The 144,179-nt window shown below is 38.0% G+C and overlaps 2 protein-coding genes and 2 pseudogenes across 2 annotated transcripts; 3 read left to right on the top strand and 1 right to left on the bottom strand.

Annotated features, from left to right (window-relative positions):
* LOC149172898 (uncharacterized protein At2g39795, mitochondrial-like) overlaps positions 1–1,957 on the top strand; it is a 26,246-nt pseudogene extending 24,289 nt beyond the window's left edge.
* A 25,252-nt stretch (positions 1,958–27,209) lies between these two features.
* LOC149172897 (chaperone protein dnaJ 11, chloroplastic-like) lies at positions 27,210–27,701 on the top strand. The gene has a single exon (XM_089426503.1). The coding sequence runs from the start codon at positions 27,210–27,212 to the stop codon at positions 27,699–27,701; it is 492 nt and encodes a 163-aa protein (XP_089282629.1).
* A 40,952-nt stretch (positions 27,702–68,653) lies between these two features.
* Positions 68,654–69,526, top strand: LOC149172896 (chaperone protein dnaJ 11, chloroplastic-like). Its single transcript, XM_089427813.1, has one exon. The coding sequence runs from the start codon at positions 68,677–68,679 to the stop codon at positions 69,181–69,183; it is 507 nt and encodes a 168-aa protein (XP_089283939.1). The 5' UTR covers positions 68,654–68,676; the 3' UTR covers positions 69,184–69,526.
* A 4,740-nt stretch (positions 69,527–74,266) lies between these two features.
* LOC149172895 (putative phospholipid hydroperoxide glutathione peroxidase) lies at positions 74,267–121,704 on the bottom strand (annotated as a pseudogene).
* Between the last annotated feature and the right edge of the window lie 22,475 nt (positions 121,705–144,179).

Here is a 144,179-nt window from a genome sequence, read left to right as displayed (position 1 = left end):
TACCATTAAATGGTTCAACGGTGTGAGCAGATGCCAGAATTACATTTTATACCCATTGTTAGAAGAAGCAAAACACCTAAAGTTATTTTTTAATGATTTTTCTTTATGCCATATATACAGGGAACGTAATGACAAAACATATCAGCTTTCTAAAGCGGGTCTATAACAAGATATGGACAGTTGGAGAATAGAGGAAGCAGATCGGGATGAGATCCATGTGTCGGATCAAGCACCATATGCATAATGTTGACATATCACTCTGGTTTTTCCATAGGCTTCTAATTTATGATAGTTATTTAGTCTTTCAGTGTCAGACTTGTACATAGCAGAACAATTTGTTATTTTTTTTTTACTTTTACTTTATCAGAATATGTCAAGGAATTGGTATAAAACTTTAACTTATAACTGAACACATTCCTGTTTGGGCTGTTTTCCTCAATGAGGAGGCCCGGGAATGGCTCAGAACATATTTCTTGAGACTTTGATAAACATCTGATATATGTTTTAGATGGTTTTGGTTTTTGTTGATTAATTGTCACCAACAACTGATCCTTTATCTCGTTTGGGTTGTTTTCCTCATCGAGAAGGCCCGGGATAAAAGGATCAGTGATTTTAATCCAATCAAAGTGATATGGTAGACTTGGAATATACTCAAACATCATTTCAGAACAACTCTATGATTAAATGAAATCATACAGTTAACTGAATGCTTAATTGCATATACTATGTAACTTTTTATAAATCATAATAAAATGTTCGATTTTTTCCTTGGAAAAAAAATGCTAACATAGCTTTGTCATTTCAATTAGGTGTGTGTAAGCATATACATGTATATATATTTATACCAACAACTTCCTTGTTTAATGTGAAGCCAAGCAATCATACAACAAAACAAATATGGCTTAAATTGTAACACCGAACACCTTAAAAAAAAATTTAAGAACAATAAGGAAAAGTGACAAGATATTTTTCAATAATTATTGATGGTCTGCGTCAATCTCTTGTCCACAGGTTGCAACTTACAGAGACAAGGTCACACAATGGTGCTTAGTTGAATACTTGAATCACTGGGAGGAGGACCAAATCTTTACTTCTTCAAAGTAGTCCAAGATGGCTGGCATTTTAGAATCTTCAAGCCTTATGAACTTCAACCATATAAGTCGTGTTGCTACACATATCACAGAGCTAACATTACATATGGTTGCATAGCTGCCTCATATGTTGCATTATTGGCCTTTAGAGCCCTAAAGCAACAAATATTAATTCATTCAGACCTTGTGGTTGCATTTAAAAACCGATGTAGGAGAGAAATAACGAAAGGTGCAGCATGGGTTCTAGGCCAAGCGGCTACTGCAACAACAACCAAGTTGAAATACGAAGAAAACCTCTTGGCAGTGCTTGATGAGGAGATTCGGTGTGCGATTGAATGAGACCCTCCCACGCAGGATGTCAAACCCGAGGGCACCATACCCTTTGAGATAGAAGATTTGGAGGCGTTCAGACGATTACACTCTGGAGGAAATATGGTAACGAGCAAATCAAGGTTAAAGTTCTTTCCGTGGATGTTGATGATGATAACGGTGAGGAAGATAGTGGAAGTGATACCACGTCAGGGGGTATCCAAGTGAATTTAACGGTCACTTTTGCCAAAGGAGGAGGTCCTTTCCTCGAATTTATTTGCATTGGGTATTCCAATGAGGTTTCAATTGAGGGCATGGATGTCAAGCATAAGAAACCGAAAAAAGCAGAAGCATTTGGTCCAATTTCATATTAGGGACCTCCCTTCAATGACTTGGACGAGAATTTACAGAAGGGATTCCATAAATACTTAGAAGTGCGAGGCATAACACCTAGTCTATCAAATTACTCATGCGAGTAGATGATAAATAAGGAGAGCAAGGAGCATACCAATTGGTTGAAGAATGTTAATGAATTTTATTTAAAAAAAGAGAGTTAATGTTCCATATGTCTCATAAACGTGTGTCATAGAATATATTTATTCATATCCTATAATCTACTGTTGTAGCCTCACCCAATGCGATGAGTCGACTGCTTGACTTTTCATTACATCAGCGGTGGCAACAGACCTACATTCCTAAAAAATAATTCAACCAATCATCAGGTTAATAATAACACTGATCCTGTAATAAATAAAGACCTCACGATTATTGTTGATATTAATAATGTCATAGATTTTGTTCATAATAATAAAACGATAACCATACATCCCCGACGCTAGCCATGGAAATTTCTGGAGATTCAAGCCATCGTGTTTTAATCTCTGCACAAAAATTGATTCATCCACCATTCCTCTCAACAATTCACAAGAAAAACCAAGGAAATGAACACGATTTGACTAAATCAAATTTTCTAGACCCAACACAGAATCAGACGATGTTTACAAAACTCGACTCAATAAATTCAAATTTACCTATTTCTACACAAAAGAATAATAATTTCGCTAAAATAATATGTCAGCCATCAACACAATCCATAATATTTATGCCGCACTCAGAATCTACTCCACACCGTGGCACGGAGAAAAAAATAATTGAATACTTTTGTCCAACCACATAACCCTAATTTTGAATGTGTTGATTTATTACCTCCGATCTCAGTTTAAATGAACACCTACACTCTCATTGATTGTTGTTGTGGTTTGGGGAACATGTGGCTCTCAAACCACTATCTTTGCGCCACCATATGTGAAACCTCCTCCACATTGAGCATAAAGATGTAGCAATAATTAGACATCATCTTGCAAGCTCTCTTATAACATCAACGTCCAACTTAGTGGGATCTGTCACCTGCACTTGATGGTAGATACCGTCCAACTCCCTCGTAAACTTGTCCATAGAGCTTGCCTACACCATCTTTCTCCTTAGACAATAGTCTTCGGTAAGAAAGTCGAAGTCATAGACCGTGAATCTACACACTGACTCGAGAAGTGAAGCCCTAACGTTATCATAGTTCTCATTAGGCCACTGAGTTTATCTACTGTGACATCCTGATTTTCTTTTTCGTCAATCTTGAATATTATGAACAGATATATCGTCTTTCTTCGTTTGACCTCGCATAGATCTGTTGATTCCAATGCCTCCATATCATTCACTGCTTTAAGATTTTCAAGAATTTGGTGAACCAATGCTATGAGGTAACATATATTCCACGCGTTGTATAGGAGTTGGAGATGGAGGTAAAGTATAACACACAACGCATGTGTAGGAGTTGGAGGTAACATATAACACATATTAAACCTAACACGACTTTGTGCAGGAGTTGAAGCTGGAGGTAACATATAACACTATTAAACCTACCATGACTTGTGTAAAAATGTAATGTATATAGCATGAGCAGGAGCTGGCTATTAAACCTAAGCCTAACAGATAAAATTCATATGCCTCTTAAGTGTAATCCATTGATATTTACACTGTCCATCAGTTACAAATTCTGCTCATTCAATCTATATCACACCTTCCTTGTTGTCAATACTATATATGGGACTACCAATACTCATTATTAGGATTTCTGACTCTTGACATTTATGCTCCATTCTTCCTTTTCCTTGTGTTAGATATTTTGCATCTATTCATATCTTACCATTGTATATAGACCTCGTTCTGAGTGCTCAATTCTCTTTTGAATCCCATTTCTTTCTTTGAGATGCTTGCTTACAATGCAAGTTTTCTTGAATAATTTTTTTTGTATGTGATTTATCAGTGCTAGTGATGTCTCGGTACTTTTTTTTTTAATAGCAAGCAGTAATATCCTTTTGTTCAACATCTTGTTATTCCGTGTATTTTCATCATTTTTTTTTAATGCCCAAGAATTTCATCTTGGTGATTGTAGAAAATAGATATGGCGATACGTTATATTTGAATGTTTGTCCATTTTCCCACTATAAGATATATGTAACAAATTTTCTACATCTTGAATCGATATGAAGAATGTTCTATTTCAATTTGAATGTTAAGTTGTTGATGTATTGATTTTTCATTTGAAACCTCATGAGATGGTGAATCCTCATATGATCTTCATCTTCAACTATGTTGTTGGTGTTTTTCAAGAGGTTCCTTTTATTGAGGATACATACATTTTAACTCTTCTTGCATCCAAATATTTATTTTCACAATAACAGACCTGAAGGACTTAGAGAAATCCTAGTGATGCAGTGAAATTGGTACAATATTTGATTAGTTGCTGGAATATAAGTCATCACATGGAGATTTCCAATAATTAGGTTCTGATGTAGATCTCATGATGCTTCATGATGAATGCATCTATAGACCAGACATAAACATATACAAAGTCTGCTCCTCCGCTTGATGGAAATATCTTTGCTTTTGCTTCCATGTTTTATATTTAGATGGCTCTCAGGTTTTTATACATCAAATGTTTAATTGGGATCATCATAATGTACATTGATGCATTTAAAGAATAAAGAATTTTGAAAAACATTGATGATGCAATTTCACAATAAGTTATGCTTAACTTTCAACATGATGTGCAATTGTCTTAGTAGTACTAGTATTGTGTCTACTTGCAGAAATTTATTTACATGTTTATGCATTAGATATATACATGTCAAGAAAAAATAATAATTGAAGAATGGACTTTTGAATGGTGAACCTGATTGATGTTGATAGATCCTAGAGAACACAAATTGATTTCCCACTTTGATGATGCTTTTGTTCTTGCTGCTTCTTTAACTGCTTCAAATTCTTATCATGATCATAAGCTTTGTGTTCCTCGTCATTACTCCTTCTTGCTCCTATGATCTCCCCCTTAGATCGTGCTTGATTTCATATACTTTGCAGTATTGTAGGTTCTTCTTTTGAAGGCACATTAGTGAAGAGAGTCTGTAGGTACTATCCCTAGATTGTTTCTCAGATATTCAAATGGTTCTTTAGCAAGAGGTTTTGTAAATATGTCTGCTATTTGTTACCTTGTGGGTATGTACTCCATCTTCATTGTTTTCTCATACACTCGTTCTTCGAGAAAGTGGTACTTTATAGGGATATGTTTAGTCTTTGAATGGAGCACATGATTTTTTGAAATGATTATTTCGCTTGTATTGTTGCACTTGATAGATATAGGTTCATTAAAATTTACCTTCACATCTTGTAGTGTTTGTTTCATCCACAATATTTGAGTGAAACATGCTGCAGCTGCTATGTACTCAGCTTCTGCGGTAGATAGAGACACTGATGCTTCTTTTTTCTTAGCCATGCCACCAATGATTCTCCTAGATAGAATGCACTACCGCTTGTACTTTTTTTGTCATCCATACAACTCGCCCAATCTGATATGTGTATGTTGTCAAAGTAAAATTTTCACCTTTTGGATACTATAGACCATAGCCTGTAGTCCCCTTCATGTACCTAAATATTCTTTTCGTTGCTAACAAATGACTTTGTTTAGGTGTTGATTGATACCTTACTACTAATCCGATTGCCAACATTATATCTGGTGAGAAGTCGTTAGGTATAATATACTTCCTATAATAGATCTATATTTCTTTTGATCCACATCAGGTGATTCATCATCTGCACATAGCTTACATCCCGTAGTCATGGGGGTTGAGACAAGTTTACAATCTTCCATTTGAAATCTTTTCAACATATCTCTGAGATATTTCTCTTGAGAAATGAATATGCCTGCAAGGTTTTGTAGGATCTGGAGCCCTATGTAGAAGGTAAGTTCTCCAATCATAGACATTTTGAACTCGGTCTTCATCTATTCAACAAACCATTCTACTAGATGATGCTTATTGCTGCCAAACATACTATCATCCGCGTACACAAATATAATTAGTAACTCATCTCTATTAGCCTTAATGTATAGATTACTATCATCTCCTCCTCTCTTGAACCCTTGTTTGTGAAGGTACTTGTCCACTCTAGAGTACCACGCTCGAGGTGCTTGTTTAAGACCATATATTGCTTTCTTTAACCTGCATACATAATTAGGCTTATCTGTCAATGAGAAACCTCGAGGTTGTTCCATATAGACTTCTTCCTCAAGATCACCATTTAGGAAAAAAAAATTCACGTCCATTTGATACACCTTGAAATCATTGTAGCAAGCAAAGGCGAAAAACATCCTGATTTCCTCCAATATTGTGGTTGGTGCATGAAAGGTTTCTTCATAATCAAATCCTTCTATTTGTAATTACCCCTTACACACTAGCTTGACTTTGTTTCTAACAAGTTGACCCTGTTCATTCATCTTATTTTTGAATACCCATTTTGTGCCAATGATATTCTTTTCGAGAAGTCTTGGTGTTAGTTCCCGAGCCTTTTTTTTCTCAATTTGGTCTAATTCCTTATTCATAGAATCTATCCAAATTTTTTCTTTTCTTGCGTCCTCAAAGTTCTTTGGCCCTATCTATGACAACATGGCTATATGAACTTTCTCAGATTTTTCTGCTAGTTGCCTCTTTGTTTGTACTCCACTTTTATCTCCAATAATTTCGTTTTCAGGGTGATTTTTTTTAGTGTATCTTGAAGGTCCTTTTGGATGAGTCTCAGCATCATCTAATTATTCATCTTTTACTTCATTCTTCTTACTGATATGATGATGATGATCTGGAGGATTGATAAAACCCATGTTATTGTTCTTATTGAGTAACTCTTCATCAACTTTTACATCTATGCATTCCACAATCGTATGCAGTCTTTTATTATAGCACTTCTATCCCTTTCTTTCTGATGAATAACCCAAAAATATCCCTTCATCAGTTCGAGCATCAAACTTTCCCAACTTTTCATCATTATTTTTGATATAACATTTACTTCTGAATACTTTAAAATGTTTGATTGTTGCTGGTTTCCTGTATCACAGTTCATAAGATGTCTTATCACAATTTGGTCTAAGATGTGCCTGATTGAGAATGTGTACTGTTGTATGCACCGCTTCCGCCCAATAGGTTTGAGAAATGTTTCTTTCTTGCATCATGGCTCTGGCTATTTGCTGAAAAGACTTATTTTGTCTCTCTGCAACTCCATTCTATTGTGTGTGTCTGCAATAGTATATTGTTGTTTTATCCTAAATTTTTTACATAGGTCTATAAAATCATATGATGTAAATTCACCTCCTGTGTCTGAACTTATGCACTTTATCTCACACCCTGTTTGATTTTCTGCAACCCCTTAAATGTTTTAAATTTCTCAAATGCTTCTGACTTATTTATGAGAAATGCCACCCAAGCTAATCTTGAATAGTCATCGATTACCAACATGAAATATTGTTCTCCTCCTGGTGCTTCCGTTCTGGAAGGCACACATTGATCCGTATGAACTAACTGCAAGGGCTTACTGCTTGATAGTTTATCTTTGATTTTGAATGTTGTTCGTGTTTGTTTGCCCATTTGACATGACTTGCAGATAATGTTTTGAGGCCTTTTTATTGTTGGTAGATCTCTAACTGCTTTCTTCTTTCTAAGTTTGATGATGTGATCAAAGCTGAGATGCCCCAATCTCTTATGCCATAGCCAGGATTCATCTTGTTCTCTAATGTAGCATTCCTCATTCTCTTCTTTCAATATATATACATTATTCGCAGTTCGAATTCCTTTAGCCAGAACCTTTCCTGAAGATGTTGACCCGATTTCACAGTCTTGAGCTCTAAAAATAACATCACAACCTTTGTCACACATCTGACTTACACTTAACAAGTTATGTTTTAGACCATCTACAAATAGTACATCTTGAGCCTTTCCTATTCTGTTGTTTAGATTAAATGTACCTTTTCCTCTAATTCTTCCTGTTTCATCATTACCGAATGTGACATTTCTAGAGCAACCACTTTCCACATACCATTTATTATTTGATCTTGAGCATACAGAATTAAGTCACACTTGTCAGGTTTCTTTTCTTCTTCCTTCTTTCTACATTGCATGCATCCAATTATTTTATACATATTCTGAGATGTTAATCTATCGTCTTTAAGATTACATTCATATGACTTGTGCCCAAAGTTGTGACAATAGAAATATTTAGTGATATCAAGGAGTGGAGAAAATGCATTTTTGTTTAGATTCATATTTGTTTTAATGTTTGTGAATCCATTCTTCCTCATCTTAAAGTTTTCGAAATCAATTCTTTTGACATAAGATCTACAATTTATGGCTATATGTCCAAAAATTTTACAGTAATAACAATATCCATAAAGCAAATATATGTACCTGGTAGTTGATGTTGCTTGTGAATTTAACCAAATTGACATGTGATAACTTTGTTTTCAGAAGAGGTGTGGTTTCTGATAGGTTGAGTATTGATTGTCCATTTATCTTGCCTTTTGTACTACACTGGTACTATTCCTTTGCAGTTGTTCACTTGATGTTGAACTGTTGCTCAAATTTGTATTCTTAGATTGATGTGAGTTGTCATCCTCTCTCTTAGAATCTTTTACAAAGGTGATTGTCCTTTTATCCTCTACCTTAAATTTAATGGATTCTCCTTCATATCCTAACCCTATCTTTATGAGTAGAGACCTCTGAGAATTCAATATCACATCCAATTTTTTAGATCCTTTTATCTCTAAATATTATGTTTAGTTCAGTTTGAGATTTCTCTAGTTTTTTCTTTAGACATACCACTTCTTCCTCTAGTTTTTCACACTCCTGGTTTTTCTCTGTTATCTGCTGCAATAAAATGTCTTCCACCTTATTTGCTTCTTCAAGTTCAACTTTCAACTTGATAATGTCTTCTAAATTTTATTCTTCCTTTACATATTTTAATAGAATTTCTTTCTACTTTCTATTATTTAGTTTAAGCCTTTCTATTTCATCTAGGGCATTGATTAACTCCCCCTCAAGGTCTAGCTCACCTTCTTCTTCTTTATATTCTTGACAATCGTTTTCAAGTTCTTCCAAGGCCATTAGTATAAATTCACTTGTTCCATATTCACTAGAGGATTCGTTAGAGCTTTCAGATCTACTGCTATCTTCTTGAGCATAGAAAAGTTTCTTTTAGAATTGTCTCTCTTTCTGCATTTTGTTAGAATTGTGCTTCTCTTTCCCTTTAAACTAATTTCCATCTTTCTTAAAAGGGAATTTTGATGCATAGTTTCCCTCTCTTCCACAATTAAAATGCTTAAATGGAAGTTTTCCTTTATACTTACCCGTGCCTTTCTTCAACCTTCTGATGAATTTTGCTTCTTCTTCATCAGAACATGAGCATGACCACTCCTTTTCTTCTATGGGCTTGTCTACCCTGAAAGTTTCCTCTCTACTGGTTTCCTTTTCTTTTGGAATTCTCATCTCATATGCTATCAAAGAGCCACGTAATTGATCTCTGTTCAAGGTATCCAAGTTTTATGTTTCTTCTATGGCTGAAACCTTAGGATTCAATTTAGAAGGTAATGACCTCAAATTTTTTTGAACTATTACACTTTCATTGATTGTTTCACCTAGACCCAACATGATATTCACAACTTCATCAACTCTTAAAAATAATTGAGCTATATCTTCATCTTCATTCATTTTTAACGTTTCAAACTGAGTTTTATACACTTGTAATTTGGCCATCTTCACCTTTTTATCTCCTTCATGAAAATTTTCTAATTTATCCCAAATATCTCCAGCTATCTCACAATGCATTACTTTAATAAATTCATATTCACATAGACCACTCAGAAGTGCATTCATAGCTTTTGCACTAGCTATAAAGTTTAATTTGGCATCTTTATCACTAGTTGTTTCCTTTGGTTCTTCATACCCCATTAAAACAACAGACTAGACTTCTATTCCTAGAGACATTAAATAATTATTCATTCTTACTTTCCAGAAAACATAGTTTGTACCAGTAAATAGAGGGGCCTTATTTGTTGAGCATCCTTCTTGACTAGCCATTTTGTTTACTTAGTACCTCCTTCCAGTTGTTAGACTGCTACTAAAGGAACTTGGCTTCGATACCAATTGATACTTAAGATGGGAAATTACTAGGGGGGGTGATTCAGTAATTTAATTATTTATTTCTGCTCAATTTAATCTTCTTGTGCAGTTAATGATTTATGTTTGTGCTCAATAGTTATTGTATTATTTTTGAAGATTTCAAGGAGAGTGGTTTGTTGATATGTTTATCAAGAATTCAAAGCATTCACACAAAATGCAAGAATCAAACACATGAAGACACCAGATATAAGTGGAAACCCTGAAGGGAGAAAACCACGATCTTTAGGCTGAATGTGATGTGAAGGAAAGATGGTACTACTTTCTACATCAGATTTTTGTAGGCTCCAACCTACAAGAAGCTCCTACCTCAACAGAATCTTCAACTCCCACTAATTTTCTATAGGCTACAACCCACAGGAGGCTCCTACCTCAACATGCTACAACATGTTCTTTTTCAAGCTATAACATAGAAAAGAACAGAAATTTCTCAAGTCACAATTGTTGGTTACCTCATATTCAATTCTGTTGTCAAGTTTTCTGTTGAATTGCTCCTTCTCTTCACTCTTCTTCTCTTCTGCTACTGCTCGTTCTTTCTCTGATGCAGACCACTTCCGTACAAAAAAAGAACACCAATTTCATTCCACATTGTATATTTTATAAGCAAGCCCTCTTGGTTGTTTGTATTCTTTGGAGGAATATGAAATGAAACATAGTCTCTTGGACTTCCAAAACTGTTCACAAGCTTGTCCTTTCATTTTTCAGTTCTTAAAATTGTTTGTAATAAAAAATAGAGCCGAATTAACAACTCAATCAGAAATAATTACAAGAGACAAATCAAATTTTGATTATCTACATTTTCTATTCAAACAATTATATGTATTCCAACTCTTGTCTCAATGTTTAACTTTCACATTGATTAGCATAGCCTTTGCACTTCACATCACTTTCAGCCTTTTATATTCATCATTCAACAATTATGTACATCTTTTATTCAACATAAAGTATCACTAATGTGCTTAGTGACATCAATAACATTACCAACATTAATCAATCAGTTTAATCTTGATATCAATGCCAATATTGCCAACACTTTTGCATACTAGGAAATCAGGTAGTATGGCTAAAGGCATGGTGTATCCTCAATTGGTTTTGTGAAATATTTGACTGGGCACTATTATTGGAAACTCTTAGGTATATAAATAGTTATAGCACTTGACACTTCTTTGTCCTTATGGCCCTGAAAAACTTGGCATCTTCAATACACTAATGAAATTTCCACATCTTTGATTACAACTCGATTTTGAGAATTATGTTATTGTAGTAATACTAAATTAAGATTAATAGTCCCACTAACTTAAAAAAGAGTATGGGTCCTTCCGCTACCATAGTGAGATATTTATCTCAAAATATTCCTTGTGGAATGTTGTATGCCTGGCTATACCTCTCCAATAACATTTTTTTGAGGGACTTTACATTACACATTTATGATATATCCAAAAAAATCCTCTCAAGAAACTGGTCCTATTGAGATAAGTTTGAGATAACACATTTTGATAGGATCTTAAGCAATCCCATGACCCATACTCGCAACATGGAAATCATAGAGGAAAAAGGATAAAGGAGTCAAAATCATAGATTTACAAAATAATCCTCATAATCTTGACAACTTAGTTTCCCACCTTAGAAACAATTGAAAAAAGGATGTTTGACCTCTCCTAGCTTAACCAATATGGAGCTCATTTCAACATGATGCTAGGATATATATGTACATACTTGGGTATCAAAGGATCATAACAACACATGGGACCACCCAAGGTGGAATCTTCAAAAAGAAGAAGAGAAAGACACTTACACACCATTTTTAGATACCCCTCACACATTCTCTTAGAATTTCCATTCATGACACCACTATCCAAAAGTTGACATGAAAAAGTTTGATGATTTGGATCTTTTGGGTTGGATTACACAAATGGAATACTGTTTTTCTCTTTATGGAATTATTGGTGACCTATCAAAACTTAAATTAGGTATTTTGTATATGTATCTTGAATGTTGGTTGTGTCGAAAATGGTATAAAAAATTCCATGACAGCTACATTTCCTAGAGCCATTTGGTGAAAGCCATCTATGCTCATTTTGAAACAATCTATACTAAATCTGGCCTGCAAATATATGATAATGCAAATATACCAAATAATTGCAAATAATCCCAAGAGAAATACAAGGACAAAGTATAAAAACCCTAGATCTTTATTAATAAAACCCTTGAGGTATGGTAACACCATACAATTACTCCTTAAGGAAGGAGATCACTCCACAAGTCATCGCTTGTCCATACAAAACCAATACTTGACCTCGTCAATGGGGAGTCTCTAGCCTCTATATAGGCTTCATACACACAATACCGTGGGTATCTCAATACCATATATCCAATACTATGGGTTTATCACATTATTTCCTAGCTACTTGTGGTCCCTTACATTATGCGGGCTAACCACTTTATTTATTAAATATGGCTCATTTATTTATTATACTTACATATCATTATTACCTTGGGTACCTCCCTCTGTACCCCATATTGTCCCCCCTAAGTATACTACATTCCACCCCCCTTAAACATATTTTGTCCCCGAAACATAAGAAGAACACAAATAATAAGATCTACTCAAAAGAGTAGTCCACTGGTACCATGCACGTGCATCTAGCCATCCCAGAGAAAGGTGAACACTCGATTTAGTTGGTGCCTCGCTCGCTTGAGTTGGAAGTTATTTCTGGTGGTTCCTCTATGTTGATGTGCTATGGGTGGTTTGTCGCAACTCTCTATGTGTTGTCTAGGGGTTGTTGTCCTTGTTGCTAATTGTTTGCCCTCTTGTTGGATGTTGTTTAGCTGAGTGGTGCGGATGGTGATATGATGAAGTTTTAATTGTTGGTGTATCTTTCTTCAATTTTCCACCTAATGGAGCTTGAGTGTTATCTGGTACCTGCTGTGGTGCCTTATTTTATTGCTTTTCTTCCATTATTTCTTCCATCATGGACTCTGCATCTAATGTGTCAGTACCTGCAGCGTTTTCTGCTTCGGTCTCCTTGGACTCAACCTGTTTACTGATGGAAATATCCTGCAATGTAATTTTCTTCTTTTTATACCAGAGCTTCATGAATTTCTTCTACACATTAATATTGACAGTACCAACGGATTCCATCCAAGGGTGTCCCAAAATAATATCCACATCAATCATATCTAAAGCATAAAAATCAGAATGCAACACATACTTATTTAGAGAAATCTTCAAATCTTTATAAACTTGCACCTCCTCATTATCAACTTGTGTGCGCTCCATTTGTTTTGTTGGGACTTGCAATCTTTTAGCCAAATGATCATTCATAAAATTATTCTTGCAACTAGGATTGATAGACACAATGATCTTCTATTTCTGAATAGATCCATGAATTTGTAATAAGAAGATACCAGTAGAAAATAACCCATTATGTTTCTCATTATCCTGTTTTCTAGCATGAGACCATTTTTCCAAAAGGACTTTTGCAAATTCTTCATCGGGAAGGCTTACCAACTTTTTTTTGTCAAGTGAGTCCCACCATATATAGTAGTCTCATCTCTAAAATCAAGCCATGATGTCTCTTTCCAAACTTTCAGATATATTGACTTTTCCTCTTTTAGGAATTCTTCAATGGTAGGGCCATCATATTTTCCTGTAAATTTCCTCTTAGTAGAAGCCATGAAGAAGAATGAGGGGTTTGAAAAACTTTACCTAATTTATGCAGAAAATCTAAAATGGCCACAACTTGGTCACTATGGTGCAGAATCCTTATTATAACTCCTTTTCGGAAATGGAACAACTATTATGCCACTTCTCATGGGATTGAAATCTTGATCTGGGCATTCTGGAACTCAGATTTGCGTTGCAACTGTTCTGTCGTTACAAACAATTCTGAAAAAAAAAAGAGCTGATTTTAAATCAACGATATCTCCCTCACCCGAACTCAGATTCGACCGATTTTGTTTTTTGAAATTGGGTGAATTTTCAAGAAGATCTTAGATATGCAATTATTTTCCTAAAATTTCCCACAAAAGCTGCAAAAATTTACTGGAGAGCTGCTATCCACGAATTGCCCTCAGAAATGTTTTTGTAAAACAATTGATTTTAAAGCGGCGATATCTCCCTCATCCAGACTTTGATTCCACTGATTGTTTTTTTGAAATTGGGTATTTTTTTGCAAGGAATCTAGATACGGTATTTTATTTTGTAAATCAGATTTGATCTGCGACTCGCTGCCCAAAAAATTCCTGCAAAAAATGAAAAAATGCTCGCCCTCTTCACCCAAGAAAGTGCTCTAATACCACTTGTAGTAAATATGACCTGCAAATATACCTAATAACTGTAAATAATCCCAAGATAAATACAAGAACAAAGTAAAAAACTTCAAATCTTTATTAATAAAACCTTGGAGGTAGGGTAACCCCATACACTTACTCCTTAAGGAAGGAGATCACTCCACATGCCATCGCTTGTCAATACAAAACCAATACTTGACCTCCTCAATGGGGAGTCTCTAGCCTCTATCTAGGCTTCATACATACAATATCCTGTGTAATAACCTGTTGTAGCCAGCAACACCCCCCCTTATTCAATTAAGTATCAGCCATGATACTGGATGAATGGGGACCCTTAGTTAAATTTTTGTTTTGGAAAAACAAGAGTTTCTTTTTGAAATCACAATCATACGCTTGGAAAAATCCTCTTAAAAACCTAAGTCTATGATAAAAGAGAAAACCTTAAGGTCGCATTGCAAAAAGTATGAAACACCTTCATTTCCCTTTTTATGCGCAAGATCCTCATGTTAATAATGGCATCGCGTCGCAAATTGGTAACGCTCAGGAAGAAAATTTAAAGATCCCCCGATCTGCGATAACGCCGATCGCTAAATCGCATATCGCAGAAATGAGCCAGGCAAGATTTTGTGAATATCAAATTCCTGCGATCTGCGATATTGCGATCGCTGCGATGCCACATCCATGCGATTTGCGATGATGCGATTAGCGATCGCGCGACATGCGAGGTTACGTCAGCAAATCATAAACCACTTCAGTACGAATCCTTCGGGCGCGCCATTCAAAGAAAAAGCCACTTTCTATAATCTGACCCGAAATCATGCGCTTTTAATGATAGTAAATGAATTAGTTGTCAGTTATTAAGTGGATTAAAGACGCGTGCCTTGGTAGAGATTTGTTTCACGTAAGGTGGCGTATTTGATTTATCTCTTGCATTTAAAACTCTCCCATCACCTTTCTGGATCAGTCATTTCCATTTCACTCGTAACCTGCAGGGAGAAAATGCGAAGACGAATTAGACAGAAACGCAAAGCGAAATGGGAAAGAAGAACAAAGCTCAAAGCTCTGAAGCAAGGGAGAAGACCAAGGAGATGGCACCCCTGTACACAGACACAGCCTGCAACAAAGACGCAGGGATATCAACATGGGACGGTATGTACAGGCTGCTAGAAGAAGAAAAGCCTAGAATAATGAAGGTGACTGTTGTCGCGGGCGCTCCACGCTCTTCTGAGTTGACCTTGGAGGACCTAGCATGCTCATTCCTCCACAGAATAGCTGCAAGACCAAAAATTCTACCATACACAGATATGATCAAATGGATATTGGATGATGCAGAATTGAAGGGCAGACAATTCAAAGTTCATGGACATGGGCTTGTAGGATCGTTTGCTGCGCAAGATTTGAAACTTATGTATCATCTTCCTGAACCTCAAGCGACCTATAATGCGGAATTCGTTAGGAAGTTCGCGGCGGAGAATCCAGATCTATTAGACACCACTAGAGAATGGTCTAGAAGAGATGAGCCGCTAAAGAAGGATAAAAACGGTATGTACAGCACTGGTTCCCTCACCTCCCCATATTGTTTTGCTGCGGCTATGCTCTGTAGGTTATTTGGGATGCCAAACATCAACAAGTTTTCATCTGAATGGCTGCCATTAATTGATGCTGCCACCAATGCCGAAATCCTAGATTGGGCCAAAATCCTTTCTGATACTCTATACACGGTCGTTGTCAGTTATCGGTCTAAGAGATCCTTTTCTCAAAGGGTCTACCCTCCTTTTTATCTGTCTGCCTATATTATGGATTCTGTTTGTCTTGTATCTAATTTTCCTGTTATGGGTTGGAAATGGACTACCCAAGACCCATTGCCCATCCATGTTTATCACAAGATCTTATGGGATTCCCAGTTTGCCCCTCATTTTTACCAGATTTGCCATGGGGTTATTTTGCCCCTATATAGAATGATATACGATAAAGACCCCCCAAGGTGCTCCCCCGAGGCCCAAATTGACATCATCCCCGTCGCAAGATGGTTTGGGGAAGAATGGTTTACCTACATGAGAGTTTTTGGAAGCATTGTACCTCCACATGTCCTACCCCTATATATCCCTGATAAACTCTTGGCCCGGGAAATCGCTTATCAAACCTGTTCTGAAGGCGGTTTAACCAAAGATCTAAAGGACAAGAAGAAAGCCATTTGGCCTCAATTTCCCGTCACTTGTGGGGCCTTCTCTTTGTTCGATGTAGGACACGCTTTTGGCGAGGTGGAGAATGTGACGTGTCTTCAATTATTTAAGTTCCCAGCGAGGCCATTCGACCCAAATAATGTGGCCCAAGAATTCACAACGAGCGTCAAGATAAAAGTGTTCTCTGGAAAGAAAGATCTGTTTGATGATCTCTTTCAGAGTAAGAGCTCGCTCAAAGAAATTTTGCAGGAAGCTCAGTCGAGGTTGTCTTCAGGTGACCTCCAGAAATTCACATTATACAGAGAAAGAAGGCTGGCTAGTATTCCACTAGAGAGGCTGCGAATACCTACTAGAGAATCGACTCCGAGCATCAGCCTGAGTGAAAACACCAGCGCTTCTAGGTCTAAGTCCAACGCCGCACAACAAGTATCTGAGCATCCTAAAGAGTCTGGTCACAAACAAGAAAAAAATGAAGAAACGACCAAAGACACAGCTCAGTCGAGTGCAATGTCTCAGCAACAAGTTATCGCCTCACCACCAAGAGATGTCCCCCCTCCTGTCATCGAAGCACCCCTTGTCACAACAGAGCTAGATAAAGAGTGGGAAACCTTCAATGAATTGATTAATCTTGAAGGGCAAGTCCCGAAGACACCTGTGAGCAATACACAGGTGGTGTAGGAAGTTGTTTCAACCATGGTCAGTAGCGCCACAGAAGCTGAACACCTTCCTATCGCTCCAGCCTCAGAACTTCTACTTAACATAGAAGAAATTCCCCCACTGGATGTATTCTATAGTCCCCAGCACAAAGCAGTCGTGAGGAGACAAAGAAAGAAGAGAAAGCTTGAGAATACACTGTCTCAAAGTACTGAACATCTAGACGTCTTGTGGAAAGACCCAAATAATAATCCGATCGAAAATCTCACGAAGCTGTCTCAGATTGCAGGAGCGTATGCTTCTGCGACCATTGACAAGGCCTCCGAAGTTCAGCAACTCTTAAAGGAACAAGAAAATCATATACAACTACTACAACAACAGTTGCAACAAGCCAACGCGAACACTGAAGCTTCCAGACAGCTAGAAAAGCTACAAGAAGACTTTCAACAGATGCAGATAGGCTACCAGAAATGTCTTGAAGAAAAAGAAAAAAAACTGCAGACAGTACAAGAAATGCATAAAGATGAGCCTAAACTGGCAGAGTTTGTTTCAGAGTCCATCGGCTTGAACGAGCAACTATTGCAGCAACAGGAAGAGTTGGGACGTAAAATATCACAGTGGAGGCACTTTTGTGAGCTGAGCGATAAAATCACCAGTCAAGTGGTGGAATTGCGGAGCGACTATAATCAGAACGACAAGAAGGTGACAGAATATCTAAATTGGCAAGATGATGAGGAAGGGAAAAGAGTAGGAGCACCCAGGATTAATGAAAATCATAAGGAGCTGCTCTTTAATAAATGAGACAAACAAATCACGCAGGCGAAGCAAGCAGCAGAGACAACGACGACACATGCGAACATTCTTATCGATTGTGTAAATGAAAATTTACACAGGGCCAATTTAATTACAGAGACTACCCCGGGGTACCTACCAAGCAAGTTGCAACTGGAGACAGAATGGAGGCAGAAAGCACAGGCAAAAGGGAAGGCAATCCAAGCATTGGCTAGGCTGAATTGGGAAGGTTACTGGACGTACTTGGTTAAACCACACAGCCAATGGATGACGATGAAGTGCATTACAAACGTAGCCGAGAAGGTAGCGCCAGCTCTCATAGATGCCGTTTTTGCAGCCCAGCTCAGCGCAGAAATCAGCCAGTCGACTCTTCTCAAGCCTATGCTGGACACTTGCAACTTCAAAGACCAAGTTCACAAATGATTTCATTTAGAATGTTGTTTTTTCTCTTTTTAACTAGATTAGAAAAAGGACGGTCATTTGAAAACCGTATCCTAAAATTTTGTAATGATACTATTATTAGAATTAGGAATTAGTATTTTAACCCTTCTCATTGCATTGGAGAAGGGTCCAGAAATTTGTCAAAAACTTGTCCTCGGAACATGCACTTCTGCACCCTCAGAGGAGGTTTTGATGAATGGAAGGATCGAGATTTACTTATGGTTGCATTTTAATGTCTGCTACTGATGTTGCACTTCTGTACTCTTAGTAGATGTTAGAAGTAAGTAGAGGTAAATCGTTATTGCTTGAAGTTTGTGAGTGAAATCAGTCATAAATGGTACTTTTATCTCTTGATTAATCTCTGCTCATATTCTTAGAGTGATATACAACTGATTTGTTTATATGTTAATGTATGAATGTTTGGGTTACCATTTGGCACTTCTGTACGGTGGAATCATTTGTTTGTGCTTGACATATGAATGATTTATTATGCGATATGCTGTTCACAACTGTTCTGCCTAACTTCTTATGCAGAATGGTTTATCTTAAATGGTTCATATTCTTATGATAACTGAATGATCTTTATTACCAGTTATTGTTCGAAATCTTTTTAGATCGCATAATATAAGAGACATGTCTCGGGTTAGCGTAGATTAGATGTGTTGTTTTCATTATATTGCAATAGTATAGCATCAATTTACTAGTTAGATTTGAGTCAGCTTTCAAATACTTTCAAAATCAGCATAACCAAAACCTACACACACACACACATAACCTTTAGATTGGGAAGTTGGTCCCATTATCCCCAGTCGGACCCGCTACACCAAACGGGCAAGGAGCCGCCAACCAGGTTCCGGACCGGGTGGGTATCCCCCTTGTTGTTGACCCGATCTCGGGGCCCTCAACATAACCATGGGTTTTTCAATACCATATATCCAATACTATGGCCTTATCACATTATTTCCTAATTACTTGTGGTCCCTTACATTATGCGGGTTAACCACTTTATTTAACTATGACCCATTTATTTATTATCCTTACTTCTCAATATTACCTTGGGTACCTCCCTCTCTACCCCATATTGTCCCCGCTAGGTACACTAATATTTTTTTTGAAATTGGGTATTTTTTGTAAGGAATCCAGACCTGGTATTTGCTTTTGCAAAATTTTCACAAAAAGTTTAAGATATAATCTACAACTCGCGGCCCAAAAAACTCCTGCAAAAAATGAAAAAAATGCTCACCCTCTTCGCCCAAGAAAGTGCTCTGATACAACTTGTAGTAAATCTGACCTGCAAGGACAAAGTATAAAAACTTCAGATCTTTATTAATAAAACCCTTGAGGTAGGGTAACACCATACAATTACTCCTTAAGGAAGGAGATCACTTCATAAGCCATCGCTTGTCAATACAAAACCAATACTTGACCTCCTCAATGGGGAGCTTCTAGCCTCTATATAGGTTTCATATATACAATACAATGGGTAATAACCATGGGTTTCTCAATACCATATATCCAATACTATGGGTTATCATATTATTTCCTAACTACTTGTGGTCCCTTACATTATGCGGGTTAACCATTTTATTTATTAACTATGGCCCATTTATTTATTATCCTTACATCTCATTATTACCTTGGGTACCTCCCTTTGTACCCCATATTGTCCCCCCTAGGTATACTACACAAACACTCACTATTTGATACCACTAACAAACTTATTCCAAATAGTTATAAATATAGACTTGATAGTGGCATCTGAACAATTGGAAATTCATATAGAAGCATGTATGATATGTACCTAAAAGAATGTTTCATCAGTGGCTTAAATGAGGGAACTTGAGCACATGCCATGATGTAGTGCCTATCTATTTGGTTTAAAGCTTGTGGGTGAGCTAAAGAAGTTGATATGGTAATTAATTCCCAAATTAAAACACCCACATTCATTTCTATCCATCACCCTCCTACGGATATGACAGCCAACCCCTCCAACTCTTCACCTTTGAGAATCCAAAACTTGTCTTTAGAAGAGATGGAAAAAATTCAACACCTCAGACTTTGCTATAATTATGATGAGGAATATTTCAAAGGGAACATATGTAAAAAAATAGAAATTATTTCAATTATTAAATGCACCCCCCCAATATAACTCAAAAAACATTCTAATGGAAGACACTCCTAAACTAGAATTCAAAGACAATGTCTCCTACTAAAAATTAACAACCTTACAAGGACCTTGTGAGGTACCTCTAATTTCTCTCCATGCTTTATTGGTTTTCATACACCCCAAACTTTGAATTTGATTGGTTATATCATGAAAAACAAGGTGATTGTGTTGCATGTTGTGTCAACACCCACAATTGTTTTCATTAGATAACGATAGAATACACTCAGTGTTATGTCCATGCCATACCTAATTTTCAAGTTATGTTAGCCAATGGATTATGATGGAATATGGAGGGGATTGTGAAAATATGTGAATTCAAATGGGTGAGTATTATTTCAAAACTCACACATTTGTTGAATTGGGTGGTTGTGATTAGCCGTTGGTCAAGATAGCCATTGGGGACTCTGCTTAGTCTATTCAACTTGCATAGCTGGATCTGTTTCTTCAACTTGTCCTGACGATGAACCACACTGGTTGGTTCGAAACGCGTCGACAAAGGTCTTTCCTCATGTTATTTACGCTGAAGTTCTTCTTACAACGTAGAAAGGTTACACACTTGGGATTAGTGACCATGAATTTCATGTATTTGTATATGAGCTTCACTAATGATGGGAATAAACATACCCATGAAGGGCTTAAAATTTCATTTCAGCAATCTCTAGTCCAATGCAATGCTCAACTCTCTATACCTCTTCATCCCTTGGCTAGCATAAATTCCCTTGAGAGTGAAATCAATGGAAGCGATAGGGAGACATTCCCTTGAAAGTGAAATCAATGGAAGAGATAAAGAGAGTTACAAGTGAAAGGCTAATAAATATGACCCTTCATTTGACATTCCGTATCCCTCTCTCTTATTCTATTTTTCTTGTTTCATTTAATTCTCTATGTCTTCTTTTAAACTTGAAAATTCTCTTGTCCAAGTATTGTTTAATATGGGCAAAGAAAACTTTGCATATCTTAAGCCTAATAAGAGTGAGTATATCTATACATTGGTTAGTAATAAAATTACATTTGGTCCATTATTTAGGTAACGCTAGTCTTAAGCCTTGTTTAGCAATTCCCTCTTAAAAAGATTTATTGAATAAAGTGGAAAGAGGCTTTACTAAATCACTTCACAAAGTTATTTTATAAGAAGTTATTTTATATTTTATTTTTATAGAAACCCTTCATCCAAAACCTTTTACATTTATCCTTGTATGAAAACTATGTTGCTAAATCCAAATGGTTAAATCACTTTATAATGTCATGAATCTCATGGCTTAAGTTCATTGAAGGGATTTTTATTTATTTTTATCAATTAAATTTGAGTGGAAATATTATTTAATGTTTTTTTTATTAAAATGTATTATGTATATAAAATTTTGAAAATAAATAAAATATTTAAATATATGCTTTCCTCGGTTACGAAAGTATGAGATACATCCTTGGTCTCTAGATTTTACACTAACCAACACAATCCGACAACATAGTTTCATTTCCATTTTTATTATATATTTTCAATTAATTTTACTTTAAATTTAATTAATAAATTAATAAAATTAAATATATAAACCCACAATTTAATTATTAAAATTTTATAATTTTATTAATATTATATTTAAATTTTGATAATAATAAAATAAATAATAAATAAAATATTTAAATATTTCCTTCCCGTTGGGGAGATAAACCTGTGATCTTTGAATCCCCCAACGTGATATCATTCCCATTTATGGAGCCTCCATCCAACAGGCGCGGTGTTAAGACTTGTCCGTCCTGGTATCAACCTGCGCTAAATAAAATTACATCAATAGAGAAAAGGAATTGCCGAGGTTGGGGAATTCTTCTGTGGTCGGAATTTGGGTAAATTTTTTTACAATAGTCTTATTTAAATTTATGGTGGAAGTGGTTACTAAAAATTTCTGAAGTATTTAAAATTTTGAAATTTAATATAAAAAATCTCGCCAAATTTTATCAAAATCTTACCTATGTTTCTATAATTTACTTGGAAAAGTTTGTCCGGAAAAAAACAGCCTGTGCCTGTTTAGAACAAGGGAGCCACTTCCGTGGCGCCAGTCCCTGCCCGGGTCTGCCACAACAACAATACAAAAGCTCTCTGCAACATGCCAAATTCAATGTGTAATTTGTTATAAAAATTCAGATTAAGGCTTGAAAATTTCGTTAGGGAACCATGAATAGGGTGCTTTAGATTTACTCAATTGAGCAAAATGACATGTTTCTCAAAAGAGATGCATTTGATTATGATTAACTGTAAGAGACCAAACCAGTGGTTTGCGACTCTCTATAACTGGTATTAAGTCAGAGGGTACTAAGCGTTGATTCAATGGTTCTCTCAGGTACTTGGCATGTTTTATGAAATTGAAATTTAGCGAGCACGCCAGCTCAATTGTTTTATGATTTCCATGGTCGTATTGTATCATAGATTTAAAACTATAAAATTTTATTTCAATAAAAGCGAACCATCATTATTAACATTATAAGTATAAAACATCATCCATACCTATATACCAATCGTTTTAAAATTTATAATATTCATTATGTTTGATAATTTACTTTGTAGTAATTTATATATATTAATATTCATATTCGTATTATAAATATGTTTTTGCGTATTTAATCTTATTATTTTGAAATAATATTTAAAAAATAAAGATTAATATTACCTTTTATTTACTAATATGATGCTTTGCTTAGCTGGACACGAGGTTAACCGAAAAAAGGAAAAGAACGAAGAGGTGCATAAAACGCTTGTTTCTTTTGGTAATAACCAGAGAAGGAAGCATATCAATGTTGCCTCCGCAGTGAACTCCCACTCAAAAGCAAAGCACATGACAAACGAAGATACGGGGAATACAAATAAATCAGTGGATCTTCTGTCAGATAACGATCTGTGTCTTGCAATTTCTGAAATCGTAGGAGAAGTAACTGATTTTGAAAGGACAACGTACCGTGACATAGTAGAACAACTGGAGCGACGATTTGGCATTTATTTGTCTGAGAGGAAATTTCAACTAAGAAGGATGATCCAAGTTGAACTGAGTAGGCTTGCAGAGATGGATGAGGTGGATAATGAAGAGTATTATAATGAATTTGCTGAAAAGTACTGTTAAATGGTGAATGGTGGTGGCTGTCAATAATTCTCATTTGTGTATGCTGGTGGCAGCATGCATCAAGAAGAGTAACATGAGTAGGAAAATTGAGAATGAATATATATACATATATATATAAAGAGTAACATGAGTAGGAAAGTTGAGAATGAATATATATATATATATATATATATATATATATATATATATATATATATATATATATGTTGTGTACGTTAAACTATGGAAAAGAGGCATTCCTTATTATCAGACATACTTGTTAACGTGGTTGACGGAGAAACCGCTGCAAAATCTACAGATTCGGACGCTGCCCGAGAACAAATACTTGACGAGACTGGTGGATACCCACGTATGTTAACCATTGAAGGTGTAGCTGTGACAGCGTTCTGTTCTTGACTGCACCTGTATCTTACAAGTTCAGGTAGAATTATGTCAAGTTTAGTCACCAGTAAATTAAAAAAAAAACACTTTAATTAAAAAAAATAAAAAAATGTAATTAAGGAATAAGTAAAGTTAAATTAAACCAAAACAAAACCATCTTGCATGCAATAGCCAAGTGGCTGCCCCTTCTGCATCTTCGGTCTTCTGCTCTAACATGAGACTGTTGGTATCAATTTTATGAAATCGATTTCCCTATCCTACTCTTACATAGAGGGTACTCAGCGATGGTTCTCTCAGGTACTTGGCATGTTTTATGAAATTGAAATTTAGCGAGCACGCCAGCTCAATTGTTTTATGATTTCCATGGTCGTATTGTACCCTGCATGCATCAAGAAGAGTAACATGAGTAGGAAAGTTGAGAATATATATATATATATATATTTATTTGCCTCTTAAACTATGGAAAAGAGGCATTCCTTATTATCAGACATATTTGTTAACGTGGTTGATGGAAAAACCGCTGCAAATTCTACAGATTCGGACGCTGCCCGAGAACAAATACTTGACGAGACTGGTGGATACCCACGTATGTTAACCATTGAAGGTGTAGCTGTGACAGCGTTCTGGTCTTGACTGCACCTGTATCTTACAAGTTACCAAAACCATAAATCATATAGCGAGCTCCCTATGGAGCTGAAGCGCTCACCTCATAAACCAAGCAAGGAACCATGCACAATGTAAATACCCAGAAAGCATATGGGCATAGGAAAGAGGCGACACACAAAAGTAGGAGAGGTTGCTCAACGCTGGGGTGGGAAAGAAATCTTTGGCTAACAGTTGAACTGGTATGCAAGGCTGGACTGTAGTCTTGAAGCCCAAGGTACCAGACTATATTATGCTTCAATGTACCAGACTATATTATGCAAGACTTAGTCAAGGCTACACTGTAGTCATCAAGCCCAAGATACCAGATACCAGACTGTATTCACCCAATAACTGGCCCAATAACTGTCAGGAGCGAGAAGTGCTCAGCAGGGGACTCTAGATGTAATTGCCAGGTCCGTCCCTGGGTGGTGATACTTTCAAGAAAATACAAAGTATCTATATAATTCTAAATAGGCAGAAGCAGATAAGTGACAAACTCCATGCTTATTATTCATTCCTAGAAAAACATTACATAACCAAGAACACACGATTATCGTCATAACCATATCAAGTATATTCTGTAGTTAAGTAGATTATATTGTTTATTATGGTTAAGTTTTCATGATTAAGGCAAAGTATTGATATTATATTGTTAAACAAATGCGCGGGAATATAAATACTGTTAATTTTATTACTAGTCTAACCTGCTTACTCATACGTTCCGTAATATACATAGCTCTAAACAGTTCCAAGCGATAACAGGGAAAATGATTTCAAAACCCCTTAAGATAATTCTTTTACCATCAATTCTGAGATAATAGCAACAAAAATAGTTTAAGAATTATAAGAAAAAAATACTATCTGATATCTGAGAACAGTAATCCCAAGCATAACACCAAAATTTACAAGACCGTTCGAAATTATAATTACATTAACCATATATGGGAAAACCCTTAACATAACAAACAAAGGAAATATCCCAATAGAGTGCCAATGCACCCTGTCTACGAAAACGAAAATTTAATAATGCGGTACAATTACAGTATAAGAACTTAAGAGCTGGCCGTGCTTCGGTATAAAGCCGGCAACCAACCCGAACAGCTAAGCTACCAAAACAACTAAAATACTTATGACATTAAACAAGACCGAAGGAAAACTCTTCAATTCGCAAACCGCCGGAGGATTTCATGGCAGAACCAACCTGAGGACAGAAGATGAATTTCCCTGTTAACAACCCACCCATCTGAATCCGCACTTTTGGAAAAACGCATGACAAACTGCAATGGCAAGTTAGAAGTTAAAGCCATCTGAGATTCTTAAACAATATTAAACCGGAAGAAAAACCGAATGCTACAAGCCCCTTCTTACTAGTGAAGGAGCCGCACCGGACAAGGGAGAATCGAATCCCTGGAAGAACCATGCAAAAGTTAGTGCCTGTGCATCTACTCAGGCTGGGAGAAACAGAGGAATACCCATTTCGAAACTCTGAAAAAACTCTTACCTCTGCGGGAGGGCCATCCTCTTATCGCTGTGACTCTGCTGGAGGAAACAAGGTAGTAGTTGGAGAACATGGCTGCAAACAAAGACAAATAGATTAGAGGTATTCGTTCAGGCGATGAATCAAACCCGAAGGTAGAGTATTGACAGTGTATTCCCTTGACACCAATGGAACGTACTTCTATCTCTGATCGGAATTGAACAGACTGGAGCTATAACTCATAGACATCCACTATTTACCTCATAGGGTTGGGTTAGTTCATGATATTATACACAATCCGCTGCAAGCCACAGTTGGACACCTTTATCAATGTGCCTACATGCAAAAACACATCTGGCGTCAAACCTGCATGCAAAAGCGCAGTTGTCCTCAAAATAAAACCTAGGATATGATCTTCAAAAAATTATATAACGAGTTTAAAGGTCGAACTTAGGTTAAAACGACAAAGTAAATGCATTGATCACTTAAATAACGAGTTTAAAGGTCGAACTTAGGTTAAAACGACAAAGTAAATGCATTGATCACTTAAATCTAAAACGAGGTTGCAAAATAAAACTTAGTATACGATCTTCAAAAATTTATATAACGAATTTAAGCTTGAACTTAGGGTAAAATGGCAAAGTAAATGCTCTGATCACTTCAATCTACATTGGGATAAGCGAAGCCTGCAATAAGAGGTCCTTTTTTGCCCAGCCAAAAACTTTGGTTAAAATTTTGATAGACGAAAATTGTTATTTTAAAACATTGGTTAAGCCATGATAACGCAAAAAAAAACATGGTCAACGAATGGATTAATGGGCGGTCAACGATCTATCGATCGCTATAGTCCAGGCAGGGACTAATAAGGCAAAAAACAAAAGGTAAAGTCAATGCAGCCCCTCAGAAAACGCCCCTGGAAAAGGGCGCATCATGAAATGGCAAAAACCAACGGCTACGTCTACCCCACCCATCCATTCCGGTAAAATGCCGTATTAACTTTTATCAAAACCGTCAACGGCTCACGGGAATTCTAGAAGTGGTTTTTCAGGAAAACTGTCTCGCTTATTAAATTTCACAGCCACCACTTAATCGCTGCATTGCTCACTGAAAACCCATGGATTCCACGGCCCTCTTAATCTGCAATCGAGTTTTCTTGTTCAAGAATTCGTTACAATCATGTTCTCATCGTCCTTGTATCGCACTACGCCCTTCCGTTGCGCCAAGAGCACTTCAAGCATCTGCGACAAAGTCTGTTTCAGTGCCCGGCCACATGAAATCAAAGAATTTGTATGAAGTACTGGAGATAAGCCCCGCTGCAACTGCAAAGGATATAAAGAGAGCTTATAGAAAACTGGCAAGGGATTTCCATCCGGATCACGCGGCTTCTCCTCAGGAGAAAAACGAGAGTACCCAGATGTTCTTGAGGATACACAATGCGTATGCGACTCTCTCGGATCCATGTGACCGCGCTCAATATGATCGCCAGATTTTGGCCCAAATGCGGGTGCCCGTTGCACAGTCAATGTGGGACAATTCGTCCTACAGGAGGGAGGCACATGATTGTTGGCGTAAAGGAAGGAGTTGGGAAACCGATCAGTGCTGGTAATTAAGGGGGTTTCTCATATTTTGGATGCAATGAGGATTCATTCGGTTGCCTCGGCTCTCTACCTTCCTCTCATTTTGAGAATCAAATATTGTCTGTGTACTTTTTTTTCAATCCAAATGAAATGCAAAAAGTTGTATTATCTCCACTGATGAAAGTCTGACTATCCACCATCCTCATTCTATTGTACAGAGAGGAATACGTACGGTTTTTACATAGATTCGCTTCAAACTGAGTAATTTTAACTTCCCTCTTTGATCTAAATTCTACTTAGTTAAGTAATTCTCTCATGGATAGAAGCATCACAGGCTCATTACTCTGCATTGGCCGAAGCAATGAGAAAGAAAGGCAATCCCATTGCCAAGTGGGATGTTAAACAATGTAATTTGACGCATTAACTAAGTGCTTGAGTGGAATAGTTGCTCTCAGTCTCTCCTAATAACATGGGGTACCAAAGAGTGATGTGGATATATGAGATTGTTTATTATGAATTTTTATATCAGGAATGTTTTGAAAAAACATTTCAAAAAGAAGTATTACAACTAGGTATAAATTTGCTCGCGAAATAGTGGATAGTGAGAATTTCAGCATGATTTTTATCAAAATCTTGCAGAATTTTTGAGAAATCTGGGTTATAATGGTTAAACTTCAGGGTTTTGGGTGTTTAGAAAATCTGGGAGAAATTTTGAGAAATGTTACAACTGTGAAACTTTAAGATAAATGTTACAACTGTGAAACATCAAGATTTAGGGTGCTTAGAGTGTTTTAATGGTGCTGAATCCATTTCTACTAAATAATGATATGATATTTTTGAAAAAAAAAAACATTGGCCAAAAGATAACTTTCCAGGCGACTTGACTGGTAGACAACAGCGAGTTAAAATATAATTGTATAGATGTTCAAATTTAAATAGTTAAAGTTTAATTTTTTTACTTTCTTTATTATATACAAATATATAATAATATATTTATAAAAATATATAAAGTTTTATAGTGAATAATTATTCAATATGAAACAATCATTTTTATTAATTTCACCAAAGGTGTTTCCTCTACAGGGTAGGGCTAGACTGGGTTGGGTTGGGTAAACACACTAGGGTTGGGCTGGGTTGCGTTGGGTAAACACGGTTTTCCCACTAAGGGCTTCATTTTCGTTTGCCTCTAGCTAATTAAAATGTGAAACCTCTTCGAAAATGGCGTTGGCATGGCTAAAATAATCAACATTGTCGCGGTGTTGGGTCTCATGGCAAAGTTTAGAATATTTACGTTCCGCCTCACGAATCACTTGTGCAGTACAATATTATGATCAATTTTCGTAAACTGCAGAGAGTGCAAAAGCCCGATAGACAAATCAAGAGAAGGACAATGGTCGTGCTAATGAATTGTAGGTCAAAACTTGACCATGCGAGGCACTTTGAACAAGGGAAGATGAAGATACAATGTGCAGTACTCCTGCAACATACTTAAGCGTGAAATAGTAACATTTCAAATTGGTCATTTTTGTCAAGTTTCTGTAACTCCGATGAGTTGACAAATCACAGACACTATAAATAATGGCAATGCAATGCATGGACTTTTTGCTGGTGCAGAGGAATTAGTGTGATAATGTTATTGTAGGTTTCTCCTTGCCCTGTCCTGTCTACACATTGTATTGGATGAATATGCCGCTAATTTTTATACCATCTTCTCCATGCCTACCCCTGCTCCATCTCTCAGTCAAATTTTTTTCTACCACACACATTCAAATTCTTCTCATTATTATTTTTATTGTTATGAACCTCGTCCCATTCCCACCTCCATTGTTGTTGTCACAATGGTTAAATAGTGTAGAAAAGAAGACAAGTTTTGGTATGTGCCAGTAAAAAACTTACTCACACAAATGGATATGCACTGGTGGTGATCCCGAGGAGGGACGCACGGCTGTGACCGTTTAATTCTTTCGGGTCCGAATTAAGTTTGGTGGTAGGGTTTTGGTGTATGACTTTAATGTGGTTTATTGTATGTTGTCCACCCTTTGTACTGGCCTCGGGCTTGCAACCATGGATTATCAGTTTTGGCGAGGGTGTTTGGAACTCATTTCTCCTTTGCTATGGTTTGGCTCTGTGGGTGCTCTGTGCCTTCGCCTGGTTCTTGCAATGGTTGGTAAGTATCATGCCTTGTTTGTCCCGTATGGTGGTTTGCTGTGCTTTGCTGGTTCTCTGTGGTTTGTTGGTGTTGTGCCTCTGCTCGTTCTCTGTGGCGATTCACTGCTCTGGTTTTTGGAGGGTTTCAGGTCATTTTCCACCCGCAAGTCTATTTGTCTCTGTCATTTGGCTCAAGCTTCATTTCTGGTCTGTTTGTGGTGATTTGTAAGTTTGATGTTGGGTTTGGTGACGATTCGGCTCTATAATCACAGGTTCCTGCCTAGCTGCTGCATGGGATGGCTCGACGAATTCTCTCTCAGGTAATCTTCTCCATCCAATTTCAATTTTACTCCTTGTTTTTGAGGTTCTAATGCTCGAGTTCCTTGGTGAGCAAGGAGAATGCGTCCATGGCTCTTTTGCTGGTGGAAACCCTCTGTTGCGGGTGTCGACTTTTGTCCTCCATCACAGAATCAATCCTCCTCTAGGTAAAAACCCTTATTCCTCTTCCAGTTGACTATTCACTGTTGTTTTGGTTTCGTGGCTCCAACTAACCGCTGCCCTACTCTGTGGTGGTGTGCAGGCCCTTCCAGGGGAACGCTGCTCAACAGCTTCATTCTGGGGATTGTTCGTGGGCTTAGGAAAAACTTGGGTAGGGTCTTTCCGTGGTTGTAGCGGTTTCTTGCTTGCTTTGTTACTTGTTCTGTCTGTAATTGCTCTGTTGCTTGCTCTTGTCTGTAATCGGTTATGCCCTTGGGGTTTTGGTTCCTTCGTATCTATATGTGGTCTCCGAGGTGTTCATGCCCTCGCTGTTTGATTAGGGTCTAGCCTGTGGACTGTAATGTTTTTGGTTTTCATGGGTTTGGAACCTGTTGTGGCCACCAACAACCCCCCTACTTCTTTTCAGTATTAGCAATAACGCTAAAGAAGTGGGGACCCTTAGTAATAAAAAATCCAAAAAAGATTTTATAATTTTTTTTTGTATTATACTCCTCAAAGATACATCGCACGGAGAAGAGTCAAGCATTCCTTGATGAGCACATTAAAGCAACTGCGAAGAAGCGGCGCGAAATTCATCACATCGCATACATCGAGAAGCGCCCATAAATGACTAATCTTAAGAAAATCTCCGATGGCCGATATGCGATATCACATATCGCAGCGTCGCATAAGCAGCATACAAATAACTTGACAAATTGCAGCAATCTGCGATGCCGCGACACTACGATAACTGCGATCTGTGATCAATGCGATCAATGCAATTTGCGATCTGCGAGTCGCGGAAATCACCCATCGAAAATTTCCTCAGCTCAGCACCCAAGAAAAGTTGTCCCTAAACCAAAAATTGAGCGCACGGCATAAAGAAAATTAATGAATGTACGCCAAGGTATTCATGGAGGACAGCTTTGTGTTTTTCAAAGAGTCAGTTCACTATGGGTGTCATAATTTTACACATTCGTAGAACTTGAAGCTTTCATGTCAAAATTTATTATCATTACTTTTTCCTTTGCGTGAACTGCAGGAAACATCTAAGGAAAAAGGGGAAAGTGCCAATGCTCGGAGAACAGAGAAGAGATGCTCTCATACACAGATGCCGCATACAACAGAAACGCAAATTTCAGAGTGTTACTAAACAGATGTTGATATCAATAGGCGACTCGACACTCAAGGTCAAGAAACTCACAAAAGCAGCATGTTTACAAAATTCTGAAGCTCATGCCCGGTAAAGGAAAAAGCGCTAAAGACGGAAAACGCACCAGAAAGGCTCGGATCAAAGCAAGGAGGCAGTTTTTGATGTGCGATTAGCGCCTAGCGCTAATCGCGCATCGCTAAGAAAATTGTTCAGAAAGCAAAGTCCCTAACTTGCTTAGTCATCCACGAGTCTGGAAAGCCTAAATAGCAAAAGAAGAGGCAGCTAAGAGGAATCTGGTTTGTTACCAAGCATACACGCAGCAAATTCGCTCAACTAGGAGATAATTCTCAAAAATATCTTCCAGTTTACTAAAAAGAGGTGCCAGCGCTTGTCATTTCTATTTTGGTAGCTCAAACAAAAGCAGAAGACGACCAACCGACTCTTCCCAGGCAAATGTTGCATACTCACAGCACTAAGGAGCGAATGCAGAAAGAGTTAGAAATTAGATTCAATTTTTAGAAATAAGTTTACTTAGATAAAGGGCGGTCATTTTGAACCGTATCCGAAATTCATGTAATTAAATTATTTAGTTAGCAGTATTTAAACCCTTCTCATGCATTTGGAGAAGGGTCCTGAAATTTGTCAAAAACTTGTCCTCAGAACATGCACTTCTGCACCCTCAGAGGAGGTTTTGATGAATGAATGGATCAAGGTTTATTAATTTTTTGCATTTGATGTCTGCTACTGATGTTGCACTTTTGTACTCTTAGTAGATATCAGAACAAGGAGAGATAAATCATTATTACTTGAAGCTTATGAGTAGAACCAGTCATAAATGGTACTTTTATCTCTTGACCATTTCTGCTTATATTCTTAAAGTGATATACAGTTTTTAGTTGTTTATATGTTATTGCATGAATGTGTGAGTTACCATTTGGCACTTTTGTACGGTGGAGTCATTTATTTATGTTTGATATATGAATAACTTATTATGCGATATGCTGTTCACAACTGTTTTGCCTAAATTTTTATGCAAAGTGGTTCATCTTAATTGATTTCCATTCTTATGATGACTGAATGATCTTTATTACCAGTTATTGTTTGAAATCTCTTTAGATCGCATAATAGAATAAATACACCCTGGGTTAGCATAGATTAGATGTGTTGTTTTCATTATATTACAATAGCATAGAATTAGATTAAAGTAGCTTAGACCAGAACTCTTAGATCGGCATAATCCAACTATGCACACACACACCCTTAGATTGGGAAACTGGTCCCATTATCCCCAGTCGGACCCGCTATACCAAATGGATAAGGAGCTGCCAACCAAGGTCCGGACCGGGTGGATATCCCAATTGTTGTCAACCCGATTTTCGGGGCCTCAACATATTTGGCGCTAGAAGGAGGGCCCGAACTATGAATGGCACTTAAATCAAAATCTAAATACCATTCTGAGAGTAAATCGCCCTTGTCATCTCCCCTGACTTCTCCAGTATATTTAAATCCAGAGTCAGAAGTCACTCGAGCATCAATTACTGCTGCACACCTTGATATTTCAGACCAATTTACCATAAAACCTCCCGAAGTCGAATCTCTGATTCACAAACTTCAGGGATTTTCCATTTCTCCTCAGAGGTCTGATAAATCTCAAAGCAGTGTGACTTCGCAGTATAATCCTGCTCATCCCATAACTAGATTGAAAAGCGAAAAATTTGGCATCCAGCCAACTGAGTTGCCTCTTCCCACCAGGAAAAGAGCGAGGAAATCACCACAAGAGTCTGACAGTGAGACTCTTTCGTCTACATCACCCATTTCAACTACTCACTGCAAATTCAACCACCCACACCTCCATTCCCAACCATCATTCATCCGTCTACCATAATCCCTCTTCAATCATCCACGATCATTATATCCTCATCTTCCCAATCACAGGGATCATCTCCTGCACTTTTCTCTACTAGCAGCTCAACGATGGCCCAATCTCCATGGAACAACCCTGGGGCAGTCTTGATGCCTGCACCCTTGAGCCCAATACCGGCCCTTCCTGAGAAATGGCTGCCTAAATTCAATCCAGAAACAGGCATGCTAGCAGAAGAACACATAAACAATTTCATGCTTTCTATCAATCTCAATGGAGTTACTAATGAAGATGTTATCGTTCGGCTTTTCCCCTACACACCGCAAGGAACAGCCGGGTCATGGTATTTTTCATTACCTTCCGGGTCTATCAGAAGTTGGGATATCTTCCACAATCAATTCCTTATCAAGTTTGGCGATGACAGATCAACAGCAACATTAATCAATGACCTATCCAATCTCAAATCCCAAGCTAAAGAACCTATGAAAGATTTCGATTTACGGTTCAATAAAACTCTCAAAAAAATTCCTACTGCTTCCCAACCCAGCGAAGAAGTACGATGTGAATGGTATATTACTGCTTTACCATCAAACATAGCAATCTTTGTGGATAGAGCAAATAAAACAACTTTAGTTGAAAACATGACAGAGGCGATAGCAGTAGAGAAACGCGTAATAGCCCTGGAAAAGAGATCCCCGATAGAGGAACGAAAGTCTAAAAAAGTTACCTTCAAGGAAGATCCCAAGAAGAAACAAACAAAAGACCCTTTCGATTTGGAAGGATTGCAGAAAGTATTAAAGACCATGTCTAATGAGATGATTGACATAAAAAAACAAGTAGCAGAAACTTCTTTAAAAAAGCCCTACAGAACTTTTAAAAGAGGTCCTTTAACGGATACAAAACCACCCAATGCCATCTCCAATGCTGAAACTGAGGAAGAGGAAGAAGAAGAAAGTGCCACTGAAGGGCAAACCGATGACGAAGAAGTCGTGGAATTAAAAGGAATGTGGGATTTCATCCTCCCACAAGAAGAGGATCAAGAAATATTTCCGGTTAGCACACGAAGCAAAAATCAGCTTGGTCCTCCCCAAACTACCCCTAGGTAGAAGGGCGCAAGCTCTACAACAAAAGATAAAGTCGCAACAAAGAAAGCAACAACTAAAGCGACTCAGCCTAGCCCAGTCCGAGCAGATCAAACAACTCCATCAAAAACACTAATAGTGTCGGATGAAATGGAGTACAATATTGTTGATGACATGAAAAAGACTAGGGCTAATATTACCCTTTATGAATTGAGCAAATTGAAGCATCAACAGAAGATAATGATGAAAGAATTACACGTTGTGCCTATTGTACTTTTGCCTGCTGCTGTACTCTCTTAAGCTTCCCATAACATGGGAAGACCTCCAACTAACGCGATCAATAAGATTGATCCAAATGATATCGCCTTAATTGGAGGAAGATCAAAATCTCACACTCCCCCGTTTCTTCTCACTTACGAGATTTTCAACAAAAATGTGCACAATTGTTTGGTAGATTCCGGTGCTTCTTCGAATATTTTACCCAGATCAATATGTGCTAAGCTAAATGTTCAACCACAAAAATCCGCAGTGCGTATAGTTCAGCTTGATCGATCTCAAGTCGAAGTGATTGGTGAAATTAATCAAGTAACCATAAGATTGTCATCTAACCCGAAGGTATGTCAGGTTATTGACATTCTAGTGGCCGATATCCCAGAATTCTATGGATTAATTCTTAGCAGGGATTGGTCCGAGAAACTCCATGGATACTTTGCAACCGACTGGTCGCACATGTGGTTACCCTATAATGGTAAACCGAATCAGATAAAGGTTGAACGAGAATTACACCAGAAGTACATAGTAACGGAATTAGAGGGAGAAAATGAAGCAGTATCATATAACAGCAGTATCATAGGCAATTACTCGGTAGATTCTTTTCTCGGTAATTTCAATGCTCACCCATCACCTTACTTAGAAAATTCAGTTTTGTCCCAAGTCAAAAAAATTTCCCAAACTGATAGTTCAAAGTGTGTTAATTTTGTAGATGAACCTGTAAATACATCTTTGTTTTGGAAATTATATTTCGATGGCTCTAAATCTAACGAAGGAGCAGGAGCAGGATGCGTTCTGATTAGTCCAGAAGGAAACAAGACCATGCTTACATGCAGGCTCGAATTCAATTGCACAAACAACACAGCAGAATATGAGGCCTTGGTGCAAGGCCTATACAAAGCAATTGGGTTAAACGTCAAGTATCTTCAGGTCTTTGGGGACTCTGAGATTATCGTCAAATAGGTACGTAACACTATACATTGCCTATCAGGTCATTTAAAACACTATCAATCTTTAGTACAAGATCTGACTGAGCATTTCATAGCATTTAATATCTCTTCAATCCCGAGACTCCAAAACGTGAGTGCAGACCTTTTGGCTAACGTAGCCTCTAGGCTTATTCCCTCCGAAGATTTTAGTCCAGATAGATTCTCAATAGAATTAATCTTTAGACCATCCATCCCTGACAACATTACAAATTGGAGAGTATTCAATGATGATCCTGATATTGTAAATTTCCTCACTTCTGAAGGATCCTACTCCAATCAGATAATTGACGAAGACCATCACGATCAACAAGCACAACAAAATAGCACTGATAATGCTATATACCTAAATCGGTGGTTAAGTTAGAAGACTTGTACGATTTGAAAAATCGGTTTAAAAGGTATACCAATTCAAAGCTCTACAGTTCAACTCTGAACTACGAATTAGTAAACCTAGGAACCGATGATAAACCACAAAACATTAATCTAGGCATAAGCCTGGCCCCTGAAGAAAAACTAGCGTATATTCGTCTTTTGAGACAATATAAAAATGTTTTTGCCTGGAATTACGATGAGTTGAAGACATACGACACTTCTATCATTCAACACACTATTCCTATGATTGACAATGAAAAACCTGTCCAACAGAAACTGAGGAAGATCCACCCCAATTTAGAAAATCAGATAAAGACTGAGCTAAATAAGTTATTAAAAGCCAGAATAATTTTCCCCGTCAGACATTCCAAATGGGTCTCCAATATGGTACCTGTTAGAAAGAAAAACGGAGATATCAGAATCTGTATCGATTTTCGGAATCTTAACAAAGCCTGTCAAAAAGACAATTTTCCTCTTCCACCTATGGAACAGATATTACAGGCAGTAGCAGGCTCAGAACTAATGTCTTTCTTGGATGGATTTTCAGGATATAATCAAGTGCTGGTGCATCCCAATGATCAGTTGAAAACCACATTCAGAACTAAATGGGGCACATACGCATATCGGAAAATGCCATTTGGTTTGATTAATGCCATCACTACATTTCAAAGAGCCATGGACATCGCATTTAAGGGTTTAGTCAACAAATCTGTAGTGATTTATTTGGACGATATAACAGTGTATTCCAAGAAGCGAAGCGACCATCTCAGAGATTTAAAGCAAATTTTTCAACGATGTTTAAGGTATGGGATTTCACTTAACCCGAAGAAATCTTTTTTTCGCATTAAGTGAAGGAAAACTTCTAGGATTCATAGTGTCTAAGTCTGGTATTCACATTGATCCTGACAGAATCAAAGAAATATCAGAAATATCCCTACCTCATAATAAAAAAGCCATGCAATCTTTCCTTGGTCAAATCAATTTTGTAAAAAGATTTGTCCTAGATTTTTCACGAATTGTGTCTCCTTTACAAACCATGATTAAAAAGAATTCAACTTTCAAATGGGGTCAAGATGAACATGAAGCATTCAACCTGATCAAACAAGCTATTATTAATGCTCCATCTTTAGCAACCCTGAATTTTTCAGAATCTTTTGTTTTATACACATTTGCCTCAGAAAAATCATATGCTGCGATTCTAACCCAAGCCAATCAAGAAAAAACAGAAGCTCCAATTGCGTTTTTTAGCTCGAATCTACAAGGTGTTGAACTCAATTATTCAGACGTAGAGAAACAGGCCTATGTTGTTTTCAAAGCGGTTAAATATTTCAGACCTTTCTTACTCAAAACCCATATTAAGATCATAGTACTGTTTCCAGCGGTAAGAAATCTTCTAGTACAGAAGGATATGGGTGAGAAAAGAGCGAATTGGATCACTGCTTTACAGGAATATGGTCTTGACATCAAACCAGCAAACATTGTAAGAGGTCAAGGCTTCTGCAAGATGTTAGCTGGAGCATCGCAAATCCCTGAAATGCCATCCGAAGAGGTACAAATGTATGAGGTAAGCTTGAACGATGCAGAATCATTGTATGCTGATATCATTTATTATCTTAAGAACGTGTATGCTCCATCACACCTAGATCACACTAAGAAAAGAGCTCTGAGATTGAAAGCTAAACAATATCAGCTCATAAATGATATTCTCTTTAGAAAGAATTATGATTCTGTTCTTCTTAGATGTCTTGAAAAAACTGAAGCCGAAAAATTTTTGCAGGAACTCCACGATGGACCAGCAGGCAGACACTATGCTGGAGATTCTACTGCACATAAAATTTTACGTGTAGGATATTACTGGCCTATGCTGTTCAAAGATTCACACGGTTACGTGAGGAAATGTCAAGTCTGCCAAACTACTGCTGGAAAACAAAAGAAGCCATCCCTGCCACTACAACCGGTAAACATCGAGCAACCATTCAGCCAGTGGGGCTTAGACATAATAGGTGAGATCGTTCCTCACTCTTCTAAGCAGCATAGGTACATCCTCACGGCAACAGATTATTTTACTAAATGGGTAGAGGCAGTTCCTCTCAAGACAGCTAATTCTGAAAATATTATCGAATTCATAGATCAATTTATAATCACTAGGTTTGGATTGCCAATGGTTTTAATATTTGATAATGCATCATACTTTTCTGGAAATGCAATGACTGAGTTCGCACTTAAAAGGGGATTCAAACTAAAATATTCGGCCAATTATTATCCGCAACGTAATGGGTTAGCTGAGTCAACAAATAAAAACCTAATCAGGATTATTAAAATAACAGTTAACCAGAACCAAAAGAATTGGCATAAAGCTTTGATAAACGCTTTATGGGCAGATAGAATAACAAAAAAAGCTTCGATCGGCCCTTCCCCCTTTAATTTAGTTTATGGGAAAGAAGCGGTTCTTGCAACTCACTTAGTCATTCCCTCTTTGTCTTTAATACAGTACATTGATGAAGTACCTACTTCCTCTATACAGCTAAGACAAATGGAAATAATCAAATTACAAGAACAACGAGAACAAGCTAAAAGAACCCATGCTCATCATCAAGCGCTAATAAAATCCTCTTTTGATTCAAACAAAATGACCAGAAAAAATTTTCAGATGGGAGATTTAGTTTTAAAATGGGATAAAGCTCATGAAGAAAAGGGCAAACATACAAAATTTCAAAAGATGTGGCTTGGTCCTTTTCAGATTATTGAAGTCATAGGTCCATCAACGTTTGTCTTACAGGATCTAGCAGGTAGAAGGGATTTTTTTCCTGTGAATGGTCAAATCCTTAAAATATATTTTCCATAGAAGATTATTCTTCTATTTTGTAGAATAGTTTCGTTTTTTCTTTCTTTCTTTCATAATAAAACCGGCTGTTAATGGTTACTATCGGTATTCGCGAAAAAGGCACCAATTCTCTTTCAGATTTTGAGCTTTTCGCTTGTATAAATAGAAATTTTTTTGAAAATCTGATCTTTATTATTGACAGACACAGTTAAAAACTTTAGCCTAGATATGATATTAGTTTCAACTTCAAAAAATTCGATGAAAGCAACCTTTAGCGAAGGAATTGTTTTATATCAGCACAATGAAAGGTATCAATAACAAAATAAAGATTCTCTGTAAAACTGCTATTTGCAAACTCTATTGTTGTCGTCCAGAGCTTTCTTAAGGAAAACAATGATATCCTCCCTGTTAAAGAAAATCGCAGCATTCAGAGGGACAATCCAAGAAACACTATATCTCAAAGAATAAGAGGTCTCATCACGAGTCGGCTTATCATGATCACAGATATTATAACTTTGTTGACTTTGCCAAACATTGTCCATCAAAACAGGGCAATGACTCAAGATTATTGAAAATAAAAAGACAAGGGGTCTCATCACGAGCCAGCTTGTTCAGCAAAAGTGTAAATCAAGTGAATGACTGTGTCATAATTTGGCTACCAAACCAAGACATTGTTCTTTAAGAATAAAAAAGGAAAAAGTGTCAAAATGGATTTTCCTTTGAGGGTTGTAGGTAACCTTAAACATGATAAAGGATCATTGTTGGGTAACAGGTAACCCTGTCGAGGCTATGGACGCCTGCTGGCAGCAGAGGCTCTACCTACGGCAAACAAGCATATTTTAAGGCTAGCACACAGAGAAAACTTTATTTTTTTCTTTACATGACCAAGTAATGGCTGATGTAGATACAAGGACAGGACTGAGGAAGCAAACAATTAGAAAAGAAAGAAGTTGAAACAAAATATCATTGATAGAATAAGGCATAATGTACTTTGTCTTTCCATAACAAAGTTTAGGTTTATGAAAAATTTTCTGTTTTGGAAGTTTAAAGAATTCAATAGAAAAGCGGAGATAACTGGTTTTTCCAAGTGAAACGCCAATGTTGTGGCCACCAACAACCCCCCTACTTCTTTTCAGTATTAGCAATAACGCTAAAGAAGTGGGGACCCTTAGTAATAAAAAATCCAAAAAATATTTTATAATTTTTTTTTGGTATTATACTCCTCAAAGATACATCGCACGAAGAAGAGTCAAGCATTCCTCGATGAGCACATTAAAGCAACTGCGAAGAAGCGGCGCGAAATTCATCACATCGCATACATTGAGAAGCACCCATAAATGACTAATCTTAAGAAAATCTCCGATGGCCGATATGCGATATCACATATCGCAGCGTCGCATAAGCAGCACACGAATAACTTGACAAATTGCAGCAATCTGCGATCTGCGATCTGCGATGCCGCGACACTGCGATAACTGCGATCTGCGATCTGCGAGTCGCAGAAATCACCCATCGCAAATTTCCTCGGCTCAGCACCCAAGAAAAGCTGTCCCTAAACCAAAAATTGAGTGCACGGCTTAAAGAAAATTAATGAATGTACGCCAAGGTATTCATGGAGGACAGTTTTGTGTTTTTCAAAGAGTCAGTTCACTGTGGGTGTCATAATTTTACACATTCATAGAACTTGAAGCTTTCATGTCAAAAATTATTATCATTACTTTTTCCTTTGTGTGAACTGCAGGAAACATCTAAGGAAAAAGGGGAAAGCGCCAATGCTCGGAGAACATAGAAGAGATGCTCTCATACACGGATGCCGCATACAACAAAAATGCAGATTTCAGAGTGTTATTGAACAGATATTGATATCAATAGGCGACTCGACACTCAAGGTTAAGAAACTCACAAAAGAAGCATGTTTACAAAATTCTGAAGCTCATGCCCGGTAAAGGAAAAAGTGCTAAAGACGAAAACGCACCAGAAAGGCCCGGATCAAAGAACGGAGGCAGTTTTTGATGCGCGATTAGTGCCTAGCGCTAATCGCGCATCGCTAAGAAAATTGTTCAGAAAGCAAAGTCCCTAACTTGCTTAGTCATCCACGAGTCCGGAAAGCCTAAATAGCAAAAGCAGAGGCAGCTAAGAGGAATCTGGTTTGTTACCAAGCATACACGCAGTGAATTCGCTCAGCTAGGAGATAATTCTCAAAAATATCTTCCAGTTTACTAAAAAGAGGTGCCAGCGCTTGTCATTTCTATTTTCGTAGCTCAAACAAAAGCAGAAGACGACCAGCCGACTCTTCCCAGGCAAATGTTGCATACTCACAGCACTAAGGAGCGAATGCAGAAAGAGTTAGAAATTAGATTCAATTTTTAGAAATAAGTTTACTTAGATAAAGGGCGGTCATTTTGAACCGTATCCGAAATTCATGTAATTAAGTTATTTAGTTAGCAGTATTTAAACCCTTCTCATGCATTTGGAGAAGGGTCCGGAAATTTGTCAAAAACTTGTCCTCAGAACATGCACTTCTGCACCCTCAGAGGAGGTTTTGATGAATGAATGGATCAAGGTTTATTAATTTTTTGCATTTGATGTCTGCTACTGATGTTGCACTTTTGTACTCTTAGTAGATATCAGAACAAGGAGAGATAAATCATATTACTTGAAGCTTATGATTAGAACCAGTCATAAATGGTACTTTTATCTCTTGACCATTTCTGCTTATATTCTTAAAGTGATATACAGTTTTTAGTTGTTTATATGTTATTGCATGAATGTGTGAGTTACCATTTGGCACTTTTGTACGGTGGAGTCATTTATTTATGTTTGATATATGAATAACTTATTATGCGATATGCTGTTCACAACTGTTTTGCCTAACTTTTTATGCAAAGTGGTTCATCTTAATTGATTTCCATTCTTATGATGACTGAATGATCTTTATTACCAGTTATTGTTTGAAATCTCTTTAGATTGCATAATAGAAGAAATACACCCCGGGTTAGCATAGATTAGATGTGCTGTTTTCATTAGATTACAATAGCATAGAATTAGATTAAAGTAGCTTAGACCAGAACTCTTAGATCAGCATAATCCAACTCTGCACACACACACCCTTAGGTTGGGAAACTGGTCCCATTATCCCCAGTCAGACCCACTATACCAAACGGATAAGGAGCTACCAACCAAGGTCCGGACCAGGTGGGTATCCCCCTTGTTTTCGACCCGATTTTCGGGGTCTCAACAGAACCCTCCACGATTTCCAAAGTATAGAGTTTATACAATGATTTTTTTGAATGAAAAATGAAAATGAAATGTACAGGAAATGCTTTAAAATGCTGAATATAATAGTACATGGGTTTTGTTTTGTTGAGGAAAAGAAAAAGGAAATATATATGCTGGTGTACCTCTGTTTGGTTCTCGATTTTGAAATGCTTCCTGTTACAAAATGCTTGTCAATGCTTATTCGGATCTTTTGAATAAATGGTTTCACTGTTTTGCTTTCATTTTGATGCTTGAAACATCTATGCACAGGGAATATTATAAAAATTAATCTACTTCCTTAATGACAAATTTTGAAGTGTTTGCTACTATAGAGATTCAAATAATTATGAATTACAACTTCTGGGCTCTCTCTCCTATCTGGATGGCAGCCCTTCCATCCTCTCTGACTTTTCCTTTTCAATGTATTATTAGCAGTTTCTTTACAGTTGAGGAACTGTTCCTCATTTACTTTTCAGTCGTTTAAAAATTTCTTCAAACAAGTCCCTAACTAATCCTATCTTGATCTGCTTGCCTAATTTTAAAAACTAACAATGGCTGAGTCAGCCTTAATTTTAAATGAAACAAAATGAAACAGAAACTCAAAGTGTTTTCCTCTCTATCCAGCAAAATAAAATAAAATAAAAACATTTCCCAGTTGTTGCCTCTTCACTCGGATGCTCCTGCATCAGGCTCCCGGGGTAAATTAAACTCATGGCTCTTATCCATGAGCTCTTCAATAGAGTACCCAGCGCTTTGAATCTGGCCAACATCTAACCAAGAACTGTCTTCAATAGGATGACCCTTCCACTTGACTAGGTACTGCAAATATTCTTTCCTTCGAGTCCGTCTGGCCACCTAGGTATCTAGGATCTGTTCGATCTCTAGAGGCTTCGCTGGGGGCATTTGTTTAATCAACGAATCATTCTCATTTTGGGTGTCCCGTGTTCGCCTTTCCGAACTATCTTCTTCATCCGCTGCAATTTAGGGGTACAGACCTGCCACATTGAAAATGGGTGAAATTACAACACCTAGGGGTAATTGCAATTCATAAGCATTCATAGAAAACTTCCGAAGAATCCATTTCAACTTATTGTATTCGCCTTTATGAAACCTCTCCTTACGTAGGTGTGCTAATACCAGGTCTCCTACGCTGAATTGTACCTCCCGCCTTTTCAAATCTGCTTTCTGATTGTATCTTTGGCTGTTGTCTTGTAACTTTAATTTCACCTGTTCATGAAGATCGTTGATTGCCTTTGTGAAATCTTCACCATCAGCACACTTGCGCTCCAACTGACCCAAATCCCATAACTCATGTACTCCACGTGGATGCATTCCATATAGGATCTGGAAAGGACTACTGCCCGTGCTTCGGTTGGGTGAATCGTATAAGCAAATTCCACTTGTGTAAGCACACAACCCACTGTCAAGAATTTTCTCCAACCAAACTCCTCAATAAATTTCCCAGACTTCGGTTCACCACTTCGTTTTGAACATTGGTCTGCGGATGATAAGATGAGCTGAAGTTTAGTTTGGTGTCTAAATTTTTCCATAAGGTTTGCCAAAAATGTCCTGTAAACCTAACGTCTCAGTCTGAAACAATAGACTTCAGCAAGCCATGTAATCTGACTATATCGGTGAAGAACAAATGTGCTACATGTGTGGCACCACTAGTTTTCCTGCATGGAATGAAATTTGCCATTTTGGTGAAACGATCCACCACCACCATGACGGAATTGAATCCTTGTCGTGTCTTCGACAGACCTAAGACAAAGTCTAAACTGACTGAGTCCCATGGTCTGTTCGAAAAGGTAAGGCGTATTCAACCCTGTGTTCTCGTTGTGTCCCTTTGCAAGTTGACACACTTTGAATCTAGTCACAAACCTCTGTACATCTTTACGCATCTTCGACCAATAGTAAAATTGGATCAACTGATCCAAGGTTTTGTCTATGCCAAAATTCCCAGCTAAACCTCCATTATGCTTTTCCTGGATTAATTTCTCTCTCATAGAACATTCCGGAATACACAACTGCCTGCCTTTGAACAACAACCCTTCCTGCATATTATAGTCCAGCCATGAACTGTTATCTCTCAACAATGGATTTTGGAAAGCTTCATAAACTTCCTTAAAATCTGCATTTGCCTCATACAAGTCCTTAAGATGTTCAAATCTTAATACTTGTATCGTACTTTCTTGTAGGATCAAATTCCTCTTGCTTAACGCATCTGCCACTTTGTTGGCTTGACTGCTGATGTGTTTCAACACAAATGTAAAACTCTACAAGTACTCCACCCACTTCGCATGTTTATGGTTCAGCTTATGCTACTGCATAATATACTGCAATGCAGAATTGTTTGAAAATAAGACAAATTCATTGGCCAACAGATAATGTCTCCAATGCTTTAGTGCTTGAACCACTGCATAAAATTCCTTGTCATAAGACGTGTACTTTTGCCTACTTTCATTTAGTTTCTCACTGAAATAGGCTACTGGCTTGTCCTCTTGGCTGAGTACTGCACCAATGGCTATCCCACTGGCATCACAACGAACTTGAAAAAGTTTGTTAAAGTCTAGTAATCTCAAAATCAGTTTTTCAGTAATTTTCCTTTTGAGTAGCTGAAAACTCTTCTCTGTCATTTCTGTCCAATGGAAAGGCTGATTTGCCTTCTTAATGGTGTCCACCATGGGTGCACAAATCCCACTGAAATTTTTAATAAATTTCCGATAAAAACTTGCCAATCCATGAAAACTCTGTACCTCAAACAAACTTTTGGGAGACGACCAACTAACTATGGATGCAACCTTTTCCGGATCCATTTTTAGTTCATTCTCGGAAATCACAAATCCCAAATAAATTAACTCTTTCTTGAAAAAAGAACATTTCCTCAAATTTATCAGTGATTTATTCTGCTGCAATTTTTCCAATACATACCTCACATGTTGAAAATTCTCTTCCTTCGTCTTGCTGAATATAAGTATATCATCTAGATATATAATCACAAATTTACCAATGAATTCCTTCAATATCTCGTTCATCAACCACTTGAACGTGCTGGGGGCATTGCTCAATCCAAATGGAATAACCAGCAATTCGTACAAGCCTTCATTAGTCTTGAAAGTTTTCTTCCACTCGTCACCTTCTCGAATTCTGATTTGGTGGTAGCCCCTTTTTAGGTCTATCTTTGAAAAGTATGCTACTCGACTCAAACAATCCATCATATCATCCATTTGAGGTAAAGGGAACCTATACCTGATAGTAATCTTGTTAATGGCCCGGGAATCCGTGCACATTCGCCACTCACCTCCTTTCTTGGGAGCTAAAACAGTTGGAACTGCACAAGGGCTTAAACTCTCCCGAATCAGTCCTTTATCCAACAACTCTTACACCTGCTTCCGAATTTCTTCATTATCCTTTGGACTCATCCGGTAGGTAGCCTTGTTTGGAAAACTAGCTCCTAGAATAAAATCAATATGGTGACTAATGCTCCGCTTCGGTGGTAATTTGTCTGGTAGATCGTCTACCACAATATCACTAAACTCTTGCAGCATGTCCTGTATCTCTTTAGGTAAGTCAGTGACTTCAGTATGGATCAATACTGGTTTTGGCCTTCACATAACTGCATACTTCACCTCATCATCCTCCATCTGTTGCAAAAACTCTTTTTCGCCTAACAGTAATGCTTTTGTCCCATTAGTTTCTGCAGCATCCTCTTCCTTCATGGGCACTAGGGTATGCTTTATCCCATCTTTAACAAACTTGTAACAATTTGTTGCCCCATCATGGATGACCTTCCTATCATACTGCCATGGTCTGCCCAACAGAATATGGCACACGTCCATAGGCATGATATCGCAAGTCACCTTGTCCTTGTACTTGCCAATATGAAACTTTACTTCACACTTCTCATCGACCAGCAGTTGGTGACCTTTTTGCAACCAAGATACCCTATATGGATTTGGGTGCTTAAACTTCTTCAAACCCAATTTTCCCACCATTTCAGTAGCTACCAAATTATCAGTACTTCCACTGTCTATAATTAATTTGCAGCATTTCCCATGCGACTTGCACACAGTCCAGAACAATGCTTTCCTCTGTGTCTGATCAGCTACTTCCTTAGCTGGTTTTAATAATACCTTGTTCAACACCAAGGCTTCCCTGGTCTTTGGTATATTTTCCACCTCCTGTGGTGGTGCCTTTGCTTCATCGGGCTGAGCGACATATGCTCCCCTCTGCCCAGTTTGTTCATTTTCAGGACATTCAAAGGACCTGTGTCCCCACTTGTGACACTTGTAACACTGATAGGCATTTCCTCTGCCTCTGCCATTACCTCTTCCTCATTGGTATGACCTTCCTCCTCTGGTGTTACCTTCCCTTTCACTCTGTCCTGAAGTCTTTGAACTACTGCCCTCTTCATTGCTGTTGGTAGTCCTACCTCTGCCAAAGGTCTGTCCCCGACCTCTACCAGAACCACGTCCTCTTCTGGTATTTTGTTTCCTAGGAATCTTTTCCTCTGCCTTCAAAGCACTCTGATAAGCTTCCTCTATGGTCTTAGGGAAAAGAATACTAATTTCGTCTAAGATCTCCATCCGTAGACCATTTACAAGTGTCACTGTTTTCTCAGGGGTATCTTCAACATAACCAGCTCTCAGGTTAAATTTACAAAATTCTTCAATATATTCCTTCACGGTCATCATTCTCTGCCTCGGGTTCTATACTTGTCTATAAAGGGAAATTTGATAATATTTAGGTAGAAACTTGCTCTTCATTCTAGCAAGCATCATGTCCCATTTTTTAATCAATTGTTTGTTTAATCTCCTCCTTTCTACCTGTACATTGTCCCACCATAGTGCTGCATGTCTCTTCAATTTGGTGACAGCAAACTTGATCCTCTTGTCTTCCCTGATTCCTTCATACTCAAAATATTTATCTAGTTCACTTATCCAGTCTAACAATGCCTCCGTGGACAAACTTCCATCATAATTAGAGAGCTCCGGTCTTGGCTTGCTATTAGCCAACAAAACTAACCTCAATAGTTTAATTTATGGTCCTTCGTCATTTGACCCATCCGTCATGGCTGTATTTTCCTCCTCACTGTCATCCCCACCTTCCGAATCTCTACGCCTTCTTGCTTCCACTGCTGCCAAACGTGTAGTTAAATTCCTAATTTCTTCTCATAACCCTTCATCTGCTACTCTTCTGATGGCTCTTCCTCGACCCCTTCTTCCTACCTCCATCTTTACTGAGAGAAAGGAACAATCTGCTCTGATACCAAAAATTGGTGGCGATCCCGAGGAGGGACACGTAGCTGTGACCATTTAATTATTTTAGTTTCAAATTAAGTTTGGTGGAAGGGTTTTGGTGTATGACTTTAATGTGGTTTATTGTATGTTGCCCACCCTTTGTACTGGGCTCGGGCTTGCAACCATGGATTATCACTTTCGCTGAGGGTGTTTGGAACTCATTTCTCCTTTGTTATGGTTTGGCTCTGTGGGTGCTCTGTGCCTTCACCTGGTTCTTGCGATGGTTGGTAAGTATCATGTCTTGTTTGTCCCATATGGTGGTTTGTTGTGCTTTTCTTGTTCTCTGTAGTTTGTTGGTGCTGTGCCTCTGCTCGTTTTCTGTGGTTATTCACTGCTTTGGTTTTGGGAGGGTTTTAGGGCATTTTCCACCTGCAAGTCTATTTGTCTCTATCATTTGGCTCAAGCTTCGTCTCTGCTCTATTTGTGGTGATTTGTAAGTTTGATGTTGGGTCTGGTGACGGTTTGGATCTATAATCACAAGTTCCTGCCTAGCTGCTACATGGGACAGCTCAGTGAACTCGCTCTCAAGTAATCTTCTCCATCCAATTTCAATTTCACTCCTTGTTTTTGAGGTTCTAACGCTCTGGCTCCTTGGTGAGTAGGAAGAATGTGTCCATGGCTCTTCTGCTGGTGGAAACCCTCTGTTGCAGGTCTCGGCTCTCGTCCTCTGTCACGAAATCAATCCTCCTCCAGGTAAAAACCCTCGTTCCTCTTCTAGTTGGCTATTCACTGTTGTTTTGGTTTCGTGGCTCCAACTAACTGCTGCCCTGCTCTGTGGTGGTGTGCAAGCCCTTCTAGGGGAATGCTGCTCCACAGCTTCATCTTGGGGACTATTCGCGGGCTTAGAGAAAACTCGGGTAGGGTCTTTCCGTGGCTGTAGCGGTTTCTTGCTTGCTTTGTTACTTGTTTTGTCTGCAATTGCTCTATCACTTGCTCTTATATGTAATCGGTTATGCCCTTGCGGTTTGGTTCCTTCATATCTGTATGTGGTCTCCGAGGTGTTCATGCCCCTGCTGTTTGATTAGGGTCTAACCTGTGGACTGTAATGTTTTTGGTTTGGAACCCTCCACGATTTCTAGAGTATAGAGTTTATACAGTGAATTTTGTTGAATGAAAAATGAAAATGAAATGTATAGGAAATGCTTTAAAATACTAAATATAATAGTACCTGGGTTTTATTTTATTGAGGAAAAGAAAAAGGAAATATATATGCTGGTGTACCTCTGTTTGGTTCTCGGTTTTGAAATGCTTCCTGTTACAAAATGCTTGTCGATGCTTATTCGGATATTTTGTATAAATGGTTTCACTATTTTGCTTTCATTTTGATGCCTGAAACATCTATGCACATGGAATATAACAAAAATTAATCTTCTTCCTTAATGACAGATTTTGAATTGTTTGCTACTATATAGATTCAAATAATTGTGAATTACAACTTTTGGGCTCTCTCTCTTCTCTGGATGGCAGACCTTCCATCCTCTCTGAATTTTCCTTTTCAATGCATTATTAGAAGTTTCTTTACAGTTGAGGAACTGTTTCTCAGTTACTTTTTAGTTTTTTAACAATTTCTTCAAACAAGTCCCTAACTAATCCTATCTTGATCTGCTTGCCTAATTTTAAAAACTAACAATGGTTGAGTCAGCCTTAATTTTAAATGAAACAAAATGAAACAGAAACTCAAAGTGTTTTCCTCTATGTCCAGCAAAATAAAATAAAACAAAAACATTTCCTAGTTGTCGCCTTTTCACTCAGATGCTCCTGCATCTTGCACGAACAGAAGCAGAGCAACACTTTCATGTGGAAGGAGAAGATCAAAGGTTATTTAAGAAACAGAGTCTGGGACAAAGCGTTGAGCATCTAATCTCAAATGCGACACACTGGCATAAAGCACGGAAAGTTTGTATTCCTTTATGTAATCAATGCTCCCGACAACCTATCAGACCTCTAGGCATGCAAAAGGATCCAGGAAGATATCATCGAAAGGGGACTTGAATCAGAAGTTTTTGTGGCTTTTGCGCTAGCCTCAATGTATGCCAAATGCGAGAGTTTAGAGGATGCACACCAAGCGTTTGAAAAAGTGTCTGAATGGCATGTTGTGTTATGGACTACAATAATGGTTGTTTATTCCCAGAATTACCAACCCCATTAAGCCTTGGCATACTTCAAGGAAATGAAAGTCCAAGGTATAAAACCCAACTCATTAACCAGTTTTTGCGATTTTATGCTACTTCTCTGGCTCATCTTGTGTTATACTTGATTTGCAGATGTCGACATTCCCTTAGAGTTACATTGGCTTCGTTGATGGCACTAGTTGTAGTACTCATAATTTGTCTTCCGTAGCCTGGGTCATTTATTCACCCACAGATGAGTCAGTTTCTATTCATGGGATATGCCTCGCTCGAACAACGAACAATATTGCAAAATATAGCGCAATGATTGAGCTATTACCTAATGCCATTGCATTTGGAATTTGTCGATTGATCATTAGGTTAGATTCACAATTCATGGTATTACATTTGAATGGTGTTTATTCAGTTAGAAGTGCTTCCATGTTAAGGATGTTTTTGCGGGTTTGTCTCTTGGAAAGAGGATTTGATTATATTGAGTATCAACACATTCTGAGAAATTTAAACACATTAATATAAGCATTAGCTAATTATGTGTTAAAACTTGTGAAACATTTGTAAAGAAATCAATGCAATATTCATTCATATATTGCACAAGCTAGACAAAAATAGGAGTAGTAGTTTTCATTATATAAAAGTTTGTAAATAGCGTGGCTTTTACAAAAATGTCATCCAAAGACATGAGGACCCGTGGCCTTTATTTTTCAAACATGCCAATGCATCATCAAAAATAAAAAATCTATCCCTCAAACTAGTCACTACGCATGATGATGATGATGGTGGTAGCATGCAATAGCACATGCTACTCATCGTAGCAAATGGATAATAGGACTAGGAACCCCTGCAGTATGCCTCTAGTATTGGAGAGGCAAACCATCTATAGCGACATTTGGGATGTCCAAAGTCAACCTCTCAAGGTTGTGCTCTATCTCTATCAATGTCTCTGTCGCCTCCGGGTTCTGTACTATGAGAATTGTTGGCTTCTCACTACGTCGATCATATCTACATAATGCAGCTAGTCTCACTCGGGCCACATGTGCATGATCATTTCACAAAACTAGATTTTGTTGCCAAAAATAACAAATAATGAAAAATTTTAAAAATCAACCAAAATTTGAAGTTTTACCTATAGCACCCCACTACATCCCAGGAGGAAGTGGCATGTACGAATATCCTGTGTAGTCCATCCCTGCATACATAAAATATTCAATCATAATGATTTGGTTTACCAACCACTCAAAGAAGTCACGAGTAAATTTTATTGTTGGTCCTTCGCCACCTCCATGGCGTGTCATAAGTGTAACCCATTTTAACATGTGAGGGTCATGAAGCCCTCCTCTCTCTACAACTACCTGTAGAGCTAGAAGAGCAATCCGCTCCAAAGAAAACGAAATAACGAAGGCACCATACCCAAAGTTTTTGAGTTTTCCCATTCTAACCTTGGTTAGTTTCCCCTTCAAATTGGCAATCGTAGCCTCACTCTAGTTTAATATGGTACCTTGAAATAAATCCACAATGGTTTGCATCCGAGCCTTCGTGAGCAAGTGCAAAGCTACACTACCAAACAATTATGCAATAGTGAACCTGATGGACTTCAAAGGAATTTGTGCTATGGTCTTACAAGTCCTTCACCATCCGATCATTCTCCGCTATCAAGAACTTAACCGTCGAACTTGTGGCTTCTGAATAAGCTTAAGAAGCCTCCACCATGGAAGCTGGATGTCTTCTAACATCTTATATAATCACCCTTTCCTCTATGTGCACAGGTGATATGTGATCATCCGGGAGCTACTTTCTACACACCTGTACAATCTTGTGTTGTGACTTGTCGAATAACAGATTGTACACATCCATCTCTGGATCATCATGAGGGAGAACAACCTCTCCTTGCTCGCTCGAGACCGGTTGTGATTTTGGAGGTGGAAAAGACTGTGGTGCGACCTCGGATGATTTTGATATGAGATCAATGTCTTGGTGTTGTGGCTCTTGTTACGTCTCCATGTCTGTTGCTTCAACCATCTACTCAGCCTGTTGCACGAGTTACCAAACCTGCACCGGCTCACCCTCTTCTTCATCTACTGGCTACTCTATTGTCTCAACCTCTATAGGCACAATTTTCTCTGTCAATGTGCCTTGCCTTTCCTCCTATTCTTGTTTCTTCTTTTCTTCTCTGTCTCTCCTCCTGAGCTCTTACTATGCTTTCATCTTCTTTTATGTTTCCTTCAACTTCCTCTTTGCGTCTTCCAACCTTTGCTTCTCTCTCTTCCTCTGTTCTACTCTCCTTTGGCGTTGTCGCCTATTTTCCTCTATCTCTAAAGCTAATTTCTCAACAAGAGGATCTTCTATGAACTTGTAGCTTTTCTCAACCTCTGTGCTCTCAACAATATTCCTCTTGCCTTTGTTTTGCGTCGATTTTCTACTCATTTTTGTTTTTGTTGTTTCTTCATGTGGTGCTGCTACCTGCAATGCTGCTTTCCGTTCCATAACTATGCTGACTGGTTCATTGAGCCTAGAGGAGTTGTAGCAATACCTCCAAGGATATTCCTCTAGACATGCCCCGTGGATCCATGGGTAATACACCTTCGCATAGTGGTTCATGCATATGTAGTGGGGATCATACGGATTGAAACTCTTGGTGTTGAACCCAAACTTCTTCAAGTCCTCGGCCTCGGCATCTGCATCCTTCAATATACATATCTCATACAACCCAATCCATAAAGGAAGAGTAGGCCATGGCGCCTTCTTCCTCCTATGCAGTCTTTCTAATAACCCTATGGAAATTTGGTATGCAACCTCTTGCATGACCATATTTTTAGTGGCAAACCTCAGTTGCTCATGCGGAGGCTTCTCCGCGCCAAACATCCTGATGAAGGTGCCACCAGGTGGGGCATACCAATCTGCAATTTTAAGAAATGCTTGCATCGCTTCTTGGGACATGCAAGGTGGACCCTGTTCAAATATCATCTTGTACAACATGTTGATGAAGTGTCATACAACCTCGCCATGACTCCTCGGTAGCTGCACTCAGAGAGAAACTTGAAATAGATGTTCATAGCATCCTCTGATGGTGTCCATGTCCAACCCATGCCAAGGAACTGCTGCTGGGCACAAATTGCATCAAGTAGGTACACGAACATAAAGAATCTTGCTTGCTCATCCTTAGGCAGACTTCAGGCATTAGACACATGCACTTTCAGCTGAAGAGCCAACATGTCAGACTAGTTGAATGGCCTTCCTTCATTTTCCAACTGCTCCAACATAACCACCCAACTTTGCAGGAAGGTCTCCATGCTCTCTTGGCCATACAAGTGGCATGCAAATATGACCAAGAGTTGGTAAGCCTGGGTGAATTTGTCTTATAGACCTAGTTGGGTGTCACTCTAAACTTTGATGACTCTTTTACCCAACACTTCATGATGTCTCTAGTGTTCACATTGTTGTTGGGAGTGTAGAACAATGCATCCATGTAGTTCACTAGTTGCGGCAAGTGATACATCTGATGGTATTTTTCCATCCTGAAGGTGGCAAGTTGTGTTCCACTAGTACTGATCAGTGTCATCGTTTTGGGATCGGTATGTGTGACAATCCAATGAATGATATTTGCAAACGGGAAGGCAAGTTACCTACATTCAACCTTGTACAAGCCTGACTTGTGAATGTTGGCATAGACTTTATGGTCTTCTAGATCTTCCCTGAAGCTTCCTACAAATATGTCCTTTATTTCTTGCCATGTAATCTTCATGTCCTTCTATATGAACAATTGCGTGTCTGCATAGATAGGCAAGTTCATTGGCACCTGTTCAACCATGTCTCTAGTGATGATCTCTGTAGTATCCTTTGATCCAGCTCTCTTGGAAACCATGCTGCCTGTACTGCTGAGAATCTGCTCAACAACTGATGCACCTGAAGACAGAGGAAACACTCACGACAAGAAAGTGTTAGCTTACAAAGAGAAAGCACTTCAAGGATTGATCATGCAACAAATTGGGCAACTACTGGGCAAGATTGCATAATTGTGTCTCTTAGAGGTGAGAGACTGTTTGCAAGATCTACGCATTGCGCACCCAAATGCCAGTGATAGGTATTGATGATTGTAACTGCACAGACTGTAGTCTAGTATGGCTTCTATTGGACTGGAACTGCACAATGTGCAATTCAGTTTGGCTTTATGCTCGTTAAGACTACGCATTGCGCAATCCCAGTGGTTAAGACCAGGGACTATCTCTTGGAACTGCGGAGAACACAACTAGAGCTAGTCACTAGTAGCCCCTGTGTAATTTTTGGAGCCAAGGAAGAGCCTTGAGTTCCAGAAATGTGCAGTGCATGCCAGGAGAACCTAGATCTGAGTCAAGGCAGCCCAGATCTGCTCAAGGAAAACTTGTAAATGAGTAGATCTGAATGCATGAGAAAAGGATGTTGCAGATTTGAGTGGATGGTCATGCATGCAATCAAATCAAGTGCAGAAATCAGTCAAACTGACAAACAACGAAGCTAGTGGGGAGAGTCCCCGCAACGGCAACTGTCAGTGCAAAAATGGGATCATGCATGCGACGCTCAAGGAAAACAATGAAAAAATTGAAACAACACTTCTACAAGTTAAAAAAAAAAACTAAAACACCAACGGTTGTTCAATAAAACATGCAAAACAACACTCACACAAGCCAAGGAAACAAACGTGACAAACAAAGAAGCGAAAGACTTCAAAAGCAAAAATTACTCAAAAAAGTTGTGTCGATCGTGTCGAAGGTTCCTAGATGCTTTGGGAATGCCAGAGCTCCAAGATCGAATGTACAAATGAACTCTGGCGGTTTCCATTAAATAGATTTGATCAATTTAGGGTTTATGACGTGCATGCCAAAAATCTGGGAAAAAGTGACAAGTGGCAATAGTTTCTAAAATTACTCAAGTGTAGCTCCCAGTGCTAAAAAAAGATCCCTCTTTTTTAGGGATTCTTTTTTCTTTTTTTTCCTTTTTTTCTTTTTCGGGAAGGCTTCCATGCATGCATGGAGAAATTTCCTAGCTTCGGAGGGAACCGGGCAACCTACCGGCACATGCATCAGGCAACAGTTAAGGGAATGATTATGCACAATTCCTGGGCTGAGTGGCTCTGTCTGCCTCTCATGCTCTACATAATTTCCTAGCTGGAGACAAGATGTCAGCTGGGTCTGTGCATTTCTAGAGTCGAAGCTCACTACTGGGTTGATCTGCGTAATTCTTGAGAGCAAGGCTCACTGCTAGGCTGCTTTGCGCAATTCCTGAGGGCAACGCTAGCTGCCCTCTAGGATTGTGCAGTTTCCAAGGTAGTGTAAGAACCGAATGCAACCAAGTCACAAGGGGTCAGCTTGTGGTTAGACAACAAAGTAAGTAGGTGAACACAAGCTACAAAGCAAAAGATAAATTGAAATGAAAGCACAAGTACCTGAGCAGTGCAAGACAAGCTGCTAAGATTTAAGGAGGGAGGCTCCAAAATGAAGTGAAGGAAAAATTTTGGAGGGTGGTTGTAGCCGCTACAACATGTCCCTATATTGAAGTCCTCTACTTCAGCTTCAGTGGGCATTACTTTGGGGTTCTTAGCTACACCATTTTGATCAAATAACTTCTCAACAAGGACCAAACCTTTTGGTATTACATTATTCTTCAATTGTATGACCTCAAGATCTGCTACTTTCTTTTCCAAACCATCTGAATCTGAACCAAAAACCTTTTTTTCATCTTCATCAAAGAAATTTTCTTCATCTATGCGCAAGTTGGAAAATTCCTCAGACATTTGCAAAAAAATATTAAGCTGCTTGTCATCTTTAAACACTTGCCAATATTTTACATTATCATGGACTATTGGTCTATGTTTGAATTCTATTTCATACTTCCTATTATGATAGATTGGAATCTTAAATACATTAGTTGAAGTGGCCAATGCATCAAATATCATATACTGTCCTCTAGGAATCAAAGATAAATTATATTCTGAAAAAAATTGCAGCAATTCTAGGACAAAATCCCTATAGGGCCTCATCCTTGGGTGTTTAGTCTAATACACACCTTTGATTTTATTGATAGTAAACTATGAATCTCCATGAATTGAAATCCTTTTTGCCTCCAAATCTTTTAAAACCTGCAATCTTAAAATCATTGCTTCGTATTTGGCCACATTTTTTGTACAATCAAAAGATAGCTTGAAAGAACATAGTTTTGACTTGTCCATCTTTGGGATGACTATCATCACACCAGCTCCAACCCCTTCTTTACTCACTTCTCCATCAAAATCCATGTTCCAAAGGCCATCATCTTCATCTTTGTGCTTTGATTTATTTTCCTGCAATTCACTTTCTTTCTCCTCTAATAGGCTGACCCTGTTTTGACTTTCTTCCTCCAAACACAAGTCATTATACAATATGAAATAATCTAAATCAGAATGAACTGAGTAAATAGGATAATTATTAGGCATTTCCTTGCTACTTACCATGTATGACATCAAGGTTTCTCTGTACAATCTCCTTGGCTACCCAAAAACAAGAATGGTGGCATATGACATATCCATCTGTAAAGTGCCTTTCAATTTTGCAACCCACGATCTTGACAAAAGCATACCAAACTTTGGAGGAATATCAACAACAACTATATCCATTACTACACTCTTTGCTGGAATTTGAGTGAGAGAGACAACCAAATCCTTAATTAAACCCAAACACTTCACTTTACTTGAATCAAAGGAAAAGATGTCTTTATATGGCCTAGTTATGTCCAAACCAAGTTTCTCCATGATAACCTTTGGCATTAGGTTATGTGATGCACTTAAGTCTAACATTGCATTGCATAAAATCAGATCATGTACACTCAAGTTGACATAGAAAGGTGGGACATCTCCATCTTGGACATCTTCTTCAACTTTTGGACCAAATAGGATTGTAGGATGATAATCATCAAATTAACAGAATCTGAAGTATCTCCTATCTTTAATTCTTTGACAACTTGACCTTTGTACTTCTCATTCTTGATCAATTCATTAAATGGGATAGATATTTTGATATTGGATATTTCATCTTCTAAACTGAAAGAAGATTGAGTTTTATCTACCTCTTTAATGGTTGTGTCTTTATTTTCTGAAGTATCCTTTGTAGGATCAACTTTCTTCTGGCTAGAAGCAAGTACATCAACTCAGCCTTTCTTTGGAGAATTTACTCCAGTCTCTTTGTTTCTCAATTTATATTGTCTTTACACTTCCATGATTGCATTTTGGTACCCTTTCTTATAATCTTTTGATTCCATGATCAAGATATTTTCCTGTGGTTGAAAGAACAAGTCTTGTTGTTCTTTTTCCAAATAGATCGTGTCTTGCTCTTCACCAAAATCATGTATCTGATCTTGATCTTCTGTTATTTCTTCATCTTCTGTAAAATTTTCTTAGAAAGGAAGCCTTATTTGTTGTTGATCTCCTTGATTCCTTTGGTCTCTTTGCTTTATTTGAACTTGAGGTCTTCGGAAATTGGGATTTCTTACTTGAGGGGGAGGTTGTTGTTCTCTAACAACGACTTTTTTTTTCCAAAGTTAACCTTTCTACCAACTTTTCCATTGTTTTCACCATAACATCCAACTTGTTATATGATGACAATGAAGGCTCCTCCTTAACCACTCCCCTTTTTCAGCTTTCATTTTGTCCTTTTTGTTTAGCAGATTTCCTTCCAATCCAACAATGTTTTTTTTGCATATCCTCCAATGTGGTTGGACTCCTTTCTCTGAGCTGGCATTGAAATCATAAGGGTAATGAACCAAATCCAACCTTGGAGGGGGGTGGTTTATCTCAGCAGGTATTGAGTTATACACCTTATTAAATGTAGTTGAAAACTCCTGAACTGATTCTCCTAGACCTCTCTTTAGGTTTTCATACTCATCCAATATCTCCAGAGGGTTCTTCTTTACTTGCCATCTGGAAAGGAAACTTTTCTCATGCTGTTAGAAATTAGCAATTCTTCCAGCGGGAAAAATTCTAAACCATTTCTTGACTTCCCCTATAAACTTTGAGCAAAGAGTCTTAATTCAACATCTTCACGGTCTACCTCTTCTAGGTCTATGAAGTCATTCAACTTATCAAGATGTGGATGTGTTGTAATAACTCCTGTACAATCAAACTTAGGTAGGCACTGGCCATAATTTTGTGGCAGGTCATGTAATGGGCCTTGTAAATTTAAAGGAGCATAGCAAGCAAACATGACTATATGAGGTGGACTTGTACTAACCTTTGGGATCTGTAACGACAATGAGTGAGGTAAGTAGACTATTGTTTGAACAATTGATGAGAAGGAAGGAGTAAAAACAATAGAAACAGTAGGGGGGGAAAAAGATGGAATATTCGGTGGAGAAAAAAATGTTGGAGCAGAAGCTGTTGGAACAAGATGCTAAAATCTGGAGGGCTTATAAGCAGCTTCTTGCAACTGATGCACCAGATGTTCTAGTTTATGAAATTGTACCCATATATCCCTATCTTCTTTTCAAACACTCACTTTATGAAAAGGAATATAGGGTTTTAGCTTAGCCTCATCAAGGACTTTTTCTGATAGGTTGGATTCTGATTTAGATATGAATAGACTTTGTTCACATTGAATATTATCCACTGATTCTATTCTTTCAGGGGGAGACAAAGATATTTCTAAAGCACTGGTACTTGTTTCTTTTGTAGGCCTCTTTTTCCTAAAGAAATTCTCTGGACTAGTCAAGATCTTGGGTGGAATGGGATCTGGATGCTGCCTAGTATGTATTCTTCTTGAAACCAAATTTTCCTAAAAGAAAAATGATTTCAGCTGGTTCTAGAAGCACTACTACTTGGGTAAACATTCAACCTGTTCAATCTCTAGTTCACTATCACCCTCAGGAACCAAATTTATCTTTAAGAGCATATTTTTCCATGGAAGTTTTCACAATTTGTTCCCCGGTAACGTCACCACTATGTTAGCACTTCGTAATTCCTCCAAGCTGAAGAGTGGAACCCAAAGGTAACCACAAACCAAACTTTAGGGATGGAAGCTAGCTTTTCCAAACCCAAAGAGGGATCTCTCTTATTGAATCTTAAATATTTTAGGTTAGGTCTATAGATCAAGGTAGAATAATTTTAACAGTTTGATGGCAGGGGAGAGGGAAAATCCATTGGGCATGGAGTCAAATCAAGCTAATGATTTTCAGTGCTATGATGGGAAATGAAGAATCCTTAGACGGGGGCAAGGTAGGCAATCTTTACAGTGTCTTTGTAAAATTTCATTGTAGAGAGGTGAGTAGAGGAATAAGGAAATTGATAATATCTAAAGCATCTAGCTAAGGATGAATTATATATTATGGTCGAGGAAAAAACACTGAAATGTTTAGTTACTTATAGCAAAGCACCTGAAAGTGAGTTTTGAAATAAATTATTTTAACTAAACATTGAAGACATAACATTTATGCATGGCCTTAACAAAAGATAAAAGAAACAAATAGGAGATAAACATCACCATAAATGAATGCCACAAGAATCCTTGAACAAGTAGACTTTGGCCTTCATCATTCACTGAAATTTTCAAATGAAATTGTACAATGCACAATGTCTTTTCTCTATCACACACTAACCAACCCTTTTCTTCATCAAAATTACATCATATATACATCAAAAAATATTAGTTCTTCCCTTTAGGAACCGAATTCCCCAAAAAGATTTAGTTTTCTACTTGTAGCAGCGAATATAGAACCACCTTCTACAAACTAGGAAATTGTTTGACTAGAGGAATATTCAACAAAATACATAAAAAAATACATCGAATTCCTACATGAGGATGAGGTTCGAACCTTCAAGACACTTAATGATACTTTTCATAACCATATAAATCAATTTCAAGAGGTCTGGAGTCGAATTGAAAGGTCAAATTGCTCATTGTGTGGAAGCACAACAAATTTGTTGTGCTACTTCCTTCTTCAAAAAAAGTGCAGTAACTAAGCAAAGCAAATTCATCATTTTCATACTTCTGATCATCTCTTGTACTTATGAATGTGCTAGACATGTGGAAGAAAACCCCTAAAACATCAAATACCCTTTAGAAAATATCTATCCAAATTGTAATCCTACCTTTTTGAAAATCATCGCCTACAACAAAAGCGCAACAATTGAGTGCAACGAATTTTATTTGCTTGAATTTGATCAACTATAAATGTCTTTGACTGAGTAAATTGTTGATGGATTATGTTGACAATCTCAATATCTTTTTAAACCTCCATACATAGGAAAAAGTGCCAAAACTTTGATGTTTTACCAAATCTCGATGCTTTTGACAGCGTCGCAACAAATTTGTTGTATTACTGTGTATATGGCTGATATAAACTGTTGCACTTGGACAAAATGGGAAAAAAGTAAAATTACCTTGGTTACCTGTCAACAATCAAACTTTAGCTATCTCAACTAACATATCTAGTGTTCCTCTTCTTTCCTCATGTTTTCCTTGCCATGCCTCTTGTAATTTCTGTTTTGAAACCTTCAACTCCTTTTTGAAGGTAAGATATTGGATGTACATGTTCTTGAGTTGTCTATGTAAGAGAAAATTTCTCCTCAACATATACTTAGCTTTAAAAAATGTTGGCTCACAACTATTCAAGTGATCATGTATTTTTTGTTTAGCCCTTTCATCTTTTTCTCTAAACATGATGATTTCATCTCGAGCTTTCCTCAACTACTTCCTTAGCCTATGGAAAGTGTGTTGTCCTTCATCCAACTCAATCTTCTTCTTCTCTTGCATTGACTTTCCTTTCATCAGAATTTCTTTCTGTAGCTCCAATTTCCTAGCTGAAGATTTGGTTATAGGGATTCTTGATTGTGAGGCCTCTAGCTCTTGGAAGTACTTAGTTTCTACTTTTCCTTTACCTTTAGATCTAGTGGCAAGTGAAGTGGTTTTAGTCACTGGTTTTTCTTCATCAACTTTAGATGCCTTTTCCAAAATATTATTCTTCAACTCCCTATTATCATGTTGAAGTTGAGCAATGACTAAATGAGCCTTTTTTAACTGTTCCTATAGTTCCATAATCTCTTTATCCTTGTCATCAATGTTTTCTGATATGGTGCCTTGAACTTTAGTAGGTTGTTTAGGTATTTTCTCCATGAATAACCTTTTTGCAATAGCTCTTGTGTGTGGTTTCTTGGAAACCTCCACCACCTCAGGGGAGAAATGAAGCTTTTTGCCTGTTTTCCTGTCGAACTAGTCAACTAAAGTCTGTGGCCTTTTGACTGAGCTTTCTACTGCTGGTTGAACATCCTTTTCCACTGATGAGGGTGTATCTTTTTTGTCTACAGGGACTATCTAAAAGTTCAACTGTCAACTTGGATGAATCCAAAAATGCTTGCCATGACTGATTTTTCTTCCTCAACTCTTCCACCACTAACAATTTGATCAAGGAGAAATGAAAGAGACTGGGATCCACTTGACTCTTCTTACCCTAAACCTTATCTGCCATCTTACCAATGCTCCTAAACAAGTAAAAAGGTAGATTTAAAGGGACTTTGCCTGTACAATGCATTAACAACTTGAAGTGGTACTGATAAACCCTCCAAAATCTTCCTTCACAAGTGAAGTATCTTTGAATCACCTTGAGTAATTTTTTGTAAGGTTCAAGAAGATATTATCTTGGCACAATAGCCCCATATTCTTTTTTTTTATACTTTGGCTTCAAAAAATATTTGTAATTGACCATATCTAATGGCATGCCCTTGAACCATTGTTCTCCATGCAAAGGGATCTCTCCATCAACTGAAATAGTAACCTATGAAACTGGGAAACTCAATTCTCCAACCTTGGCTTCCACACCAGTGAAGTTTAAGGAAAATTCTTTGGTAACCTGAACATTGTAACCCTGTATCTTTTCACAAAACTTGATGCAGCCAGTCTGCTCAAATGCAACCCTAATAGTTGGATACGAATTCACCATGGTAAGGTCTTGAGGCACAAATCGAATTATGTCACCCCCTCTGTACCTCATCTTCTTGTCTAGTGTTGTCATGACTCACAATGAAGAACTTCTAGGGTTTCAAAATGCAATGAAAACGCTCAACAACTTAGCGCAACAACAATGGAATTAGGGTTTGGGCGATGGTTTTTTGGGAAGATTTTAAATAGTAAACTCTTGTGTTTAAAATCTCAAATTGCAAAAATTTAATTCATAGGCAAAAACACAGCAACAATTTGTTTTTGTGTGCAGAAAATTACAAAAACATAGGCGCAACGAGGAAAACACAACAAGTTGAAGATTATGAAAGTTGAAAGGCCATCTGGGTGCTCTCCTCGACCGTTAAACATGAATTAGACTACATACAACATGAATTATTCCATAAAAGGAAATTTAAAACTTGATGTGGTCATGGTGTCGAAAAAACCCTTGATTTGCAAAAGTGTTGTAGATCCCCTGCAACCAAAACGCAACAACTCTTGTTTGATATCCAAGGAAACTAAGGAGGATAAGTAACATGCTCAATGTATCTTTGAAGGCTAGAACATGTCTTTGTAATCCTTCACATGATCCAGGACTCCTTTTAACTTCAGTGATGACTTTTCAAATCAAAATGTTCAAGTGCAACACAAAGGAGAAGCGCAACAACAACTCATGATAACAAGGAAATGATACACTACCTGATTTGACCATGCAATTGATTTGAAAATACACCACTAATTGTCCCAATGATGAGAAACCAAACCCATTATTTAACTTTATCTGTGGTTGGATGACACATTAACCCTAGACTTACTAAACCTAGACCTTTTAAGAAATTAATAACTTGATTTCTTTCACCACTCAAAACTTTAGTATATCCTATCCTAAACCAACACCAAGACTTGATCTCTATGAGATCATACCGACACTTTACAAATTGACCAGAATAATAAAAAGATGAAACTTAACTCTGATTACTATAATATAAGACACTAACCGTACCCAATGCAAATATGTTGACATTAATTATAATATGTAACCTTTAAGTGAAGAGTACAGCAAAAACAATGAGAGTAATGACCATAAAGCATAACATAAAAACATTTTACATAAAATTCAAAAATTAACTCTTTTAATAATCATATATATTTTTTAAAGGCTCGATCATTTGGAATTCAGCAATCCAACATCGAGACCTAATTCAAAAACACAGCTTCTGGGAAGTGAAAGACGGCCTTTCAGCACGGTTTTGGGAAGACTCATGGCAGCAGCTTCCAAATCTCAAAGACAGCATACAGGGAATAGCAGAACGAGAAATCAACCAGCTTGACAAGGTAAGCAACTTCTGGAAATCACAAACCACCCAAGAATATAGAGAATGGAAAGAAGCCTGTCATATCTTACCTCACAGCTCGGAGCAGATTCAACTTTCTCTATCCTCAGAGCTTCAAAAACAAAAAATCTTAAAGCTAGCAGGTATGGACAGTCTTAGATGGGGATATGAGGAAAAGGGGACCTTCACAACCAAGGAAGCTTACAAAATCATCATTAAAGACAGAGTAATCAAAGACAAAATATGGGACAGAATTTGGAATCCTCCGATTTGGCCGAAGGTTTCAACCTTTCTGTGGCTTCTCTCACACAATAGAGTTCTAACATGGGACAACCTCAGGAAAAGGAATTTCTATGGGCCATCTATATGTCTCAACTGTAATCAGGAAGAAGAATCAGCTTTACACCTCATGCAAAACTGTCATCTCGGAAGGAAATTGTGGGAAAAGGTTATATTCCGATGTCAGAGGGATGGCAGAGTGATGGGGGATATCAATGGTACCCTCTGTAACTGGACTCAAGAGCCATATCAAAGCAAAATTCTAAACACTCTCTGGCAAATCATACCGGGACTACTGATGTGGAACATTTGGAAGGAGAGAAACTGAAGAATTTTCAAAAATCAATCAATGACATTGGAGCAAATATGGAGTGGGATACATCACAACATCAGAGAAACATTATCTATTAAAGGATGGTCTAAGGAGGACTTGCCATAGAATCCGCAGGAACAAGCGATTTGGGACAATCGGCAATTAACATTACAAAATTCAGCCTCTTCCAATGGAATCATATCCAATCATCAAGGAAACCATGCGAACTGGTCCCTGCCACCAATTAATGTGTTTCAACTTAATTTTGATGGAGCGTCGAAAGGAAATCCTGGTCAAACAGGATATGGTGGAGTCATCAGAAATTACCAGGGTAAGCCCCTCATATCATTCTTTGGTTCAATAGGTTGGAATACCAATAATGCAGCGGAACTGGAAGGCCTATGGAGAGGACTAACTCTAGCACAGGAGCAAAAGCTATTCCCTCTGATAGTGGAAGGGGACTCACAAATTCTTATCAATATGGCATTAAAAATTCAACAGGGATCCCCGATACAGAAAGTTAGCAGTAGCTGGAGAATGGCCACTAGATTGGAACGTCTTCAACAATGGCTCAACAACAACCAAGCTATCTCCTTTAAGCATATCCGAAGAGAAGGGAACAAACTTGCAGATTTTCTTGCCAATATAGGTGTGGACAGTGGGAAAGAATTCTTTGCAGGATCTCTACAAGACTCAGTCTCGGAGAACCAACTTTCTACCTTCCATTCCATATTAACAAAAGATATGCAGCCAGAACAAGAAACACACCCGGATGCGGGTGTCACCATGAGAAGTTAATGTCACCACATGACCAGATGGCAGGGGGCGAGGTGATAGGCCGGCGCAGGCGGCATAAGGTGGGCAATCATGGTTCATTAATGCTGGCACGCTATCAAGCTTCGCTGAGGGAGGAAATCGGTACGAGAGACGCCGGAGTAGGACACCACAGCAGAGCTAGCAGGCGTTCTTTGTCAGAGCATCAAGTCCCATTAATGAGAAACTGGATGAACAACAAATGTGGTAGGTACTTCAAGATGACATCAACATCTATATCTACCGCCCAGAGCCTGGCTAATTCTCGCAGAGACATCCCAGGTCGCATTGGTTCTCAGGAGTCAGACACAGAGCAAAGTATTCGGAAGTCATTAGCGCTCCACCGAAACCTGCATCAGGTCAGCCTCATCAGCTTACCTCTTCCTGCAAGAATGGCTCGACCTCGTGGTAGTTCTCAAAGAGGAAGAAATTCAGGCACAAGGGGGAGGGGTAGAGGAAGGGGAGGCCCGGCACCTCGACGCTCCTCCCGGTTTGTCTCTGCCTCACCTGCTTCTCCACCTTCCGACCACTCTGGTCCATCCCACTCTAGTTCCCGCCACACCTCCCGCTTCACTTTCAAGAGCAAGCTTCATAAGCCCACTATCTCTGCCACTATCACGGTCATCTTCTCAGAGGTAGAAGATGACCCTCCTAGCTCTGCCGAACCTCCAACTGATCGAAACCTCTCCCAGAATTCCATCGATACTCAAGGAGGGCGGGCAGAGGTTTCTCCCAATATTCCGGAGATGCAGCAAGATGGAGGTCAAGACGAGGATGAAGGTCGTCAGCAAACTTCCTCACTCGAGGAGGTTGTTTTTTGCGGTCCGACGAAGTTCTCCGGCACTGTACTTTATCCGGTGATGCCTCCCGGGCGCAGTATCACGGACGTTGAAGATAATGTCATGATCGAGTGGGTCAGTGCTCTGGGCAGAGATAATAGCAATGATGCAGAGTCACAACCTCGGGCACATTCAATCAACGGCGAGGATTGATGGAGAAGATCAAACGGTGGAGGAGGATTTCGGAGACCCTTTTTTGGAGGAACTTTACGCCCCGAAAATTCAGACTTGATGACGTCAGGCGAAAGCCACGCGTCAACGGGAGGTTTTATCGGGCTGGGCCTTACGGATACCGCTTGTTGAGCGATGGCAGTCCGATAACTTGGCGGTATAATTTCGCGGTTTTGCGTTGCTGTGGATGTCCTCGTCAGCCTTTTGTTATTGTAATGCTCAATTGTCCTCTTGTTTATGTTTTGTGGGTGGTGATGTTTTGGAATATGGAATACCGGGCACTCGTTTCTATTTATGTAAACAAACAGTCAAGCGTCAAGTGCCAGAATTTCTCATACAGAGGGCTGGCTTATGCCCCCTCAGAGGTAGTTACCTCTTTGTAAATATTTTTCTCTTTTCTTTTACTTAATAGATTAGTCTTTACTCAAAAAAAAAAAAGTTCATATATATTTTTAAAAAAATATATAAGTTTACCTTAAATTAAAAAATATTACAATATATTAAAAGCGATAATATCATCCCTTTAAAAATCTTATTATTATGCCACATGTCTATTTTGAAACATGATTTTAGAATTTTAATTTAATTATCAATAACTAATAAGTGGATGGCAGAGATTTAACCTCCCACATAATATTTTTAATCATAGTTAGGAGGGTTGAAATTTATCTTAAAGGTAGTTATGCCCTGTTTATTTCAAAGCACCTCTCTAATGGGAAATCATGGGGTCAATTCTCCTCGAGGCCCTAGTGGTTAGGCTCTGCTAGTAATATATGTGTGTGTGTGTGTGTGTGTGTGAAAGGAACGAGTAAGGACCCAATGAGATAACAAACTTTACAGACTATCATGATGACACAAGAAATTTAACATTAATAGACTATATATAAAATAATTTGACTATGAAATGAGTTATGATTTTTTGGACATGTGGTATTAATAAGACATGGTATTGGCTCGTGGTATTGTGACAAATCATATTTACAAGTTAGAAATCTCCATATTAAAGTGAGGTGAAATTGGGATAAGAAGCTTGTTACATAATTTTTTAAATGTATCTATGTTTAACCAGTATATTAATTCTTTTAATAATAAAGCTATAATTTAATTAATTTTATGATTTTTTAAAATTTTGGTAATGTGAGACATAAATTTTTTATACTATCATGAATTGAATTGATGTCTATTTACTTCTACTAGCCATTTAATTTATATAACTATATTAGTATATCGTAATATTAAAAACATTATTTTGTAACATCATAAATTATAAATATATAATTCTACAGAAAATATTGTATAAAATAGTATATACATTAAACATTGCTGAAAAATTAATAGACATTAATTTATAATAAACATCACAATATTTATCTATAATACATCTCACATTACCTAAATAAAAAAATAATTAAAATTATTATTATTATTAATTATAAGGATATTTAACCTCATTTGATTTAATACCCTACCTATTACAATACATTTGATTTTGTAAAAGTTGCAAACATTGGAGTGCCATACTCCTCGCTTCGTAACGGAGGCATAAATGATCTTGTTTTTCATTTCGTCTCCTTGCTTTTTGGGAAGCTTGTTGCATACATTAGTGGTCGGGTGTTTGTGTTTATAGATATAGGGTTTAAAATGTTTTGAAGGTTATTGTTTAGAATTATTTATATTTTATTAATATGCAAATATTGTTTTATTGGTGTTTTATATATATTAAGTATTTAAATATTATTAATTTATAAGTTATTGTTTTGTTTTTTTTAGTTTTTTTTAAGAATATATGTAATTGGTTTTTTTATAATAATAATAATAAATTAATTAATTTTAAAGTTTTAGTTTTTTAGATCTCATAATTGGGTTTTCTATTTTAATATTTGAATCCATAGTTTAATAGAAATTAGAGTATGTTTTGAGTATTATTTTTAATTATTATAATTTTTGCTTTTACTTTATTTTCACATTCATGTTGGTCAAGCCATCTTCAAATCCATTCCTTAATCTTTGATATATTAGGTAATTAGAATATGCTTTGAATATCATCCTCAACCATTATAATTTTTGCCTTCACTTCATTTCAACACCCATGTTAGCGAAGCCATCCTCAAATCTATATCTTAATCTTTGTATATATTATGTTTGTATATTGAAAATAATGTCTATCATCCAAAGACCTCTTTGAATGCTTAAATTAATTACCATCCTCAAATCCATTCCTTAATTTTTGTATATATAATTCTAGTATATATTGTGTTTGTATATTGAAAATGATGCCTATTATTCAAAGATTTCTTTAAATGTTTAAATTAATAACTAAACGTTAAGTGCATGTTAATATTATCCTTATATGAATAAACCAACTTTCTCAAACATTGTTTAAGAGTTCTATCCGACTTTTTATTCTTATTCTATTTGCTAGGTCTATAGTTAGTTTAGTTAGTTTTATTCATATGCTTTATTTTTTTTTATCAGTTTATATTTTTTTTAATAATCTAGTTCTTGAATGGTTTGAAATGATGCATCTAATCCTCGTGCTACCTAGATTTCCTCTAGAGACTCCATCATGAGATACAATGGAGCTTGTATATGTCATTTGACTTGGTTGGGATGTTTATAAGTTGTGTCATGGTTGAAATAAGATAAAGTAGTATTGTTTAATATGGTCTAAGCTATATTTGTGGATAATAAAAAAAATTGTCTATCTTAAAACCTAATAAGAGTGTAGAAGTGAGTATGTGTAAGATCCCACACTCTAATATAACACTTTTCTTTTCAACTTTACTATGAAAAGCCATATAGTAAAAGAAACTTAAACCTAAATAAAATTTAGATGGATAAAGAAATTTAAATGGATAAAGAAACTATATAGTAAAAGAAACTTAAACTTAAATAAATGAGATAACAAACTACCATTTCAACAACTTCAAACTAAGAGCTAACTATAATTCTATTAACAATATATTTAAATTTATAAATATCGTTACCCATTACGGAGAGCATGGATAAACCTGTGGTCTCTAGATTCTGCGTTGACAAAGTCCATCCCACAACGTGATTTCATTTCCATCATTGTCCTATTTATCCGGCTTCCATCAAAACTGGCGCGGTTCACAATACTTACTCGCTGTTCCCAATATATTAACCGCTAAATAAAATTACGTGAACAGAAAAAAGAAAAGAAAAGGTAAAGTGAATGCAGGCCCTCAGAAAACGCCGCTGGGAAAGCACGCACACTGAAATGGCAAAAACCAACGGCAACATCTTACCCCACCCATCCATTCCAGTAAAATGCCGTATACTCTATCAAAACCGGCAACGGCTCACGGAAATTCTAGAAAAGTTGTTTTTCGGGAAACCTGTCACGTCACTTTCATTCCTGTACTCATTCGCTTATTAAATTTGAGTTCACAGCCACTGCTTGATGGAAGCATTCAGTCAGTAATTGTTCACAGAACAACCATGGATTCCACGGCCCTCTTAATCTGCAATCGTGTTTTCTTCTTCAAGAATTCGCTACAGTCACGCTCTCATCGTCCTTTTTTGGCACCACGCCCTTCGGTTACGCCAAGAGCGCTTCAAGCGTCTGCGACAAAGTCTGTTTCAGTGCCCGGCCACATGAAATCAAAGAATTTGTATGAAGTACTGGAGATAAGCCCCGCAGCAACTGCAAAGGATATAAAGAGAGCTTACAGAAAGCTGGCCAGGGAATTCCATCCTGATCACGCGGCTTCGCCTCAGGAGAAAAACGAGAGTACCCAGATGTTCTTGAGGATACACAATGCGTATACGACTCTCTCGGATCCATGTGACCGCGCGCAATATGATCGCCAGATTTTGGCCCAAATGCGGATGCCCGCTGCACAGACAATGTGGGACAATTCGTCCTACATGAGGGAGGCTGTTGATGGATATTCACATGATTGTTGGCGAAAAGGAAGGAGGTGGGAAACAGATCAGTGCTGGTAAAGGGGTGTTTCTGATATTTTGGATGCAATTTGGATTCATCTGGATAAATTTTACCCATGTATTTTATGCTTCGGCTCTCTACCTTTACTCTCATTTTGAGCATCAAACATCGGCTTTGTATGTTTTTTTAGCAAATCCAAAATAAATGCCAGAAGTTATATTATCTCCACATTTAAAAGTCTGACTATCCACCATCCTCATTCGATTGTACAGAAACATAGATTCGCTTCAAAACTGAGTAATTTTAACTTCCCGCATTGATCTAAATTCTACTTAGTTACAGTAATAGTTTCATAGATAGAAGCATCACAGTTTCATAGATAGAAGCATTACAGGCTCATTACTCTTCACTGGCCGAAGCAATGAAAAAGAAAGGCAATCCCATTGCTAAGTGGGATGTTAAACAATGTGATTTGATGGATTAACTAAGTGTTTGAGTGGAACAGTTGCTCTCAGTCTGTCCTAATGACATTGTGTGATGTGGATATCTCATACTGTTTATTATGAATATTTACATATATGAATGTTTTGAAAAGACATTTAAAAAGTAGTAAACAAATGAGTTAAAATATATTTGTATAGATGTTCAAATTTAAGTAGTTAAGGTTTAATTTTATACTTTCTTTATATATATATATATTTTTATATACAGAATATATAATGATATATTCATAAAAATATATAAAGATATATGGTGAATAGGTATTCAAGGTAAAAGAATTATTTTTATTAATAAAGTTTATTTGATAGATGTTACTTATTAATGATGGCATTAAATTAAAGTAGTGAAAGTTTTATTAGGTAGTAAGATGTTTTTCTTGGAAAAAATATTTCCCATGTTACTTGTACACTTATGAGACGTTGATTTTGGTGTTAGACGATTGAAATAACTTCTACTATCTTATTGAAAATTGCCACTCTTCGTTACAATTCGATACAATGATAAGCCAATAGTTAGTTAGATCGGGCGTTACTCACCAACAAGGATTAAGTACCTGCATTGGCTAAAGCCTCTTGTAGCAGCACACTTACGACTGCATCATGAATTCCTTCAATTCGAAGCATCGGCTGCAATTATACGAGCTTGCTTCAACAAATATTTTATGATCTGTATAGTTGTTTCAAGATAGGCACATAGTGAGCCATACCCCCCAGGTGCCGACAGAGAGCCCTGCGTGGAAGTTCAGTTCAACATTAGTGCAGGTTAATTAATGTGTTCGTCCAATAAATATAATTGACTATATACTAGTTCTAATTAGTGCAATAACTTGTAGTTTAACTTGTCATTTCTCTTTTTCTTAACCTCCTATTCTAATAAAAGTTTTGTATAGTTCTAGCTGTTGCCCAAAAGCTGATAGCACCGTTGCATAGAGGATCTTGCTAAGAGGTTTCGAGCTTCTTCCTTGCCATATTAGTTTTCTCGAGAGGAATGGTTGAATACGCTTGTTGGGGACAAACGAATGGCATAGTTCGGAGGTTTCTTGGGATACTGACCCTTCTTCTCTTACTTTGTGCAAGGATTCTCAAAATGCAAAAAATAGAAGTTTCACTGACATTAGCATTACATATCATTCTACCATTTCATCCTGCTTCATCTCTTAGAACTACATCAATGGCAAGGGATAGACTGAGTGCTTTGCCAGACAACATACTCTCTTCTTATATTCTCTCCAAACTTTGTTTAAGAGATGTGACACACTATTCTTTGCTATCTAGTTAGATGGAGGTACCTCTGCACTTTATTACCTCATCTCAAATTTTCCTTCCTAATTTTTTTCATGATGGAGAAACAAAAAAATAGGCAATTGATTATGTCCTGTTCTTTCATTCCGCTCAGCTTGAAAGTTTTGAACTTTTAGTTTCCATGGGTGATCTTGATAGAGGGAGAATTGGTAAATGTTTGCAGAGATGGGTTCAATCTGCATCTTTAAAACAAGTGAAACAAATTGATCTTGGAATTGGCATTTTCTTAGATGTTCCAACTTCTCTGTTTTCTTGCGAATGCCTAACATCATTGAAACTCGAGTTTTTTTACTTAACACAACTACCCCTTACTTCAACGACTTCATATGCCTTGAAAATTGTTGTTGTTAGTTTCAGAAAGCACAACAAAAGCAGACAAACATCACAGACAATTGACACAACACACAATGGAGAAACATAAATCACACTTGTATTACACAACAGGCCTGGGCCTTGGCTTGCTCGCTCAGGTTGAGAAACTACAAATTTATAGAACAAGAAGAAGCATCTAGAATTAATGGTAAGTCAGCATGGGTGTGGCGAAGACAGTGAATTGTCTTTGAGTGGTTGCCGACGACGGATTGTCAGGGAGTGGTTGCCAACGTCTTTATTACGGCTTCACTTTTAACATTCTCCCACTTGAAGCCGAATGAAGAATCCTTAATCAAGTCACACTGATTCCTACTATGCCTCTACATAACTCATGTTTATTTCTTGGTATAATATTAGTGAGCATATCAGCAGGGTTCCTATCTATATGGATCCTTTCCAAGGATAATTGTCCTTCCTCCAACACATGCCGGATCCAATGGTACCTTAAGTCAATGTGCTTGGTTTTTGAGTGAAATGCTAGGTTTTTCGCCAAGTGAATGGCACTTTGACTATCAAAATATAACACATACTTGTCCTTCTTTATTCCTCTCTCCTAGGAATCGCTACATCCACAACATCTCTTTATAATCTTCTGTTTCAGCTATGTACTCTGCTTTTGTTGTAGAGAGAGCTACTATTCTTTGTAGCCTTGACACCCAAGATACTGTTGCACCTGCAAATGTATACAAATAACTTGTAGTGGACTTTTTGGTGTCCATATCTCTAGCCATATCTGCATCTGTAAATCCTTCAAGCATAGTCTCATTATGACCAAAACATAAAAAATAATGACTAGTACCCTTGAGATATCTCATAATCCATTTTACTGTTTGCCAATGTTGTTTGCGTGGATTGGTAAGGAACCTGCTCACTACTACCACTGAATATGCAATGTCTAGTCGTGTGCATACCATGGCATACATCAAGCTGCCAACTGTTGAAGCATAAGGAATTTTGCTCATCTCTACCTTCTCCTTGTCATCAGTAGGACATAATTCAGTACTAAACTTGAAGTGGGCTGCAAGGGGCATACCAACTGGCTTGAAATCCTTCATATTAAACCTGTCAAGCACCTTCTTGATATATTTTTCTTGTGACAACCACGACCTTTTGTCTTTCCTATCACGCATGATCCTCATGCCCAATATTTGTTGTGCTAGACCCAAAACCTTCATTGCAAACTTGTTGCCCAAATCCTTCTTCAACCTATTGATATTATTCTTATCATACCCACAAATCAACATGTCATCCACATATAACAATAATATGTTATACTTTCCTTGATCATACCTCTTGATGTAAACACAATGGTTAGCTTCCATCCTATGAAAACCATGTTCCAACATGAATGCATCAAATTTCTTGTACCATTGTCGAGGTGCTTGATTCAACCCATAGAGACTCTTCTTCAATCTGCAAACAAGATCTTCTTTGCCTTTTTCTATGAAGCCTTCTGGCTGCTCCATATAAATTTCTTCTTCCAATTCACCATGAAGGAAAGCAATTTTTACATCTAATTGTTCACATTCTAAGTCTAAAGCAACAACAAGACCAAGAATGACTCTAATAGATGACATTTTGAAAACAGGTAAGAACATTTCAGTGAATTCAATACCTTTTTTTTGGGAAAATCCTTTCACCACCATCCTTGCCTTATACTTCTCCTTGTTTTCGTCACCTTCATGCTTAATCCTGTAAACTCATTTGTTTTGTAAAGCCTTTCTTCCTTTTGGGAGGTTTACCAACTCCCAAGTTTTATTTTCTAGCAAAGAGTTCATTTCTTCTTGCATTGCTTTCTTCCATTCTTTATTGTGCTCAATGTTACAAGCTTCTTGAAAATAATTAGGCTCACCTTCATCAATCAACAAAATATAGTTTGAAGGAGGATACCTTTGTGAAATTTTATGAGGCCTAGAAGATCTATGAATCAACTATGGTGGTGCATTATCAGGTTGAATCTACTGTAAACGTTCCTACAAGATTACTTCTTCTTGGTGTTTTTCATTTTCTACTTGTTGTTCCTTCTACTCCTGAATTCGTTGTCCATTTTCTTGCATTGGTGGGATGTCTTCATGTTGTTGTTCAAACTTGTCAATAACTTTCTTGACCTCCATCTCACCTACAATCCTTTTAAACATTTATGACTCATAAAATATAACATCCCTGCTTTTAATAATTTAATGTTTGAATGGATGCCATAGACGATAACCAAATTCTTCATCCGTATATCCCAGAAAAATGCATTTCATAGATTTATCATCTAGATTAGTTCTATTTTCTTTGGGAATATGTACAAATCCTTCACGTCTAAAGATTTTCAAGTGAGAATAATTCAACTTCTTACCAGTCCAAAATTCTTCAGGGATATCGCCATCCAAGGTTGTAGCTGGCGATCTATTTATAAGGTAGCAAGCAGTCCTGACTGCTTCAGCCTAAAAATTCTTCTCCAAACCATAATTGGACAACATGGTTCACACATTTTCCATAATGGTGTGATTCATCCTTTCTGCGACACCATTATGTTGAGGAGTATCAGGCATAGTGTTCTCATGCTTTATGCCAAACCTGTTACAATATTCCTTGAATGCATTTGAGAAATATTTTCCACCATTATATGTTCTCAAACAATTGAGCAATTTGTTAGCCTCTCTTTCAATAACAACATGGAATTTTTGAAAAATTCTAAACATTTCACTTTTATTTTTCATAGGATATTCCCAAACCTTCCTGGATGCATCATCTATAAATGTTACAAAATATGATGCTCCTCCTAATGACTTGATGTTAACAGGCCCAAACACATCTAAGTGTATCAATTCTAGCACATTTTTCTTTCTATCATGGCCACCTCTAAGAAATGAAACCCTTCCTTGTCTACCATATATACAATGCTCACAAAGATCAAGATTGTAGGATTTCAAACCTGGCAATAAATTTTTACCAACAAGGATTTTTAAGCCTTTCTCGCTTATGTGACCCAAGCACTTATGCCACATATCTGTTGAATTTCCTTCTTTTGTGATAGCAGCCAAATATGATTTTCCTATCAGGGCTTTCAATGTATATAATGTTCTTGTCTTGGATCCTTTGGCCACGACCAATGCTCCTTTTTTAATTTTTTAGCCTTCTTTTCCAAAGCTTGTGGAATAGCCTTCATCATCTAGTTGTCCCATAGAGATCAAACTCATTCGCATTTCGAGTACATGTCTAAATTGTTTCAACGATATATCTCGTCCATCCTTCATCTTGATCTGGACATCTCCCACTCCAACAATACTGCAAAAATTATTATTCCCCAAATGCACTCTACCATAATCACCAGGATTATATGCAACAAAACTATCTTTGCATGGGGTTACATGGTGAGATTCCCCAGAGTCAAGGATCCAATCAAAGCTACTACTAGATGTATATAAACATGCATCCTCTACTGAAACAATAAACAAAACATCACCATCTGTGACTACAACAATAGTCTCACCTTCATTTGTGTTGGATGACTTGTGATTTGTACTAGCCAGTCTCTAATCCTTTTTTCCTTTCTTCCATAATCGACATTCTTTCTTCATGTGCCCGAGTTTGCCACAATGAAATCAGATGACCTTTCCTCTCCTTGATTTTGATTGGCCTCTCGATCTTGATCACCCTTGTCGGCCTCAATAGATTCTCCTACGACAATCAGCTAGAGCTAGAGCTTCTCCTCCCTGGTTTTCCACAATTGACTTGCGTCACAACTCCTCATTCATTAAACTGTTGTTGACATCTGTTGAGTGTGGAGCCTAATTATCTTCTGTATTTAAAGGTTTCAGCCGAATGTATACCCTAGGAATATTGTACACCCCTCCACGCGGGGGTGTGCAGGGGGGCTAATCCCTCCTGGCTGGGAGGTCTGGGGGCCAGCGGTCCTCCGGTGGGGGTGCCCCTGAAGCTAAAAAATAGATGTAAAATTGCCTTGTAAAAGTCTGGTAATTTCTAGTCAATTTGGGCCATTCATTAGGCGGATGATCTGATGGTAGAAGTTATGTTTAATTTAGGTTTTTTTCCCTAGAAGGCAACCCCTCACTATATAGGAGGGAATTGTATTGCGTCTATGCACATCTGTATTCTGAGTGAGGAAGAGAGAAGAGATTGAGATCGAAGAAGATGTTACAGCGGATCTGCTGTAAGTTGTATTTCTTTAGTTTGCTGGATAATATAATAAAAGGAGGATTGGATGTTTCTCCATGGACATAGCCCAAACTGGGTGAACCACGTATATCTATGTCTCTCTTGTTTTATGCGTTTTCTGTGTTTATATTTCTGCAATATTTTATGTGTTCCATTGCTCTGTAATATATAATTTTCTAACAACTGGTATCAGAGCCGAAGGTCTATTTTGCTGATAAACTCGAAGGAGAGAAGGGTTTCTGGTTCGAGTGGGATCAATGGCGGAAGATGGTAGGTTTAGGGTCGAAAAATTCAACGGCAAAAACTACCAGCTGTGGAAGATGTAGATGGAAGATTATCTGTATCAAAGAGATCTGTACCTACCATTGAGTGGAAAGACAAAGAAGCTGACGAGTATGACAGACATAGAATGGGATATTCTCGACAGAAAGGCACTTGGAACAATACGGCTATGCCTAGCAACGTCAGTAGCGTTTAATATTTCAAAGGAAACGAAAACATAGGGTTTAATGTCAGCATTAGCCAAACTATTTGAAAAACCCTCAGCGTCAAATAAGGTATTTCTTATGAAGCTTTTATTTAATATGAATATGTCGGAGGGTGGATTTGTCGCTGATCATTTAAATGATTTTAATACAGTTACAAATCAGTTAAGTTCTGTAGGGATAAACTTTGATGATGAAGTTAGAGCTCTGTTATTCTTGTGCTCATTGCCAGAAAGTTGGAATGGTTTAGTAATGGCCATTAGTAACTCTGTTTCTGGATCTAGTACTTCAAAGTTTGATGATGTTTTTGGTGCTATCCTTAGCGAGGACATGCGACGGAAAAGCTGTGGTGAGACATTAGATAATGCTTTGAGTGCAGAGTCTAGGGAAGGAAAAATGGAAAGAGAAAATAGCTCAGGATATCGCAGTAAATCAAGGAAAGGCAGATCCAAGTCCAAATCGGGAATAGTGTGCTGGAAATGTCGAAAGAAAGGATGCCTAAAGAAAGACTGTAGATCTCGGAAGGGAAAAAAAGGAGATGCATAGCAAGAAAACAATCATGAAGCAAATGTGACAAGTGAGGTGTTATAAGATGCTTTGATTCTTTCTTTCAAAAATATTACTGATTCCTAGGTGGTAGATTCAGGGGCCTCATTCCATGCCACACCTGATAAGAAATATTTTCATGACTATGTTCAAGGAGATTTTGGACAAGTCCGTTTGGGTGATGATAAACTCTGTAAAATTGTTGGAATAGGTAAGGTTCTTGTAAAATAGCAGAATGGAAACCAATGGCTACTAAAGGAGGTAAGGCATGTTCCAGATCTGAAGAAAAATCTGATTTCAACAGGGCAGTTAGGCGGTGAAGGTTGTGTGACAACTTTCACAGATAAAGCTTGGAAGGTCACCAAAGGAGCCCTGGTAATAGAAAAAGGCGAAAAGGTTGGTACATTGTATTTATGCAATGGTATTTCTAACTATGTTAATGCTTTAACTTCCAAATGAGCAGATGCAGCATTATGGCATCATAGGCTCGGACACATGAATGAGAAGGGGATGAAGATTCTTCACTCAAGGAATTTGTTGCCAGGTTTGAAGAATGTTGATTTGGACTTATGTGAGAATTGTGTTTGTGGAAAATAGAAGAGAGTCAGATTCCTTAGAGTTGGGAAAGAAAAGAAGATCGAAAAATTAGAGCTTGTGTATACAAATGTATGAGGACCTGCTCAGGTATTATCTCTTGGTGGCTCTCGTTCTTATGTTACTTTTATTGATGATGCAACCAGAAAAACCTGGATTTATTATATTCGAAATAAATCTGATGTATTTGATACTTTCAAGAAATGGAAAGCTTTGGTTGAAAATGAGACAGGAAAAAGGTTGAAGTGTCTCAGATCAAATAATGGAGGTGAATATTGCAGCAAAGAGTTTGATAGGTATTGTTCAGAGAATGGAATTCGCAGAGAGAAGACAGTTCCAGGAACACCACAAGAAAATGGTGTGTCAGAAAGGATGAACAGGACAATCATAGAGCGTGCAAGGTGCATGAGATTGCATGCAGGATTTCCTTTACAATTTTGGGCAAATGCTGTAGATACCAATGTTTATCTAATAAACAAAGGGCCTTCAAGTTCCTTGGATGGTGGTATTCCAGAGGAGGCATGGACAGGTAAAAAGGTAAACTATTCATTTTTAAATACTTTTGGTTGTGAAGCCTTTGTCCACATTAACAAAGAAAATAGAACAAAGCTTGAGGCAAAATCAAAGAAATGTACCTTTATTAGATATGGTGTTAATGATTTTGGTTATCGCTTATATGATTATGAAAATCACAAAATCATTAGGAGCAGAGATGTAATATTCAATGAAAAGGTCTTGTATAACAATCAATTGCAAGAAAAGAAATAGGAAAAAGAAAACAGAGAATACACAGTGCTTGACGATATCACAGGAAAAGTGATGGTGCCTGAAAATTATAATGATCAACAGCCAGAACAACAACCACAACAGCAACAAGCACTTCAAACACCTGAAAGTGGTGTTAGAAGATCTACCAGGATAAGTAGACCCCCTGAACGATACTCTCCTTCATTATATTATGTATTGTTGACTGATTCTGGTGAACCAGAATGTTATGAAGAAGCAATGCAGGTAGAAACTAGGAAGAAGTGGGAGCAATTCATGAAAGAAGAAATGGGCTCCTTAGCACATAACCAGACTTGGAACTTAGTCAGGCTACCTGCAGGTAAAACAACAGTTCAGAATAAATGGGTTTACAGGCTGAAGGAAGAAGATGGAGGAAAACAAAAGTACAAAGCTAGACTTGTGGTGAAGGGGTTTGCACAGAAGAAATGTATTGATTTTGATGAAATATTTTCTCCTGTTGTTAAAATGACTTCAATCAAAACTATTTTAAGTCTAGTAACAGTTGAAGATTTTCATCTTGAGCAGGTAGATGTAAAGACAGTGTTTCTCCATGGGGATTTGGAGGAAGAGATATATATGCAACAGCCACAAGGATATGAGGTAAAAGGGAAGGAGAAACTAGTGTGCAAGTTGAAGAAGAGCTTCTATGGCTTAAAACAGGCTCCAAGGCAGTGGTATCTAAAATTTGACAGGTTTATGTCTAAACAAAGTTATAATAGATGTCACTCTGATCATTGTGTTTATCTTAAAAGGCAAAATGATGCCAACTATATTATATTGTTATTGTATGTAGATGACATGCTTATTGCAGGTTCTAACATGCAGGAAATAAAAGTGCTCAAAAGGAAATTGGCAAACTCATTTGCAATGAAGGATTTGGGTGTTACAAAACAAATCCTTGGTATGAGAATAACTAGAGACAGGAAGAATCGCAAATTAACATTGTCTCAAAGTGAGTACATAGAAAAGGTGTTGAAAAGGTTTAATATGTAGAATACAAAACCAGTTAGTATACCTTTAGCCAGCCATTTCAAATTAACTAAGGAGGCATGTCCCAGGACTCAGGAATAAATGGCTCATATGTCTAAAGTTCCATATGCATCAGCAGTTGGAAGCTTAATGTATGCAATGGTCTGCACAAGGCCTAATATTGCACATGCAGTGGGAGTTGTAAGTAGGTACATGAACAATCCAGGAAAAGAAAATTGGATGGCGGTGAAGTGGATTCTTAGGTATTTTAGAGGTACCACAAATCAAACATTATGCTTTGGTGGTTCAAACATTGCTCTACAAGGATATGTTGATGCAGATATGGCAGGTGACAAAGATAACAGGAGGAGCACTACAGGATATGTATCTACTATAGGTGGAACAGCTGTCAGTTAGGTTTCAAAAATCCAAATTGTTGTTGCACTTTCAACAACAGAAGCAGAGTATGTTGCTATTACAGAGGCTAGTAAAGAAATGATTTGGTTACAAAGGTTTCTGGATGAATTGGGTAAGAAGCAAGAGTTGGGCAGGTTATACAGTGACATCCAGAGTGACATACATCTTGCAAAGAACTCTGCATTTCATTCCAAGACTAAACATATACAGCACAATACCATTTCATATGGTCAGCATTGGAAGATGGACAGTTGAAGCTGGAAAAGATACACACTAGCCAGAATCCTGCAGATATGTTAACAAAAGTTGTAACCAGGGAGAAACTGAGAATCTTCTCAATTTCAATTGGTCTTCAAGTATGATGAAGAAGATGAGAAACAGCTAGGTCCAAAGTGGAGTCATTGTCTAGCAAATGAAGCAGCGGTGGAGTTGCTATAATCAGTCTCCAAGTGGGAGATGGTTGGGTGTGGAACCTAATTATCTTCTGTATTCAAAGGTTTCAGCCGGATGTATACCCTAGGAAGATTGTACAGCCCTCCACGCGGGGGGGTGCGGGGGTCCTGGGGGGCTAATCCTCCCCGGCTGGGGGGTCCGGGGGCCAGCAGTCCCCCTGCAAGGGTTCAGGGGCAGCATCCCCCAAGCTAAAAAATAGATGTAAATTGCCTTGTAAAAGTCTAGTAATTTCTAGTCAATTTGGGTCATTCATTAGGCGGATGATCTGACAGTAGAAGTTATGTTTAATTTAGGGTTTTTTGCCCTAAAATGCAACTCCTCACTATATATGAGGGAATTTTATTGCGTCTATGCACGTTTGTATTCTGAGTGAGGAAGAGAGAGGAGATTGAGATCAAAGAAGGTGCTACAGCAGATCTGTTGTAGGTTGTATCTCTTCAGTTTGCTAGATAATATAATAAAATGAGGACTGGTTGTTTCTTCGTGGACGTAGCCCAAACTAGGTGAACCACATATATCTGTGTCTCTCTTGTTTTATGCTTTTTCTGTGTTTATAATTCTACAATATTTTATGTGTTCCATTACTCTATGATATATAATTTTCTAACAACATCATCAAACTTTAGGGTCCCTGCAGTTGTTGAAATTCTCAGAGCTATAATTAAATTTTCCCAGCTGTCTAGCATAGAACACATTAACAAAATGGCTCTAATTTCATCATCTAGAATGATTTTAACGAGGCAAGCTCACTAATAATAATATTAAATGCATTCAAGTGCTCAGCAACTAAAGCACCCTCCTTCATCTTGAGATTATAAAGATTCTTCATTAAGAACACTTTGTTTGATGTCGTGTTCTTCTCATATAGATCATGGAGCTTCTTCCATAATCCTTCTTTCGTCTTTTCTCCAAACACATTGAAATACACATTCTTTGCTAGATATTGACAGATTGTTGCAATCGCCTTTCTATCTAGCTTATTCCACTCTTTATCTGTCATCAATGAGAGTTTCTTTGTTGTGCCCTCAATCAGCAAATACTGATCTTTCAAAATCAATATATCCTCTATCCGTGATTTCCATAGGGAAAAATTAACTCCACTCAACTTCTCCATCTCTATAATTATTGTCTCTATGGTTAATAAAATACATGCCTCAAAAAAAATTCCACTCAAAAATAAAAATTTAATTGTTACCTTTTTGCCAAAATCAATCTCCTTTTAGAAAAATAACCTCACTTTTCCCCTTTTTTCCCTTTTAATGTGTCCAAAGTTTTAATTATTATAAAACATATATATAATTATATATATTCATAATAATTATAAAACATAATTATTGTTTTATAATAAAATATAACGAGAGTGCATTTCACCATAATAACAAATCAAATTAAAAGAGGGCTTACGGCTTGGCCTTTCAAAAAGGCACTCACTCTCGGCACGTCTTTCACCATATGTCCACGTCCCCTGCGTCTACTCTTAGCACGTTTCACCATAGTTCCACGCCCCGACAAACGCAGAGTTCATATTATGCGAGTACCACTCAAGCAGAAGGCACACATCTAACTAAACACTCTTCTACGCCTCCAATCTTCCAGGCTCAAGATTTGCAGCGACTAGATCAAGTGATAGTGACAAAATTTTATTTGTGGTCAACTTCATCAGCTCGGTCAAGGCTGCAATGGCAATGGCATGCAACAGATAGCAGTAGTGGTTCTGCCAAGCCGATAGAAGCCCCAAGGATGTCAACAGTACTTCAGCAACTCCTGAACAACAAGGATGGCTTTGCAAAGTGAAATCTTTATAGTAGCAAAATATTTACAGCGGCTCCTCCAACTTCTACTCAACGTTTCTAGGCTTGGAATCCTCAACAATTCTACACATTCGCAACTCTTCTGCACTCATGAGCGTGCCCTCGGCTCAGTGCTCAATCAGAAAGTTGCCAGTGCTTTCCAACAGCCTTTAGATCCATACAAGCACAACACACATGCTATAGGCTCCTTCAACATTGGATTTGATACCAGTTGTTAGTTTCAGAAAGCACAACAGAAATAAATAATTGCAGACAGCAGAAAAACATCACAGACAACAGACACAACAAACAATGGAGAAACGGAAATCACACTTGTGTTACACAACAGGCCTAGGCCTTGGCTTGCTTGCTCAGGCTGAGAAACTACAAGTTCATAGAACAATAAGAAGAATATAGAATTAATGGCAAGTCGGCATGGGTGTGGCGGAGACACGGATTGTCTTTGAGTGGTTGTCGATGATGGACTGTCGAGGAGTAGTTGTCGGCGTCTTTATTATGGCTTCACTTTTAACAGTTGTTTGTCACTCATCGATACAAATGATGATATACTTGAGCATCTTGTAGCAAAATGCCCTCACCTTCAAAACGTGAAGATTCAAGATTGATTGCTACCTGTAACGCAGTAATATTCATCTCATGAAAACTTCACAATGTACACAATGTACAAAATTCTAAAATTCACACACTTGAAAAGAACAATGTAATATTCATCTCATGAAAACTTCACAATGTACACAATGTACAAAATTCTAAAATTCACACACTTGAAAAGAACAATGTGTTGCTAAATTATTGTTGCTTATTTTATTATTTTATTTTACCAACAGAAGGGTAGCATATGTTGCTGCTTTAAAGAATCAAGCAATTCCTAGCCACTTCTTGACATCTGCAATAAAGAAACTAAAAATATCAACCGCTATTTTCAACTTTGCATCCAATTATACTACACTATATTTTTTTACTCGAAAACCCTTTCAATATCAAACAAGTTTGCATGTGAAGTAATTATATAGTGAGCTAGTGATAGCAAGGATCTTCATCTTCATGTATGATACATGGAAATAACCAAGTCATAAGACCTCGATACTCAATGGAAAGGTAGTGGGTGCATATCATTCTACAACATTCCCATCTTTCTCCACCAGGAACTTGAACTTACTGAAGTTCCACTTTATTCCATTGCTAAAAAGCCCACCTTTGCTTGACTTCAAGAACTTGTAGAGAGGAGCTGCATTTCTACCATTAATTTCGACCTACATCACAAAATTTCTACTCAACACCAAGGATCCAAAGAAGCAACCAGATGGACTGGTTAAGTTTAAATGAATCCTCTAGCATAAAGAGAGAAGAAATCCAAGATGGTATAAAAATCAGAAGATGAAGACCTTGTCAAATATGGGAAACTCTGCTTTAAAGCGAGTGCAGGCCACTTCTGCAATCTGAGCATTATCACCTGGTTCTTGTCCACCAAACTGATTGCATGGGAAAGCCAGTATTTCTAACCCTGCAAACAGTTTCCCAGACTCCTTAAGTTGTCAGAAAAGTTTCGAGAGTTGTAAATCAAAATAAAGTTATGAAAACTGGTTGAATGAAAATTGTAGGTATTTATTGAACCACTCAACATCATGTTGACTCTCAAGTTTTAAGTAGATATCAGTTAAGTCCTCAATATGTTCTCAATATAAAAAACATGCAACTTCTTATAAAGGTTGAGTGTAAGGGCAGAGTGATTTGGTAAAATTAACTTCCCAATGAAGTGAATCTGGCCCAATGTACCCCAATATAAAAGTGGGCATGTCTGTTCTTGTTAGGGGTGCTATTACATGCCTTCAGGGTTCACTCAACAACACACTAGTTAGAAAGATCTTAAGTATGTTGAATATCAATTTTTTATTTTTACTGTATGCAGATTCATAGTTTTCCTTTTGTAACAGAAATAACACGGTACTACTGAGTATCTAATAATTGCTTCTAGAGTTGAATGGTCACAGAGTAACAGAGTGCACTAGAAGAAAATAATTGGGTTTCCAAGAAAGCGACCTAAAATGTGGGCTACATAAACTAACCCATTGAGAAAAAACCCCCTTATTATAAATCAGAGAGGCTAGGAAACCACTAAAAATAACACCGGCTGGGAATCAAACCCCAAGCGTCTGCCTCTGGCCAATGGTCTTCTCTATCACCAAGTTATATAATCTTTTCATGAGAGGAATCCTTACCTACTAATGTAGTTTAATTTAACTTAATATAAAATTAATGTCCACTAGAGACCAAAATTGAACCGTGGGACTGGACTCCAAAGGGGTACACCACACCTTAAGGCTTATAATGACCAATTGTGAAGGCAACTCTAGGCTTATAGTGGCCGAGTGCTAAGGCAACTCCATGGATTACAAAGAAGCAAGAAATCTTGGCCTTAGATAAAAAATGGCCCTATTAGCCCAATAAAAGGATCATAATAATCAAAGAAAAGACCAATAAAAGGAAGAACATCCCCAACTCCATGGATTACAAAGAAGCAAGAAATCCTAGCCTCAGATAAAGAAAAGGCCCTATTAGCCCAATAAAAAGATCATAACCATCAAAGAAAAGCCCAATAAAAGGAAGAACATCCCCAACTCCATGGATTACAAAGAAGCAAGAAATCCTCACCTCAGATAAAGAAAAGGCCCTATTATCCCAATAAAAGGATCATAACCATCAAAGAAAATCCCAATAAAAGGAAGAACATCCCCATCAAAATAAGGAAAATCAAATAAGAAATAAGTCCCATAGAAAGTGAAGAAACATGCAAAAAGAGACGAATCATGTTTTCCCTAGAGAAACACCTTTACATTCAACGCTAGAAAATGTGCATGGTGGATGTAAAGCCAATGGAATCCCTTCATGTGTGACACTTTAAAGACCTACCCCAAATCCAAGATGTTGGTCAGGGGATCTCCTCCAAAAGTAAAGACATCAAACATAACAAGAGTTGACATGGGAACATAACCAAAAACTATTATGTCAGTAGGTTTCGGGTAACAAAGGACTCCATGACAACATTACAACATATTGTTTAAACTAATGCAAAGATTTTTAAAAGGCTTGAAATAAAAACTGGACCTAGAATGTTATAAAAGTCTGACCTTCCTAGTATAAGATACAAACTATTATTAACACCAGAAATAAAAATACAGCCACAGCGAAGAGTACTTTAAACATCGTCAGAACTAACAGATTCTAGAACAGTATAAGTTTGGATAATACCTTGATCCTTGTACTTTGTATACACTTCATTCAGCTCAGTATAATTAGAGTTAGTCAACCCACTGCAAAATAGAAATACAATAGATATGACCTGCTAAGTGAAGTTTCTAAAGGGGATAATTTCACTAAAATAAAGCCATGCATAATCCATGAAGCCCAGAAGATAATTTTGTTCCGTGAATAATTTTTTTAAAATAAATCAATTTGAAAGGCCTGATTTGGCAAAACTGCAGTGTTGAGAGCTCTGTAAAATAGCGCGGATCTCGTCTGATTTTCTTGAAAGAAAAACGTAAACTTTAAAGGTCTTTTCCTCTCCTAAATTGGAAGAGGCCTCTACCAAGCTGTGAGCAATAGTTACAGAATTTGCTTGGCACATGAATTTTCTGGAGGTCTTTGCATGTTCTCGACAAAATATGGATGGCCTCATGATTTTGGCCCTCCTAAAAGACTAACTTGACCAATATTTGCAAATTCTACAAATTTCAGACTATTTTCAATAAAATTTGATGTTTTCTTTCCTATGCAGTCTGAGCTAAAATTTACACTTTCTGACGCGAGACTCTATGCTTAATGGGGCCGATTAGAAGCAGTTATGAAAAAGAACCACAAATATTAGAGAAAATAGTTATGAAGGGAAAATTGATGAGAACAAAAAATCTACCTTTCATCTTAGCGATTTTCTAGTACTTTATTGCAATCTTCCAACCTTGAACCATACATTGCATTTTCAAGCTTTTTCCCTATCTCTACTCCTTTATATATTTATATATGATTTCATATCAACACATTTTAGTTCTAAAGTTTCCCTACATTTTTATTATATTGAGCCCACTTCTTTTCTATGTGCGTCTCCCTACTCATTTTCTCCTTTAAGTAATAAGCTGTAAAGTCAAAGCAAGCATTCCTATTTTATTAATGTTGATAGACATGTTTTTCATCATTTTGCAATTTAACTGAGTTGAATACATCTATTAAAACAATGTCTTTCCATCTTCTATTACTAATTTTATTTTAGTTCTTTCCATTTTCTATTACTATTTTTTTATGAATTTAATTATAAAGAAGGTTTACTTCTAAAACAAACTTAGATTCATTTTAAACTTAGATTTACCAAGTGTTGAGATCAATCATATCCAAAATTAAAAGAATTTTTATGATTTTAATTATAAGGAAGGTTTACTTCTAAAACAAACTTAGATTCATTTTAAACTTGGATTTACCAAGTGTTGAGAGAAATCAAATCTAAAATTAAAATGAATCTAAATAAGTACTCGTATATTTTATAATCGATTTATAATGGATTTCCTCAAGTCTCTTCATCATAACAAATACCATGGGCTTTGCAATACCATCAGCTTGTAAACTAATATTAATAAACCCATCAAATGACTAACTCAAACTTATATTAATAATTATGATTTTTCAATTTCAATTTTATTTTAAATAATTTAACCAATTCAACATAACATCACATTAAATAATATTTTACAACATCACTAAACTGTAAAACACTTCTCACTTTGGACACAACAAATTATTAAACATATTTTAAATATACAAATTTTGTCATTTCCAACGAGATAAAAAGTAGAATAAATTATATACTCACACTTTTATATCAATAAAGTTTATGTTCCATGGTGAATACCAGGTGGTGATGTTCCTCACCAAAATTCAAACCTTTTAAGGGCATGTTTCCCATTGTGGGTCATTTCATCTTTGTTTAAAATATTTTAAGGTTGGGAAAATAGATATTATATGTCCATGGTTGAACATTCTAAACTTGTATTTTTAAACGAACAAAATAAAAATAATAATATTTATATATAGAGGATGATTTTTTTAGTTTTGTTGACTTATTGTGTTGTATTTGGAATTGATTAGATAAATAAAATTAAAGGAATTAGAAGGACATTTAATTGTAATTTAAGTTTATTATTGACAACTTCACTTAATAAAAAATTAGATTAACTAGATCATGAATATATTGTAGTCAAGGGTAGTAATCACTATTGTTTCTTTTCATTGTTTTTTTTTATATTTGTAAATGTGCTTGCTTTTTGTGTAGGATGTTATGAACTCATTTCATGGTAACTAGCCTAGATCCATCAGACCTACCAAGCACCAAGAGGGATCAAATCTCTTTTCACTCTCAAGAGATTTGATCCCTCTCGGCACTTGGTAGATCCAGAGTTAAGATGGATCTAGGTTGGTATTATGTAAATTTTACATCTCTATATATAAAAGTATTATCACTTTTCATTTTATTAAAACCTTGATTTAATCTCTATGGAATATCCATTATAATATTTTTAGTAGTAGTGAGGGTAGAGGGTTTAGATATATCTCATATGAACTCATCATACTCTTTGTTCACCCTCCTAAGCTCCTTTACAAAATGTGGTTTCACTTTGATTTTTTGTGAAGTAGCATTTTATAGTTGGGAACAATATTTGGTGGGAACCTTTTATGGATGCATAATTGATTGGAGAACAACAAATTTGGGCTCCCACAAATCTTTATCCAAAGAACCACGCCTTTAATTGTGCTAATGGAGACATGTATAAATGGAAATGCCTATGGAGAATACTCACAGTGAAATTTGATCTAGAACCATTACCATATGAGGGTGAATGTTTTAGTCTAGCTGAGGCTATGAAAAAAAATGGTGTGGTCTGTCATGCAATTGTGAATGAAAATAAGCTCTTCGATTGAGCACTTGGGAAGGAAGTTGCACATGCCTCTGTTTTGAGTAGATTGTTTGATTGCATTACATTTAACATTAACATTTATTTTTCACTCAAATTGGGCTATAGTTAGATCACATAACATATCACATATTTTTCATCTATGCTCTTCTTCCATATGCGCTACCGACTCAAGGCGTTTCATTTGCAACATCTGGTGCAAATGCTAGTTTTAATTTTGTTAGTTTATTCATTAGTGAATAATTGTTCAATGTAAAATTATCATCTTGTACAATAGGTCTACTTGATAGATGATATTTATCAATAATGAGATCATAAGTAATTGGTAAGAACATTAAAATCTAAACAACATAGTTGTTAGAGTTTTATCTTAATCTCTCTATTTTACTCATTAGCTCATTAGACAAGTAGTATAGTTATGAGTGGATGTGTAAGTTTGTCCATCTATCCGGGCCCCTCTAAAATAAAAATAAAAATTATGTTCTAAATAGAAAAATAATGTCGGCTATAATTAAAAAAAAAATGAATTAGAAGTAAATAAAATGTGTGAATCTTATACTTTCAAAAATATTTCAACTAGAGATTTAAATAAACTATTTGAAGATCTATGTTAACTAATTTATGTCACTATCAACTTCATACATATAGAAAATAAAATAAGTTTTTATGGTTAAGTTTTTTATTTGGTCCTATATATACTCTATTTAGCATTCAAAAATACAATTTAAATAATGAAAAATAACACATTGTATTTTGCACGTGAAGACTCTCAGCTCATGTTAGATCTGTACTTAAAATGGATCTATGTTGGGTAATAAGGCCCAACTAATAAGTGGTATTCATTATCATAAGACTACAAATAATTGATACAAACACTAAAATCTAAGCAATATAAATGTTAGAGTTCTATTTTACTTGTTAAATAAGTAATATATAATTATTTAATATATAACACTCATCTTTGTATGTATTGTAATACCCACAAAATAAGTTTGAATATAAATGTATATTGATTTTAACTTATCCAAAAAAGATGATGTAATGCAAGAAGAAAATAGAGATAAAATAATTTCAAGTGATCTCAATTATTGAATTCAATTAAAACTTCTTTTACAATCATATAGTTTTGACCGATGGTTTTTTAGAGATCTTAATGTGGTTTTATTAAATAATGGTAATTACTTAATCCAATAGATATTTTTAAGAATCATAAGTTTAAACTGTCTAGTTTGCAAAGTCTAGTGCTTCTTGGATTTTCTAGGGCACTAAATCCATTTATGTATTCAAAAGTGCATTTTAAACAAGAAGGAATCACAATCTTTCCAGAAATTGTTCAACCTCAAGTTCACACATATCCCTTTTAAAATGAAAATAAAATATTTCGATATCCAAATGAAGTAATATAATTGTATAACAAAATTAGAAAATAGATAAAGCAATTAAAAATAAAAATAATGTTTTTAATAATGGACTTTTTATAAAATATTTCAACGCAAAACTTAAGTAAATTATTTGATTACCAATGTCAATTAATATATATTAATATTAATTTTATATAGAGAAAAAATGAGAATATATATGTGTGTGTGTGTGTGCGTGTGTGTGCGTGTGTGTGTGTTGATCATAATAAAATATTTCAAGGCACAAATAGAAGAAGTAATTGAAAGTAAAAATAATCAATTACTTCTTGATAAGAATAATAAAAGAGAGAGGCTTAATTCCTTCAAAATTTTAATATAAAATAATATGTTGCATTTAAAATATTAATAATAATTAAAAAAATTCAATGTAGGCCATAAGCATAAAATTTCAATATGCAAAGTCAAATCATATATATATATATATATATATATATATATATGTTGATCATAATAAAATATTTCAATGCACAAATAGAAGAAGTAATTGAAAGTAAAAATAATCAATTACTTCTTGATAGGAATAAAAAAAGAGAGAGGCTTAATTCATTCAAAATTTTAATACAAAATAATATGTTGCATTTAAAATATTAATAATAATTAAAAAAATTCAATGTAGGTCATAAGCATAAAATTTCAATATGCAAATCAAATCATATTAACATGTGTTTATAAATATATTAATAACATAAAAACATTTTATTGTGTACAATGTAGTTTATAAATAAAACATTTCACTCCCCATGTTAAGTAAAAGATTTCAATGTCAACTATGTATATATTATATATAGTTAAAATAAACAAATCCATGTATATATTATATAAAGCATTTCAGAGAGAGAGAGAGAGAGAGAGATCAAATATTTGGAAATGCAAACTCTTCTTCAAGTTTTGTACTATCAAAGTGGTTTGCACCTCAAAAAAGATTTGATCCTTGTGGAAGGGTGCTAAACATGGGATTAAGATGGATATATACTAGTTAGTATTACTGAAATTCCACCAAAAAAGGCATTTCGTCCATTCATTAGATTGTTCTTATATTAACTAATAATATATAATAATATTAATTGACGAAAAAATTATAATAATGATCATAACTAATAATATTAATTATTAGTTAGTGTTGACACCTAATCTTTGGGATTAGGTAATTCATATAAAATTATGTAAATAGAAAATAAGGAGAATTGAAATATGAAGACACATTGGGAGATGAAGCCCTAGAGCCTCTCCCTCCATGTATATATCTATGATCAACCTTAATGCAAATACACAATTCATTTTGAGGAGTTACCTCCTCGTCTGACATGGTATCAGAGCACAAGTCCCATTTTAGACTTGTAACTCTTGTATTTTGTTAGTTTTTTAATCCCATTTAGAGTTTTGTGTGTTGTCTCCTTAAGTTTGATGAAGCGAAATTGGTCCGTGCTCTTTGTTGCTTATGGTTGTGAGTTATATCATTGTAGTGCGTTCAAACATTGCGTTGAATGCATGCAATGTCGATGTAGTGCATTGAATTTTCGACTGTGTACACTTCTCTAGAAATTCATGGTTCAAATATCAACGTTTGATCCATTCTTTGAATTGAGAGGAGGAAAAAGGACAAAGAGGGAAGCGTGGTGATGTGGCCGAAAGTGTGTTACCTGGAAGTGTTGTGGTGTGGTGAGAACAGTCGACCGAAGGTGTGTGACTGTTGTTATGTCAATATTTAATGATTAGAGCCGGTGAATGGTATTACTGTGAATGTGTTGCGTTGACTATCCATGCGATATTATTATGTTGCATTGTGTTGAATTTCTTGACTATTATCATGATTGCAACCCAACTCTCGGTTATCGTGAATTTCATCTCATATCTCTCCCTCCCTGACTGTGCTGGCGTGGCTCTCTGTTGTGGCATCACACTGCCTCCCATACCACCATACGTCATTGCTTATAATTCCCCATACCACCATACGTTGATTAGTGGTATTACACCATACCTCCAGTTCGTATCTCCCTTCGATTCATATTGGTTACATATTACACCACTGTTGACCCCACAATACGAAAAATCTTATTGGTATTGTAGTTGGTTAACCCCCAACCTTACTCCTCCCTATACTGCTTTGGTACCACCTCCTCCCCATACCACCCATACTGCCTCCTCCCTATCAAGTTGCATTACATTGAATGATGTCATGTATTATGTTGAATGTTGTCATTACCTCCCATACAATGTTATGTTGAACGTTCTCATAATATATACCACCTCCTCTCGCTATATCACCTCCCCCATATAACCCTCCCACATATAACTCTGCTCCCTCTTCCGGTTAAAACTTCCCCTTATACATTGCCTCCCACATATAGTCCCTCCCCCATATAACCCTCCCCGAAGTAATAACTCTGTCATATAAATATATACAAGAAGTGCATTTTTTCACAATATATAGCCAACAAAGTACATTTTACATAGTACACAAATTTTCAAATGCATTCATTGATATCAATTGTTGGAGTAGTTCTCTTTGTAAAAGAGAACTATCTTGAATGGTCAAGGAAGAGAAAACACACTCTCATTTTCAGTGAGTTGCGGAGAGGAGTTTGTGAAGGAGAAGGGGATAATGAACTTGCAAAACCCAATTTAGATAAGGAGATTTCCATTTGGGAAAACAAGAACAGCAAGGTCTATGCCTTGATTGCAACATCTGTAAATGAAGAGGTGAGTCACCATAATTCTCCATTCTCAAATGAATTTGATGCCTTAAATAAGTTGAAGGAACTGTATGACTCACACTCTGAACTTGAAGTTGTCCAATTGATGATAAAATTGTTCAGTCTTGAATTGAAAATGATGACCCTCTTGCTTTAGCATCAGAAGTAAGATCCATTATGCATGATATAAAAGCCACTGGTGTTAAAATAAACATTCCTCTCATAGCTTCTGTCAAGGCACTATATCCCGCTACTTCAAATTATCTTGAGTCTTTCCAAGCAAGTGGAAAACTCAAGGAAATTACCTTTGACTCCCTTGAGAAAAGGTTTTCTAAGAGAGAGAAGGATTTTTGGAAGAAGACAACTCCTTAGTATTCTGAAGAAGTTATGTGTCTTGCACATAGAGAGAAGAATCATGCACAAGATTATTCTAGAGGAAGAGGTGGCCGAAGAGGAAGAGGAAGAAGGAATTTTAGAGGCAGGGGGGCAGACAGTTCCAAGGAGAAAACTCTGATCTTCATTGCATACGATGCAATAGAGATGGACATGATGCATCCACATGTAAGTTTCCTTGGGACAGAATTGAGCAGGAAAGAAATGAAGGCAAAGGTAAAACCAATGACAAAGGGAAAGGTAAAGCACCTGAATCCGCTCATTATGTTGTGGCACATTGCAATATTGGAGTAATTGAATACTTGTTTAATGCTTCACTTGCTTCTTGGAAAGATGATTGGTTTTTTTATTCAAAAGCAACTTGCCATATGACTTTTAGGAGAGGTTTGTTTGAAGAATTCATTGACAATGTTGATGGAGCAGTATATTTTGCAGATAAATCAAAACTCAAGCCATCAAGGCTTGGCACCATCACGCTCAAACTGCCTGGTCTTCCAATCTTGCTTCTGCATGATGTTTTATATCTCCCGTAGCTGAGGAGAAACATTCTGTTTTTGGTCCACATCCGCGAGTAAGGACACTCCATCAATATATTTGATGGCAATGTTGAGGTCTGAAAAGCATCAGATCACTCACTTCTCATGACAGGAAAAGAAGAAGAAAGACTTCTGAAGCTACAAGGTACCTCTGCTTGTGCACAAAAAATTTCATACAGTTCTCATTATGATGAAGGCATATTTACATCAAGTCTTTTATGGCATGTTATATTTGGACACTTGAATTATGAAAACCTTCGTATGTTGAAGAAAAGTGGTGTTACTGGTTTTCCTACAATTCCTAGGGAACCTAAGCAATGTGATGCTTGTATCTTAAGAAAGCACAACAAACAATATTTTCATGATTCACATTCTAGAGCACATAGAAAACTTGAACTTATTCATTCAGACTTATGTGGCCCAATGCTTATTCCTTCTGCAAATGGAAATAAATATATGATGACATTTATTAATGACTACACCAGAATGTGTTGGGTTTATTTATTGAAGAACAAATATGATGTTTTTCAAACATTCAAGAACTTTCATGCATGGATTGAAAATGATGCAAAATCTCATATTTGCTCTATTTGCACCGATAATGGAAAATAATACACTTCAAATGAATTTCAAAACTATCTTCACCAGCATGGGTTCAAACATCAAACAATTGTGCCTTATAACCCCCAACAAAATGGAGTAGGTGAAAGAATGAACAGGAAAATCTTAAGTATGGTACGTTCCATGAAGTTTTTCAAGAATGTAAAATTGATTTTTTTTGCGTGATGCAGTTCTATGTGCTATGTATATAAAGATTGGATGTCCATATAATGCTATTAGAAATAAGAGTCCTTATGAAATGTGGTATGGCCACATTCCTTCGGTAAAACATCTCAAGGTCTTTGGTTCCACCTGTTATGCCTTGATACTTAAGGAACAAAGAAACAAACTTGGTGCAGGGAATCGTAAGTGCATCTTCTTGGGGTATTCAAATACCTCCAAAGCATACCATCTCTATGATGAATTTAATAAGAAGTTTGTATTATCTAGAGATGTGATATTTCTTGAATCTTCCAAGGCTGAAATGTTGTTCAGTGACAGCTTGATCACTTGGATAGATTCATATATGCAAAGTATTTTCAAGAATTTTATAATGAGTTTCCACATCTTGAAGGGGGGATTTCTATACTGGATCAATCTATGGAATATTCTTCTAAAGCACTTTCTCCCCCAAATGAATCTCTAGCCACTAACCCAGATGACACTTTGAATGATGTGATTGACAGAATTGGGAAACTAAATCTTGATTCACCCCCAACTCAGTCAACTGAGAAGCCTGGGACATCTCAAAAAGGTCCTCCAAAATGGCTGACAAAGACACTTGAAAGTGTTCATCCTAATGAGATTGGAAAGACAGGAACAAGGATTTCTACTAGACAGAATGGAGATGATGTAGACGATTTTACTTCACCTATTGATATGGATTTTTCTTATGATTGTGAACTCAATTTGTCTTCAAATTTTAAGCCAACTTCCTTCAAAGAAGCCTCTTCTCATGATGAATGGAAATAAGCGATGCAAAAAGAGTATGATGCCTTGATAAAGAGTGGCACTTGGAAGCTAGTTGATCCTCCATTAGGAACCAAACCAATTGCCTACAAGTGGGTCTACAATAATAAGTCTAAATTTTATGGGTCACTTGACAAGCACAAAGCCATGCTTGTGGAAAAAGGTTTTGCACAAAAGGAAGGGGTTGACTATGAGGAGACTTTTGCCCCCACAACAAAATGGGCTATGATGAGCCCCAATTTTTGGTACAATTTGGGCTCATATTGGCCTACTTACCTTGCTCAACCATTCACATTTTACCACTTATGCATTCATTTCTTAGTATATTCGTGTTGTTTGTAGGAAGAAGGGCAGGCATTATATCTATGTGACTAATACATGATGATTTCAGGTTCTTGGCATTAAAGAGAGCAAAGACCACGCAAAAGGAGACAAGGAGACAACAAAGGTGACATTGCGGGTTCATAGGGAGGTTGTCCACAGTCTTGATGACCCTCCTCATGATTATCACCTTCACTCCGAGCTCTAACAGCTCTCCCCACCGAGCTTAAAGGCAACCAACACGTTCTACAAGATTAGCAGTTTTACAGCAGTTTGACTTTCAGTTGGACAGCCAAGCTCCACGAATGAAGGAAGCCAGCTTGATCTTCATTTTGTATAAATATGAAGGCCGTAGCCTTTGTTAGAAGCTTTTTGAACTTTTGGACTGATATTGTAATTTTGGAGCATAGCTCGGTGTTTGTTTTTGTAAGCCAGTTTTGGCATGACATTAGACTTTTGATTATGAATAAAGGCAAGCAGATTTGGATCTAATTCTGAGCTTTTAAGGGAGTTATAGCTCTCAGGTTAGGGCCCAACCTGAGAGCAATAGATCTCCTCTTCTTGTAGTGTTATTCACCTTTATTTCCAGCATTTTGTTTACTTGTTTTGATATGCATTTCAAGAACACAGTTTGCTGATTTGATCTCTTTAATAGGATTGAGTAGGATTGGTTTATGGTTAAATTACTTTCAGCTGCTTAGATTCAAATACGAGGTTTGTAATACACAGGAGCTCCAAGAAAAGGTTGTTAGATATCACTGCCATCTCCGTTTAGGGATTGGGGTGCAGTCTATACCAACCACCAAAAAAAAACGCAGTCTTTTCTACTCTCATGCAAGCTGCAACACAGTTGGTTTAATCGTGGATCCTCCCATGCACTTTCACTCTTGAGCCATACCTCGTCATTGCAATTCCATGCACGGTTTTTCTCCACAATTTCCATTGTTGTTTATTGATTTAATAGCACAGGTAGCACTGGTTAATGAATTCTCGTTTTTGGTGCAAGACATAAATCATTTGTTTTATTTACACTGCTCCATATCATTCTACTTCCTTCTTCTTCTTCTTCACCTCTCCTCAAGCCACCTACTCGACCTCTGTTCAACTCGTTCACCTTCCAACTCATCCATTGCCACGTAGCTTCATCTTTTTGACCTTTCGTTGCTGCCATCCTTCTATCCACCAATCAACTCCATGCACTCTCTCTCCATCTTATTCCTCTGCCCCTGAGTCATCACAAGTTCCATCTCCACCTTACCTATCCACCCAAACCATCCCATCACTTCACCATCACCCAAAACTTCCACTTACAGCTCATCCTGTAGAAGTTAGTAGACTTCCTGTAGAATTCCTTAGTTTCCTGTAGGATCCCTTACAGACATCCTGTAGAAGCCTGCAACTTGGTTGTCGAGCATCCGAACGTTGTAGACCTCTGTGGACTAATGCTAGGGACCCTCTAGGACCTCTCCTAGCCATCCTGACCTTTCCCAAGCTTTCTCTCCTTTCGCACCACCTTTGCACAACCAAACCCTAATAAGGAACAAATTCATAATCACTCCATCCACTTAAGCAAAAATACAAAAACAATGTTATTTTTCATAGAAGTAGTTTGAGTTCATGCATTTCACATCATTAGAAGTAATGGCATCAGTTGTAGACATTTGCACTCTCACTATTGCACCATAGAGGTTAAACTAGTCAGATTAGGGTTTACTAGGGTTTCCATGCTTTGGTTGGCTTTCAGTTCATTGTTGCAAAGTAGATCAATTTCCCTTGAGATAGCCTTCGTCCATCATTTAGAAAGCTTCTTCTGAGAGCATATAGAAGTTGGCTTGAGCCCTAGCGGACTTGTGCCAGCTGACCAAGTGACAGCTGCGACAAGAGCTAGTACTTGTGCATACAACACCATCGCTTCCAAGTTTGTACGAACTACCGGGTTGATAAAATTAGAGATAGGGAGCCCCAGGAGTTGTAGCATTATTGCTACAATACTGGAGCCCACCATCTTTTTGGCGCCGTTGCCGGGGAAGCGTCAGAGTATTAGTAATTGTTGCTTTTCTTCTATTTTCTTACTCTTGCCTTCTGCTAAGTAGTTTATTTCATTTCCATTCTGCAAAAGTAGCATAGACATTTCCTGCTTTCATAGATTAGCATTTCCTGCTTTCATAGATTAGCATTTCCTGCTTTCATAGATTAGCATTTCATTTCTGCAAGCGTAGACTAGCATTTCCATTCCTGCAATTTCATTTGAGCAAAGTAGATTAGTTCTTTCCTGCTTTCAGTTTAATTCTGCATCTTTCTAGTTAGTTGTAGATCAATCTGTTTCAGTTTTGCAGGTACAAAAGAAAAAAATCAAAAACAATCAAAAAAGAAAGTCTTTTCCATTTCATGCCTTGTAGGAACCGAGATAAATCAGGCAAATTCCTACCCAACACCCCCACCACATCACTGAGTCACCCTTCTCTCTTCTTTGGTGACAGTGACCCAGAAGAACCTATAGGTGAACATCCCGAGATATACAAAGATCCTATAGTAGAAGAAGAGTTAGAGACCACTCCATCTGAAGCTATGGCTGACAATAGAAGAGAAGATGAGAGAATAGAAGGTGCCTTCCCCATCCGAGAGACCAATGGAGAGATGAAAATGAAGAACATTAGCCCCTCCGCCTTACCTCACTTCCATGGACTGACTACTGAAGATCCTAATACCTTCCTGTTTGAGTTTGTTGTCCTTTGTAGAACCTATGACTATACTGAAGATGAGCAAAAGCTGAAACTCTTCCCTTCAACTCTTAAGGATGCAGCATTACGCTGGTTCATGGGCTTACCTGGGAATAGTATCACCACTTGGGCTCAGATGCAGCAAGCTTTCAATACCAAGTACAGGGATTATTGTAGGTCTAAGGAAACCAAGGGAGAAATCTTTCGGATGACCATGGGAAATGATGAGTCCTTAGAGGATTATGAGGAGAGGTTCCAACTAAGCTATAAGCGGGCCAGGTGCACACTTGACCCTGAATCCCTCAAGTTGGTCCTGCTCCGAGGAGTCCCTGAAGACCTCTTAGATACCCTTCACATGTTAGCTAGGGGGGACATTTACCAACTGCCTTATGAGGACATCAAGACTGTGTTTAGAAACCACTCCAGGGCAGCTAGGAAACGAGGTAGGGGAAACCTCCTCTCAACTAGTGTCCCTTTCTCCAAACATGAGCTTGCAAATCAATTAGAAGATCTCAAGAGTGAGGTGAGACAGACCATTGCCATGTAGCTGGATACATTCAGAATCTAGCAGAAGAAAGAAGAAGCTGAGAGATCCTTGGCTGTCTTCTGCCCTAGGTGCACAAGGAGACACCCTAAGAACAAATGCCCATTGCATTCGGTTGAAGTATGTTTTGTTTGTGAGGAGGACCATCCCACAAATCAGTGTCCAACCTTACCTGGGTTTAAAGCCATGTACCAAGGGACAGAAGCTCCCACTGAACCTCTCTATTACCTCAACCAAAGGAGGCCACAAGGATCTAGACCTTATCAGCAGGGGATGCAAGGGGCACCTCAAGCTTATTACAGCCCCAACCAATCGACTCCTATGCCTTCCTGGGGTCCCCCTGGTCATCCTTCCTGGTCCATGCCTCCTCCATGGTCTTATCCACCTCAGTACCCCACTCAACCTACTTCTCATTCATATCATTCACATGCCCAGCCACAGCCTCAGTGGAATGCACCTCAGTCGGGGTGGAGGCCCCAGTACAACACTCCTCCTGCCATTTTGCCTCCACCACCGGTTCAACCTCAGCCATTACCTCCTGCTCCTCCAAGGCAACCTCAAATGCCTGCTCAACCGAACCCGAACCCCAACAATAGACAGGCCCAGCAGGTATACACTGGGGAAACCTCATGCCCTACCTATGCTGTGGAGATCCAGGAGATCAACCTTCGATCTAGGAAGACTCTACCAGATCGCCAACCTCCTCCCCCAGAGGATGAGGAAGATAAACAGGAAAGTGAACCAAAGGCTATTCCACCCTTTCCTGAGAGACTAACAGCCACCACACAACCCAACCCAGAGGAGGATGAGCTTATGGGTGAGTTCAAGCAGTTGTGTGTAAAAATACCACTTCTCCAAGCCATCAAGGATGTGCCAATATACAACAAGCTGGTTAAGAAAAAGTGTTTCAAACACCCAGGCAGGCAGAAGAAAGATGCTCCAACCATCAATGTCATAGGACAACTGTCTGACCTTATGTTAGGACAAGTCATCTGCCCAAAGTACCTAGATCCTGGAAATCCTGTAGTAGATGTCCACATCAATGGCACCATCATACCTCACACCTTGATTGATCTGGGGGCTGCCATTAATGTGATGACCAAGGACACCATGCTCAAACTCAATCTTCAGGGTTCCTTGAGGAAGACCTCGACAGTACTGCAATTAGCAGATCGCTCCACTGTGACTCCCGAAGGGATTGTGGAGGATGTCTTGGTCTCTATCGACTCTTGGGAATATCCTGCAGATTTCTTGGTTCTACAACCCAAGGCAAAGCTTACTGGATATCCTCTCATTTTGGGAATGCCTTGGTTAGCCACTGCAGATGCTTACATAAGTTTTCGTGCAGGAAATATGACCATCAAAAATGGTCCTATGTCCAAACAGCTAGTTCTATACCCTCCTGCCCAACCCTCCTTAGAGCATGACTTACCACTCTGGTTAGAAGAAGGAGAGGAAGACGAGGTGTACTCAACACCTCTGTGCACCTTAGAGACCACCAGAAGAGACCCCCCAACCGAGGATGACTTGATTGAGACCTTGATCCGGAATCCACCTCCCAGTACACTATCCTTAGAGAAATTGGTGGAGGATGCCCAAGCTAGCACTTTAGTGGATCTTTGTACAACCAACCCTGTCACTCCCAGAGTCAAGAATGTGGAGTTCGGCCCTGAGAGAACATTGAAGATCAGCTCCTCCCTATCTCCTTCCTAGGAAAAGGAGCTGTGTAGCCTGTTGGCCAGTCACCTAGATGCTTTTGCTTGGAGCTATAAGGAGATGAAAGGAGTCCATCCTTCGGTTTGTACCCATCACATATACATCAAAGAGGATTGTAAGCCGGTTAGGCAACCCCAGAGGAGAATGAATCCAGCCCTTAAGGACATTGTCAAGGAAGAATTTCAAAAACTGTTGGATGCCGGATTCATCTACCCCATCTCAGATAGTGAATGGATGTCCCCTCTGGTGTTGGTTCCCAAGAAAAATGGGAAATGGAGAATCTGTGTGGACTACCGGGAATTGAACAAAGCTACCAAGAAAGACCATTTCCCTCTACCTTTCATAGATCAAGTGTTGGATGGACTGGCAGGAAAGAAGTTCTTCTCTTTCCTGGATGGGTTTAGCGGGTACAACCAAATCCAAATCAGCCCGGAAGACCAAGATAAGACAACCTTCACTTGCCCTTGGGGTACCTTTGCCTACCGAGTCCTTCCCTTTGGGCTATGCAATGCTCCTGCTACCTTCCAGAGAGCTGTTTTGAGCATCTTCTCGGAGCTGGTCCACGATGCAATGGAAATCTATATGGATGACTTCACTCCTTATGGGGCCAACTTTCAGGAAGCATTGTCCAATCTGGGAAAAGTCCTAACCAAATGCATCGAGATGAACTTGTCCCTTAGTCCTGAAAAATGTGAATTCCTAATGACTGAAGGGACCGTGCTAGGCCATACCATTTCTTGCCAAGGGTTGCAGGTGGATCCTAACAAAATTGCTCTCATCAAGAGGGTTCCACCTCCTCAAAAGGTAAGGGATGTTCGGAGTTTCTTGGGATTAGCAGGATACTACCGGAGATTCATTAAAGATTTCAACAAGCTAGCCTCGCCATTTTTTGGCCTGTTGGCAAAAGATGTGGAGTTTAATTGGACTGACGATTGTCAGAGGGCTTTAAATGAATTGAAGGACAAGTTGGTGTTAGCCCCAATCCTGAGAGGTCCAAACTGGGCCCTACCTTTCCACATCCACACTGATGCCTCGAACAAAGCCATAGGTGCAGCTTTAGGACAGGTTGAGCAAAAACTTCCATATGCCATTTACTTTGTTAGCAAAAACTTGTCCAAAGCTAAGCTGAATTACACTGTAACCGAGAAAGAATTCTTGGCTGTGGTCCATGCACTGAACAAGTTCCGACATTATATTACTGGCTATCAAACCTTTGTACATACAGACCATGCTGCAATTAGATATTTAATGAATAAACCAGATGTGAATGCTCGTATTATTAGATGGTTACTTTTATTGCAGCAGTTTGATTTGACCATTGTTGACAAACCAGGTAGAGAAAATGTTGTTGTTGACTTTTTATCTAGATTGGATTTGTCTGCAGATGAGGATGGAACGGTGGATGACCAGATGCCCGATGAACATCTGTTTGCTATTTCAGTACTCTCTCCATGGTTTGCTGATATAGCAAACTACCTTGTTTCAGCACAGTTCCCTCCGCACCTATCTTCCAGAGAGAAGAGCAGAATCATCAGAAAAAGTGCCTCATTTACTTGGATCGGGGGCAATCTGTTCAAGCTTGGCCCCGATCAAATCTTAAGGCGTTGTGTAAGGGAGGAGGAAGTCTTTGATATCCTCCTCGCTTGTCATGATGGGCCTTGTGGAGGACATTTTGCAGCAAAGAGAACGGCCTTCAAAATCCTGCAGGCAGGCTACTATTGGCCCACACTTCATCAAGATGTCAGAAGATATGTCAGCCAGTGTGACCAATGCCAAAGAATGGGGAAACCGACCCAAAAGGATGAGATGCCTCTCCAACCTCAGGTGACTCTTGAGCCATTTGAGAAGTGGGGTATGGACTTTGTGGGCCCAATCAACCCTCCTTCGAGGCAAAGGTCTTACATCATTGTGTGTACTGACTACCTGACAAAGTGGGCAGAGACCAAAGCGATCAAAGCAGCAACAGAAGAAAAGGTGGCCGAGTTCCTAAGAGAAAACATCTTCTATAAGTTTGGCTATCCAAGAGAGCTGGTCACTGATCAAGGGAGCCAGTTCACCTCCAACCTGGTTGAAGATCTACTAGCTCACCACAAGATCAAGCATAGGACTTCCACCCCCTATCACCCTCAAGCAAATGGGCAAGTGGAAGTCACCAATAGAGCATTAGAAGGGATCTTGACTAAGGTGGTGAGCAGCAGCAGAAAGGACTGGGCAGATCGCCTGGTTGAAGCCACATGGGCTTACAACACCACTTGAAAGACCACCACCGGCTTCACACCTTATGAGCTGGTCTATGGGAAGAAAGCTTTGTTGTCCATTGAGTTTGGATACAACACTTTGAGGATGGCAAGTCAGTTGGACCTAGATCTCAGCCATGCACAACAAGAAAGGCTATTGCAGTTGAATGGCCTGGATGAGCACCGAATGCAGGCCCTCCTTCACTCAGAAGTGGTTCAACTTCAGAGAAAGGTGTGGCATGACCAACATCTCCATGACAAGCAATTTCAGCTGGGAGATTGGGCTTTGTTGTATGACTCCAGATACAAAGATTTCAAAGGGAAGCTGAGAACCAGATGGCTAGGGCCATATTCAGTGGAAAAATGTCATGACAATGGATCTGTGCTTATTAGGACCATTGATGAGGAAGCCATCCCCATGCTTGTCAATGGGCATCGATTGAAGATCTATAGGAAGCCTCCCTCAAGACAAGAGTTCATCAAAACTATGGAGAAGGCAGTGTTGGTCATAGAGAAGGGTTTTGCCTCTGCTTTGGGCATACCCTGAAGAATCTAAAAAAAAAAAGAAAAAATAATAATAAAGATCCTTGGGTGAAAACCTTTCTGAGGTGCCCAAGGCAGGTGGTAGGGGTGAAAACCTCATTGAGGCGCCCCTATTGTCTTTTCAAAAAAAAAAAAAAAAAAGATTGGAAAAAGATCCTTGAGTGAAAACCTCTTTGAGGCGCTCAAGGCAGATGGCAAGGGTGAAAACCTCAATGAGGCGCCCCTGTTATCTTTCAAAAAAAAAAAAAAAAAAAGAGCGAAGAAAAAAAACAAAAGAAAAACAAGGTCAGCAGATTCATTATGTAAAATTGCATGCAGGTGTTCTATGGAGGAGAGGAAGCCTCTCAACTCAAAGCCAAGGGTCCTCATCATGCAGCCAGGACACCTCACCAGCACCTCCTCCAAGAAACCTCATTTTCTCCAAGGTATGTGCAATTTTATTACAGTTTGAGTCTTCTACAGGAAGACGCAGATTTTCTACAGGAAAATGCAGAGTTTCTACAGGAAGATGCAGATCTTCTACAGGAAGGTGCAGACTCTCTACAGGAACGCATCCTTTCTACAGGAAGCGCTGTATTTCTACAGGAAGCTTCCTGTAGAAGCTCAGAACGGGCCAGAATTCATTTCATGAGGCGATCTAACGGCTAAGGATCGGTTTGGACGCATGCATGCCACTGTTGTCAACCATGCACATTGTTGTTATCTTGCTCCACCATCCTTGTCGACATGCAACAAAGTACCTGCACCAGCAAAGCAGATCGATGAGTCTCGAGAAAAAAGCAACTTGTAAATGGAAAAAGCGCTAGAGATCTCACACCATATTCATCACAGTCAGCCCGAAGCTCCGAGAGCATGATCGTGAGGCCATCCATCGTCGTGCAGCATGCACCCAAGGAGGAAGAACTGTTCCAAGACATCCCGCGGGAGTCCTGTAACAGTTAAGCCTGCTAGAGTGGATACCATTCACCGCGCAGGCCATATGAAGGGAAACGTGGGCGCATGCAACTGAAGCATCCCATCCATCGACGGCAGCTCATGAACATGGACCTCCGGGCCTGTGTAAGTCCGCCAGCAGCAGGTAAATCGACTCATCAGCGTCCAAAGAGCCGAAACATCGTGTACAACCACGCAGGTAAGTGTCTCGACCCTTCCTTCCATCAGATTGCATGAATGTTACTTTGATTGATTGCTTAAGTGTAAAGGTGAATGGGTTGAGCGGCAGTATGGTGAGTTGGCTGGCCACGTCGGCCAGTTAATGGTCTAGTTGGATGTATGGGTGGTGGACGTAACAAAAAGAATGGGCAGCACGCATGTGAGAGAAATCCCGTCGAGGAAACGAGTTCAACAGGAGAGGCGGCGGCAGATCCGCGGGAATTGATGCGGCAGCAAGTGAACGCACAGTGGAATGATGGGGTGACGTCACCCAACGGTCCAGCGGGGACAGCTCACCCCCGCGCCACGGATTCCGCTGAATTCAAAATCTAATCGGCTAGATCGCATTCATGCATTTATCACCCACCGGTTTGAACTCGAGCGGCTATTCTGATCCTTCTGCAGTGTGATACGCCGAGCCTTTGTCTATCAGAGCGATTGAGAAGCACACCCAAGGTGCAGACCGACTGCAATCTCTCCCGAAAACCGCGCGCTGCATTCTACAGGAACGCTGTCATTCTACAGGAACGTTGTCATTCTACAGGAACGCTGTCATCCTACAGGGACGTAGTTTTCTACAGGAAAGCGGGTGCCTCACGTAAAAAGATGGCCAATTAAAGAGGTAACCCTGAACTCTTCATGCAACTGGTTATTAAAGGTGGCAATATTGTCGTCCACAGTCCGGTCATAGAAAAACGGTGAAATTGTTGTCTGCTGTGCCTATACTGTCATTCTACAGGATGTCGAGTAATTAAACTGTGTGAGTTCCTCAGTGATAAGTTTTGTGGGTTATGTGCATGACATTCTACGCTCTATCTCAGTAAACCAAAATCTCTTCCACAATCACCACCTCTAGTTAAGAAACTTGTTTTATCATGCCGGGTGGTTTTATAAGACGAGAACCCACTGATTCAACCAAATTGAGGGAAAACCAGGAAGTGGTAGAGCTCTTCACACGGGTTCAATGGATATCTTTTTGTGACAAATTGCAGGGGTACGATGATGAAGTGGCAGAAGAATTTTTGCAGGCTCTGAAGCCGAAATCCAAGACACTGGCCACAGTGAACTTCAGAGATCTAAGCCTCAAGCTCACCCCGCAATATATCAGTCGGATCACTGAACTTCCGATGGGTTTGCCATGGGATAAGGAAGAAAGAAAGTTGAGCCAGCAAGCCAAGAAGGAATTCTTTCCACCTGAGGAGGAATTCTCAGAGGACAAAAATGGGGTGCGAAGAACCAGCTTGCTGCCACCATGGAATGAAGTCAGCTTGCAAATCATGAAATATATAACTTTTGAAGGCCGTTTTAGCATCGTGTATGCATATCAATTTCGGTTGCTCACTGAATTGAGGCACCGGATTGATCTTCCTGTAGAACAAAAACTGAGCATTCCTTATTTCCTGTTGCAGTCTCTAATTGAGTGTGCCACAAAGCTAAAAGAGGGCATACCAGATCAGATAGCCCACCATGGGTTGATCAAGCTTCTTGTGGAGGATGCGTTGCATTCATATAAGGTTCCCCTCTCGTGGGAATCATTCCGGAATTTGACAAGAGATGGAGACATTAAAATGTTGATTGAAGAAACGGGTTCCTCCAGCAGTGAGGAACAAGAAGCAGTGGCCGAGGGAAAGAGAGAAAAAGGCCAGAAGACCCCGACCACAGTGCAGAAGAAAGAACAAAAGAAGAAGCAGGAGGAAAAGGATGACAAAGAAAAAGGTGGCACACCCATCTTGTCAGCAAGAGAAAAGAGGTTGAAGAGCAAAATGGACAAAGCTGAGGTGGTCCACGTCAGCCCAAGTACATCATCAGCACCTGCAACCAAAGCAAAAAGCAAAACCCATGCGGCTATGCAAGAAAAGGTAGTGACACCCGTGTCTACAGGAAAGTAGAAACAGGCTTCTACAGGAAGCCCGAAAACAGAGACAAAGGCTTCTACAGGAAGCCCGAAATTGGCAAAAGGGGCTTCTACAGGAAGCCCGAAAATCATTGAGAAACAGGCTTCTACAGGAAGCCCGAAAACAGAGAAAGGGTCTTCTACAGGAAGCCCGAAAACTACCAAAGCAGGGGTTTCTACAGGAAGCCCGAAAATTACCAAAGCAGGGGCTTCTACAGGAAGCCCGAGAGTGGCTAAAACCGGGTCTTCTACAGGAAGCCCAAAATTGGTAAAGAAAGGATCTTCTACAGAAGGCCCGGAAGTGGGCAAAGCAGGGTCTTCTACAGGAAGCCCGAAAACTGAAAAGAAGGGGCCCTCTACAAGGAGCTCTGAGAAAGAAAAACGCAAGGAAGAGAAGGCTGGTATTCTCGAAAAGGAGGCAGCAAATGCGTTGGCTGCCCTCAGTACACCTCCAAAGCCGAAGGAGAAGAGAGAGAGGGAGACCCCTCTACCATCTGAAGCCAGGACAAGTAAGAGGATAAACACGGGCAAGTCGTAGCCTCCACCCAGCAGCCAAACCATTTCAGGGGGTGTCCCTACTTCGCCCAGTAAAAGATCCCCCTCTAAAACATCGGCCACCCCTGAAAAGGGAAACCCAAAAATAACTTCCTGGACACGAAGGATAGGCCAATCGGCTTCCGAAGCCCGGCTCAAGGAAACGGAAAAGGGGGAGGAAGCGCCACCATCATCACCGCCAGGGGTAGAAAAGGCAGGGCCACCAAGAACAGGAAAGGAAGAGCATGCTCCGGGCTCTAGTTCTCGGCCAAGGACGAGGAGTCGGAGCAAAGTTGCTCAAGGATGAGCAAATAGTTTAGCTGGGGGGTGATGATGAGCCCCAATTTTTGGTACAATTTGGGCTCATATTGGCCTACTTACCTTGCTCAACCATTCACATTTTACCACTTATGCATTCATTTCTTAGTATATTCGTGTTGTTTGTAGGAAGAAGGGCAGGCATTATATCTATGTGACTAATACATGATGATTTCAGGTTCTTGGCATTAAAGAGAGCAAAAGACCACGCAAAAGGAGACAAGGAGACAGCAAAGGTGACATTGCGGGTTCATAGGGAGGTTGTCCACAGTGTTGATGACCCTCCTCGTGATTATCACCTTCACTCCGAGCTCTAACAGCTCTCCCCACCGAGCTTAAAGGCAGCCAACACGTTCTACAGGATCGGCAGTTTTATAGCAGTTTGACTTTCAGTTGGACAGCCAAGCTCCACGAATGAAGGAAGCCAGCTTGATCTTCATTTTGTATAAATATGAAGGCCGTAGCCTTTGTTAGAAACTTTTTGAACTTTTGGACTGATATTGTAATTTTGGAGCATAGCTCGGTGTTTGTTTTTGTAAGCCAGTTTTGGCATGACATTAGACTTTTGATTATGAATAAAGGCAAGCAGATTTGGATCTAATTCTGAGCTTTTAAGGGAGCTATAGCTCTCAGGTTAGGGCCCAACCTGAGAGCAATAGATCTCCTCTTCTTGTAGTGTTATTCACCTTTATTTCCAGCATTTTGTTTACTTGTTTTGATATGCATTTCAAGAACACAGTTTGCTGATTTGATCTCTTTAATAGGATTGAGTAGGATTGGTTTATGGTTAAATTACTTTCAGCTGCTTAGATTCAGATAGGAGGTTTGTAATACACAGGAGCTCCAAGAAAAGGTTGTTAGAGATCACTGCCATCTTTGTTTAGGGATTGGGGTGCAGTCTATACCAACCACCAAAAAAAACGCAGTCTTTTCTACTCTCATGCAAGCTGCAACACAGTCGGTTTAATCGTGGATCCTCCCATGCACTTTCGCTCTTGAGCCATACCTCTTCATTGCAATTCTATGCACGGTTTTTCTCCACAATTTCCATTGCTGTTTATTGATTTAATAGCACAGGTAGCACTGGTTAATGAATTCCCGTTTTTGGTGCAAGACATAAATCATTTGTTTTATTTACACTGCTCCATATCATTCTACTTCCTTCTTCTTCTTCTTCACCTCTCCTCAAGCCACCTACTCGACCTCTGTTCAGCTCGTTCACCTTCCAACTCATCCATTGCCACGTAGCTTCATCTTTTTGACCTTTCGTTGCTGCCATCATTCTATCCACCAATCAACTCCATGCACTCTCTCTCCATCTTATTCCTCTGCCCCTGAGTCATCACAAGTTCCATCTCCACCTTACCTATTCACCCAAACCATCCCATCACTTCACCATCACCCAAAACTTCCACTTACAGCTCATCCTGTAGAAGTTAGCAGACTTCCTGTAGAATTCCTTAGTTTCCTGTAGGATCCCCTGCAGACATCCTGTAGAAGCCTGCAAACTTGGTTGCCGAGCATCCGAACATTGTAGACCTCTGTGGACTAATGCTAGGGACCCTCTGGGACCTCTCCTAGCCATCCTGACCTTTCCCAAGCTTTCTCTCCTTTCGCACCACCTCTGCACAGCCAAACCCTAATAAGGAACAAATTCATAATCACTCCATCCACTTAAGCAAAAATACAAAAACAATGTTCTTTTTCATAGAAGTAGTTTGAGTTCATGCATTTCACATCATTAGAAGTAATGGCATCAGTTGTAGACATTTTCACTCTCACTATTGCACCATAGAGGTTAAACTAGTCAGATTAGGGTTTACTAGGGTTTCCATGCTTTGGTTGGCTTTCAGTTCATTGCTGCAAAGTAGATCAATTTCCCTTGAGATAGCCTTCGTCCATCATTTAGAAAGCTTCTTCTGAGAGCATATAGAAGTTGGCTTGAGCCCTAGCGGACTTGTGCCAGCTGACCAAGTGACAGCTGCGACAAGAGCTAGTACTTGTGCATACAGCACCGTCGCTTCCAAGTTTGTACGAACTACCGGGTTGATAAAATTAGAGATAGGGAGCCCCAGGAGTTGTAGCATTATTGCTACAATACTGGAGCCCACCAGGCTACCATCCAAACACTATTTTCCTTGGCAGCTCAGAACAGTTTGGAAGTCCATCAAATGGATGTAAAAAATTCTTTCTTGAATGGAGATATGAAAGAGAATGTTTTTATGTCCCAACCAAAAGGATTTGTTGTGAAGGGCCAGGAACATAAAATACGCAAGCTTGTAAAATCCTTGTATGGCCCCAAGTAAGCACTGCGAGCCTAATACGAGAAGGTAACTGAGCATATTTTGAAACTCAACTTTAAACATTATGATCTTGATGATGCAACTTTGTTTGTCAAGAAAGTTGGAAAAATAGTTGTATATCTTATAGTGTATGTAGATGATCTTCTGATGAAAAAGAAAACTGAGAGCTATAAGGAAATGTTTTGAAATGAAAGACTTGGTGTATGTTCACTACTCTCTTGGTATTGAAGTAACTCAGCATCCGAAGGTTGTATTCCTCTCTCAGAAGAAGTACATTGATGATATGTTGAACAAGTTTGGCATGGATGAGTGAAATCCTTTGAATACTCCAATGGAACATAACTAAAAGTTCACATCCACTGAAGGAAAATAATTTGAGGATGCAACGAAGTATAGACAACTTGTAGGAAGTCTCAACTACCTGACTACTACCATACCAGACATTTCATTTTCTATTGGAATCCTCTCCATGTTTATGAAAAATCCTTGTGAGGGACATTGATCTACTGCGAAATGGTTTCTAAAGTACTTGAAGGGAACTCAAGGCTTTGGACTTAAGTATACACAGGTCGATGACTTCAACTTGATTGGATACTCTGATTCAAACCTTGATGGAGATAAAGAAACCAAGGTATCTACTTTAGGTTATGCTATTAGTCTTGGAAAAGGAGTTGTGTCCTGGAGGTAATGCAAACAATCAGTTCCAACAGATTCCACAACTGAGGTAGAATATGTGGTAGCAGCTAAAGAAACAAAAGAAATTGTGTGGCTCAAGAAAATTATGGAAGATTTTCAGGAGAAACAAGTGCATTCAACTCCTCTCATGATTGAAAACACTTCTACAATAACGTTGGCCAAGAACCCAAAGTTCCATGATCGAACAAAGCATATCAATACAACATACCATCTGATTTGACATCATGTTAAGGCCAAGATAATTCCCCTATGCCATTGTTCCACAAATGAGAATATTGCAAACATCTTCACCAAAGCCCTTGGAAGAGAAAAGTTTGAAAGATTCAGAACGATGCTTGGACTTTCAGATTTAAGATTTTTGAGATTCTTATATTGTTGTAATAGATTTTCCGGATTTATCCCATCCATATTGTTTATTAAGATTGACGTTTTGAACCCTCAACTAAGGTTCATCATTAGGATTCTTGGACTCACCAACACCCCTTCAGATTAAGGGGGGGGGGAATGTTGACACCTAATCTTTGGGATTAGGTAATCCATGTAATATTGTGTAAATAGAAAATAAGGAGAATTGGAATATGAAGAGACACTGGGAGATGAAGCCCAAGAGTATCTCCCTCCATGTATATATCTATGATCAAATTTAACACAAATACAAAACTCATTTTGAGGATTTACTTCCTGGCCTGACATTTAGCAACAAAGTATTAAAAATAGTAGTGAGAAATCACAACACAAATATTGAAATGGAAAAGTGGTAAGTACCCTTCATTACAAGTAACATTATATCTTGAGAAGGTTGTAATGAGACTTCTAATTTATTCACTAATCAAATTTTAAAAATTTAATTTTTTTTGAAGGATTTTATTATTGTTATTATCAGGAGAATTGGTATACCTACCACCTATCATCGAGGAGACTTGGGATGGAGTTAGTAGGATTGCCACTGTACTCCTAAACCTAGTGTAACCACCCACAAGCCTTGCGAAGACAAGTAAACCAAATTTCCAACCTGGGACGACCCCTATATTGTTTGGCGAACACCTTTAGATGCAGGACATCCACTGTTTGACATAGCTCGATGGGTTATATTTGTTTCTAAAGTTAAAAATTGATACATTGTATAAGTCAAAGGGTAACTAATAATAATCAAAGAGCAAATCGATTGTTGTAATCTTGTTTTGGCATGAACTATTAATGATGGGACCACAAGTAGTTATTATTTTGCTATTGTGACTCTATTTAAAGAACAAAAGGACTATGCAATGTTTTCATTGAGTAATGTAGCATTTGGAGTTCTATTCATCCCACTTTAAGGGGCAAGTGAAAACTGTTTTTTATTCTAATAATAATTGAGACAAGGTATACATTGTATATTTCATGTGGTTTGTCTCTTGGATCCATTTTTTTTCATTTACAATATCTATATATCTAGTTTGTATTTTAAGTCTAAGGGTTAAGGAATAATGAAAATGGTATTAGATTTATTTCTTTAGCCACTAAAGATCTATATTTTAGAAAAAAACAAATAGGTGACATTTTCTGATCTTAAAATAACACAAAGATACTTAGTTTGGTGAGTAAATCTATGGTTGGGAAAGAATACATGTAGAAAAAACAAGTTGTGTCCCCTGATTGAACACCCTTCTAACCTCTTTTCATACCCTTTCAAGTAGTACACATGAGACAAAGCTTGTATACATAATTTCCTTCCAAATACCTTAGGATATATCAAAATCACTTGAAGCTAGCCTTATACAAACCTATGGTCATCTTGTTGTTATAGTACATCAAGAATAGTAATTGGGGGGATTACTTTTGCATACTAGGAAATCAGGTAGTATGGCTAAAGGCATGGTTTGTCATCACTTGTTTTTGTGAAATATTTGACTGAGAACTATTATTAGAAACTCTTAGGTATATAAATAGTTATAGAACTTGACATTTGGGTGAAAGCATGGAGTTGGGTTACACTTTTTGGTTAAATGAAGGTGCATTTTGGTGAAAACGGATCCTCAATTGAGCAATTTTAGGTGCTCGATTGAGCCATTTTTAAGCGCTTGATCAAGCTCCTTGATCGCTAAAAAACAACTCGATCAAGCATTAAAAATAACTCTCGATCGAGCTCCTATGTAACTGATCAGGATTTAAATAGGAACGCAATAAATTACAGAGATAACCATAAACACAGAGATGCAGTGGAAATAATACTTCATTTCATTAATGTCAAATACTGAAATATGCTTACAAACAGAAATGGAAATAAATTAGCTAGCGCAATGGTAGCTTATCTCTGAGAAGAGATGTGGCGGCTACATGCCTCTGAACTGTGTTACAATGAGGCTCGAAGGCCTATTTATTGTTGAGAAACAATGGAAAACCCTAAACATCCAAAAACCTAACCCTAGAAGATGAAACACCAAACTATGGGCCCCGTTTGGGTAACTTGGTACATCAACTTCCGGGGGTCGTAACTTTGGCATACAATCTTCGTTCGACACGCACAATATCTCGTTATAAAGATATATCCGAGAACTACAACTTTGGGAAGAGAAACATCGGTCCATGGACCCATGTTGCTCCCATTTTTCCCAAAAAAACGTCGTTTAGGGCCTCAAAATGGCTCGGAAGTTCAAGACCCGAAAAACTACTAAAAATAGTAAATTGTGCTACAATTAAGGGAACTAAAAAGCTGAAAGAAACAATGGTGGGGGTCCAAGTGGACCTGGCGGGTGGCCACCAATATCCACCTGGATCATTCCTCCCCCCTTAGGAAGTAATGGTCCCCTTTGCGTTGAGTTCCTCCATGAGATGAGGAAACTTCTGCTAAACTTTGTCCCTAGTGAGCCACTTGCCCTGGTGAAGGAGTTGGCCTGCTTTGACAACTTGATACAGTTGGATATTCTGCTGGCGAATGTGCTTGATCTGTGTGTCCATGATCCGATCAATTGTAGCTTGTTCCATGCAATCTATATTTAACTCTATGGGTGTGAGTTGTTTTGCAATGTCAGATGTGTCTAGTAATGGTGGACAGTATGGCCGAAGGCGGTCCACATTGAACACTGGGTGCAGGCCAAGGAATGGGGGAATGTTGAGCTCAAATGCATTGTCTCCCACAACCTTATTAATGGTGTAAGGACCATATCGGAGTGGTCTAAGTTTCCGATAGGCTTCGGTAAGGCGTTCCTTTTGCAAAGGCAACCAGACTTTGTTGCCCACCTGAAACTTGTGTGGCACCCGATGTTGATCATTTCGCTGCTTGTACTTGGCATTTGATTTCTCCACAATGTCATGGACTTGCTAGCAAATATGTTGGATGTGCTCAATGAAGTTGTTTGCCTTATCTGTTTTGAACTGGACATGAACCGAATCTGCGTGAGTAGCTACAAATGGCATGGTCACATCAATGGGACATAGTGGCTAGAATCCCAAGCCCACCTAAAAAGGGTTGTGGCCAGTCGAGCTGGAGAGCCCGGTTGTAGCTATGTTGAACATAGGGGAGGCTCTCGTCCCATGTGCATGGATGCTTTGAGTTGTACATGCACAAATCATCCTATTGACAACCTCTGTCTGGCCATCAGTTTGAGGATGGAAGGTTGTAGACTTAGTGAGTTTGGTGTCTAGCATCGACCAGAGACTAGACCAAAATGTACTGAGGAAGCTACTGTCCCGATCTGAGATGATAGACTGTGGGATCCCAAAGTGTACCCACACTCGTTCAAAGAAGAGTTTAGCAGTGGCTTCTATTGTGATATTCTTCTTGTAGGCTGCCATAATGGCCATCTTCGAGAACCTATCGACGCCCACAAAAACATAGTCGTTTCCATGCTTAGTGGAAGGAAGGCCTGACATGTAATCCATGGAGATGGATTCCCAAGGTCGACTAGGGGTAGGCATCGAGGTATAGAGGCCTTGCTTCTTGATGGTAGGTTTGGAAATGGCGCAGGCAGTGCATGATCTGATGTACTTCCCGACATCCTGTCAAAGATTCGGCCAATAGAAATACTTTTGCAGTACTGCCACCATTTTTTTGACCTTGAAATGCCCAGCAGCTCGACTGTAGTGTGCTTCCCAAATCATCTTGACACGCTCGCTTGAAGGAACACAAAGGTGACCTAGGTGGCATAACAGGGCATCCTGGAGGGGAAAATCTGGAACATGCTGACCCTCCAAGAGTGTCTGGTATGTGTGGCCGAATTCTAGGTCGCTTTTGTAGAGAAGTGGTCAATCAGAAGTCTCGTGCCCACAAGAGTTGAGCACGGTGGTTAACGCCATGATCAGTGGTCGATTAAGGCAATCTGAAACATTATTGGTGATGCCCTTCTTATACTTGATATTCAAATGGAACTGTTGCAAGTATATGGACCACTTCTGATGGCAATCATTCTGCAATTTCCCTTGGGTTTGTATGAACTGCAGGGGTCGGTGGTTTGTGTGGATGATTGTTTCCTTCCCCAAAATGTAATGCTTCCATTGTCGGCAGGCCTGCACAATTGAATACATTTCTTTGTCATAAGTGGGATACTTCTGGACTGTGTCTGAAAGTGTCTCACTGTGATATGCCACTGGATGCCCGTGTTGAGTAAGGACTGCCCCAATAGCATAGTCAGAGGCATCTGTCTCGACCTCAAATGGTTGTTACAAGTCTGGTAATGCGAGCATTGGTGCCAAGCAAAGGCGATCTTTCAATTATGTGAATACCTTCTGTTGAGATTCAGACCAAAATAATTTTGCTTTCGCTCCTCCCTTAGTGACTTAACTCAAGGGCCAAGTGATATGAGAAAATCCCAACACGAACCTGCAGTAGAAGTTGGCAAGACCTAGAAAGTTGTGAAGCTCTGTCAGAGTGGTTGGAGATGGCCAATCCCGAATGACTTGGATCTTGGCTGGATCCACATGCACCCCATGTTCATCAATAATGTATCCCAGATACTGAAACTGGGTCATGCCAAAAGTGCATTTCTCCAAATTGGCACATAACTTGTGTTGCCGCAGTGTTTGGAGAACCTGTCGAATGTGGTGGAGGTGCTCTTCCCAACTTTGGATGAAGATCAGGATGTCATCCAAGTATACCACTACAAATGAGTTGGTGAATGGCCACAAGATGTCATCCATTAGCCTCATGAAGGTTGCAGGAGCATTCGTCAATCTGAAAGGCATAACCAACCATTCGAAAAGGCCCTCCTTGGCTTTGAAGGCAGTCTTCCACACATCAGAGGGTTTAATTGGTACCTGGTGATATCCTGACTTCAAATCGATCTTGTTGAAATATTTTTCCCCCTTCAGTTGGTCAAGGAGGTCATCAATCTGTGGGATCGGGCACCTATTACGAACAGTGATCTTGTTCAGCACCCAATAGTTAATACAGAGTCTCCAAGTCCCATCCTTCTTCTGTACCAACACGATTGGACTCCCACAGGGCGATGAACTCAGACGGATCTAACCTTTCTGCAGCAACTCCTGAATCTGCCTCTTGATTTCATCGTTCTCCAGAATGGAGTGTCGATATATTGTTCCATTAGGCAGCGGCGCACTTGGGGTCAAATCGATGGAGTGCTTAACCTGACAGTGCAGAGGAACCCCTGCAGGGGAGGTGAAGATGTCCTCGTACTCCTCCAAGACCTTGTCCATCTGTAGTTGTTGTGTGGAGGGGCCCTATCTGGAGGTCATGGCCATCGTCTTCTTCTTTCCTTGAGGGCATATCACCAGGAAAACAAATTTCCCAGTTTTGGAAATGAGCTTACTACATTGTTTTGCAATAACCAAAGAGATGACGGTAGGCAGTGCTACCTCCGGTATCCTGTACAACTTATTTCCCAAAGTAACAATAACAGCACGGGGCCTTGATTCATACACAGCATGTCGCTTCCACAAGTATGGTTGTCCTAATTATACATCACAAACTTCAAGGGGAGAAATGTCACATAATACCTCATTCATGAAGGGCTTGATGTTGTATGGAAGGCGACACTGCTGGCTCACGTGAAGATCCCGTCCTTGGTGAAGCCACCCGATGGTGTACAGTTGTTGATTCTCTGTGGTCGGTAAGCCCAGCCGCTTCACGACCTCTGCCGAAATGAGGTTCTTTTGGCTCTCACTGTCGACAATGAACTGTAGTGGGGAGCCCTTTACCCACATCTGGGAGTGGAAGAGACGCTCCTTCTCCTCTAGATCTTTGGGTTCCCCCTTCTGGATCTTCGTGGCGGCAACGGTGGTGTTGGGCTCCGCCTCAATAATTTGCTTCCCTTTGTCATTCCCCTTGTCGAGTTTCGACTTAGAGTCGGAACATGCATATGATTCTGAAACCTTTAGCTCGGCCACTAGTGACTGCTTGGCCGAACATTCACTTATGTTGTGAGTGGAGCTCTTACGGAACTCACACCACTTTCCCGTGTCCTTTTTCAGCGTCGCGGCGTTGTTCTTTGCTTGCAGCGTTGGCGGGTTGTCTAAGGTTGCCCCGCCTTGGCTTTATCCTTTGTTCTGTGGTTTGGGGGCACCTTTCCCTTACTTCGGATTCATAGAACCAAAGTCTCGCTTCTTCTGTTTAAACTTTTTCTTGACCTAGACGGCATATCAGTATGCCGTTCCGAGCGAGGAGATGTTCAGGAATTCTATTTCTTCTAGGATGTACTTGTGCAAGTAGCCATGGTATTTAAGTACCAAATGCTGCTCTGAATCCTTGATACCCAACTTTGTGTGAAGGGTATGGAAAAGATTGGTAAACTCCAGCACGTCTTGGTCTCTTCCCTGCCGCAGCGTGGTCCACTTTATGTATTGGTCCTCATAGCTTCTGATAGGGTAGTACTGCTCCTTGATGGCATCCCAGAAAGAATTCCAAGTGGGTTCGGCTAAAAATAGTGAGCTTGTACTTTCATCATTCTACTCGCAGCAAGTTTCCCACAAGTCCTTGACGTGGGGGGCTGGTTTGAGAAGAGCTAAAATAATCTTTTCCCGACTGGAAAAATCATGAACAGAAAAATAACCCTCTAGCAGATTTAACCATTTATCGATTACATCTATCTATCTGACCCTCGAATATGGGGATTTCAAAATTAACTTGTACCTTAAATGGTGTGGTGTTTCCAGAGTAGGTGTTGGAAGTCGATGCGTCGCCTCCTGGGTAGCCACTAAAGGATCTAGGCAAAGTTGTCCATCATCGCGTTCCTTTATCGCTCGAGGGCTTCTTCGAGCAAGATTTTGATAGGATCTCCTGCCCCCTCGTCTTTCTTTTCATTCGCCATGGGAGGTCGTCGAGATTTGTGAGGTTGGTCTTGCAAAAGTTCGACCAGTTCAAGCCTTAACTCCTTATATCCCGACCTCGTTGGGGACATGCAAAGAAAAACAGAGAAAAAGAAAACTGCTCTGATACCACTGATCTGGATTTAAACAAGAACGCAACAAATTACAGATTTAACCATAAACACAGAGATGCAGTGGAAATAATACTTCATTTCATTAATGTCAAATACTGAAATATGCTTACTAACAGAAATGGAAATAAACCAGCTAGGGCGATGGTAGCTTATATCTAAGAAGAGATGTGGTGGCTACATGCCTCTGCATTGTGTTACAATGAGGCTTGAAGGCCTATTTATTGTTGAGAAACAATAGAAAACCCTAAACATCCAAAAACCTAACCCTAGAAGATGAAACCGCAAACTGTGGGCCCTGTTTGGATAAATTGGTACATCAACTTCCTGGGGTCGTAACTTTGGCATACGATCTCTATTTGATGCACAAAATATCTCGTTAGAAAGATATATCCGAGAACTACAACTTTGGGAAGAAAAACATTAGTCCATGGACCCAAGTTGCTCCCAATTTTCCCAAAAAACATCGTTCAGGGCCTCAAAATGGCTCCAGAAGTTCAGGACTCGAAAAACTGCTAAAAATAGTAAACTATGCTACAATTAAGGGAACTGAAAAGCTAAAATAAACAATGGTGGGGGTCAAGGTGGACTTGGCAGGTGGCCACCAATATCCACCTGGATCAATAACTCCAGGTTAGGATCTCAATCAAGCTTTAAGGCTCGATTGAGCCCTAAAGCTTAATCAAGCCTTAAAGCTAAAATTTTAAAATTTATGTATATATCAATAATGATATAAAAACTTTTAAATTGTAAGTATTTGATAGTTTAAAAAAATAATTAAATAAATTTAATTACTATTTACATTTCAATAACTAATTAACAATGGTGTGGATTAATTTCTCATTGCTTTTCCAGTGTTTTGGTTTATAGATTTGAAAAGGGATTCTATCACACTTTCAATTGAAATTGTAATATTCTTATATTTATAATTTGGTAACTTAAAAATTAGTTTTTAATATGATTTAAATTTTCAATAATATAATTTAAATAATAAATTGATTGAACGTAGAAAAAAAAATCAATTTGATTTTAATAAAATATCATAATTTTTTATATGAATAAGTGTAGCTCAAAAACGTGAATTTGACGTTGCTGGAAATGTATATTTTATAAAATTCACTAAAGAGTTAATAAACATGATTCCCTCCATCATAATCATATCTTTTAAAATAAAACTTATATATATATATATATATATATATATATATATATATATATATATATATATATATATATATATATATATATATATATATATATATATATATATATCTATATCTATATCTATATCTATATCTATATCTATATCTATATCTATATCTATATCTATATCTATATCTATATATATATATATATATATATATAAAGTTGTAATATCCACTTGTTCTGGGGAAAAATGAGTGCATTTGTCAGACTAGGAGTAACTCCATGAATGATTTGTTTCCTTTGCATTATATATATATATATATATATATATATATATCTATATCTATATCTATATCTATATCTATATATAAAGTTGTAATATCCACTTGTTCTGGGGAAAAATGAGTGCATTTGTCAGACTAGGAGTAACTCCATGAATGATTTGTTTCCTTTGCATTAAGATAGAATCTGACTATATACAAGGAGAGGGAGACTATTAGGTTTCATATCCCAATGTCTCTTTATCTTCCAAATTCTCTTATTTTGATATTTACAATATTTACGTAGGATTCCTAATCCTAAATATTAGGTGTTCAACATTCCCTCCCTTAATTTGAAGTGATGTTGGTGAGTCCAAGCATCATTCTGAATTTTCAAACTTTTCCGTTCCAAGTGCTTTGGTGAGGATGTCTGTAATCTTCTCATTTGTGGAACAATGTCGTAGGTGAATTGTTTTGGCCTCAACATGATGTCAAATCAGATGGTATTTTGTATTGATATGCTTCATTCGATCATGGAACTTTAGATTCTTGGCCAACTTTATTGCAGAAGTGTTGTCAATCAAAAGAGGAGTTGAATGCACTTGTTTCTCCTACAAATCTTCCTGGATTTTCCTGAGCCACACAATTTCGTTCACTGCTTCAGCTGTTGCCACATATTCTACCTCAGTTGTGGAATCTACTGGAACTGATTGTTTATGTGACCTCTAGGAGACAACTCCTGATCTAAGACTCATAATATAACTTGAAGTAAATACCCCATATTATTTATCTCTATCGAAGTCTGAATCAAAGTATCCAATCAAGCTAAAGTCACCCACATGTGTATACTTGAGCCCAAAGTCTTGAGTTCCCTTCAAGTACTTTAGAACTCTTTTTGCAGCAAACCAATGACCCTCACAAGGATTTTGTATAAACCTAGAGAGGATTCCAATAAAAAATTAAATGCCTGGTCTGGTAGTAGTCAGGTAGTTGAGACTTCCTACGTGTTGTTTATACTCGTTGCATTCTCAAATTATTTTCCTTCAATAGGTGAGATTTAAGTTTTGTTCCATTGGAGTAGTCAAAGGATTGCACTCAACCATGCCAAACCTATTCAACATATCTCCAATGTACTTCTTATGAGAGAGGAATATAAATTTTGGATTTTAGGTTACTTCAATACCAAGATAGTAGTGAACATAGCCCAAAGCTATCATTTCAAAACCTTTCCTCGGTTCTTTCTTTATGGATGCAATGTAGCTCTCATTGTTCCCTGTTATAAAAATATCATCTACATACACCACAATATATACAATTATTTTTCCAACTTTCTTAAAAAACAAAGTTGCATCATGAAGATCATAATGTTTGAAATTGAGTTTCAGAAGATGCTCAATAAAATTCTCGCACCAGGCTCGCACTGCTTTCTTGAGGCCATACAAGGATTTTAAAAGCTTGCATACTTTTTTTTCTTGACCCTTCACAACAAATCCTTCTGTTTAGGACATAAAAACATTCTCTTTCAAATATCAATTCAGGAAAGCAATTTTTACATCCATTTGATAGACTTTCCAACTGTTTTGAGCTTCCAAGGAAAAGAGTGTCCAGATAGTAACCTATTTTGCAATGGGATTAAAATTATCATCATAGGTAACCCCTTCATTATGTGCAAAACCATTTTGACTCAAGCCTAGTTTTGTGCTTGTCAAGTGAGCCATCTACTTTATACTTGTTCTTGAAGACCCACTTGTAGCCTATTCGTTTGGCTCCCAATGGAGGATCAGCCAACTTCCAAGTACCATTCTTTATCAAAGCATCATATTCTTTCTGCATTGCTTCTTTCTATTCATCGTGAGAAGCGGCTTCTTTGAAGAAAGTTACTTCAAAATATGTAGACAAATTTAGTTCACAATCATAAGAAACATCCATATCAATAGGTGAATCAAGATTTTCTACATCACCTCCATTTTTTGTGGTTGAGCTTCTTCTTTGTGTCTTTCCAATCTCATCGGGACAAACACTTTCCAGTGTCTTTGTCAGCCATTTTGCAAGACCTTTCTGAGATGGCATAGGCTGCTCAGTTCACTGAGTTGGGCCTGAATCAAGATTTAGTCTCCCAATTATGTCAATCACATCACTCAAAGTATCATCAATGGCTAGAGATTCATGTGGGAGAGAGAGTGCTTCATAAGAATATTCCACAGATTGATCTAGTATAGGGATCCCCCCTTCAAGATGTCAAATATAATTATCAAACTATTGAAAAGACTTTACATATCTGAATATATCTAAGCGATCAAGATGTCACTCAACAACGTTGTAAGTCTTGGAAGATTCAAGAAAGATCACATCTATAGATATTGTAAACTACTTATTCACTTCATCATAGAGATGGTATGATTTGGAGGTATTTGAGTACCCCAAGAAGATACATTTGCGACTCCTTGCACCGAGTTTGTTTCTTTGTTCCTTGGGTATCAAGGCATATAGGTGGAACCAAAAACCCCGAGAAACCTCACCAAAGGAATGTGGCCATACCAAATTTCATAGGGATTCTTATTTTTTGTAGCATTAGATGGACACCTATTCTTTATATTCACAACACATAGAACTGCATCAACCCAAAACATCAATTTAACTTTCTTGAAAAACATCATGGAACATACCATATTTAAGATTGTCATGTTTATTCTTTCAGCTACTCTTTTATGTTGGGGATTAAAGGGAATGGTTGTTTGATGTTTGATCCCATGTTGGCGAACATAATTTTCAAAATCATTTGAAGTTTATTCTTTTCCATTATTAGTACGAATAAAAGCAATATGAGATTGTGCATTGTTTTCAATCCATGCATGAAAGTTATTAAATGTTTCAAATGCTTTAGATTTGTTCTTCAATAAATAAACCTAGCACATTCCAGTGTAGTCATCAATAAATGTCATCATATATTTATTACCATTTGTAGAAGGAACAAGCATTGGGCCACACAAATCAGAATGAATGAGTTAAATTTTTCTATGTGCTCTGGAATGAGAATCATGAAAACACTGATTTTGTTCTTTTCTAAGATACAAGCATCACATTGCTTAAGTTTCTTAGCAACTGTAGGAAAATCAGTAACACTGTTTTTTTCAACAAACGGAGGTTTTCATTGGCCCAGGTGGTTCCAGAAATAGAAGTGCCCATGAAAAATATTAAAAATAAAATTCATCATATTGAAGTGAAAATAGGACTAAATCATAGTTCTCATCGCCCTAATTCCAACGGTGTGAACGGTACTCAAATCCAAGTTCGTATAATCAAGAAATAATCGATCAAAGTTCTGGTCAAACTTGGCCAATTGGCAGTCACTAACGAGGAAAAAATTTGGAGAGGGGACAATGCACGGAAAACAAAGGCCAGAAAGGGTGAATTTGTTACTTCTTTAATTTGCCTAGTGACCCTTAAAAACTAGATCTGAAATTTCAACCATTATTACTAAAAAAAAAAAAAAAAAGATAAATAAAAATTTACGATGGTAGGCCGCCACCCCCCAACGACATTGTATATATATATGTATGTATGTATGTATGTATGTATGTATGTATGTATGTATGTATGTATCAATATGGGTCAGGCCACTGGAGACTCAGGCTCAGCCATACACCTGGAAATGACATGTATTGGGAGGACGACAGGGTTCGAACCTGCCAGACCCATGTGGGCCGAATCGCCAATGGGCAGCCCAAAAAATAAATGGTGCCAACGAAAATTCAAAAAACTGCCAACAACCAAATCACATAGCCAACCATTTTTAATAAGAAAAACGTTCAATATATGGGTGCGACAGGTTTGAACCCGGCTTACCTCCACCATAGTCGCCTCCACCACTAATGAGCCAACGACTTGTACATTAGTAGCTTGTTTCTCGACTCATATAAAAACCTAAACATTTGTCATTCAATGGAGGCATTCCAAGACCGAGGAGCAATGAACGTGTTTGCCAATGGAGCCAGGAGCACCTAGTCCGGCATCATGCCCAGGTGGGCATGAAAGCCAAGAAATATTCTAAAGGAATCTTGAGAGAATTTTTTTTTGGGAATCTTGAGGGAATCTGAAGATTCCTTAGAGCTCTAGAGGTCACTTGCTCAGAATATGGTCAAGTTTATAATCGTTTTACACGATTTCATGCCAGGAGGCCAATGGTTATGTTCGTTTCTGCATATGAGATTTGCATTTTCTATCCATGAGATAATATGGAGGTATAAGTGTCATTTATGTAAAGTTGTTTGTAATTCATTTTTCTGACATTTAATGAAAGAGGTCTCCCCACTTTGAGCAAGGCCTGGAGACATATCCCACATTGGTTGAGCCCCATAATCAAATCGTTTATGCGCCTTTGCTCTCATGGTTTCTTTATGATTTCCACTTATTTTTCATGTGTTTAAGTTACTTGGTGACATGCTATCTTATATACAATTATGTATGCATCCTTGAAGTTAAAAGATCTGGATCAAGTTTGGTATTAGAGCAGGTCTTCTTGATGTGAATTGCATGAGTGAATGCTAACTAGGAACAAGCTCCAAAGAGGAGAAGGAAAACTCAAATCCTTTGATCCTGAAACAAGGCGTGCACCATGAAGATGAAACCTGGAAAATGAGGAAGCTCAAATGGAGGAAGAACGAAATTATTGCGAGATATTCTTCACCATGGTAGAGAAAGTTGACAAGTTGTTTGAAGAATATGAGAAGACAATCAATCCTGAAAAGAAAGAACCAGATGAATGTTCATCAGTAAATCATGAAGGTGGAAGAGGAGAGTCTCTTGAACCACCCTCCCCATCCTCTAGTGATAGTTCTTCTTCTTCTTCTTCTCATCACTCTAACAGGCATCATAGGAATACATCTAAGAAGCCATTTTTAATGCTAGATGTAAATTTTTATTTTCCCATATATAATGGAGAATGTAATGCAAAGAAACTAAACAATTGGATTAGACATATCGAGGTTTATTTCCTGATTTAGTAGATCGAGGAAGATAAGGCCAGGATCCAATTAACATTTCTTCGGTTGAGTGGCACCACTCTCGTCTGGTGGGAGAGAAAGTTGCAGAAAGGAAACAAAAACTTGGGTAATCTCCTTTCTTCTTGGTCTAATTTTGTTTCTGCATTAAAAGATCAATTTTATCCTTTGGGTTATCAACAAAAGGCTTTAATGGAATGGAAATATTTAAGACAAGGAAAGGGTAAAAATGTACAAAGATTCATAGAAGAGTTTAGAAAATAAGCATTGAATTTGGGCATTTCACTTGATTCACTAGAAACTGTAACAAAGTATATTGGTGCTTTACATAGTTACATCAGGCATTCTTTGTTGTTATTTGAGCCTACTACTATTGATGTGGCCAGTGTGAAGGCCATTCACCTTGAAAGCAGGGGCAAGAATGATAAAGAAGAGAAACCAAAGAAATCATCTTTCAAACCTCATAATGGCAAGTTCAAAGGAAAAGGCAAGGGAAAGGACAAGAAGGAAGCTACAACCAAGAAGGAGGAAGGAGCAAAGCCATCTTTCACACATTGCAAGAAGGAAGGCCATGATGATGAACATTGTTGGAAGTTGCATCCGGAGTTGAAACCAAAGAGATTTGGTGGGAAGAACAAGCAAAAGACGGTGGCAACCGTACAACAGGATCTTGGATCTGATTCCGGTGACGAGACACAGATCACAATAGTGGGCATACAAGGTACTCTTTCTCTTCATGCTAATGAAAGTTCTGAATTGCATGCAAGTACAAGTTCTTCAAATGAGTCTCTTGTTAATGAACGAAAGAGGACTGAATTGTTCCACATTAGAGTCATAATGAAACATACTAAAGTGGAAACCTTGTTTGATTCGGGCTCACAAGCAAATTTGATTTCAGAACCCTTGGTTAAGAAGTTAGGATTAGAAACCAAGCCTCATATGAAACCTTACCCTCTTGGTTGGGTGTGTGATAAAGCCAAATTACATGTAACCAAGCAGTGTAGAGCTAGATTTTTTATTGCATCCAAACTAGTAGATGAGGTTGACCTTGATGTTGTACCCTTGGATATCTTTGGTATTGTATTGGGGAGTTTGTATTTGTATGACAGGAAAATAGTTTTCTTCGCCATGAAAACAAGTATCATCTCACGAAATATGAGGTGGAATACATTGTTAGAGCTCATCGTGCCAAAACCAGTGCCAGTCTTGTAAGTGCACGTTAGATGAAGAGATTGATCAATTTCGAGCAAAGGGTGCATGCCCATGGTTGTGAGAGAAAAATATGTCGAGACCTCTGAATCTTTCCAAGGTTCTGATCCCACTCATAAAAAGGAATTGTATGAAATTGTTTCTAACTATGATGTGATTTTTTAGGAACCAAGTGGGTTGCCTCCAAAGTGTGAGATCTAACATGAGATTCACTTGCAGCAAGATGCTCCTTTGCCCAACATTGCTATGTACAGGTTGTCAGCCATTGAGATGGAGGAGATAGAGAAGTAGGTACAAGAATTGTTGAACCAAGGGGTCATACGACCACGTTATTCTCCATGCAGTTCACCTATCGTGTTTGTGCCAAAAAAGGATGGCACATGGAGGATGTGCATGGAGTACATAGCACTCAACAACATAATAGTGAAGAATCAGTACCCTCTCCCTCGCATTGATGATTTGTTAGATCAATTGAAAAGTGATGTCTATTTCACAAAACTAGACTTGCGCAGTGGCTATCATCAGGTCAAGATTACAGATTAGGATGTGTGGAAGACTACATTCAAGACGAAACAGGGGTTGTTTGAATGGATGGCGACGCCATACAGACTATGCGATGCTTCGACCACATTCATGAGAGTGATGAATGATATTCATTAGGGGAATTTTGAGGTCTAAATGGGCCTCTTAAGGAAATAATAAAACAATAGCTAAACAAATGAAATAATATTTATGAATTGAAATTCACTTTTTGCACCACAATCCATGTAACCATGGTTAAATTCAATTGAAAAGTTGTACGAAAATAAAATTAATAAAAAAAATTGTATTGATGTAACTATAAATGAAAATGAGTTTTTCAAGAAAAAATCATTATCATTAAAAAAACCTAATACATTTGTCCTTTGTACTTAAATAGCTTAAAATAAATTATAAATATAAATTCATAAATTCTTAATTGTATAATATATTATTAATTAAAATTTATATTATTTAAATTATATAATTACATGTAATTAAGATGCTATATAAAAATAAAATTATATAATATAATAAATGTAATATATTATTTTATGTATTAATTTTATATTACATATTGAATTTGATTTATAACATAAGAAGAAATAATATATAATATAAAAAATATATATATAATATATACTCTATTACATTTAGATTATTTTTCATAATATATACTATTAATATAATCATAATGAATTGAATTGAGTTGTATTTAAAATTAAAAAAAATATGTTGAAGTCGATTTAATTTATATTTATGAGTAGTTATTTATTTATATATGTATAGATATTAAGTTATAATTAATTTGAAATTGTAATATTAAACAAAATGAAATGAATATATAATTTAAAAATAAATATATGAAGTCCATCTAGGGTAGCTCAAGTGGCGATGATCATGGAATGAAGTCTCACCGAACTAGAGATCTTGGGTTCAAATCTTGCAATACCCTCTCCCGTAGTGGGGTGAATAATGGACATGTAAACTCGAAAATCGAAGAGTCCTACCAAGCTTACAATATATATGAAAATATACAAATATAATATTTATTGAAAAATGTGTAATGACATGAAGATTGTATAAGGATATGCATTGTTTCTTTCAAAAAATATGAAATGATAATAATAATATTTTATTCAAAAATTTGCGAAATGATTTTTATTATGAGTACTTTACTTTATGACTTTAAAAGTACTTAGAGCACTATCATGGTTAACTTAAACAATGCCACCTCAACCATGGGGGATGATGTCATCCTCTAAAATGTGATTGGTTTTTATAAAGTGAATTTTGATTGTACATTTTTCTTAGGAGACCCATTTTTCACTTCCAAATTCCTCGATTATTCAGACATTTTCTTGATGATTTTGTACTTGTGTATCTTGATGACATTCTTGTTTTCAGTAAGACATGGGAAGATCATGTGAGTCATGTTAAAAATGTGCTTGTTGTTTTGAAAAAAAGAAAAATGTATGTAAAAATGTCTGTGTGAATTTGGTAAGACCTCTTTGTTTTACTTGGGTCACATTGTCGGAGGTGGATAGTTGAACATAGATCCTTCTAAAATTGATTTGGTTGTAAAGTGGCCTAAACCCACCAATATTACAGAGGTTCATATATTTTTGGATGCAATACAATACTAGAGAAGGTTCATTGCCAACTTCTCCATCATTGCATCCCCCTTACATGCATTGACAAGTGTGAAGCAAACCTTTCAGTGGGGAGGAAAGCAACAGAAATCCTTTGATACACTAAAAGAGAAGATAAATACCACACCAGTTTTGGCCTTACTTGACCTCCAACAACCTTTCGAGATCGAGACAGATGCCAGTGGATACGCCATGGGAGCAGTATTGATGCAACAAAGGAAACCTGTATGTTACCATTCAGAGACATTCTCCCAAGTTGTTGTGAACTATCCCACATATGACAAGGAGTTGTATGCCTTGGTTCAAATTGTGAAGAAGTGGAAGCACTATTTTATTGGAAAGGAGACCATCATTCACACAAATCACCAGCCCTTGCAGTACCTCCAGTCGCAAACCAAGCTTCAACAAGCATGTCATTTCAGATGGATAGGATTCCTCCAATAGTTTCACTTGGTAATAAAATACAAGAAGGGCACCAACAACAAAGTGGCAAATATGCTTTCTCACCCTCCTATTTCTGCATCTATAGTTTTGCAAAATGATTCTTTATCTTTTGAAATTTATTCTGAATAGTATGCCGATGATGATGATTTTAAGGAGATTTATGCAAAGCCGACTCATGGATCGTAGGTGGAAAATGACTTGATGTGTAAAGGGATGTGTGTTGTGTTCAGTTAGCAAGCCCACTAATAGAAAATTGGGGCTCTACACACCACTCCTTGTTCCAAGTCGTCCATGGGAAAGTTTGTCAATGGATTTTATAGGCAGTTTACCTTTGTCTAGGAGAGGTCATGACGATTTTTTTTGTTGTGGATCGATTTAGAATAATGTGTGTCTTAATGCCTTGTAAAAAGAAGCTCACTGCAGAGAAAATTGCTCATCTCTTCTTCCAATTTGTATGGGTCCAATTTGGGCTACCCACATCCATTGTGTCTGATCGAGACTCTTGCTTTCTTGGATATTTTTGGATGCATTTGTGGAAAATGATAGAAACCAAGTTGAAGAGGAGCACAAAATTTCATCCGCAGACCGACAAACAAACATAGGTTGTCAACCGCGCAGTGATACACTTACTCCGAGGCTATTGTGGCAAGCATCCCAAGTTGTGGGACGAGAAACTTCTTTATGTACAACATGCATACAGTCGGGAAGTTCATTTATCCACGTAGAGCTCACTGTTCGAGACATGCTTTGGATATTTTCCAAAGGATCCCTTAGGCATGGTCTTTGGGAGAGATGAAGGTTCCAGTGGGAAAGATGATAGAGACAAAGCACAAATGTTCATCCAACGAATTCATATGATTCACCATGCAGTGTAGGAGTAGTTGGAGAAAAGTCAAGCTCAATACAAAGCCCGACATGACAAACACCAGGTCGATCACCAATTCCAGGTTGGGGACAAAGTGTGGCTCCACATCAGTAAAGACAGAATGAAAGAGGAAGGAAAGAAGTTGAGATCAATCCGACATGGCCCATTCACCATATTAGAGAAGATTGGAGATAGTGATTTTCGTCTTGATTTGCCAGCATACATGCAGATGTACTTAGTAGTGAACATTGAAAACTTGAAGCTTTATGAGCCTCCTTTAATCATGGACACCAAAGATTTTGGAAAGGTTCCTACAATGGATGATTTTGCACCTGAATACTTGGACAAGCTAACGGAGGACATCGTTCTTTCTAGGAAGACCAAGACTTCACGACAGGGATACGTGGAGTACCTTTGTATTGGTTTCAAGGGAATGCATCCAAGTAAGACCCGATGGATTGAAAATTATAAAGTGAGGGAGAAATTCCCTCACTTTCCAATTCATTGATAAAGCTTTTGGCACCCAAAAATCTCATTAGTGGGGAGGAATGATCCAAGTGCCTCTAGAAATAGAAGTGGTCTTGAAAAAGCACAAAGATCAAGGTCATTGGATTGAAGTAAAACCAGAACCATATCATCGTGTTCATTGCCCTGATTCCAATGGCATGAACAAAATTCAAATCCGAGTTCGTATGCCCAAGATATAGCCGGTCAAAATTCTAGTCAAACTAGGCCAAGTCGCAGTCACTAACGAGGAAAGAATTTGGCAAGGGGAAGGCACACGTAAAAGTGTGAATTTTTCACCTCTTTAATTTTCCCGATGACTCTTAAAAACCGGATCCGAAATTTCAACCATTATTACTATAAAAATAAAAATTTGGGATGGCGGGCCACCACCCCCACCACTCTGCGGCAACATTATATATATATATATATATATATATATATATATATATATATATATATATATATATATATATGGGTCGGGCCATTGGAGACTCGGGCCCGCGCATACACCCTACAATGACACGTATTGGGAGGTCGACGGGGTTCGAACCCACCTGACCAATGTGGGTCGGCCCGCCAACAGGAAGCCGCAAAAATAAATGGTGCCAACGAAAATTCAAACAGCCTCCAACAACCAAATCACATGGCCAACCATTATTAATAAAGAAATTTTCCATATATGGGCATGATGGGTTTTGAACACAACCCGCCCCCACCATAGTCGCCTCTGACACCAACGAGCCAACAACACATATCTTAGTAGCTCTGCCACCCGAATCATATAAAAACCTAAACATTTTCCATTCGACAGAGGCGTGGTGGGACCGAGGAGAAACGAATGTGTTTGTAGGAGGAACCAAGAACACCCAACCTAGAACCACGCCCAGGGGAGCAAGGAAATAGAGAAATATTCTGAAGGAATCTTGGGAGAATATTCTTTTAAGGAATCTTGAGTGAATATAAAGATTCCTTGGAGCTCTAGAGGTCACTTGCTCAAAATATGGTCAAGTTTATAGTCGTTTGACCTTATTTCACACCATGAATCCAATGGTGATGTTCACTTCTGCATTTCAGCTTTGAATTTTTCATCCATGACAAAATATGGAGGTATAAGGGTCATTTATGTAAAGTTGATTGTAATTCATTTTGCTTCCATTTAATGAAAGAGGCCTGCCCACTTTGAGTAGAGCCTGGAGACGTAGCCCACATTGGGTGAACTTTGTAATCAAATTGTTTGTGTACCTTTGATCTCATAGTTGCTTTATGATTTCCACTTCTTTTTCATGTGTCTATGTTACTTGATTACGTGCTCTTTTATATGCAATTCTATATGCATCATTGAAGTTAAAAGATCTGTATCAGTCATAATTCAAGTGGCCAAATCTAGCATGCCATAAAAGAATTGATGGAAATGTACCTTCACGATAATGAGAACTTATGAATTTTTTTTTGCATGAACAGAGGTTCCTCGCAGCTTCAGAAGTCTTTCTTCTTCTATCCTAGTCATGACAAGTGAGTGATCTGATGCTTTTCTGACCTCGACCTTGCCATCAAATATATGAATGGAGTGTCCTTATTGGTGGATGTGGACCAAAGACAACAAGTTTCTCTTCAACTCTAGGAGGTATAGAACATCATGTAAAAGAAATTCTGGAAGCCCATATAGTTTGAGCTTGATGGTGCCACGCCTTAATGGCTTGAGTTTTGACTTGTTTGCAAAGTATACTGCTCCATCAACATTGTCAATGAATTCTTCAAAGAAATCTTTCCTGAAAATCATGTGGGAAGTTTCTCCTGAATCAAGAAACCAAGTATCTTTCCATGAAGCAAGTGAAGCATTGAATAAGTCTTCAATTATTCTAATGTTGCAATGTGCCACAATATAATGAGTAGATTTGAGTGCTTTTCCTTTCACTTTTTTTAGGTGTTCTACATTTTCGTTCATTTCTTTCCTGCTTAATTATGTCCCAAGACAAACGTCATGTGGATGCATCATGTCGATCTCTATTGCATCATATGAAATGAATATCATACCTTTCTCCTTGGAAATGTCTGCTCCCCCCCCCCCACCTCTAAAATTCTTTCTTCCTCTTCCTCTTCGACCACCTCTTCCTCTGGAAGAATCTTGTGCATGATAATTCTCGTTTTGCCCAAGGTACACAACTTCTTCAGAAGACTAAGGAGTTATCTTCTTCACAAAAACCTTCTCTATTTCAGAAAACTTCTTTTGTAGGGAGTCAAAAGTAATCTCCTTAAGGTTGCCACTTGCTTGCAATAATTAAGATAATGTGAATAAGTGGGATATAGTGCCTTGAAATAAGATATGAGAGGGATATTTATTTCAACACCAATTGATTCTATGTCATGCATAATGGATATTACTTATGATGCTAAGGTAAGAGGATCATCATTTTTCAACTCAATATTGAATAATCTAATCATCAATTGAACAACTTCAAGTTTAGAGTGTGAGTCATACAAATCCTTCAACTTCTTTAAGGCTTCAAAATCATTTGAAATTTGAGAAATATGACGACTCACCTCTTCGTTTACTGATGTTGCAATCAAGGCTTATGCCTTGTTGTTCTTGTTTTCCTAGATGGCAAGCTCCTTGTCTGAAGTAGGCTTTTCAGGTGCATTGTCTCCTTCTCCTTCACAAATTCCTTTCTAAAGCTCATTGAAAATAAGGGTGTGTTTTATATTCCCAGACCACTCATGGTAATTCTCTTTTCCAGTGAGAACTATTTCCACTATAAAGATAAGTGAATGCACCATAACATTTTAACTAGGCCCTTGGGAAATCGAATTTTGGAGGATTTTCGATCTGAGGACTGCTGACCTAGCCGCCGCTCTGCATCCCTTTGGCTTGGCTCTGGCTGCTTCGGCGAGCTCCGCAGCCTCCTGGGGCCTGTGATCCGGTCCTCCTCCTGCGCGGAGTTCCCCTGTGAGGCGCTCTGGTCTCCCTGCGCGGCGTTCTAAGTCTCCGCTTGATTTGCTGGGGCTCCTTATCGCTCTGTCCGTTTCTTCTGAGATGACTTGAGGGGTCCGGATTTGATAGCTGGGTCGCTGCAGCAATGGAGCCGCCCCCTTCACCTCCCCCTTCTGATGCTGAAGCTTTTCTCAAACTCCTGGAATCCCTGCCGAAGAAGAAAGTTTCGGAGGCTGCGAAGTTCGTGAAACGATTGGATGACATCCCTGAGATTTCGCTTCCCCCTGAGGGTCCGATCCAGGTAGCCCTTTCTCTGGCTGAGAGAGCATTGGTTGGACAGTTCACGGGCCTCTGGCCCTCCCCTAAATCCACGGAGAGCTGGGTTGCTAGAAACTGGGCTCCGTTGATCAAAAATGGTGTCACCTCGTATTTTCTAGGGAAGGGATTCTTTATGTTTGAATTCTCAGACAAGGAAGATAAGGATCTGATATTCCGAAATGGCCCCTACTTCATGGGTCCTCAGGGTTTGTACCTCAACAAGTGGACGCCCGATTTTGATCCATCAGTTGACGTTCCCACAGCCGTTCCTGTGTGGGTTAGGCTGCCTAATCTGCCAGTGCATTGTTGGAATTGGGAGTCCCTAAAGCATATCGGAAACACATTGGGCAAGTTCATCGACCAAGCAAATAACAAAGATCAATACGACTGTGCTAGAATCTGCGTTGAAGTTGACCTGGAGGTTGGTTTTCTCGAGGCAGTAAAGATCAGGGTTGGAAGTTGGACTCACGTTCAAAAGTTGGATTACGAGCAGCTATCGTTCAAGTGCAGGAAATGCCAGGTTTATGGGCATTTTACTCGAAACTGTCCAAAGAATAGTGAAATGGAGAAAGGCAAGGATGAAGGATGGGCCCAGGTTAAAAGGTCCAAAAATGCCCATAAATCCATTCGAACGGGTAATACAAATGGTATTGGCCTTCAGGCAACCCCTAGAAACCAAACCCCTAACATGAAAGAGCAAGGAAACAAATTTGCTCAGTTAAGCTCAGTAATAGAAGACACCCAAGAACCAGAGTTGCAGAAGGAAGGATCGACCCCCAAGGAGTCCCCCTCGGGACCAAAACATGTGGAAAACAATGAGGACAGATCAAAAGAGATCCTCATCGAAGAGATAGAGGATGTGCAAGGTTCAGAGGAATCAGAAGAAGAAGGCGAAATAGGTGCTTCGCAGACCTCGGCCAGAAGATCACTGAGAGGCCGAAAATCAGCTCGGGAAAAAAGAGAGCAAGAGACTTACAAAGATAAACTCTAGGGAAGTCAACCAACCCTCGAGAAACTCTTGGAAAATACTCCGAAGAAGAACAGAAATCAGTCCCAGAGCTCTAGGGGAGCTCACCATCCAAAATGCAAGTGATGAAGATCATCTCCTAGAACTGTAGGGGTATGGGGAGCAGAACAAAAGAAGAAGCCACAAGATGCTTGATAAGAACAGAATCTCCCGATCTACTCCTCTTCCAGGAGACTAAAATGGAGGACTATGCCTTCCTCCAGATCGGTAAGAAGTTGTGGAAGAAAAGCGAAGGACAAGTTGTCTCAGCTCGAGGCGCTTCAGGTGGACTGGGCACTATTTGGAATGTTAACAAATTCATAAAGATCAGAGAAGTAAAAAACACCCACTGGTTGTTCACAAAGCTACAGCACTTAGAATCAGATATGATACTCTCCCTCTTTAACGTGTATGCTCCTGTCAGCGCAGGAGAGAAAAAGCACTGCTGGGACTCCATTAGAAGTCTGGCAGATTCTGAAGAACTGGCTAACATAATAATAGCAGGGGATTTTAATCTCACCTTATCACTGTCAGAAAAACGTGGAGGAAGCACTGTTAGGGATCAGGCGCGGGAATGGGTTGAAGACTTGCTCCAAGACTGGGACATGATAGACATTAAGCCATCGTCCGGGAAGTACACTTGGACAAACAAAAGAATCGGCCCGGGACATATCGCTGCAAGGTTAGACAGATTCCTTGTTCAAAGTTATTTTCTTCTTCATGGTCTAGAGTCTAGAATGCATATTCTTCCTTGTTGTGTTTCCGATCATCGCCCCATTAAACTGGAACTGCTGGCTCATTTGGACCAAGGTCCCATCCCATTTAAATTCAATTCTCATTGGGTTAAGGAACAGTCATTCATGCCTCTGATAAAAGAAATCTGGAAGCTTCCAGTCAAAGGCTCTGCCTTCTTCGTTTGGGAGGAGAAACTTAGGAGAGTTAAAGCTGCTCTAAAAACTTGGGTTAAAACCTTACCAAATCCTGCTGTGGAAAGGAAAATGATTCAGGAACGACTTGAGATGCATCACCAGGTTTCGGAAAATGTTGAGATCACAAAAGAAATTCTTGACAAGGAGGCTAATCTACAGCACATGCTCCTTAAGGCTAGCTTGGCAGAGGAAGAGTATTGGAGACTGAAATCCCGCAGTCTCTGGCTCAAGGCGGGAGACAGAAACTCTTCCTTCTTCCATAAGCAAGCTCAGGCCCGTAAATGTCTCAACTCCATCTCTGAAATTAAAGTAGAGACCACCACGCACAGAGAAATCCGAAGCATAAAGAACGCTGCCTTCACTCATTTCAAAAACCTCTATAGTGAAGAAGAGGCCTTGGGACATGTTTCTACCCTTGTGAACGAGGTGCCCTCCCTGATTACTGCCAGTAAGAATCAATTCCTGGAAGCTGAGATCTCTAACAATGAAATAAAAAGCACCCTCTTCGCTATGGAACCGGATAAGGCCCCGGGTCCCGACGGTTTCACTGCCAGATTCCTGCAGTCCTGCTGGCAGATTGTGGAGAAAGATCTAAGCAGAATGATTCGAAAATCTCAGGAATGTCAGAAAATTGGGGGAAGCACAAATTTGGCCTTCCTGGCCCTCATTCCCAAGGATAAAGGAGCCAACACCTTCAGTCGGTTTCGTCCTATCTCCCTTTGTAACATAGGCTATAAGCTGATAACGAAAGTTATTGCCAACAGATTAAAAATCATTCTCCCAGACATCATTCCTGCGAATCAGGGAGGTTTTATACAGGGAAGACAGATTGTGGATAACTTTATCCTGGTCCAAGAGGCGATTCACTCCAGTATGGCTCGCAAAGAGAAAGGCATGGTTGTCAAGTTAGATCTTGAAAACGCCTTCGACAGAGTGAGACATAGCTTTCTGATGGATGTCCTGCGCAAATTCGGGTTTGGATCCAAATTTATCAACTGGATTAAGGCTTGCATCAGTGAGCCATGGATAGCCCCTCTGGTGAATGGGAGGGCCACGGATTTCTTCAAAGCTTCTCGTGGATTGAGGCAAGGGTGCCCCCTATCCCCTCTGCTCTTTGTCCTTCAAGCTTCTGTCCTTAGCTTCCTTCTGAACAAAAAGCAACAGAATCAAGAATTAATGGGCCTGAACATTGTGAGAGGAGTTAATAATATAAATCATGCGCTATTCGCGGATGATTCCCTCTTGCTGGGTGTTGCCTCTGTGTCCTCAGCTAAAAGATTCAAAGATGCGGTTGATGACTATTGTGAAGACTCAGGAAGCAGCCTCAATAAAGGCAAATGCCACATCTACTGCTGGAATACCCCTGCTTCCGCACTGCAAGCCATCTCCAGTTGCTTTGGTTTCGCGGCCTCCTCATCATGGTCTTCCTTCAAGTATCTGGGACTCCCTATTTTCCAAAAACGAGCTGTCAACAGAGACTGGTTACCCCTGCTGGAAAAGTTTGAATCTAAGATCCACTCCTGGGGATTTAACTGGCTTAATCTGGCAGGCAAGTCAGTGCTTATAAAAGCAGTCCTAAACAACCTCCCCATCTATCAGTTTGTTGTGATGCTGGCTCCAGTTGGAATTATGAAGAAAATGGAGGATCATATAAGAAAATTCTTTTGGAAAGGTGGGAAAGCAAACGAAAAGAAAATCCCTTTAATAAGCTGGTCGAAAATATCTATGCCCAGATTGGAAGGTGGACTGAATTTTAAGAATATTTGCACGCAGAACATCGCGTTGGGAGCAAAGCTGATCTGGAGGATTATTGCCCCAAATCCAGGGTGGGCTCAGATCGCCTTGTGGAAAAAATTCTTTCGTGGGCAGAGGAAAAGGTGTCTGGACCATCCCATAGCAAACTCTGGCTCGTTAATTCAAAAGCTCTGTGCAAAATCTTCCTTCTTAATTAGCCAACATGCACATTGGATCCCCGGTAATGGCAAACAAATTAGAATATGGGAGGATCGTATAATGGGCTGCGATCCTCTGGCTGATGATCGTTCCCTGACATTGTTGAAAGATTGGATGTACAGAGCAGGTTACATTACTCTGTGGGATATTTCCAACTGGGAGAATGGGAACTGGCACAGCTGGATCAACATTGAGGTGCCCCAGGTTCTGTCCAATGAATTTGCAACCTTCATAGAATTCTTAAATGGCAAGGCTCCTTTGAACAGCAGGAAGTTGGATACCCGTGGCTGGGGCCTGATCCCTGGGCGATACTCTGTCTCTCAGGGCTACAGGCAGATCTTAGCACATCCCCACGTTCCCCCAGACCCGAAACCATGGAAAGGGGTTTGGTCACAGTATTCGCTTCCTAAAATCGACTATTTCTGTTGGCTCCTATGCCATCAAAGAATCCTGACTGATGATAGATTACATAAAAGAGGCTATCTTGGTCCCTCTCGATGCTCGCTGTGCGGAGATAACGCAGAAACTACTGCTCACCTGATTCTCAATTGCAAATTCGTAACAGATCTCTGGAATGAGGCCTTAGGCCCTTGGAGTTTGGATTTCGTCCTCCCCAACAGCATCCCCGAACTGTTCTTGAATTGGTTGCGTTCGTATCCAGGAGGCCCTCCTCAGAACGCACATATCAAAGCGGCCTGGTGCATTCTTCCTAAATTAATATGCTGGCACACCTGGCTGGAAAGAAACCAGAGGATTTTCAGAGATAAGAAGAGAGACCGCAAGTTTGTCTGGGTCAAAATCAAAAGTCAGTTAAAGGAGTGTGTCGGCGATCAGCTGGACGGGGCAGGCCTGAGAGACCACGATGCTGCTTGGAGCGACACTCTGGATCTCCGTTTCATTGAAATTGCCAAGTCTCCCGCGCCTCTCAAAGATTGGCAAATTAGACTTAATGCTTCAGATTTCTTGGCTCTTTGCACAAAGCAGGTGCACAGCATTCTCTTCTTTGATGGGGCAGCTAAAGGTAATCCGGGCAGTTCCGGAGCTGGTGGAGTTGTTAAAAGAGCTGATGGCAGAACTGTCCTTAGATATGCCTGGGGAGTGGGCTTCAATACCAGCATCCAAGCTGAAGCCCTGGCCCTTCTCCAAGGTCTGAAGCAACTTAAATCTCTCGGTATAAATGATGCAATTGTGATGGGAGACTCTCAGTCTATCATAAAAACCATTGTAGACAGCTCTTCCCCTTCAGATTTAAGACTGTCCAGATTGATCATCAGAATAAGAACCCTGTCAAATTCCTTTCAGAGCTTGAAATTCTACCATGTCAAGAGAGACAATAACAAAGATGTTGACGCTGAAGCAAATAAAGTTGTGCTCCTCCCCCTCGGAGTCATTCTCAGAGATGGAGAAGAAGGCTGGGATCCCATTCCTTAACAGGCTGGTGAACTATGTTTTACTGTCTTATACTGGAGCAGTTTGTCTGTATGTTTAAAGTGGGAAAGATAGAGGCGGTTGCCCGAAAAATAGCTTGTAGAAACCTCTGGCGTAGTAAAGAAAAAGTCACTCCAATCCTGGCCAAGGAGTTCTCTGGAATATGGTCAGCATTTTGTAATCAGTTTTGCGGCATTTTGGCCAGAAATTAATATAGCACTCTAACCGTTTCTAAAAAAAACAAAACAAAAAAAACAAAAACAAAAAACAAAAAACAACAATATTATTTTAACTAGGCCCGAAATACTTGTATTAAAATTAATATGTCTAATTTACATGTAATTATGTCTTCAAATGCAAGCTCTCAATATTCAAATAATATATATTTTCCCCCATATACCATCCATAACATATACTATATAATACCATACCACTCACACCTCCTTTAAAAAAACTTCACCTCCTTTAATATACCACTCACACCTTTAAAAAAATACTCCATAAGCTTTTATGATTTTTCATTAAAAAGGGACACAAAGAATATTATATAAGTTCACTTTATATGAAATATGCCACCACTTTTAATATGACCATACAACCTTCAAAAATGGAGTTCGACGTATTCCACACATATAATAAACAACGACCATATGGCCATAACCTTAAATAATTTCACCACATAAAAAAAAACTCAACGCACATGTCACAGTTTTGGTCTACATACAGGTTTTCAATGTCAGCACAACGCATATAATAAAGAACCATGGTCTTCACAGAATTTCAACGCAGAGCCAATATACCATCCTCCATACCATTAATGTCACATTCACCATAAACAATCTTCAAAAATCTATACACCGCACAACAAAGATACTCAATGGTATTTACGGTATGGAACTTACCGCAGAGAACTTAGTAATCGCACACGGATTTCAAAAAGAGGCACACTGTCTTCGCAAAGCATGCAACAAACCATCCATCAACGCACACATGGTCTTTATTGTCTCACGGTCAACTTCAACATATTGTATGTAGAGAAATGACCAACACAGGCAAGGTATTCCACTGCATCTTCCATTGTGAATTCCTCTAGCAATATGCCATTCAACGCACTAAGAGAAAGGGGGGTCGGGTGTGGAGTGATGAAAGGAGAGATTTTGCAGAGATTCCTCGCACAGGAAGTTAATTCAACGAGACGCTAATGCTCAAAACAGAAGCAAAGTTTGTAATTGATCAAATAACCGGAGGGACAAAGGATAATGACAAAGAATAGACATATATTTAATAGAGAATAATGGCAGAGTTCTGCAGGAGTCACAACACAAAAAGATAATTTGGGAGCTCACTTTGATACCATGTCAGACTAGGAGTAACTCCATGAATGAATTGTTGCTTTTGCATTAAGATAGAATATGACTATATAGAAGGAGAGAGACTCTCGGGTTTCATCTCCCAAATGTCTCTTCGTCTTCCAACTTTTCTTATTTAGTTATTTACAATATTTACATAGGATTCCTAATCCCAAAGATTAGGTGTTCAACAACATTAATAATTAATGTAGTTGTAATAGTTGTAAGTTATAATTAATATAGTTGTAATGGATGCAATGGTATGCGGTTATAAATCTCTCAACTTATAAAATGTGATTGCACTCAATTTTGTCTTCAGTCTACACAAATTTACGGGTTTGCACTATATATTTTTAAAATAATAAAAGAATAATAAATAAATAAATTTAAAAAAATTAAAAAAAAAATTAAAAATTAAAAATTAAAACATTATTTGACCAATTTGAATTTGAGTAATTTAGATATAAATGTGTATGAAATTATTTTTAAAATAATAGTATTATAAAATTTAGTTTAGTTTAATTTGTTGTTATTTTTTATTTATTATAATTTGATTTATTTTTATTGACAAATTATATATATATATATATAGAATGATTAAGTATAGAAATTTGTTATATTTAAAATCAAAACAATAAACAAATTATCATTTTTAAGAGTTTCAAAATTGGAAATACAAAGTTAAAATATTTTATAGAAAGTTATTTATATATTTTTATAATTATTTTCTTTTTATTGGTAAAAGAAAATAAAATTTGGATTTATAATTAAGGAAAATTAGACTTTGGATATATTTGAATATCTATAAAAAATATTTTTGTGGAATAATAAATTTTATAATTCGCTTAAAGACAAGTATTGAGAGGCTTTACTCAATTAAACCTCTGTTTAGCCACATTAAGGGCTCAATCGAGGGTTTCTTGAACCCTCAATCGATCATTTTAAGCACTTGATCGAGATGTTGAGGGCCTAAAAAACAAAGGTTTAGCTCATATATATATATATATATATATATATATATGATAGCTCGATCAAGCCTCTGTTTAACCACATTAAGGGCTCAATCGATGGTTTCTTTAACCCTCAATCGATCATTTTAAGCACTTGATCGAGATGTTGAGGGCCTAAAAAAAGAGCTTTAGCTCATCTTCTGCATATTTCTCTACAACACCATTTTGTACCCTAGTGAACTCCAAGCATAATTTTTCCTTAAGTGGTGGAGTTGATTCGGTAAGGAACCCTCTATCCAATGGTATACAAGCTTGACATTTTCAAACTCATATGATATTTTTTATCTAATTTCTTTTAAACAAAATGCTTGAAATTCTTTTGGACAATTTCAAAGGGGTTGAATAAAAAATTAATAACATAAAATATGCATAATGAAAACATTTCAAAAAATACCATTATCTTCATTTACAAGTCCTCTTTAAAAGGGTACTCTTGGTTTTTTAATTTATTTAACGAATTGAAAAAATATTATGTGAATACATATGTTTCCAAAATGCAATTGAAATATTACTTCACCAACTTTGAAAAATAATAAAAAATATATTTTGCATAAACAATATTTTTTAATATGAAAACTTAGTTCTCTCCGTGTAAATTACGATCATATATATATAACTAACACTTTATATTAAATTATGCTACATGAACATGCACGTACCTCTTAAGTTTTACAAAAAATTGCAAGATATATTGCATTTAATGGAAAATTGAGATATTATAAGACACTAAATTTTTTTGCAAAAACTATCATTAGAACAACAACATAATTCTCCACAAATTGTCTTTTTACTCTGAATCAACATTCACAATGCTTATACGAATTTTGAAGGCTACAATTTAATAAAAGAGGAAAAACTTGAAATTTCATCGCCACATTTGGCCCAAAATTGTAAGCCTTCATGCGTTCACCCACTTATTTGTCCTTATGACCCTAAAAAACTTAGGCATCTTCAATACAGTAATGAAACTTCTACATCTTTGAGTACAACTCAAATTTGAGAATTATGTTAATGTAGTAATACTAAATTAAGAATAATGGTCCCACTAGCTTAAAAAAGAGTATGGGTCCTTCCAATACCATATTATTTTCCAACACATTGGCCAAGTGTCCTATGAATTGGGTCTTCCAACACATTCTGAGATTTGATCCAATGTTTCTTGTGTCTTATTTGAAGAAGGTAGTTGGATCAAATCATAGGGTGTAAACTAATGAAAATTTGATGAATAAGGGACCATTTGGGTATAGTCAAAAGTAATATTGGATACTAGAGAGTGCCAACTGCTCTAACACACTATTTGAAAAAGTATTCATCTAGTGAAAAGACATGCAACCAAAATATGCCACATGAAAACTAATAATAATTCTACAACAATAACCCCGCCTCTAACCTTGAGAACAACATTGCTTTTGAAGGGGGAGGGCATGCTAGGGTCATACCCTAACCTACCTACTTTAGGTTATTTAGGATTTAATTAATTAGTTTATGCATCCATATTCTTTGAATAAAGATAAGTAGTGGATAATTATTCAATGCAAGGATCATTTTTATTAAATAATTCCCAATAAGTAGTTGATGCTCATTAATAAAGGGGATCAATTATAGTTTTATTATTGTGACTATTTAAATATGAAGGCAGCTAAGGAGGATATGGAGTCTTTTAGTTGAGTATTCTTGAATTTGCAGCTTTGGTTAGTGAATGACCCAACATTAAGAGACAAGTGAACATTATTTTCTTTCTTTCGCTAATCAGTAATACAAGGATATATTTTGCATGTTTCATCTAATTTGTCTCTTGTATTTAGTTTTCTACATTTATAATATTTGTATATATGCTTTGTTTTTTAAGTATAATGATTAAAGAACACTATAATAAATTTACTCTATAACAATAATAAAGTTAATTTTCCTCTATAGATTAATTTAGCTAACTCCTTAATTATTTGATGTTCAAAAAAATAACTCACGCAAAAAAAAAGTAGTTTAAATATATATATATATATACATATATCCCACTAACTACCTCATATAAAACTTGAACCTGTAACCTATTGCGAGTAATACCTTAACAATGACCCAATTAACCGTAAATCCAAAACACTATGTGCAAGTTACACAAAATAATTTTATTTATATAGTAACAAAACTATATAGATATGCTTCTTGGAAATAAAAAATGACGCTGAATGGTGATTTAGAGCAACAACTCTTTATATTTTCTTTTTTAAAACATAACAACAAATTGTATAATCAAAATTAAGGTTGTTCCTAATCTAAAAGATACATAAACAATTATATCACTCAAAACGTAAAGGTTATAAATAGTTCACTGACATAATATAAAAAGTATATTATTATATCTAGTGTTCATGAGTAAATTCTATTGGGTGTCCCTCTTATAGGATATATAATTCAGGTACCACGTTGTAATACCGATCCCTTTTTTAAAACACCATCTTATATCTTATTCTTTACCCATATGTATGTGAGATAAAGAGATATGTTTCTTTACCCATATGTATGTGAGATAAAGAGATATGTGAGAAAGTAATTGTATATCATCATACAGAGGTTTTAAAGTGGTTTTTATGATTGAATATTCATTTCCTAACCATTTGATAACTAAAAGGTGAGCCACTCAAAATTTATATTTGTGAAACACTATGTTGGTCTCTTAGTTGCAAACTTAATCGCTGGTCTCTTAGTTGCAAACTTAATTTAATTGCCATCCGTTCATGGTAGTTGTGAGAATATTGACCTATTCCATGTTTGAAGGATAGACACTGAATTGAATAAGGATATAATATTCCTCTTACACCCCCTATGGGCATACTCCCTTCTGAGGCATCACCAAATTATGCCTAATAGATAGCCTAGTTGATTTAGTTCATATCCTTTTTTTTTCCTTCCATCTAGGGATACAAATTTATGATATTTATAAATCATATGAACATTTGAGAGGGAGAATCACATTTCTTTCAAATATCTTCAAATTTTTAGTAAGTCATACTCTCCAAGTTATGTTGATGGGGAGAGAGCTAATCTTTTTTGTATTATTTTTTTAATGTTGTGATATGAAAGATTCATTAGAGGAAATTTTAGCTCTAAAATGGGCCTTCTAATGAAAATAATAAAAAAGAGTTATGAATTTTCAAAAGAGAAGAAATAAAACTACTTTTTTATCATATTTTTATTTATCTCCTTAAATATTTATTCAAATTTCAAGTCTATGCACTTATTATATGTGGAATCTAATTATACATTCAATGAGTGCCCACACTTGAAATTTGAGTAAATTTGTAAGGAGATAAGTCAAAAATATGATGGAAAAAATGTTTTTCTTCCTTTCCCTACAAAAATACTACCTTTATAGTTTAGATCACCATATTGAATCTAGTTGGTTGTGACAGGTACTTTATGATTTTTAATGTTATATATATATATATATATATATAAAGAGCTTATTATAAGTATTGAATTTCTATATTTTATTAATCAAATATAGATATGAGTTTAAATACCGTATTTAAATATATTAATTATCATTATTTTAATTTACCAGCCTAGATCCATCTTAACCCGGATCTATCAAGCACCAAGAGGGATCCAATCTCTCGATGTGCAAACCTCTTTTTTGAGTGCAAAATTTGAGGAAAAGTTTGCACCTCGAGAGATTTGATCCCTCTCAGCGCTTAATAGATCCAGGTTAAGATGGATCTAGGCTGGTTATATAATACTATATAATATCTATATTTGTATCTATGTGTCTCTTTCTTATTCCCTCTCTCTATCTCAGCCCCCAAACATACACACTCTCTCTCCATATCTACCTCTCTCTCTGCCTCTCTCTATTCCCTCTATCTCTCCTCTCTCCCTCGCTCTCTCTCTATCACTCCCTTGTCACTCCCTCTCTCTCTCTACCTTTCTACCTCTATGTCTTTCTTCCTCCTTCCCTCTCTCTCCCCCTCCAACTTCATCTTTCTCTCCTCTCTCTCCCACCTCTATCCCCCCCCCATCACTCGCTCTCTCTCTCTCTCTCTCTCTCTCTCTCTCCATTCTCTCCCTGTATTTCTCCCCACCTATTCTCTCTCTTCCCTCCTCTCTCATCTTCCTCTCTCTTTATCCATCTATCCCTTGTCACTCCCTCTCTCTCTACACCTCTATCTCCCTATGCCTTTTTTCTTTCCTCACCATCTCTCTCTACACCTCTATCTCCATATGCTTTTGTTCTTTCCTCCCCCTCTCTCCCCCTCCAACTCCATCTCTCTCTCTCCCTGCGCCCCCCTCCCCCCACCCTCTCTTCTTCTCTCTCCCCTCTCTCTCTTCCTACCTCTCTCTCCCACCTCCCTCTCTCTGTCTCCCCCATCGCTCTCTCACTCTCTCTCCACCCTCCAACTTTGTCACCATCTGTCTCCCTCTTTCTCCCTCCCCCTCACTTCCCTTCACTTTTTTTGTTGCCATCAATTGGATCCTTAGTTAAAATAGATCTATGTTGGTTCTTACTGATATTTGTATTATATAAATTTCACATCTTTAAATATTAAAGTATTTTAATTTTTAATTTTATTAAAACCTTAATTTAAGTTATATGGGAATATTTTTAGTAGTGGTGAGGATATAGGGTTTATATATATCTCAAAAATAATTATAATTGTTTTACTATTAGCTTCAATTAAAAAAATGTTATAAAATTAAATTAAAATAAAATATTTTTATTGTGAAATAAGTTATAGTTTTTGGGAATGTGGTATTGATAAGAAGTGGTATTGGCCCATGGTATTGTAACAAAGCCTATTTACAAGTTAACAATATCCATGGTAAAGTGGAGGTGAATATTGATGGTTAAGAATCTTGTCACATTGTTATAAAATATAGATTGTGAAATAAGATATGATTGTTTGGCATGTGGTATTTGATAAGCCATGGTATTAGCCCATGTTACTGTAACAAAATCTATTTACAAGTTCATAATATCAATGACAAAGATGTGGTGAATCTAAATTTTTACAAGTTAATAATATCCACTGTAAAGTGGGGGTGAATATCCATGGTTAAGAATCTTGTCATATTGTTATATAATATTTTGATTGTGAAATAAGTAATGACTTTTGGGCTTGAGGTATTTATAAGCCATGGTATTGACTCATGGTTTTGTAATAAAACCTATTCACAAGTAAATAACAAAATCAAAATATAACAAATTGAATTTTAT

This window comes from Pinus tabuliformis, chromosome 4_2, assembly GCF_031772625.1.
Source record: "Pinus tabuliformis cultivar Carrire ecotype Pingquan chromosome 4_2, CPIR1, whole genome shotgun sequence".
Lineage (NCBI taxonomy): Eukaryota > Viridiplantae > Streptophyta > Pinopsida > Pinales > Pinaceae > Pinus > Pinus tabuliformis.
Note: the sequence above shows the minus strand (reverse complement) of the source record. Positions and strands in the feature narration are given on the sequence as shown.

Excerpts from the sequence above, each read along its gene's own strand:
- LOC149172897 (XM_089426503.1), top strand. The coding sequence starts at position 27,210 with ATGGATTCCACGGCCCTCTTAATCTGCAATCGAGTTTTCTTGTTCAAG.
- LOC149172896 (XM_089427813.1), top strand. The coding sequence starts at position 68,677 with ATGGATTCCACGGCCCTCTTAATCTGCAATCGTGTTTTCTTCTTCAAG.